This window comes from Bos javanicus, chromosome 19 (genome assembly GCF_032452875.1).
Source record: "Bos javanicus breed banteng chromosome 19, ARS-OSU_banteng_1.0, whole genome shotgun sequence".
Lineage (NCBI taxonomy): Eukaryota > Metazoa > Chordata > Mammalia > Artiodactyla > Bovidae > Bos > Bos javanicus.
This window is the reverse complement of record NC_083886.1, coordinates 52,666,571-52,795,529: the sequence shown is the minus strand read 5'-3', so window position 1 is coordinate 52,795,529 and position 128,959 is coordinate 52,666,571. Positions and strand designations below refer to the sequence as shown.

Genomic DNA, 128,959 nt, shown 5'->3' with positions numbered 1-128,959 from the left:
ATTCAGTCAGAGAGAGCAGACCCCTCCCTGGGGTGCAGAAGGCCCAAGGCCATGTGACCAGCCAGGTGTGACAGGTGAGGCCTGACAAGTTCTTTCCTTGGGCTGGCCCAAGTCCATAAAGGAAGGTGATGAGAACGGGGCTCCTGAGCATGAGGCCTGGGGCCGCAAGAAGTTGGGACAATCAGTCCGAGCTCCGGGTTCAGTCATGCCTGAAGGCAGACAACCTAGCCCTTAGATTCACCGAGTACATGAGTCAGCAGCCCCCACCCCGTGCAGGTCTCCAGCTGCTCAGGAGGGAAGCCCAATGCCAAGGGCTGCAGCAGGGAGAGGAGAGGGCAAGCCCAGAGGAGGCCTTGGGGACTAGGATGAGCGGCAGAAGGGGTCTGAGCAGGGGAGTGCTAGCTGACCATGGTTTCCGGCTCAGAGACCCTCCATAGTCTGGGGAAGGGGGGACTGGGCAGAGACCCCTGTGGGCCTGAAAGTGCCTTTGGTTATGTGCTGAGGCAGAGTCCAGGCAGGACCATGGCAGGGAACAGGGAGGTGAGGAACATGGCTGGCTGGTGGCCAGGAGGTACAGAGGGGCAGAAACAATAGCTGGACTGTGGCCAGGGCCGGAGCCCGAGTGCAGGACAGGTCTACACTGTCTGCTGGACGATGGAACACACAGAAGTCTCCAGGCGGAGTCCAGAATCAGATTGAGATCCCTCCCTCTGTGACCCCACAGTCAGACTCAACCAGCACCTCGGGGAGATACCGGCACCCAGAGAAAGAGTCTAAGGGACTGGGGTGGGGACAGGAGTTCGGGTTTGGGCTAGAAGTGAGGGGGTCCCTGAAAACCAGGAACCTGGGAGGCGTGCCAATGGGCACAGGAACGTTGGCAGGTGGGGTGAGCGGGAGGCAGGAGACCACAGCGACAGGTGAGGACCACAGCCGGACCAGGTAAGCCTCCGAGGCTCCGTCCCCAGCAGCCCTACTTTCTCCTCCCCTCTCCCAACCCCTCCCTCTTCCTGCCTTAACTCGGTGCGGCTCTTGCTTCTAGAACCTCCTGCCCTCCAGAACAGGGCCTGGCAAGGGACGGAGGCACATGAGAGGCCACAGAGCCCCAAGGGTTAAACGTGCGAGACTGCACTTGGATCAAGACAAACGAGCCATTATGTGAAATGCTGAAGCAAGATAAGTGATGGCATTGGGTGAGTGAGATCAATAAAAGTGATGTTTTATCAGGTAGAAATGACAACCCGGCTGATCGCAATTCGTTTTTAATACCACAAACCAATTGGGGACAGGGGCTTTAACTGTTCTTGCCCGGCTGGGGCGAGGTGGCTGGGGGCTGGGTGGGGAGCAGACCCAGGCCGGGGACAGGGGAGCTCGGCTCTGCAGCCTAGCCATTGAGGGGTCATCCAGGCACTCAGCCGGCCAAAGGCCAGTGGCCCGTTGGGCTCTTAGCAGCCTCCTGAGTCTGTGCAGCTTCGAGAGGCCCTGCCAGGCATGGAGAGACCCACCTCTGGGGCCCCTGGGTGAGGAAGTGGGCCAAGGCAACACCAAAAGGGTGACCCCTAAGGGCTCCCTTGCCTCCCAGAGAGAAGCTGGGGTCTCGACCTCCATCCATCCTGCCACCCACCCTCTGCTGCTACCCCCTCTCCTTCCCCAGCACTCCCCGTGACAAGCCAGCACCCCTCCCAAGCCATTTCTGCTCTGAAAGTCAGGCCACCTGCTGAGACCCAGGATGGTGACAGGAACAGGGGTGCTGGTGCACAAGCTCCAGGCAGACAGACAGGCTGGGGATCATCAAGGCGAGCCCCCCCAACAGCGTCCCCGGGGTCAGAGTGCCTCAGGCCTCCGGAGAGAAGGATGAGGTGGGCCAGGCAGGGTGGCCGGTGGGAGCACAGCCCTGGACCACAGAGTCATCGTCTGTGAAACGGGATCCCCGACTCTTGCCAACTGAGGAGATCGGGGGAGGTTGGTGGGAGGTAGCGAGGGATGTCTGGACCCACAGGTGGGCCAGGGTCTTTTCCATGGGCCACACGCCACTGCCCAGGTAGGAAGGGACTGACCGACAGAGCCCTGGGCTGAGCTCCTCACGCTGCCCAGCATGCCACTGCCTCTACACCCTCCCCACTGGAAGTGAAAGGGCTCCGAATGTGGGGACACGCGCAGGCCCGAGCTGGACACGGTGGAGCTGGATTCCACGCCCCTGTCTGCCTCAGGGGCCTGCCTCTCCCCTGCCTGGGGATGCCTCAGGACCTAGGAAGCCGCCCCAGCTTCTCCACTCAGGGGCCCCCAGCCTGCCCAGTGGCTCGGCTGGGAACTGATGAGGCTTCCCTCTGGGTACACTGGGGGTGCTACCTGCCCTTCCCCAACAAATATTCACGGGGCACCTAGGTGTCAAGTATGTATCCCCCTGCTGCCCCAGGCGGGTCCCCAAAGCCACACCTCCCTCCCTCCACACTAGCCTGGGCCCCTAAGGGCCCCACACAGCCCCTGGCCCAGCCCTGAGGATGGGAGGAGCGTGGAGCTGCTGGGGCCAGCGCTCTAGGACAAAGAGGACCCGAGGAAGAGAACCGGGGTGAGCAGAGGCGGGTGCTCTGAGCGGTGTCCTGGGGCGGGGGTGGCAATGTCCCTCCTTCCCTTCCACCCCTCTTCCCCCTATCGGCTGCCCCTTCCCCAAGCCCCAGCTCCCAGAACTCAGCCTGTCAGGAGTCAAGCTCTGTGTCCTCCGGAGGCCAGCCCAGGCCCCCGGAGAGTCTCCACCAGGCCTGCAGGGGTCCAGCCCATGGGAACTGGCTCTCCCCTGCCTGGCGATGGGATGCCGGATGGGGTGACTCGGGCCCTGACGGACAGTGCTGGAGCCCCTCCCTTCACCCTCCTTACCAGGAGCCCAAACCAGCTCCGGTGGGAACGGAAGTCAGTTACTTAAGCCACAGAAGAGTCGGCCACACCTAGCCAGCCTGGTCAGCATGGCGAGAGGCCACTGCAAAACACGGGGATCAAGGCCTTAGACCGAACCATCTGGGGTGGGCAGGCCGCGGCTCCGTGACTGCACATTCTGCTATCTCGACACCTCCTCCTCAGAGGCTCCCATCCCCACTTCACACCCTCAAGAGACCTGCTGCTGCCGCTAAGTCACTTCAGTCATGTCCGACTCTGTGTGACCCCATAGACAGCAGCCCACCAGGCTGCCCCGTCCCTGGGATTCTCGAGGCAAGAACACTGGAGTGGGTTGCCATTTCCTTCTCCAATGCATGAAAGGGAAAAGGGAAAGGGAAATCGCTCAGTCGTGTCCGACTCTTCACGACCCCATGGACTGCAGCCCACCAGGCTCCTCCGTCCATGGGATTTTCCAGGCAAGAGTACTGGAGTGTCAAGAGACCTGGGAGGGCCCAATTCGGGCCTAAAGAAGATAGGCTGGCCTCCAAACTGCCCTTCTGTGTGTCGCGCTACATTGAAGGGATGGAGCCTGGAGCCAGCACTCTCCGGGCATTTCCATCAATTCTGAAGTTCAGACACATTTCAACTTCTCTTCAGCCTACTCAAATCTCCAGGGCTGAGGACAAGGCCCTCCCCAGCATCTAGAAGCAGAAGGAGCATCCAAAGAACTGTTCTGTCACTTTGCTGATGGAGAGTGAGCCGCTCAGGGCCTAGAGAAGGGCTTAGAACAAGCTCACGACACAGCTGTGGGCACCTGACGCCATGCAGAGCTTGGAAAAGCTTTTATTTTCTTAGGTTCCAAGTTCCCCTGACAGTGTACTTTGCCCCCTTCCACTGCTTAGACTGAGCTTTCAGGCTCTCTCTATTTCAAGCCATCGCAACCTCAGGGTCAGTGGGGCCTACTCGAATGAGTGTTTCCAGCCTGACTTTGCGGGGCTCCCGAGGCAGACTGCATCCATCTTCAGAGAAAAAGCAAGACTGACCCAGCACCCCAGACTTGCCGGGCCAACGCCCGTTGTTCAGCGAAAACCTTCACCAGTCCTGTCTCCCTCAACGGAGAAGGACAGGAGCCCTGGTGACACCCAGGGCTGGCGGGGAAGGAGGCAATGCCTCCCACCCTTCGCAAACATCCTAGAATCCGCCATCCTGCCCATCAGAGAAGGACACGGCCTACATCTTTTCTCACCCCCTGCAGATGTGATCTGCTCCTGGCAGGAACACAACTTGTTTTCATCTGTCTGCTCACCCAAACATCCGCCTATTATTTCAGCAAGTATGTGCTGAAGACCTACTGTGTGCTGGGCCCTCTGCCAGGTACCACGATGCAGCATGGAGGGGGTGACACAAAGTGCCTGCCCTCTGAGAGCCTGAGCCCAGCCGGGAAGAAGGCTGGCCCAGAAACCACAGCATCCAGCAAACCCAGAAGCTGTGCACAGGGCGCCAGGCAGGGAGCACAAAGCAGCTGCAGGCTGAGAAATCCAGGTCAAGGACCCGGTGGGAGGGAGGGGAGCTCCTCTCCCAGGAAACCCAGCCCCTGGCAGAAGCACTTCTAGGGGCATCCACAGCTACTTCCTTTAACTGGTTTAATCTGAAGAAAAACGTTTCAGCTGAAGAAGCTTTCAGAAGAAGGCTGAACTAGGGCTTTGCTAGGTAGGAACCATCTTTCCCTGGCCTCACCTTGAAAAACAGCAATGCGGAAAACAACTCACGACCTGAGTTCTCAGCCCTGGGGCAGACTGGCCCTGAGGCCAGCAGGAACTCCGCTCTTTCTGAGCCTGGGAGTGGGGACTGGGGCTCCACTGAGGAAAACAGCTCCAGATGCCAGTGGGGTGAGCGAAATCCGAGGCCTCCCACAGCTCCTCTGCCCTAAGGTTCCCAGCAGTCAGGAGCCTCAGGCTCCCCAACCCTTCCCGCAGTGATGGAATGGTCCAAAGTCCTCCTCAAAGATTTGGTTTGCTGAGAGGGGAAAGTTAAAACCGCCCTTTTTATTTGGGAGATTTTGAACAAGTTTAAGACCTTGCCCCTTGTCAGGAAATCTGTTTTCACTTATAAGAAACAGACTCAGGGGCCGGCGGTGAGCAGGGGGAGTGTCAGGAGACTCCGCACTGACAGGGTAATTATATTTTTCTCTACCGGACCTCCAGCCGACCCCTCTGATCCTGGGCAAAACACCCCAGGCCTGGGGTTCCCCGAGGTCCCTGCAATGGCTCCCTTCTTGTTGTTCCGATGGACGCAGGCTAGAAGCGGGTGTGGAGGGACTCTGCCGGAAAGGGACACTAGCCCAAGGACAAGACAGCGCCGGGGCAGCCTCTGCTCAGGCCATCAAAATTTCCGTGGGATCAGCAGGGAAACCACAGCACCCCAGCCCTGCGGGACTCCCTCCTTTGGCCAAAGTGGAAATGCCAAAGCCCTTGAAGCCTGCCCAAGGCCAATGTCCCAGTGGTCCAGAAGCCCCTGACCCAGCAGAAAGAGCCTCCTCTATAGTCCATGACCAAGACGACAGCACCAGGGACAGCCACAGTGGGAAGACGCCATACTGGCAGCCAGGCCTTACTCTAGTCATATAACCTCAGCCTAGCCAATCAGAGTGCCTCTCCCACAGTGATTGGTTTTGGAGTGTGCATGTGACCCAAGCTGAGCCAATCAGAACCTGCTCCTGGGATTCTCAGGAGAGCTGGAGATAGGAGCATAGCCTTACTTTAAAAGTCAGGTGGGATGCATGAGCTGCAGGTACAGGTGAAGCCTGTATCTCCTGGCCTGGTACTAGACCTCAGCAGGTCCACCTCTGACTGGACCGGGTCACCAGATAACATACGGGATGCCCAGTTTAATTTGACTTTTGGATAAACAACAAATGACTTTTAGTATAAGTATGGTCCATGGTAATAGGGATATACTAAAAATTATTCAGTGTCTAAGATTTCAATTTAACCCAATATCCTGGGACTTCCCTGGCAGTCCAGTGGTTAAGACTCTATGCTTTCTCTGCAAGGGGGGAGAGTTCAATCTCTGGTTAGCAAACTAAGATCCACACGCCATGTGGGATATAATAAAATAAAATGATAAATTTAACCCAACATCCTATATTTATTTGCTACTGTGGGATGATGGGTTGAACTTGAAATCCAACTGGTGCTCCCAACACAAACTGGGTGCTCCCCAGCCCACCTGGCCATAAAAAGGTGTATCCAGCAGCTTTTTTCATGGGGCAGGAAGGGTACACAATGAAGAGGCCAAGCACACCCTGAAGGCACAGAAAGCCACTGGAGCCGGCTCCTACTGAAAACCCAGTTCTGGCTTGGGGCAGGGGGAGGGGCAGGAAACACTGCTCTCCAGCCCAGATGAGGGGCTGATGCCAGGGTTGGGGGAAGGAGGGGGTTGCTGGGACTAAGAGGGCCAGCTCTCAGGTCCTGTCCTCTCTGCCTGTGTTCCTGTCCAGCACCAAGGGTACACTGGTCACCCAGAGCTTGGCCACCTGCCTCCTGTCCTGCCTTGCCTCCTATTCCCTGAGAACTTGGGGTCTGGAGGGAGGGTGGTTATGGATGCTCCTGTGTCCTGCTTAACAAGTAGGGAGACAGCCTTGGGCACTTCAAGGAAGGGAGTGATGGGGGCTTCATGGTCTTGAGTCTCCTTCACCACGTGGTAGAAATCTGGAAAGTTCTTAACAGGGTCTGCTTCTCTTGGCCTATCTCCCAACTACAGGTCCTTGGATAAGCCACTTGCCTCCCTGAGACCTATGTTCCCTGTCTGTGAAAATAAGATGAAATGTGAGGACAGTTCATTGGTAGAGACTCCAGCATGTTCCGTGTACCCCATGGCCTCTGAGCTGCTGGGCCTAAGCAATGGCACTATCTGCAGAGAGGGACAGAGACAAAAGGTCATTTGTTGCCTTCAGCGTCATCTCTTCATTTCCAGTTACCAGCAGGAGCAGAGACTGTGCTGCCCCAATATGTCTTCCCCTTTTTCCTCAATAATAGAACCACAACTTATAACTGGGCACCTGTCTATCCAGAGTTAAGATCACATTTCCCAGCTTCCCTTGCAGCTATTCCAAATTCTGGCCAATGAGTGTGAATAGCAACATCATGTACAATCAGAAGTGTCTTTAACACAGGGTCTCTGCTCTTCTTTCTCCCTTCTCCTCTCCTGCTTGTTAGAATGTACGTGATGGCTGGTGCTTGAGCAGCCATCTCGGATCATGAGGAAGATTCCATATTTGAGAATAGTAGAGCAACAAGACAGAAGGAGAAGGAGCCTGGGTTCCTGATGACTGTGGAGTCTCTGGAGGCTTTTTGTGAAATGTTTCTCTTGTTTAAGTCACTGTTACTTTGGAGTTTCTGTGGACATTAATCCTCACTGAATGTTGTATCTTGCTCGGTCCACCCCCAGTCTCTCAGGCTTTCCTTTCCTTGCCGCTTGTCTGTTGGTGTTGAGGACTTCCACTTCCACCTCCTGCCATTCTGCTGGGACACCTCTTTTAAGAGTCCCTGGGGCAATGTGATCTCTAATGTGGTTCATTCTCAGTCCTGATGTCATTGCCAGGTCAGGCCCTCTCGCAACACAAAGCGCTCATCACAGTCTATAATTATGTATTTATTGTGGATTTCCTTGATTGCCTGCTTCCCAGGACTGTCATTAATGTGAGGGCAGGGTCCCTGCCTGTGTGGGTTTATCATTATGTCCCTGCACCAGCTCAGGGCCTGGGCTCAGGTGTGCACCAGTTGGGTGCTGGCCCTGCTGACACCACTGTGCTCCCCAATCCTCCTCCTCGGCTCCACAGCCCCTCCTGCTCCCCACCCTCCTCCAATGCTCAGAGTCCCTTCCATAGCTCTCCTTGCTCTGCACCGGTCTTGACCTCCAAAGCCCAGAGGCTTCCGGCTATCAACACCACCACATTTCAGTTTCTGAGTTCTGGGTTCAGACATGAGGAAAGAATTGACTCTAGAACTCCAGAAGCAGCTCCAGGGCTTGCTGGCCATTCGGCTTCACTTCTCAGACCCTCCCCCCACTCTTGTCCTATAAATGAGGATAACACCACCCCCACCCAGGTAAGCATCCTATTCACAGGGGCATTAAGAAGACTGGGAGATGGGATGAGTTCCTCCAACCCCCAATGGCTAACAGTAAAAGACAATCTCAAATGCTGACACAGGCCTGGGGCCACCAGAACTCACCCACACTGGCAATAAGAAAAGCAGTCCGGATTGCCACTTGGAGAACTAGTGGTATCTACTAAAGCTAACGCTGCCTCTTCAGCAACCCCACTGCCAGGCACAAACTCAGAAGACATGCACTAGAATTTAGTGACACTCTAAATTTTGGAGATAACTTGCACGTCCATTAACAGGACACTGGATGAATAAACTGGCATGCCCATACAACAGAATAAAACGGGTGATGCTAAAGATCACAGCTCAGCCATGTATAGCAAAGGAGGAATCACACAGCTTTTGTTAAGGAAAGAGGACAGCCTCAGGACAGGTGGTGTGACCCCATTAATAGGAATATAAAGATCAGGCAAAAGTAATCTCTAGGGAGGCGTTTCTGGGTCTGGGATGAGAGGTGGCACTGGGGAGACACTGAAGGGGCAGTCATCTGGGTGCGATGGTGGCTGCATGGTGAACACAAATGGAAACTCCATCCACCTTTAAAACTGAGATCGGTGCTCTGCCTCAGGATTTTTAGATGAATTTTTTTTTTTTTTTTTGGCTGCATCACTCAACGTGCACAACTTCCCCAACCAGAGATTAAATCTGTGCCACCTGCAGTGGAAGCATGGAGTCTTAACCATTGGCTCAATAGGGAAGTCCATAGATGAACTTTTAAAACAAGGAGGTGTGGTCCAGGAGCACAGAACATAGGTTCACAGGAAAGTCTTGTCACTGAAACCCCAGACCAGCTCTTATTGCTCCTCCTCTCTCCCCATTTCTGTTCAGGACTCACTGGCCTCCTGCCCTCTGGGCTCTGCCAATTCCCTGGCCAAACCCCACACTCCCTGCAGCCACGTGCTTCTGTGCTCTCACACTCCTTCTGATGCAGTCTCTCTCTTTGACCTTGACAGGCACCCCCACCCTGGCCTCCCTGACCTTGAGTCAGGACTGCTCTGACAGCACTAGGGGCACCTGCACAACCCAACCCTGCAGCCAGAGGTGCTCTTAAAGACACGCCCTCCCCACCCGAGTAGCATTCCATCCACCTGCCCCGCTTCCTTCCTTCCTCCCTCTCTGCAAGGAGGATCCAGGTCTGAAACTGGCACTCCTGATTTCAGGCCATCACATCCCAACTTCTGATCTCAGCCGAGTCAGGGATGGCAAATTGGTCATCTTATGTGCCAGCTGCAATTGATTAGAGGGTTGCCTGGAGAATGTGCTGAGAAGGATTCTGAGGCCACCTTGGGCTCCACAGGAAGGAGTGGTTGATGGATGAGTGACACCTGCCACCTGTGACGGAAGAACGCGAGGCCACCGTATGGCCCTGTGGGCCACCTTCACTCAACAACCCCCATGGCCCCCAGACAGGCTCCCCAAATCCCACCAAACCCAACGCCACCTCCTTGACTACAACGAATGCTTATAATGACAGCTCACGTGTATTTATTGAGCCCATAATTACCATGTGCAAGACTGTGCTAAGCACATCACATACAGTCTCTTTCAACCTGCCCGATAATCCTGTTATTACCACTATATGACAGGTAACTGAGGCGGGGTACTTGGCCCAGGCCCCCTGACTCCCATGTAGTGGGGTGCACACACAGCCAGATTTCCTAGAACCACCTCCTTGGATCTTGAGGTTTTACCTCTGTGCCCTTTGCCTTTCTTCACCTTCTCCAGTGCTCCAACGCCTACCTGTCCTTCCAAGCCACCTAAGGCACCACCTCCTTCCATCTCCCCTCCCCAAACTTTTCAGGGGTCCTTGGCTCAGGCTGCCTCATCCTGAACTTGTTGGACTACGAACTTCACACCTGGAACACATCCTTCCCTCCTTGGAGCCTCCTGGGACTGAGACCTGGCCAGGCAGAGAAAGGCCCCCTGAAAAGATGTGTTAAGTGAGTAAACACCCCTTGTCTCAGAGCAAAGCCTGTCAGACCATGCCAAGACAAAATGCAAAGGTCCGTCCACCCTCTAGTATGTGCTGAGCACCGTGGATGAGGCAGGCACGTGAAGAGACAACAGTGAGCAAGACCAGTCCCTGACCCTGGGACTTAGGGTCCCAGCGGTGCCCTTGACAGCCGCTTAATGAAAAGAGAGCATCAGGGAGGGCCTCCTGAAGGAGGCACTTGAACTGTGTGGCCCACGTGCACTGACAAGCACGCTCTGCACCCACTGCTCTGCCCTGTGTTCGACTCACTGCTTGCATGCTGTCTTCCCACTCCTAGAGCTTGGACTGGTTCTGCACCAGAGAGGAAGGCCGAACCCCGCCCCACTCATTTCTCAACAACCTCAGCATAAGAGTGCACAAGGGTTTCACTTACATCCTGTGTTACTGCCTACAAAACAAAACAGCAATGTTTCTGAGATGCTTTTATTCACACTTCCCAACAGGTGCTGGACACCTCCCCGTTTCCCTGCCCCAGCTGCCCTGCCTTGTGGCCTGAGGCTGACCTGTGGCTGCCGTGTTAATTGGAATTCAGCCAAAAAGGAGCCGGCAGATGAGAGGCGCAGGCAGGAGTAAAGTGAGGTCAGTATATATATCACCTGGCTCCTCCTGGCCAGTCGCTGTGTCCCTCCCTCCAAGGTCGGAGCTCCTACAGGATGGGCCTCTTCTGTGGCTACAGCTACCCTTCAGGTCAAAGTGGTAACAGCTCCCCTTTGTTGCTGGCCCTGGGCGGCACCATCTCTCCTTTAATTCATTCATTTTCCATTTATTCAACTCTCTTCAAATACTCTGTCTGAGGGTGCCATAAAAATGTAAGACCACGTCAATTGCCCATAAAGAACATTCTTGTATGTTCCACTTGGAGTAGCTTGGAAGGGAGACTAATGGAAACTAGGGGGAGGCTAACCTCCAAGCCTCCCCTGGGGCCACCGCTGTTCGTGTCCCCAGGATAATAGTAGAAGGTGTCGATAACTGACTCAATCGATATATGAACTGATCCCGCCTAGCCCCTCTACCACCCAAGAGCAGACTGCCTCTTCCTTCCTTCCACCCGATCCGCTTCAGCCTCCACGGCCAAGCCCAGATGGCATGCTCCTTCCTTCCTCGTCCCCTGAGATCAGGAGAGTACAGCGGTGAGTGAGTGGCTCAAGCCCCCAGGGAAGGTGAGGACCCGCGGCCGAGCAGCGGAGTCAGAAAACCGGGTCTCCAGGGGCTTCCGCCCTAACAGGCTAGGTGGATTTGAAGCTGTCACTTCACTCCACGTGTGCAACAGGAGCAACCACGACCCTAACCCTGCACAGCAGATGACCCAGAAGATGGTACAGCGCTTTGCGTGCAAAGGGCACTCAGGGACCCTCGAGGCGGTGGGGATCCTCAGGGTTGGGGGTCCTTGAGACGGCGCAAGTCGGTGTAAGGTGTCCCCTGCGCACCCAACTATCGGTACTCAGCCCGCCGCAGCCGGAGTACAGCGGCGCACGCCGCCCCACGTGGGGCCGCACGGGCTCGCGGCCCCGGCGCCCGATTGGTCTTCGTGCAGCCAATCAGAGGGCGTCGTTGACAGTGGCCTCGCCAATTGGCTGCGGGGAGCCGGCCAGAGAGGGGCGGGGCCTCCTTTTGTTCTTTCCTCCGCGGCACCGCGAGCCCCGCCTCTTGGGCCCCGCCTCGGGGGTACCCTACCGCCTGTGTTCCACCGTTGCGCGTACCCCAATCCCAGAGCTCAGGTTGGGGCCACTGGAGAGCTGCAGGCTGCGGCCGCGGACCCCACTAAGTGGCCGCTCCCGGGCCGGCCTCCCCTTCAGTCCCCTTTCCAACCACCCTCCCCGCAACGTGGTCACACACAGGAGAAAAAACCCGCAGCCTGAAACGCGGCCTGCGCTGGGGCTGACCTTGGACAAGCGCTTTCAGTTCTGTCCCTCAGTTCCCTTACCCTTGCTTTCTGTCTCCTAGGACTTGTGGACAAGAAGAACCCATAAAAAAAGAGCTCAGGCTCTTTCTAAAATGTACCCAGTGAATCACAGAAAGTCTCTTGATTTTTCCAGAGGGGAAGTTTGCCGAGGAGAGGAGACCAAGTGTCCGGATGTTGCTAGCCTGAGACCGTTTTCAGAGTGACAGTCTTCTCCTAATCAGAGGGGATGGTTGGGGGATGGGGCAAAAGCCCCTGCCTCATCCTGGCCAGCTGTGCAAACTCCCTAAATCATCTCCCTCTTCCATCACTTCACAGTGGCCTCCCTCTGGGGTGGAAAGTGGTGGCCTCAGGAGCCAGAGGCCCTTGCAAGGAGAGGGCTCTGGGCTGAGTTAGGGGGTCAGGGGTCTAGGTCTGGTCCCTTTCCTTCCCAGCCCACCACCTTCCCCCAGAAACTGCCTGGAGGCATTTCCCAGTGCGATGGTGGCTACATACAAATCTCAGGCCGCAGTCAGCCTGCGGTACTGGCCCGGCTATGGACACAGGGCTCCCAATCTCTAGCTCCCCTCCCACTCAGAGTTCCCCTGTGCCCCTTCTCCCCACCCACTGGGAACCCAGAGTCTCAGCTCCCTTCCTTCCATGAGGGGTCAACCAAGAGGACCACCAAGACAACAAGAGGTACAGGGCCCCTGCAAGGGAGGAAGTCAAGCCCCAGGGACTCCTCAGCACCCACTCCAACCCCCATTGACCTGGAAAAGCCCCCAGACCACTGCTGATGGAGTCCTAATGGTGGCTTAGGGACAGCAGCTTGAGAAACACAGGAGTCACCTCCAAAATCACCTGTCCAGACCTAGGAGTCTGTAAAAAATGTAATTCCCTGAGATAGACTGGAATCTGACCCGTGTTCAGAATGCCTCCACATGCCATCTGTGGAAGAGTCCCTCAGCCATCGTGTGTGACTCCTTGGTTCTGGTGTGTTGGGCCAACCACTCCAGCTCCCAGCAAGCATCATGGGGTTCAGAGGCCTCCCCTGCAGCCTGGCTGTAGTGGCCCTGGAAGGACTTCCAGTCTCAGGGCCTTGGCAGGTGTCTGCTGGTTCCCTGGGGGTGGGGTGCTGGGAGCCTGACATCTGCGGAGTGTTTTTACTGTTGGACAAATTGAATCAATTAAACAGGCCCCATCAGGGTGGCCGGGAGCCCAGTGAATGGGAAGGAGGAGGGGAGCAGAGCCAAGGGGGCAACACAGCCTGTCTGTGGGAGCATCTCACCAGCAAGGGTTCAGGGTGAAGAGGCAGGTGGAACATATCCCCTTCATGGCTGTTTGGGGGCAGGGACCCTCTATGCTGACCACAGAGAAGGAGGGTCTTGGGGCAAAAGCCAGCCAGGGGTGCTGGGGCAAGTTACAAGAGGTGACCCATTTCTCTGCCCAGAATGCAGACCTTCTGGGCTTCTCAGCCATCTGCCCTACAGATCCTTGGGGGCACCTCCTCAACACCTAGGCTCATTTCAGTGGCATTTTGTTGCACTCACATGGAGGCCTGCGGAAGCTGGAGGCTCCACTCAAGAAAGAGGAGGATGCCTAGGGAGGTTGGAGGAGCCAGCGGAGGGAAAAGGAAACAGACTTTGGAGGTGATAGCGAGGACCAGTCATCCACCTGGAGCGGAAGCCTCCCCTTGGGCAGGCCCAGGATGATTTAGGGGCCGGCTGCTTTGTGACCCAACTGACCCAGGGCTGGCCACTGCTTGGGAGGCCGAGCAGCTGCCGGAGCGTCCCACTAGCCCTGCATCCAGTTTCCCCAGTTCCCCGACTCTAGTGAGGGCAGCAGGGCCACCTTCTCTCTTTTTTTTTTTTTTTTTTTAGGGCCACCTTCTCAAATGCCCTTCCCCCGAGTCCTGAGTCCTGGGGCAGTGGTGTCTCCTGAGGCTGCAGCTGCAGGGTGGTGACAGAGTTTCTGTGAGTTGGGCCAAGATTCCCCTCCCCCACCAGCTGCCACCCTGGCACAGGCTCTCTCCAAAGTACCTTTGCTCTGCTCTTCAGATGCCATGGTGGTGATGATGTCACTGTCACCCTGGACAGCCAGACCACGTCTGTCCCTTGATGTCAAATGACTGTTACTGGGCCACCTGGGGCAGACGGTGTCTCAGCAGCAGCTTCCACGGAGGACAGAGCGGTCAGCAGGAGACCTCCATGGGGCAGAGGCTGAGAAAGGACACTGACCAGTGTCTGGGCCCGGGGACTGGCTGAGGGTCCTACTTCCAGAAGTTAGCTTGGGACCAGGGTCATTTCACTGGGAGATGAAGAGGAGACCCTTGCAGCTGCCACAGCCCTGTGATAATTTCACTGTGGATGCTGTCCTTTCCTGGTGAGGCCACTGGCACCCAGTCTGAATCCCCGGGGGTTGCTCTAACCAGAAGTCCTGCTAGGGGAGGAGACGCGGGGAGGGCCGGGAGAGGGCGGCCGTCCATGTCTTGGTTCTTGCTTGCATGTCACCTGCTGAGGACCCCCAAACTCAGACCCCTCACCTCCCTCATAGGTCAAGTTTTGAGGCATGGAGGTGTTGAATATGGGGCACAGGGACCCCAGAGGCATGCCAGGTCTTGGCCATCTAGTGCCTTGTCTTCAGGGAAGTGAGTGTTCAGATCACCTGGAAGGCACCCCCTCGGGAGGTGGGATTAGTACAGGTTTGCCTGCAGAGGAGCAGTTAACAGGCAGGCACGGGGTCCTGGGAGCAAGGAACTGCGTTTGCTTTCTCCACTGAGCCTTTGCTACATTTTCGCCCCCGACCTCACCAGCTGCAGTGCAGTCTCAGGGCCGGAAGTCGCCGCCCGCCCGCTCCCACACTTGGTTCTACCGCCCTGACGTGAACCAGGAGATCAACCTCCTTCGCCGCCGAGGGCTCAGTGGTGGAGGGCGGGGGAAAGCCAGCGGCCGGCAGGAGCGGTGTTGGGGCGCCCTCCAGCGGCTGCGGCAGGAACGACGGCAGACCTGTGGACCCGAAGAGCAGGCGGGGGTGGGTGGGGGTGGGGGTGGGGCGCACCGGTTGTAGGGGATCCAGCCTGGATCCAGCCTGGGGACCCTCTCGGCGCCCCGTATTCTTGATTGGATCTCAGATAACTTGGGAACCAAAAAGGGAGCTGCCCCGTGAGGCACTCTGCTCCTCACAGCTCACCAAGTGAGGTGAAGAGTAGCACACACACCAGGTAAAGCATCGAGGTATTAGCCACCCCCACCTCCCCAGGAGTAATCAATACCTCCAAACTCAAATCCTGCCACACCCAGGCCCAGAGCACTTTGAGAGCAGAGAAGGCAGATACTGTTTCGAATATAACTCGCATACTCCGTACAATTTGCCCCTTTAAAGTGTACAATTCCATAGTTTGGGGATGTTGCATCATTAATTTTTTAAATTGTGGTAAATATATATAACAAGATCTGTCATTTTAAAACCATTATCAAGTATACGGGTCAATGGCATTTAGTACATTCTCAGTGTTCAGTAACCACCACCACTATCCATTTCCTGAGCTTTTGCATTATCCCAGAGAGAAACTCTGTACCAACCAAGCAATAACTCTTCATTCTTCCCTATCTCATAACCTCTAATCTACTGTCTGTCTCCCTGAATTTGCCAAGGTTAGGTGTTTCATGTAAATGAAGTCATACAATACTTGTGCTTTTCCCTGATGGCTCAAATGGTAAAGACTCTGCCTGCAATGCAGGAGACCTAGGTTCGATCCCTGTTCTGGAAGATCCCCTGAAGAAAAGAATGACTGCCCACTCCAATATTCTTGCCTGGAGAATTTCCATGGACAGAGGAGCCTGGTGGGCTACAGTCCATGGGGTCGCAAGGAGTCAAACACAACTGAGCGACTTTCACTTCACTATTCATTCGGACACGACTGAGCGACTGATCTGATCTGATCTGATTCAGTATGTCACTTAGCATAGTGTCTTCAATGTCCATCCGTGTTCCAGTGTGTGTCAGAACTTCATTCCTTCTCATGGCTGAGTAGTATTCCTTTATATGGATAAACCATATTATATCCATTCATTTGTTGATGGATCTTTTCCCTACTGTGATAATGTTACAAGATACATTGACTTACAAGTATTTATTTGTTCGAGCCACTGCTCAAGAGGAGTGAGGATGGACTAATTGTTTTAGGTAAGGCTGCACCAGCACTTTATGAGGGCTCAAATTTCTCTACAATCTAACCAACACTTGTTACTTTCATCATCATTAAAAAATTTTTTAAGTAATATTTTCTTCTTTAAAATTATTTATCTTTGGTTGCACTTCATTGCTGCACTCCGGCTTTATCTAGTTCTGGAGAGTGGGGACTACTCTCTACTTGGGTGCATGGGCTTCTCATTGTGGTGACTTCCTCTTATTGCAGAGCATGAGTTCCAGCTAGGGGCATGGGCTTCAGTAGCTGCAGCACAGGGGCTCAATGGCTTATGGCTCTCAGGCCTAGAGTGTGCAGGCTCCAGTAGTTGTAGTATGCAGGCTCTGTAGTTGTGGTGCATGGGCTTAGTTGCTCCTCAGCATGTGGAATCTTCCCGGACCAGGGATCAAACCCATGTCCCCTGCATTGACAGGTAGATTCTTATCCACTGCTCCACCAGTAAGGTCCTAAAGTAATATTTTCAATACAAAACATATCTGTTTAAACTAATTTGTAAGCCAGCTTCCCAGGTGGCTCAGTGGTAAAGAATTCCCCTGCCGATGCCAGTTCAATCCCTGGGTCAAGAAGATTCCCCTGGAGAAGAAAATGTCAGTCCACTCTAATAGTCTTGCCTGGGAAATCTCATAGACAGAGGAGCCTGGCAGATTAAACAATTTATAAGCTACAGAGAAGAAAAAGTTTGTATTCATCTCCAACTCCACCACCTAGAAAAGACCACGGGTAATCTGTGGTGACACTGTTGGTTTTGGGAAATGTCTTGTCTACTAACTTTCTAAGGCCCAGGGCAACTCCCGGCCAGCACTGGGTGGGGCGGGGGCTTCACGTCAGGCCGACTTCGGTTCTGTGCACAGGCCCATTATTTGCGGGGGGCGGGGGTCGACAAGAATCGCGGGCTCACTTCCCTTACTGAAGGGCGGCAGAGGAAGGTTAAAGAGAGACCCCAGGAACCACAGAGCTGGCCCCAATCAGACCCGCCACCCGGGCCCTACTGCCATCGCCCCCGCGGCTGGGCGATCTGGGAGCCGCGCGCCCATTGGCCAAGAGCGCATTCGCTCGGACCAATCACAGAGGCGGTTTCCCGGCGACCAATGCTGGAGCGCTGCAGCGGGCGCACGCGCGCTGAACCATGCGCACGGCCCCGCCCCCGCCGCTCCGGGGTTCGCCGCGGTGAGCCCCTGGGTTCTGGTGGGGTTCTCGTGCCGCGTGCGAACCTGTTCTCCCTCCTGGCTTTAGTCCTGGGGAGCGCGAGCAGGGGGTCCTGCAGATGCGCCGTCCCTCCCTAGTCGTGCAGTCCCCTGCCCTGACCGATGGTCGGTGCTCGCCCGCCCTCTCCGAGGCCCCGCAACCCACGCATCCCCCGGTCCCTTTAACTAGGACCGGGAGGTGAAAGCCCCTATTACTGCACTACTGTCGTTATTGTAAGAGAATAAACGCTTCAATACAAAAGGGAGACTTAGAATTTATGAGATGGCCCCCTCAGAGCCCGTGGACGACATCTGGCTGCGAGAGGGGTCCCTTTTATCCATAGACAAAGGAGCCCCTGGGCCCGCGAGGCCGCAGTGGCGGAGGTCCCTGTCAGCCCTGCGTGCGGTCGTGGGGAGGCCGCACTTGGGAGCGGCGAGGGCTCTCGGTGGCCGATCGCGTCCCAGAACCCCCGTCCCAACTTCAGGCTGGCCTTCCCCCACCCCCGCGTCGGGTTTCCCCTACCTCCCCTCCCCTCCCCTCCCCTCCCCTCCCCTCCTCTCCCTCCCCTCCCGCCCTTTCTCCATTCTCCCCTCCTCCCTTTCCTCCCTTCTCTCCGCCCTTCTCCCTCCCCTCCCCCTACCCCGCAGCAGAGCGGCAAGGTTAAAAGAAAAGGCTTCAGGAGAATTTTCATTAAGTCATCTCTGCTTCGGGGAATAACTAATAGAATCAAGGGCGGCCGCGACCCCGCCCCTCTCCTAGGGAGATAACTTATCACGGGTTCTGAAGGGCCTTCGGGGGATCAGGGCTCTTCATGGACAGAATCTTGTCCCTTCCCTGGGGAGCCTGGTCCCTGGAAGACCCCCGCCCCCTCCCTACCCGTCCGGCTGGATCGCTCAGCGGGACCGACGGAGGGTGCTGCTGCTTCCGCCCCAGGCCAGCGCAGGTGGCCGAGGCGGAGCTCTGCACAAAGGCCGCGGGGATCGAAAGCCTCAGCCCCTCACATGTGACCGACCCCTAGATGACCGAGATTGAGGCCCCAGGGCAGCCCCCAAGAGGCAGGCCAGGCCCGCAGCACCTCCAGAAAGGAGAAGGGGCTGAGTGAGAGGGCTGGTGAGCAGGTGCTGTCCCCCACTCCCTCCTGGGAACAGGCAGGGCTAGCAGCACCTCGCCCCTGTGCACAGTGCCCCCCACCCCCCAGCTGCAGGGACATGTGACTGGGTAAAACCCATCACCGCCATCTCCCTACCCTTCCTGTCACCAGGCCTGGGCCTTTGCTCCCCAAGAGCTTCCTGGGTATGGATCAGAAACCCCAACTCCCAGAGAGTAGGGAGAACAGAGCAAACCAGGAGGTCCTCCCAAGGGCCTGTGGACCCAGCGCTGGGTGTGATCTGCCTCAATATCCTTAGAACCCTGTAAGTCACTGTTTCCAGCTGTCTACTCAGCCCTGAGCGAACCCGCTGCCCTGATCATCTTAACTCCCTGCTGAGTCCACCAGCATCTCATAATCCCAGATTCCAGATAGCTTCTCCTATAGTTCCTGGAATTCACCCAGACCTGCACTCACCCCCGGGGCCTTCGCATTATCCATCTCTCTTTACCCCTCCAACTATCTCCTCCTTTTAATCTTTGTTCAAATGTTCTCTTCTCAGAGGGCTCTCCTCTAACCCCCTTAAAATTTTCACCTCCGCCCCAGTCCCTGTGCCCTCCGTCCCAGTTCCAGCTTTGCTTCTCTATAGCTAGCGTCCGCCTCCAGTGCAAAGCAGTTTCCTTGTTTTAAGAGTCTGTTTCCCCCTACTAGGATGTGAGTTCTTTCTGCCATTGTGTTTCCGACTGTATCCTGCCTGGCCCCCAGGAGGCCTTCTCTAAGTATTTGTTGACAATAAAATAGTGAATATAAATCCAAAAAATCTGCAGACCACCTTTCAGATCAAGGCTGACCCTCCTCCCAGCTACACACCAGAGCTGTGGCAATAGGCCAGGCCACTGTGTATAACATACACGAAGAAACATTAGCGATAACATTCTCAACACAGCAGAGAGTCTTTATTAACCATAGAGGAGAAACAGCAGTACTTCAATAGAAAATAGGCAATAGTTATGATAAAGACATTCCACGAAGGCCCCAAACAAATGAAAAGACGCTTCAACCCTCCAAAAATTAGACATGCACATTCAAACAGCCAGGAGGTGTCATTTTTCACCTACCAGACTGGCAAACATTTCAGCATTTCAGGGTGGTCGTAGCTGGTGTTGGTAGGATGTGGGGGTAGGGGGAAGGATAGGGGGTGGGGGAAGCCCACAGTAGGAAGGAGGAGGAAGGAGCTGTGCTCAGGCCCCAAAGAGTAACCGCACAGGAGAGTCTGGCCTGGCCCCAGGGTAGCCAGTGAGACCTTCCCCAGGACGGAAGGGCGCCCACCCCTTACTCCTTCTCATCTCTTCCCTGGTGGCATTGTATTTGATGTTCCCAGACATGAGCTAGAAGGACACACGCCTCTTGGCCTGGCCAGTAGATGCCAAGACTGAGCGTTGGCTGTGTTCACAACCTCAGTGAAGGGGCCCCCGGGCACCCTGTGGTTGGTGCAAGGCTGCCAGAACAGCCCCAGAAATGCTTATTAAAGAGCCAATAAATCACACGGCTCCATCCACCTCCCCACCCTCTCCCTTCCATGTTGCTGCCTGACGTTTTTTTATATTGATGCATTTAATTTATCTTTAAAAATGAGCCAGACTGCTTGTTTGACTTCCACAGGGGCCTCGTGGGGCAGAGAACAGACAAATTATCTCCTGACCCCGCTGTCTGATGTCAGGGGTCCCCGGCACTGAAGGCCCGGTTCCCTTCTCCTTCATGCTCCTCGCTTGGGCTCTGGGCCACTCCCCCTGCTTTGACATCACAGCCAGTGCGGTCCTTGGCAGCTGGCTTGTTCCCCCATAGCTGTGGACACCTATAGAGTTCAGGAGACCCCTGCCAGGTGGCAGGCCTGGCCCAGGCCTCTCTGGTCCATGCCTCCCAGGGATATGGGAACTCCGGGCTGGGGAAGGGCTGGTGAGTGCTGACCCCTCCTTGGGCCTGACAAGGCTGCAGGGACACTTTGGATTATTCCTTTGCCTGAATCATCAAGACAGACTAGATCCATGAGCATCACAAAAAGGGATTAATTTTCAACCAATGAATATTTTCAGCAAAAAGAAATCTGGAGAAGGAATTCAAGGAAATTCTTTGTCAACGCTGGACAGGCTGAGGCCATCTGAGCCTGTAGAATGTCCCAAGAAAGGATTCCGGAAGAATGCCAGCAGAAAAGCCTCAACCTGTTTCAGGTGGACTTAAGGCATCTTAAGAATAAAGCTGGCTAGTTAGCTTTTTACATAAACACATAGGAATTCCCTGTGGTCCAGTGGTTAGGACTCCACACTTCCACCGGGGAACTAAGATCCCACAAGCTGCGTGGTGTGGCCAAAACAAAACAAAACAAAACTCACAGATGGGCAAACACACGACAGCAGCCGTGACTGCCTCCAAGGTGACCCCATGGCCCCACCTCCAGGTCCTCAAGCCCCCAGCCCCCCTCAGACTGAACCAGGGCAGGTCTGGCAGTCAGCAGAGGAGGACAGAGCAACAGCACTTCTGAGAGCAGGTTGTGAGACCACGGCTCTCTCCATCACCTCCTCCTCCCGGCAAGGAACACAGACTCCTGCCAACAGCCACGTGAGCTGTTGGCAGTCCCCGTTGAGTCTTCAGAAACCATGGTCCCAGACCACAGCTTGACCACAACCTTGTGGGAGACCCTGAGTTAGGACCACCCAAGAAGGCTGCTTCCTGACCTTCGGATATGGTTGTTTTAAGATGCCAAGTTTTGGGACAGTTGGTTACCCAAGAGAGAGGACGCACCTGCCTCCAAAAGCAGCAGACAGTACAGACAGCCTGGCATCCTTAATGAGTTGGTTATGAAAACAGAAAAGGCGGGAAGGGAAGGGATTCTGTAGCCACACAGTTTTCCTTTCCTAACAAAGCACAGAGGGTAGAGCCTGGATTTGGCATCAGAACCCTGACTGGAGCCCTGCAAGTCCCCATTCCCTGGGGGCTACTGGGCAGCTCTATGATCAGCTCTCCTTCCTGGCATTCTTGCACATGGAATTCCTTCCACCCAGAAAGTTCTCAGCCTTCCTGTGCCCTGCAAGGCCCTGCCCCTGTCCACCTTCTAGGGAGGTTATACCTGCACAGGCATTCCCTCCCCACCATGGAGTCAGGCAACCCCTGCAGCAGGCATTACCCAAGTTCAAGGATCTGCTTGAACCGCACTAGGCATCCAGTGGGTGCTTGATAAATGTTACTGACTCAGGTCAGGCAGCCTCAATTTTCAGTCTGTTCTACATCAGAAGGAGAGGGTGTTGACGGGGATAATAGCACCTAAACAAGTTAACACAACAGTCCCCACAGCACTGCAAGGTAGGTACTCCAATGTTACCACGGAGACTAAGGCTCAGAGACGCCTAGGAACTCACCTAAGATCACACAGCTGTGGCAGAGCTGGGATTCAGGTGCTCAGACTGGCACTGAAGCCATGCTCCTAACTTCCGTCTTCGCTGCTTCTTCGCTGTTGGGGTGGCCCCCACATCAGCCACCATGCATTAGGGTTCAGGTTTGGCCCAGTGATTTCACATTAGGTAATCTCTCTCTCCAGAATGGTAGTGATGGGGAAGCACTAACACACATGTCATCACGATGGGGCGGATTATAACCACAATCTGCGGCATCAACCACCTTTTCCAAAGAGGAGAATATGTGAATCCTGGCCCAGTCATCCTTACAAAGAATGTTTAATAATCTAGGGAGATGCTTGGGTTAAAATGGTAGATGAAAAGACCAGATAAGCCTGTGGTTGTCTTGGCAAAGTCTGCTAATGTATTATTTACTGACATCAAGAAACCAGCTACACAGGCCTGCCTGATTTGCCCCCACTTTTTTTTTTTTTTTGGCAACGAGGCATTTGAGATCTTAGTTCCTTGATCAGTGATAGAACCCAAGGCTGCTGCATTGGGAGCACGGAATCTTAACCACTGACCTGCCAGGGAAATCCTAAGACTTGCCTGATTGAACTTAGTTGGCGGAATGATTTGGAAATTTGGAACAGTCTCCACATTTTTTCTTTGTATTTATTCTTTTTTTTAAATCTGGGTGTAGTTGCTTTACAATATTGTGTTAGTACAATGAAGCGATTGGGAAAGACTGAAGACAGGAGGAGAAGGGGATGACAGAGGATGAGATAGTTGGATGGCATCACTGACTCAATGGACATGAGTTTGAAAAAATTCCAGGAGTTGGTGAAGGACAGTTGCAGTCCATAGGGCCGCAAAGAGTCGCACACCACTGAATGACTGAGCAACAATGAAGCGAATCAGCTGTATGGATACGTATACTCCCTCCCTCTTGGACCTCCCCTGCCAACTGAGTCTCCAGATTTAAACAGAAATTACCCCATGAAGATTAGGGAAAGTCTTAAAATGCAAATACCCTTGAAGAAAGCTTGAGGTTGGTTGGCTGAGAGCTTTGAGGAAATGAGCATTTCCAGACAAGTTCACAAAGATGCATAAATAAGAAAGCCCATCACTGTGTTATGTGAATTAGTAAGAATCTTAAAGCCACCTCAGTAGCCATTAGTAGAGAGGTAGTTCAGTTCAGTTAAGTCACGCAGTTGTGTCCAATTCTTTGCGACCCCAGGACTGCAGCACGCCAGGCTTCCCTGTCCATCACCAACTCCTAAAGCTTGCTCAGACTCATGTCCATCGAGTTGGTGATGCCATTTAACCATCTCATCCTCTGTCGTCCCCTTCTCCTCCCACCTTCAAAGTTTCCCAGCATCAGGGTCTTTTCCAATGAGTCAGTTCTTCACATCAGGTGGCCAAAGTATTGGAGTTTCAGCTCCAGCATCAGTCCTTCCAATGAATATTCAGGGCTGATTCCCTTTAGGATGGACTGGATGGATCTCCTTGCAGTCCAAGGGACTCTCAAGAGTCTTCTCCAACACCACAGTTCAAAAGAATCAATTCTTCAGCCAGCGCTCAGCTTTCTTTATAGTCCAATTCTCACATTCCTTACATGACTACTGGAAAAACCATAATCTTGACTAGACAGACCTTTGTTGGAAAGTAATGTTTCTACTTTTTAATATGTGCTCTAGGTTGGTCATAGTTTTTCTTCCAAAGAGCAAGCATCTTTTAATTTCATGGCTACAATCACAATCTGCAGTAATTTTGGAGCCCCCCAAAAATAAGGTCTCTCACTGTTTCCATTGTTCCCTTATCTATTTACCATGAAGTGATGGGACTGGACGCCATGATCTTTGTTTTTTGAATGTTGGGTTTGAAGTCAGCTTTTTCACTCTCCTCTTTCATTTTCATCAAGAGGCTCTTTAGTTCTTCTTCCCTTTCTGCCACAAGGGTGGTGTCATCTGCATGTCTGAGGTTATTGATATTTCTCCTGGCAATCTTGATTCCAGCTTGTGCTTCTTCCAGTCCAGCGTTTCTCATGATGTACTCTGCATATAATTTAAATAAGCAGGGTGACAATATACAGCCTTGATGTACTCCTTTTCCTATTTGGAACCAGTCTGTTGTTCCATGTCCAGTTCTAACTGTTGCTTCCTGACCTGCGTACAGATTTCTCAGGAGGCAGGTGAGGTGTTCTGGTATTCTCATCTCTTGAAGAATTTTCCACAGTTTGTTGTGATCCACACAGTCAAAATCTTTGGCATAGTCAATAAATGAGAAGTAGATGTTTTTCTGGAACTCTCTTGCTTTTTTGATGATCCAGCGGATGTTGGCAATTTGATCTCTGATTCCTCTGTCTTTTCTAAATCCAGCTTGAACATCTGGAAGTTCATGGTTCACATACAGTTGAAGCCTGGCTTGGAGAATTTTGAGCATTACTTTGCTAGCATTTGAGATGAGTGCAATTGTGCAGTAGTTTGAATATTCTGTGCCAAACAATGCCAAAGAGAGGTAGTTAGTTAATGATAAATTTCCACAGCAGAATACTACATAGCCATGAAGAAGGTACATTCAAACATATTGACATGGAAAGATGTCACTAGCATGTCAATAAAAGGAAAATCAGATCATGGAAGAATATAACCTTTATGCATAAAAATATGTCAATATATATATACTACAAAACATAGAACTTCTACTTTTGGCTATCATGGGATAATTGGTATGGGATTTGCTCTCCTGCCATAAATGACTAGAAAACTGGGAAGAAAAAACACGAGGCAACTATTTTTAGACATTGGACAGTAGGCATTCCAGGTCTGTGATCCCTAAGGGAAGAGAAACATCAAATGTGAGCCCTACAATTATTGGCTTTCTGTCTAGAGGTACTTTCTGGACTGAGGTGCAGAACACAGAGGTCATGTGAGTTGAGACACAGAGACTGGAGTTTGGAGCAGCTGAAATGTTTGGCATGTGCAAAGCAGAGTGTCTAAGGAGGTGACTGCGCAGAGAACAAGCTCTGGAAATCTGCATAGGGGTCCCCTAATTATGAATTTTTAACTGTGCATGTGGACCAGAAACCCCATGAGACTCAGCCAAGAACAATTCCCAGAAAGCTGTGAAGCTGAACCATTCCCAGAGCTTCAGACCAAGACACATGTGGGTTCCCAACAGACCTCATTAAGCATCCAAGGTGCTTCATGGAGATCCCGTAAGAGTCACACCAGGAGTAGCACTAAACCAGAATCAAAGGGTAATCTAGACTCAGCCTAACAAAGCTTTAAAATTGCCTCCAAAAGATCAAACTTCTCTGCAAGTAAGTTGACTTCCTGTGGGAATGAAATTCAATACTCTTAAAAAAAAGGACAATAAAATCCAGAGATTCAATAATGTAACACTTACGATGTCCAACTGGATGAAAAAGCACTAGACATGTAGAAGCAGGGAAATGTGACCCATACCAGAGAAAAATCAGTCAACAGAATCAGGCCCAGATATGAGATGGTGGAATTAGCAGACAAGGATTTTAAAAGAGATGTTACATATTCGTTCACAAATGTAAAATAAAACCTGAACATAATACAGAGAATGAGATGATCTAAAAGAAACCAAATGGAACTTCTAAGGCTGAAAAATACAATATTTAAAATTAAGAATGCATCCCATGGGGACTTCCCTGGGGGTCCAGTGGCTAAGACTCAGTGATCCCCATGCTGGGGGCCTAGATTCAATCCCTAATCAGGGAACTAGATCCAACGTGCCAGAACTAAGACCCAGGGCAGCCAAGTAAATAAAATGACATTTTAAAAAAGGAAGAAGAATGAATCACATGGACTTAACAGCAGAAGAACAAAACAAAATACCAAAGACCTGGAGGATACAATAGTAACTATCCAAACTAAATCACAGAGAGGAAAAACACAATGTATCAACATTTTGGGGACTCAGCCAAAACAGTGATTAGAGGATATAGTTTTAATGTTTATATTTTTAAAAGAAGTCCCCAAATCAATGATCTTTGCTGTTGTCTTAAGACGTAGAAAAGAGAAGATTAAATCCAAAATGGAAGGACAAAGAAAGTAGGAAAAATCAATGAAAATGACATAGAAAATGAATATGCAGGAGAGAAAAATCACTAGTAAAAACTAGTTATTTGGGGACTTCCCTGGTGGTCCAGTGGTTAAGAATCCTCCTGCCAGTACAGAGGACACAGGTTCAATTCCCAGTCTGGGAAGATCCCACAAACTGCAGGGAAACTAAGCCTGTGTGCCACGACTACTGCAGTCTGTGCACCCGAGAGGCCGCGCTCCACAAGGAGAAGCCATCGTGGTGAGAAGCCAGCCCAGCCCAGCCAGGAGGAGCCCCTGCTTACCGAAACTGAGAAAAGACCACAGATAGCAACAAAGACCCAGGGCAGCCAAAAATAAATAAATAAAATTTTAAAAACTTTTTAAAAAGCTAGTTCTTTGAGAACTTCAATAACTTTGATAAAACTTTAGCTATACTATTAAGGGCTGAATTGTGTGCCCCCTCTGATTCATCTATTGAAGTGCTAACCCCCAGGACCTCAGCATGTGATTGTATTTGGAAATGGGCGGCTTTAAAGAGCTCATTTAACTTATATGCAGAGTACCTCATAAGAAACGCTGGGCTGGATGAAGCACCAGCTGGAATCAAAATTGCTGGGAAAAATATCAATAACTTCAGATATGTAGATGACACCACCCTTATTGTAGAAAATGAAGAAGAACTAAAGAGCCTCTTGATGAAAGTGAAAGTGGAGAGTGAAAAAGTTGGCTTAAAGCCCAACATTCAGAAAACAAAGATCATGGCATCTGGTCCCATCACTTCATGGCAAATAGATGGAGAAACAGTGGAAACAGTGAGAGACTTTATTTTTTGGGCTCCAAAATCACTGCAGATGGTGACTGCAGCCATGAAATAAAAAGATGCTTACTCCTTGGAAGAAAAGTTATGACCAACCTAGGCAGCATATGAAAAAGCAGAAACATTACTTTGCCAGTGAAGGTCTGTCTAGTCAAGTTTATGGTTTTTCCAGTAGTCATGTATGGATGTGAGAGTTGGACTATAAAGAAAGCTGAGTGCAGAAGAATTGATGCTTTTGAACTGTGGTGTTGGAGAAGACTCTTGAGAATCCCTTGGACTGCAAGGAGATCCAACCAGTCCATCCTAAAGGAAATCAGTCCTGAATATTCATTGGAAGGACTGATGCTGAAGCTAACTAAAACTCCAATACTTTGGCCACCTGATGTGAAGAACTGACTCATTGGAAAAGACCCTGATGCTGGGAAACTTTGAAGGTGGGAGGAGAAGGGGACGACAGAGGATGAGATGGTTGGATGGCATCACCGTCTCAATGGACATGAGTTTGAGTAAACTCTGGGAGTTGGTGATAGACAGGGAGGCCTGGCATGCTGCAGTCCATGGGGTCGCAAAGAATTGGACACAACTGAGCAACTGAACTGAACTGAAAGAGTTAATTAAACTAAAATGAGGTCATGTGGATGGGCCCTAATCCAACGTGACTGGTGTCCTTATGAGAAGAGATAAAGACAGACACACCCACAAAGGACATATTCCAGTGAGGACACAGGGAGGGAAAGGACCATCTACTTGCCTAAGAGCGTGGCCTCAGGAGAAACAACCCTGCCAGCACCCTGATCTCATTCTTTTTTTTTTTTTTTTCTGATCTCATTCTGTTAGCCTCCAGAATTGTGAAAAAATAAATATTTGTTGGTTAAGCTCCCTGGTCTATGGTAATATGTTACTGCAGTCCTAACAAATTAATAAAAGTGATCAAGAAAAAAAAAAAAAGAGAAAAATCACAGACCCTGACACCAAAACTTGGCAAAGATACTACAAGAAAAGAATACTGCATACACACGAATATCACTTAAAATACAGATACAGAAACACTTAACATACTAGCAAACTAAATCAACGATATACAGAAGAGTCTGACAAAGTGGGGTTTACGCCCAGGAATACAAGATCGGTTTAACACTCAACAATCCGTCACTGTAATTCATCATGATAACAGAATAAAGGGGAAAAACTGATCTTCTCAATGAGGCAGAAACATCATTTGACAAAATTCAATACCCATTTCTGATTTAAAAAAAAAAAATCATGGGACTTCCATGGTAAGCCAGTGGTTAATATTTCCTACTCTCAATACAGGGGGCATGGTTTGATCCCTAGTTGGGGAACTAAGACTCTGCAAGCCACACAGTGCAGCATAAAAAAAACAAAAGAACAAAAAACAACAACAAAAAAAAACCAGCCTCATATCAAAATAAAAATAGAAGGGGAATTCCTGAACCTGATAAAAAGTATGAAACACCCACAGCTGACCACACTGAATGATTAAAGACTGAGAGCTTTCTCTCTAAGATAAGGAACTACTGTTATCACTCCTGTTCAGTCTGCTGAATTATCATACTGGAGATGCTAGCCAGTACAATCAGACAAAAATAATTATTAAAAGCAAACATATCTGAAAGAAAAGTAATAATAAATGACTCCTTATTCATGACCAGGATCTGGTCATGTGTGTAGAACACCTACTTCTGGAATTAACAAGTGAATTAGCAAGATCTCTAGATGCCAGACCAGATGCAAAAATCATTTGCCACTGTTTCTCTCACTAGCAGTGAGCAACTGGAAAGTGAAAAGAACCAGATCATTCACAAGTATAGCCCAGAACATCAAATACCTAAGAATAAATTAGGGCTACGTATGGATGTGAGAGTTGGACTGTGAAGAAAGCTGAGTGCCGAAGAATTGATGCTTTTGAACTGTGGTGTTGGAGAAGACTCTTGAGAGTCCCTTGGAATGCAAGGAGATCCAACCAGTTCATTCTGAAGGAGATCAGCCCTGGGTGTTCTTTGGAAGGAGTGATGCTAAAGCTGAAACTTCAGTACTTTGGCCACCTCATGCGAAGAGTTGACTCATTGGAAAAGACCCTGATGCTGGGAGGGATTGGGGGCAGGAGGAGAAGGGGATGACAGAGGATGAGATGGCTGGATGGCATCACTGACTTGATGGACATGAGTTTGAGTGAACTCCGGGAGTTGATGATGGACAGGGAGATCTGGTGTGCTGCGATTCATGGGGTCGCAAAGAGTCGAACATGATTGATCGACTGAACTGAACTGAACTGAACTGAACACCCGTCAACTGAAAACTATAAAATCTTACTGAGAGAAATGAAAGAAGACCTAAATAGATGGAGGGAAAGAAAACACATATTATTTGGAGGACTCAGTATTGTTGTCGATTCTTCTCAAACTGACTATAGATTTAATGCAGCCCTAATCAAAATCCCAAGAGGCTTTTGTTTATAGAAAATGACAACCTGATTCTAAAATGGGTATGGAATGCAAAGAACTTAGAGCAGCCAAAGCAATTTTAAGAAAAAAGAACGAGGTTGGAGGACATACACCACTTGATTTCAAGACAATGTAAAGCTGAAGTAATCAAGAGAGTTTGCTCCGAGGAGGATGTATATATAGGTCAATGGGACAAGGTAAAGAGGTCAGAAGTAGACCCACGCAGGCAGTTGATTTCTGACACATTTCAAGACAACTTAATAAAGAAAGGAAAATCCTTTCAACAAATGGTGCTAGAACAACTGGATATCTCTGAGGGAAAAAATGAACTCTTACCGTACGTCATTCACCAGTGATCAACTTTTTTTTTTTTTTTGCCCCGCACCATGGCTTGCAGGAGCTTAGTTCCCTGACCAGGGATGGAACCTCAGGCCATGGCAGTGAAAACACTGAGCCCCAACCAATGGACTGCCAGGAAATTCCCACACAATAATCAACTTTAAATGAATCATGGATCTCAATGTAAAAGTTCGAACCGTAGCACTTATGGGAGAAAAAAAAAGTAGGACAAAATCTTGATGGCCTTACAGTAGTACATAAAAAACCCTAATGATAAAAGGAAAATGGGTAGAGGCTCCCTGGTGGCCTGGTGGTTATGAGCCCGGGCTTTCAGTGCCGTGGCCCAAGTTCAATCCCTGGTTGGGAACTGAGATCCTGCAAGTCACACAGTGCAGCCAAAAAGAAAAAGGAAAAATGGAAAATAAGATGTCAACAACTCTTGAACGTTCTGTTCTTCAAAGTACACTGTTAAAAAATGAAACGGCAAGTTATAAAATGAGATAAAGTACAACATATGCATCTGATAAATTATTAGTGTCCAAATAGACAAAGAACCCTTACCACTCAATAATAATAAAAAGACCAACAACTCAATAAAAATGGGCAAAAGAATAGACTATATACTTCAGAAAAGAAGACATAGAATAGACCAATAAACACATAAAGAGATGCTCAATATTATTATTTATTAGGAAAATGCAAATTAAGACCACATTATGAGGCCACTAACATCTAACAAATGACTGAAATTTGAAAACATTGACAACACCAAATGCTGGCGAGCATGTGGAGCAACAGAAATTCTCCTTCATTGCCAGTGGAAAATTCAGAATGGTACAGCCACTTTGGAAAACAAGTTGGTCATTTCTTACAGGGACTTCCTGGATAGCTCAGTTGGTAAAGAATCCACCTGCAATTCAGGAGACCCTGGTTTGATTCCTGGATCAGGAAGATCCGCTAGAGAAGGGATAGGCTACCCACTCCAGTATTCTTGGGCTTCCCTTGTGGCTCAGCTGGTAAAGAATCTGCCTGCAATGCAGGAGACCAGGGATTGATCCCTGGGTTGGGAAGATCCCCTGGAGAAGGGAAAGGCTACCCACTCAGTATTGTGGCCTGGAGAATTCCATGGACTGTATAGCCCATGGGGTCACAAAGAGTTGGACATGACTGAGCAACTTTCACTTCACTTCACTTCGTTTCTTACAGAGATAAACACAATCTTACCATACAATCCAGCAGTTATACTCCTAGGATTTTTGCCTAATGGATCTGAAAACTTATGTCCACACAAAAATGTCCAAAAAAAAAAATGTTTATAGCAGCTTTATTCATAATTACCAAAATCTGGAAACAAGCAAGATGTCTTTCAATAGGGGAATGGAAGGCTTCCCTGGTGGCTCAGTGGTAAAGAATCTGCCTGCTAAGGCAGGAGACACAGGTTCAGTCCCTGATCCAGGAAGATCCCACATGCCTCGGAGCAACTAAGCCCCCGAGCCACAGCTGTTGAGCCTGTGCTCTAGAGTCTGGGAGCTGCAACTACTGAGCCCATGGGCCACAACTACTGAAGCCCTCAAGCCCGCAAGCCCGAGCTCTGCAACAAGAGAAGCCACCGAAATGAGAAGCCTGTTCTTGGCAACAGAGTGGCCCCACTGGCCACAATTAGAGAAAAGCTGGCACAGCAGTGAAGACCCAGCGCGGCCAAAAATAAATATATAAATAAGCAAATTAATTAAATTATTTTTAATAAGCATTTAGGAGATCAAGGGACCCCAGGAAGGAAGGCAGAATGTGGCAAAACAAGGTAACAATTACAAATGGATGAAACCACCTCACTAAAGTGGGTGGGGGAAAGGTACTGACCTGGGTAACTTTGGGAATGGGAGGATCCCTGAGACTAAAGGCAAAAGAACAGTACATAGCCCCATACTGCAGTTGGTAAAGTTGTTTTGTGCTGGTACTGGTTAATTCTGAAATGCTGTACAGTTCAGTTCAGTCGCTCAGATGTGTCCGACTCTTTGTGGCCCCATGAATCACAGCACGCCAGGCCTCCCTGTCCATCACCAACTCCCGGAGTTCACTCAGACTCACCTCCATTGAGTCAGTGATGCCATCCAGCCATCTCATCCTCTGTCGTCCCCTTTTCCTCCTGCCCCTAATCCCTCCCAGAATCAGGGTCTTTTCCAATGAGTCAACTCTTCACATGAGGTGGCCAGAGTATTGGAGTTTCAGCTTTAGCATCATTCCTTCCAAAGAACACCCAGGACTGATCTCCTTTAGGATGGACTGGTTGGATCTCCTTGCAGTCCAAAGGACTCTCAAGAGTCTTCTCCAACACCACAGTTCAAAAGAATCAATTCTTCGGCGCTCAGCTTTCTTCACAGTCCAACTCTCACATCCATACATGACTACTGGAAAATCCATAGCCTTGACTAGACAGATCTTTGTTGGAAAAGTAATGTCTCTGCTTTTGAATATGCTATCTAGGTTGGTCATAACTTTCCTTCCAAAGAGTAGGCGTCTTTTAATTTCATGGCTGCAGTCACCATCTGCAGTGATTTTGGAGCCCCCAAAATTAAGTCTGACACTATTTCCACTGTTTCCCCATCTATTTTCCATGAAGTGATGGGACCAGATGCCATGATCTTAGTTTTCTAAATGTTGAGCTTTAAGCCACTTTTTCACTCTCCTCTTTCACTTTCATCAAGAGGCTTGTTAGTTCCTCTTCACTTTCTGCCATAAGGGTGGTGTCATCTGCATATCTGAGGTTATTGATATTTCTCCCGGCAATCTTGATTCCAGCTTGTGCTTCTTCCAGCCCAGTGTTTCTCATGATGTACTCTGCATAGAAGTTAAATAAGCAGGGTGACAATATACAGCCTTGACGTACTCCTTTTCCTATTTGGAACCAGTTTGTTGTTCCATGTCCAGTTCTAACTGTTGCTTCCTGACCTGTACGCTGTACAGGAAGACCTATTTTTTTTTTGAGCTTCAGTTTATTGCACATTTTTTACAAATCAAAGGTTTGTGGCAATTCTACCTTGAGCAAGTCTGTCGGCCCCACTTTCCCAACAGCATTTGCTCCCTTCATGTCTCTGTGTCACATTTTGGTAATTCTCATATTTCAAACTTTTTCATTATTATCATATGTGTTACAGTGACCTGTGTTCTTTGATCATATGTGGTACATTTGTGTTACAGTGACCTGTGATCTTGTGATCTACTACAACTCACTAATGGCTCAGATGATAGTTAGCATCTTTTAGCAATAAAGTATTATTTTAATTAAGGTACATACATTTTTTTTTTTTAAGACAATGCTATTGCACACTTGAGGCTTCCCTGGTGGCTCAGACGGTAAAGAGTCTGCCTGCAGTGCAGGAGACCTGGGTTCAATCCTTGGGTCGGGAAGATCCCCTAGAGATGGGAATGACTACCCACTCCAGTATACTTGCATGGAGAATTCCATGGACAGAGGAGCCTGCCGGGCAGAGTCGGACAAGACTGGGTGACTAACGTATTTCACACTTAATAACTACAGTACAATGTAAACATGTTTTTAAAGATGTTTTTGTTGTGGACCGTTTTTAAAGTCTTTATTGAATTTGTTACAATATTGCTTCTGTTTTATGTTCTGTTTTTTTGACTATGAGGCATGTGGGATCTTAGCTCCCCGACCAGGGATTGAACATGTACCCCTGCAGTGGAAGGCAAAGTCTTAACCACTGGACTGCTAGGGAAGTCCTAAACACAACTGTTATATGCACCAGGCAAGAAAAAAATTCATGTGACGGACTTTATTGCAATATTTGCTTTATTTGGTGGCCTGGACCTGCAATATCTCCATTCTGCCTGTACATATACACTGGAATTGATGATTAAATGAATGTATGGTGGATGCTGGGGCTTCCCTGGTAGCTCAGCTGGTAAAGAATCTGCCTGCAATGCAGGAGACCCTGGTTTGATTTTTGGGTCAGGAAGATCCCCTGGAGAAGGGATAGACTACTCACTCTGGTATTCTTGGGCTTCCCTGGTGGCTCAGATGGTAAAGAATCCATCTGCAATGTGGGAGACCTGGATTTAATCCCTGGGTTGGGAAGATCCCTTGGAGGAGGGTGTGGCAACCCACTCCAGTATTCTTGCCTGGAGAAACCCCTGGACAGAGGAGCCTGATGGGCTACAGTCCATGGGATCACAAAGAGTTGGACACAACTGAGCGACTAAGCACAGCACAGCACAGCATGATGGATGCTGGAATCCAGGTTTCTCATTGTTAGAGTAAGAGTTTACAGAAAAATGAAGACAGAAGAGCAGACTGATCCAGTGGCAATGATTAGAGCTGGAGACATCAGTAGGAGCTCATGCTTAACTTAATATAGATACAGATGGTTTTATATATATTACGTGTGCACATCAAACCCAGTGTCATGAAGCTTTTGTCCTGTTCTCTTTTTTAAAAAAATTATTTTAATTGGAGGCTAATTACTTTACAATATTGTAGAGTGGCTTTTGCCATACATTGACATGAATCAGCCATGGGTGTACATGTGTTCCCCATCCTGAACCACCCTCCCATCTCGCTCCCCATCCCATCCCTCAGGGTCATCCCAGTGTACCAGCCCTGAGCACCCTGTCTCATGTATCGAACCTGGGCTGGCGATCTGTTTCACATATGTGTCCTGTTCTCTTCTAAGAGTTGTGTAGTTTTAGGTTTTACATGTAGGTCCTTAATCCATTTTGAGTTAATCTTTGTATATGGTGTGAGGTAAGGGTCCAGCTTCACTCTGTTGCATGTGAAGATCCTGTTTTCACAGCACCATTTGTTGAAAGGAATATACTTTCTCCATTGAATGGTCTTAGCAACCCTGTCGAAAATTATTTGGCCATATATGGGAGGGTATATTTCTGGGCTCTTCCCATTGTTTTATGTCTGTCTTTATGCCAGGACCAACCACACTGTTTTGATTACTTGTGCTTTGTAGTTAAGTTTTGAAACCAGAAAGTGCTCCATCCTCCAGCTCTGTGCTTTTTCAGGATTGTTTTGGCTATGCACGGCGCTTGAGATTCTATGTTAATTTTAGGATGGATTTTTCTGTTTCTGAAAAAAAAAAATGTCATTGGGATTTTGGTAACAATTGCACTGAATCTATAGATTGCTTTGGATAATATTGACATTTTAACAACATTGTCTTCCAATCCATGAACATGAGATATTTGTGCCTTCTTTCATTTCTTTAAGCAAGGTTTAGTAGCTTTAATTGGACACATCTTTCATCTCCTTGGGGAAATCAATTCCTAAGTATTTTATTCTTTTTAATGCTATTGTAAAAAGGATAAATTTTATATACTGTGTATATTTACCATCATTTAAAAACAAAAGCACCTCACAGACCCGTGAGGGAGACAGATAACACAGGCATTGAAGTGGTAGGATAGGTATACAAGGGGTGGGGCAGGGCTGTGCAGGGATATCATGGTACAGATGCACAGGTGGCGCACTGCACAACTCTAGGGGTAGCCACTCATATATACAGTGATGCTGTATCAGATCACACCGCTGAGGCTTCGTTATTCTGCATAACCAGTGATTCTGTAATTTCACCAACTTACAGCAATAAGGATTTGTTTCTTGCTCAAGCTCTATGTCCAAACATGTTAGCATTGATGATGTCTCTCAGGCCTCCAGGCTGATGCAGAAGCCCTTCTCTGGAACACTGTGGTCCCAGAGCAGAGGGAAAAGAGAGCAAGTCCACCCTACATAGGTTCCTCCAGCCTCTTCACTCCTATTTCATTGTCTAAAAATGTGTCCAGGGTCAAACTCACCATCGATGGGGTAGGAAATGGAACAGACCCCAAAAAGGGGCAGCCTCTGAACCCTGCACTGAGACAGGTCCCCCTGGAGGGCACCCCTTAGGGCCTCAGCAAGAAGCTGAAAGAGGAAAGGGAACTTCCATCAGGAAAACAAATCTGAATGGCCACTGGTCAATGAGGGTTGAATCTGCAGACCAGCACAGCTGTGAGAGGCTGCCCTCACAGAAGGCAGCTCTAGCTGGGGTGGCTCACGTGCCTCTCGGGAGGAACACCCCATGGAGAGCTCTCCAGGGCTGAAGTTTGGTGCCTCTAACCAGAAAAGGGTCCTGGGAAGCCACAATCTCCAAGTCATCAGAGGCTAGTCTTTCCAGTGTGAATCCTTGCAACTCCCTCCTTGAAACACTCTCTGTCCTCTACCCAAATACTGACCATTCCTGATAAAAGGGCCTCGAACTTGAAGTTGCATCCAACAAACACAACATCCACCTCTTGCCGGGGGATGCTAATTTTGAGTCGGCGTCATCACTGACCGCCCACCAGGCACGTGGACGGGCTCCTCACGCCGCAGGAAGGCTGGGCACCCATGAACCTCCTGCGTCACTCGCTGTCCTCCACCTGTCTCAGCATCAGGACACCAGGGGCCCTGGAGAAGAAGAGCCTCTCAAGGGTTCAGCTCACAGATTTCCTCAGGACATGTGTTTCTCTGAGGAGGCAGCCCTTCCAGAAGCTTCCATTCATTAAGCTAATTGGCATTAAGACATCAGTCTTTGAAGTTTTCTTGCCTTCCCTAAGTGGCCCATCTGAATGTTTTTCTCTCATCTGTGGTCCTTCCGTGGTCTGGAGATACATACATATATATATATATATATATATTTTTTTTTTTTTTAATTAGCCTTTATGTCTTTTTAAATATTTGGCTGCATCAGGTCTTAGCTGTGGCTTGCAGGTTCAGTAGCTTCGTGGCATGTGTGACCTTAGTTCCCAGACTGGGATCAAACCCACGTCCCCTGTATTGGCCTGCAGATCTGTGGTCTGCAGATTTATCCCATTTTCCACTTCAAAGATGCTGCATCCCAAGTGCCTGCTGGCTTTGTTAATGACGTTCTCCCTTGAAGAGCTCCTTCTTTCTGTAGAAGTGGGCAGAGCTGGGACTTGCCTGGCACTCCAGTGGTCAAGAATCTGCCTTCCAGTGGAGGGGATGCGGGTTCAATCCCTGGCCAGGGAACTAAGATCCCACATGCCAAGGGGTAGCTAAGACCATGCACCGCAACTAGAGAGAGATGCCCATGTGACACAACTAAATCCTGATGCAGCCCAAAAAAAGAGAGACAGAAGTGACCAGAGCTGTCCACCTCTTGCTTTGGTTTGAGCAAATTGTGTCCAAAGTCATAGTGGCTAGTCCATCTTTTCCTCCAGCTTCCTCTCCCGTGCATTTTGCTGTATTCTGTAGGCAGAGCTGACAAAGGTGAGATTTTCCACAGAGGCTGGAGGGGGGCCTCCCTCTGGTGTGAAGTCTCTTCACAGATGGCACCCTGCTGAGCTCTCCAACAGGTCCAGCCAACGGCACCAGAGGCCAGGCTTCCCCACATGCTCCTTCCTCCAGTGGGTACAGTGATTGGGTTTGACATCCATTAACTGTCCCCAGAATGCCACAAAGCAAGGCCAGTGTCTTCTGTGCTGCAGAAATCTTGCTATACCCAAGAGCAGAAGGGCAGGCTGCCATGTGCCCCTTCCATGCATGGGGATGGTGGCTGGCCTCCACGTGGAGCAGGCACTGTTCTCGTTTGCAGAGGGGACAGAGACCCGGAGTAGAGGGCCATGCTCACTGGACCCAATGCAAGGAAGGGTTTATGGAGCTGGGATTGTGGTCACCCAGGCAGCCACCTTTCTCCTCTCAGTTCCTAAAGGTGTTCTCTCCTCCCTGCTCACCTGAGTCCGGTCTATCCTGTTCCCTGAATCCAATCAGGCTTCAAATCAGATTTCCCTGTTCTGAAAGTGGAATGCTGCCCAAGGCAAAGTAGTCATTTCTGACCCATCACTCTGTGTTCCATGAGTGGTCACGGCGTGCTGTGAGCAAGCAGACAGGAGCAAAGCAGTTGGAGGTCTGGGCTTGGCAGGGTCCACATTTTGTTCCCAAGAGACTCCCCATCTCCTTCAGTTATTTGTTCTTAGGGCCCCTGGCTCCTGACCCAGTCTAACAAGGCCTCCCTCCCTGGGACCTGGAAGCCCCACCCCAACCACAAGGTTAAACCAGAAAGCACTACCAGCCCCCGCAGGTGAAACTTGCTTCCCAACAGCTGAGGAATGCAATCTCGATACCTAAACCGTGTTCTTCCATACCCTTAAAAGCTTTTTCAATCTAGTGAAGTTTAGGTCTGACCCAACCTGCCAAATTTGAAAACCTGAAATAGCTGTGGAAGACTCTGCCTGCCCTTAGGGAAAGCTTTGGGGCTGGAGCCTGAGTCAAGTTCCCCCTACCAGGTGACCCTTATCAGCAGACTGAAGGTTCCACAGCTCATCAATCCGGCTCTCATCAACCCTATGGTTGCTTCACTGACCAGAGTGCACCGCCACCCGCCCATTACCTGTGTGCTGAGAAAGCCACGCCCTTCGTGCTTCTATGGCAGCACATCTTTATGCCAAAGACACCAAGTGTAAGATGCCACCCTCCTCCCAGCCCCCTTGGGGGTTAGTCCCACTCAAGCTTTCCTTTTCCCTGGAAGCTCAACCTGACGCACTCTAGATGCTCACGGGACCTCTGTTCACCTCTGGTTTTGGAGAAATCAGTTTCTGTTGCCTAATTTGACACCCGCACACAGCCCACCGCTCCCCACTGATGAACACAGGCACCGATCGGTTTACTGCAGCACTTTTATTTCCTCACAATGACGCGTTGCTGGGGCCTAATGTTCTCACATGACAGTAGAAAATCAAAGTCTGTTGTCATCTCTTAAAAGAATTGAGAATTGCGTACAAAAACCTTACATAAATTAAAAGGATGAATAAATTTACAGGTGTGAATGCAAACTGTTTCCAACTCAAGGCAAGTAACCAGAACAGTGCTCTGGTGGGAAATCTTCAGTAAGAAAGGAAAGCAGGTCCTACGGCTTGGACCTTCCCAACCCCGTGTAAGACCGGCCAAGACAGAAATGACAACTGTTTCAGGACTCTTGCCAGCCTCTAGAGAAATCCTGGAATAGGCAGCTCTGACACATTAATACCCTGCACAGACTGAGAGACTCACAGTCTCCCAGATTCTTATCAAGCCATTGGATTTCTCTTCCATAAACATTCTCACCTCAGCTCGAGGTGAGAGAGCCGCATATAACTAGGGGTTTAAATCAAAGATATGCACAGGGTATTAAACATATACCAAGGTAAGAGTTAACTTGAATACAAGGTCAAAATCAGCAACAAGTTCTACAATCCAGTGCTGATATCAGATACAAGCTTCAAGGACAAATTTCTTTTCAAAGGCTTATTCCAGTTTCATGAGGCTAGCATGAGGTGTATACATTTGCCACGGCAAATTTATACTTCTGAATTAACTCATGCAGCAAATGCTACGCATCTGCTCGCAGTCCATTTAGAAGCATTTGCGGTGGACAATGGAGGGGCCAGACTCGTCATACTCCTGCTTGCTGATCCACATCTGCTGGAAGGTGGACAGGGAGGCCAGGATGGAGCCTCCGATCCACACCGAGTACTTGCGCTCGGGAGGAGCAATGATCTGAAACGACAAGAATGGGGCTTTAGCAGGTAGCACCATCTTAGCCGCAAGGCCCCTGGGCCCAAGGCCACAGCCGCCTCTGCCTCACCTTGATCTTCATCGTGCTTGGAGCCAGCGCGGTGATCTCCTTCTGCATCCTGTCAGCGATGCCAGGGTACATGGTGGTCCCACCAGACAGCACTGTGTTGGCATACAGGTCCTTTCGGATGTCCACGTCACACTTCATGATGGAGTTGAAGGTGGTCTCATGGATGCCACAGGACTCCATACCTAAGGGACAAAACTCACCCTCAGAAATCGCACGTTCAAGGTGAAAAGCACCTTGACCCTCGGCAGCCTCAGAGGGAGGTCACTCATGCTGCCCGCCAGACACCTACCCAGGAAGGACGGCTGGAAGAGCGCCTCGGGACACCGGAACCGCTCATTGCCAATGGTGATCACCTGACCATCGGGCAGCTCATAGCTCTTCTCCAAGGAGGAGGAGGATGCAGCAGTAGCCATCTCCTGCTCGAAGTCCAGGGCGACGTAGCAGAGCTTCTCCTTGATGTCACGCACAATTTCCCGCTCGGCTGTGGTGGTAAAGCTGTAACCACGTTCCGTGAGGATCTTCATGAGGTAGTCTGTCAGGTCCCGGCCAGCCAGGTCCAGACGCAGGATGGCGTGGGGGAGGGCGTACCCCTCGTAGATGGGCACCGTGTGGGTGACCCCGTCCCCAGAGTCCATGACAATGCCAGTGGTGCGGCCAGAGGCGTACAGAGACAGCACAGCCTGGATGGCCACATACATGGCAGGAGTGTTGAACGTCTCGAACATGATCTGCAGGAGACAAAAGGCTTCTTTACTCAAAGGAAGGGACTCAGGGCCACCCCATGCTCTCACACCATGCCAGCATGCCACAAATGTGATGTGTGGAGAAAAGAAAAGGAAGCAAGCAGAAACACAAATAAGAAACCTTGAGACTTCAGGAAGGAAATGCCAGGAGAAGAACAGAACCCTGGAAATATTGAAAGAAATACTTGAATTTCAGAAAACAAAACTGAACATGAAATGACTAGCGAAATAGGTGAAATGGCTCAACCCACCCGGCTGTGCTTACCTGGGTCATCTTCTCACGGTTGGCCTTGGGGTTCAGAGGGGCCTCCGTCAGCAGCACGGGGTGCTCCTCGGGGGCCACACGCAGCTCGTTGTAGAAGGTGTGGTGCCAGATCTTCTCCATGTCGTCCCAATTGGTGACGATACCGTGCTCGATGGGGTACTTAAGGGTCAGGATGCCACGCTTGCTCTGGGCCTCGTCGCCCACGTAGCTGTCCTTCTGCCCCATGCCCACCATGACGCCCTGGTGTCGGGGACGCCCAACGATGGACGGGAACACGGCCCGAGGGGCGTCATCCCCAGCAAAGCCAGCTTTGCACATGCCAGAACCATTGTCGATGACGAGGGCGGCAATTTCTTCTTCCATGGCGATCTATTCAAAGATGAGACCAACTCAGGCGCGCCCTGACGCTCAGAGAACGGCCCCGGCAATGGCCCTCCCCGCGAGGCGTTCCACCTCCCCCCGACCCGGCTGCAGAGTAACCGCCTGGAACCGGGGCCGGCTTTTATGTAACGCCCCCTCCCACGTCGTTCCGCGGAAAGGAGACTGGGGGCTCTCAATACTGCCGCCCGGACTCGCCCTGCCCTCTCCCCCAGCAGCACACCCGCTGCGCCCTCCGCGAACCAGGTGGGGCGCGTCCCAGCCCACTTACCCCACCCCGCCCCACACGACCACCCTTTGTTCCCGGGGTCGAGGTGGCCAGGCCTCTAGGGCCGGGAGTAGAAAGAGGAACTGCGAAGGGGTGCGAGGGCCCGGATACCCGGACAGGCCGCCTAGGCCTGGTCGCTTACCGATGGAGGAGACGGGCCGCGGGGTGCGGAAGAGCGAGCAAAGAAGCGCGGGAGGACAAGGAACACGAGCCGGCTGCGGCGAGTGAGACCGTCCGCGGCCTCCCCCGCCGGTATTTAAGCGAAGCGGGGCGCGCGCGCGGACCGGTGGCGCGCGCGGCCCCAGAACATGTCCATATATGGCGATCTTTCCGAACGCCGGGCGCCCATTGGCCCGCCCGAGAGGGGCACGTGGGGCCCCGCGCCCGGTCCCGCCCCCCGCCCGCACCGCCCCCAACCGCCCCGCCCGCTCTGCCCCCGGGCGCCCGAGACCCCCAGAATGGGACCCCGCGCTGACCGGCGCGCGGGTGGGATGGGTGGGCGCCCCCGGGGGGCTGCAGGGGTGGTCGCATAGGAGGCCGGGAGCTGACCTGGGGGCCCCGCCCCGGGACTGTCGCGCGCCGTGGGGGAGGGCCCGGCTGCACCCCGAAACTGCCTGGCCCGGGGCTGGGCGGCACCCGGAGCAGGGTGTGTACCCGCGGCCTGGCCGCGCCGGTGGGCTTTCCTCCCCGCGCCCCCTTTAATCTTCCCCTAGTCTCTGCAGGCCATCAAGGGGGGGGTTCCCGGCACCGGGCTGGGGGAGGGGAGGGTAGTGGTCCCGGGAGGGTGGTGGTCCCGGCCGGCCTCCCTTGCGGCACTGTGGGCCCGGTGTTCCAAGGCGGTCCTGGGGAGCCGTGACCTCGACCCTGTCTGGATGGGAAGGAGCCGCTTGTCCCCCACCGCAGCCAGGATCGCGTAGGCCTCAGCGTCGGAGTTGGGGCACCGTGGTCCCTGACTGTACAGAGACTGGCCCGATTCTACCACACCCAACGCATCCTGCCCCTCAAACCGCAGGCCCGATTGTCCCCAGGCGGGGGCTCCACTCTGGGTTTGGGGTCACCCCGTCCCCTCTGGGGAGGGGCTGGAGCTTTGTTTCATTTTAATGACCTTTGAGCGTTGTAGGGAAACTGAGGCAGGGAAGAAGTCTTGACTGCCTAAACGGTCAACTCCTCCTCTAAACTTGAAGGTGGCACCCTCTCTTCTGTTTAAGTTGTGTGTGTGTGTGTGTGTCTGTGCGTGCGTACAGTCGGTCACTTGTGTCCCACTGTTGGACCCTGCTGCCCTGGGGCTGTGGTTTTCCCGGGTCCAGGGCGCGCCCTTTCTCCCAGGAGCTGGCATTGAAGACTTGTCACCTCTGGCAGGGTCCTGATGACCCCCTCTGCCCGCCAGTATTTGGGTTATGTCCAGAGGGAACTAGGTATCATGGTTTCCTTGGACTTGTAAGCTTCAGGATTGCTCAGTAATGAATGAAAACATCACGGGAGACATGGGGAAGAGCAGTGGCCAAAGAGGGATGGCAATGGTGCCAGGCAGAGTGAGTCTGGGGACTCGTCCAATGTCCAGGTGCTCTGGCTGGCATCTGATGGGAGGCGGGGCCGAGCGCCCCAAAGAGCTGGGCAAGGTCTGGTGTCTAGCTGATGTCCATATCTACCTTTGCGCTAGGCAGGTAAAGCAGGTGCCCAGCTCACCTGCGGACTGCAGTCACCCAGATGCCAAAGCCATGCCTGTGGCCACCCTTGCTGCCAGGCCTAGCTGGGTTCCCGACTCCCAAGACTTTGCAAGGGCACAGGGCAAGGCTGCTGTCCATCAGGTGTGTGGTCCACCCAAGGGAGAACCTGGGGCTGTCTCCCTCCAGAAAAACCCACCCTTACAGGCGCCCCTGGGCACAACCACGGGGCCTTCAATCCCCAGGTGGGGGAGTGTGTGAAGATGACTGCAGTACTTGGCGGGAGGGGGGGGGGGTCCCAAGATGTCACACATGGCAAGTGGGAAGTTTCCAGTATCGTCCAAGGCGTCGCGCCCAGTGTCCGCCTACCCGCATTCCACTCAGGCTCTCTCGTCTGCGGGGGCCTCCCCTCCCCGGACTCCAGTTCCCTCCGGCACTCCTTTGTCTGGTGCGCCCGGGCTGCTTCGTAGGACAGATGGGGAGGGGGCGGAGGCCGTTGAAACTCTGTCCCCTTCCCCACCCCACCCCCCGCTGCCATCTTCCCCACTTTGCAAGGGCGCTGGATGCACAAGTCAAGGAGTCGTGGGGGGAAGTGGGACCCGGCCTGGGTTCCCGGGGGCTCCCACCCTAGGCAGCCAGACCCCCACCCGCAGGGCCGGCCAGCGGCGGAGGGGCAGGGGCACTCTCAGCCGGCCTGGCGCGGGGTGGGATGAGCTGGGGGAGCAGCTTCCACTTCCGCGGCTGTGTCACCCGGCGCGGGGCGGGGGGAGGGGGGTCAAGGTGCGGCCGCAGGTGCGCAGGTGGGGGGCGGCGGCGCGCAGTGCGGCCATATTTGGCCATTTCGGCGCCGCCGGAGCCCCGCCCGCCGCCCGGGAAGCCGCAGCCCGGGCAGCCCTGTCCCCGCCCGCCGCCGGCCCTGAGTCACCGGCCGGGCGGGGGGCGGAAGTAACGGACTAGGGGCTCTGGGCGCGCTCCTCGCCTTATTTAGTCAAGGAGGCCGCGGATTGGCCGGCGAGACAAAGGGGCGGTGGCGGGCGGCCGGGGCGGGGGCAAGGAGGCCCAGGCTGCCTTCGAGAGGACGGGGCGGGGAGGGGGGGGCACGCCGCCGCCGCTCCCACCCTGTCCGCGGGTCCGGGAGACCCCGCCGCCCCGCGTCACACCCGGCCGCGAGAGCGAAGGGTGGGGTGCGCGTGTCCCCAGAGGTCAGGTGGCGCGGGCGGGGATGGGGGGTGGGGAAGCGAAGCTGGAGGTTTGGCGAGGGTGTGGAGGGGGTGACCCCTCGCCTGGGAAGCACCCCCACCCGGAACCAGCAGTAAGTGGATGCTGCGGGTCCAGGGACCGAGCCCCACAAAGAGAGAGACCTCCAAACCCTGCGCAGGGGGCTTGGGGAACGCCGCATTCTGTGCTGTGATTTTTCTGTTTTGCAACTGGCAGTGTGAGGCCTCGCCCAAGGTCATCTCAGGGCTGTGCTAATGGAAGCACAAGGCCGCCCCCTCCTCCCTCAAGATGGAGAGGCCCAGGAATCCCTTGGGAGGGGACCACACGAATGTGGCAGCCCCTGGCTCGGGTGAGCAGGGAGGCCCTGGGAGGAGCGAGAGACGGCAGCTGCACTTCTGCCCAGAAGCGGGTGTGTCCTTCCATCGTGAGGATGGAGGGTGGTCAGAGAAATGATGTGATTTTTTTTTTTTTTTTTTTTAATTCGGTGCTGGGTTTGGTGGATTTATCGTGTGCTTGCTGCGTCTCGTTTCATCTTGCGGCCATATAACGGCAGAGAAGACACTGGTGCAGGGAGGTGGCATCACCTTGCAAGGAAGTGTGGCCTGACTGACTTAGCCCCAGGCCTCCCCAGCCCTGGGGCACTGCCAGGCAACCCCAGCTCAGGGTCTTTCTTTATTTTTCCCTCTGACAGCCACACCAGCCTGTCAGTCTCCCAGCTCCAGCCTCCAGGGATCCTTTGCAGGATCCAGGGTCATCTCTGCACCTGGTAGCCTGACCTGCAGCCCATCACCCCATCCCTGCCTCCCGCCTCTCATCATCTCCCACTAGCCAGTTACTTGCCAGGCAGCCTAGGGACTTGGTAATGAGTCCCCCTTTCTGCTTTTGCCTCTGCCACTCCACCTGCCAGGAATGCCTTTCTTTCCCCTCCCCCCAAACGCAACGTGGGATTCTGAGTTGGATCCTCGAACAGGAAGGAAAAAAAAAAGACAGTAGTGGAAGAACCGGTGAAATCTGAGCAAAGTCTGAAGTTTAATGAATTAAGTACCAGTCAATTTCAGTAGACAGTCGTACCATGACTTGTGTAAGATGTTAACATTAGGGGAAACCAGGTGGAAAGTCTGCAGAAATACTAATACTGACTTTGGGGCGTTTGTGTCAGTCTAAAATTATCTCATAAAAGGACTGAATTTTTAAAATGCCAAGGAGGATTTTCCTGGTGGTCCAGTGGTTAAGACTCTGTGCTTCCACTGAAGGGGGCACAAGTTCAATCCCTGGACAGGACATGTAGGGAAGTTCTGTGTGCCACAGTATGGCAAAAAAAAAAAAAAAAAAATCCAAGGAAAACCACCAAGTTTCCCTACCCTCAGCTCACTGTCGTATTCTCCTAGGCTTGTGGGTCAAACGCAAGATGACTGTTCTATCACATAAGGCCTTCTCCAGGGTGCTGGGCTGGCTCCCACGGCGGCAGGCACAGCCCCTGGAGTGGTTCTGTCTGTTTGGAACAAGGGTCCCCAAACTGCCCTGGTAAACAAAGTCAGGTTCTGCTGGCTTGGCCTGCCTACCTCTAAGTTTCAGATCAATAAACAGAGTCAGACCACATACTTCTGTCTCTGGTCTAGGTGTCTAGAGGGATTTGTTCTGCTGGCACTTTATAGACAGGCACACAAAGTCCAGCTGTCCCAAGGCACCCCAGGAGCCTGGGGCTGCAGCCCCAAGCCCTGTGGAGCCTCCATGGTGGCCAAATGCTTGGGTACTCAGGCGTTGGTGAATTTTCAGGTGCTGTATGCTCATCCCTGCCATTTGTCCTGTGCCAGGATGCACTGGGCTAGGCCTCTTCATGTGTCATCCAGTCATTGCTGCATGAGGCAGGTAAACAGGGTCACAGGGTGTACCCCCCCATGAAGTTAGGGGGTCAGGTACACAGAGATACCCAGGCCAGAGCTTCACTGCTCTGGCAGTGGAGAGCTCCAGGTATCTTTTAGACAGGCCCCACTGGAGTTTCTGGGAGCTTCCCATCTCACTATGATGCAATGGGAACCGAGGGGGCCCTTGGAAGAGTACTGGGCTGGGAGTCAGGACCTGAGTTCTGGGTCTCAATTTCTGTAAAGAAGATGGGCCAGTGATGTGAGTGATGTTTGACCCACCAGAGGCTCTGAGCCTGGTGGCCCTCCTGCACTGGACATAGGTGTGGGGACAGGATGCCCCTGGATGGCCCAGTGAACTTTCCCCAAGCCTCACTACTGAGGTTTTCCAGACCTGGCCTCGATGTCCCCAGGCATTCAGTTTTCTTTGATGAGTAAGAGGTACTCAGTCAGCACCTCCACGTGTCAGACCTGAGATTCTCTGGAGCAGCAGTCTCCGCACTCTGCTTCCAACGGCGCATCCCCAGGCCTCACTGCCCTGGGCCTCCGGGGCCAGTGACAGCGCTCTCTACACCACTGAGCAGCCTGCTGGCCTGGCACAGAGGCCCAGAAGTGGTCACAGTCTGCTTTTCACCTTTGCTTGCACACATGCCAAGAGCACACTTTGCCCACCCGTGTGGACCCTGCTCTCTTTGGTTAGGGCTTATCATGTGTGCACAGTTCTTACTCTTGGTGAGCTGTGTCCAGAGATTGCCAAAAGGAACCAAGGATTATACCCAGAATTCTGGGCTTCCAGCTGCTTCATGATAGCCCTACCTCAGCATGTGGCTAAAGACAGAAACCCGGGTGCCTGCCAGACCATAGCACTCTGCACATCCTGGTCCTGTGTCTGTCCAGTCCAGCTGCCAGCCTTCTGCTTCCCTCCAATTAATGCTACAAACCCATCACCCTGCCCCCCTTGCCACCCACTGCCTTGAGATAGAAATTCAGCCCCTTACCCTGTTGCTGGGGGCTCTCATGGCAAGCTCTGATTGACCCCTCCACCCCCTCACCTCACACACCTCCCACTCACAGCCCTCCAGCCCAGGACCAGCATCTGCCCAGAAAGATTTTCCCATTGGCTGCTGCCTCTGCAGGCCTCCAGGTCATCCCCGGGCGTTGGGACAAGTCCCCACCTCCCACCTGAATGCTTGTTATTCAGTTTGTCCCTGCCCTTGGCCCCAGAGTGTGGTTCTTCTGAGGCAAGGTGCAGCTGGTGTCCCCTTATACTTGGGAGGGAAGAAGGAATAGAGGTAGAGGGTTTCCAGACAGCCCTGCCAGAGGGAAGGGCCTTCCCTGAGAGTCAGAAGAGGGACAGGGGAGCGGCTGCTCAGAATATGACTCTAGAGCTGAGAGGGAAAGGAGACCCACCCAAGGCCTGACTATCCCCAGGAACCCTCATCCAGTAATGCAGCTGGTAGGCGCATGGGGCTGTCGGCAACAAGGGTGGGGCCCACCTCCTGCACCTCTCGTTCTGGCCCCAGGCTGCGGGGAGCTCGCCCAGCCAGCCGAATTCTCTTGAGTTGGACTAGGTCAGGACTGTCGCGACAGGTGTCCCCACCCCCGGGACACCTGGCGCCACACGTAAGACGGGGAGGCGGATCAGGGCAAAACACAGGGAGGAGGGCGCTGCTCTGATGCTGTCTGCTCCCCGCTACTACTCCAAAGGCTGCAGCTGGGGTGCGCAGAGTGGTGCGGGGCGAGGTCAGGGCCGAGGTCGAGTCGGTTCCGGACGGGTCACCCGGGCCTTCGCCGCACCCACATTCCCGGGCTCGGACTTCCCGGGGAAGCTGCGCTCCGGGGGCGGGGCCTATAGAGCCCGGCCCCGCCCACTCCGGACTCGCTGGCGGGGCCTAGGGTAGCTTTTCCTAATTTGGTCCCGGGGCGGGTCCCAGGCCTCGAGTCCTAGCGCGCCCCTCCCCATCCCCCGGCTCGCTTCCACCTCCGGGAGCCTGACCCCAGCCCCAGCACCGGCTTTCCCTGGGCCCTTTGGGGTCAGCGCCGGAGTCCCGGGAGAAGCTAGGTCCAGCGGGCGGCGGAGAGAGTGCGGAAGAGGCTGCCTCTGAAGCAGCGCCAACTGGGTCCGGAAGCCTGGGGCGCCCTGCCACCCACGGCCATTCTGCGCCCCCTCTGTTAGCGGGTTTCAGATCTGGGACCGCCCGTTCACCGCTCAACCCGCATCTCCGCAACGGGTTGCGGGCAGGGCACTGCACGCATGGCCCTGCAGACTGGGGAGGTGGGCGCCAGTGCCCGCAGGCAACACGCACCTCTCCAGATCAGGCACGGGCTGGGTGCGGATCATCCCCTGTAAGCAGCGAGTTTGGAGGCTTGGGCCAGGAGATGGCGCTCTGGCCGGTCGCGGCGGCCCGGAGCGTCCAGCTCTAAAACAGGCCACTGTCATGCCCAGGTGGGCCGCCAGGTGGATCCCGCTATCGCGGCAAAGTGCCCCGGGTCGGGCGAGGACTGGGCGAGTCGGGGCCGCACCTGTCAGCTCCACCCTAACCCTCCACCCGGCTGGCCCGGGGTTCCGCACAACACCGGCAGCCACTGACCCGGGCTGGGGAGGTCGCTGTCGGTGGCCGCTGAATCACTGCCGCCCAAGGGTGACAGGGAGTGGCTTGGGAGTGGCCGGTGACTTCAGTCCGTACTGACGCAGGGAGACAAGGTGGGATTGGGGTCAGCCTGTACCCAGGGCAACAGAAGAAGGGAGGGCCAGGGCCACCACTCAGGAGGCAGGGCCAGCCCACCCCTATGTCCCTGTACCTTCTGTTCAGGGAGCAGACAGCACCCACAGAGGGATCCCAAAGCTAGAGCAGACCCTGGGCCTGAGTGTGTCTGTTGGATACACAGCTGGTTTAGATGGCAGCTGCCATACCGTCTGCTCACCGGACACGCTGGGTTATTTCAGCAGCTAGACCACCTGGGCAGATGGCCATAGATAACCAGTTCAGAGAGGAGGAGGAGGCTCAGAGAGGCCGAGGTTGGTTTGAGGACGCACAGCATGATTTGAGGGGTGGGACTCTGAGCCCCTCCCCCAACTACACACATCCTGCTGGCATGGGCAGGCCTGGGTTGGGGGCCGAAGGGGTGTGTGTTCAAACCACTTCTCTAGAAGCTATGCAAGGGCTGTCAGCTGGGGGGCTAGGTCATTTGGGGTTGGGTTAGCCCCAGGAATGTGGGAGTGGGAGCTGGTGGAGGTGCAGCCTCTAGGGAACCTGGAGTGCCACGCCAGGGCAACAAGACCCAGAACACCCTGGGGTGGGTGGGTGGGTAGGGAGTTGAGGGCAGACTCATGAGGTCTCTCTGAAAGTTGATAGGCAGGGGGCAGAGAGAGCCAGATTGGGGTCAGGTCATTCCTGGGAAAGGACAGAGGATGCCCATGGGCAGGTGGCCAGAGCGGCACCTCTGCCTCCCTGGGTGACAGGTGAGTCACCCTACCTGTGTGTCCACCAGGGCCTGTGTGAGTGAATTGTCTCGGAGCCAGCCCCCAGGAGCAGCCCTGACCCACAGGAGTCAGCCAAGGTTAGCAGTACTGAGCAGGCTCACAGACCCACTCCTGCCCACAGCATTTTCTTCCCTACTTTGCCCAGACACAGACTGAGTGTGGGGCTGGGAAGGGGCAGGACTAGGGCCTGTAAGTAGGAGCAAGTTGGCATATCTGCAGGTGCCTGTGTCTTACCTACCTGGGAACAAGGGAGGGAGTTTCAAGATGAAAATGTTCCCTCGGATTTTTTGGATGAATGTTCAGCATGCAGGATCTTATTTCCCTGTTAGTTGCTCAGTCGTATCTGATTCTTTGTAACCCCATGGACTGTAGTCTGCCAGGCTCCTCTGTCCACGGAATTCTCCAGGCAAGAATAGTGGAGTGGGTTGCCATTCCCTTCTGCAAGGGATCTTCCCAATCCAGAGATCAAACCCAGGTCTCCCATATAGCAGGCAGATTCTTTACCACCTGAGCCACAAAGGAAGCCCTATAATACTAGAGTGGTTTGCCATGACCTCCTCCAGGGGATCTTCCCGAATCAGGGATCGAACCCGCATCTCTTATATCTCCTGTATTGGCAAGAGTGTTCTTTACCACCTGGGAAGCCCTAGTTCCCTGACTAGGGATCAAGCCCGCGCCCCCTGAGTGAAAGGATGGACTCTATTGAAGACTTGACTCCCTGGCTCTTCCTACTACTGCTCTTGGGATATGGTTGTCATTTGAGCCCCAACCCAGAGTCCATGGTTTTTTGTGTTTCTCCACAAGAGTTTGTTGGGCTTCCCAGGTGGCGCTAGTGGTAAAGAACCTCCCGCCAATGCAGGAGACTAAGAAACATGGGTTTGATTCCTGGATCAGGAAGATCCCCTGGAGGAGGGCATGGCAACCCACTCCAGTATTCTTGCTTGGAGAATCCCATGAACAGAGGAGCCTGGGAGGTAGGCTTCTGGTGGGTAGCAAAGAGTAGGACACGACTGAAGTAGCTTAGCATGCATGCACAAGAATTTAGGCTTTCCCCCTTTTTTTCCAGCTGATCTGAGATTTCTGGGGTACCAGTACTGAAGACTTCTCATTCTTGTCTTGACCATTACTAAGCCCTAGGCCCTCAATGTCCTTCAGTTCTTCGGAATTTTCTCATGTTATTTCTTTCATATTTTCCCTCTATCCTGTTTTATTTTTTCTGTTCTTTGGTTTGGGGTTTTCTATTAATAGGCTGGTCATACCTCCTGGTTGAATCTTTTAATCATCCTATTTTTCCTTCTATCTCTTTATATTTTTTTAACTTTTTAAGTTGTAATGATTTTCAACTTGTTCTGACCCTGCAGTGGAATTTAATTTTATTTATTTATTTTAGTTACACAGTGCAGCATGTGGATCTTAGTTCCCTGACCAGGGATTGAACCCATGCCCCCTGCAGTGGAAGCGTGAATTCTTAACCACTAGACCTCCAAGGAAGTCCTACAGTGGATTTAAAATTAGTTATTATGGTTTAAAAAAATTTTTTTGAGACACTTTAAGATGCACTAATTTTTTTTTACCATTTGTCACACTTGTCTTATTTTCTTTTTATTTTTCTCTTTTAATTTCTAAACCATTTGGGAGTTGGTCTCAGACATTCTGACCTTTACTCCTTAATATTTCAGTGTCTTTTCCTTAAGAACAGGGACATTGTCTTATATAACCACAGTACAGCAACCAAAATCAGGCAGTTTCACATCAATATGACACAGTTCATCTAATCTGCAGTCTGAATTTCAGTGATGACAGTTGTCCCAATAATGTCCTACACAGAATTTTTTCCTGACCTAATCCAAGATCTGCATTGCATTTAGTTATCCTAACTTATGACACACTTAATCCCCAGAGCCTCACTCCTGTTCTCTGTACCATTTATAGCATATCACCTATAGGTGAGAAGATTTTTATCAGAAGCAGACCAGCACTAATGCCTCAAGCTGAGTGGCTTGGCATGGTCCCCATGGGAACCATTTGATGAAGGTGCCCATGTGCAGAGCCTGTTTGACTGTAGGACCAGGCAATGAACCATTTCTGTTTTGGCCCAGAAGTCAGAGATGGAGCTTAGTCCATTTTGGATCCCCAGCAAGGTTTCTGGCACACAGTAGGTACTTAATAAGTGCCTGTGATTGTTGGACATGAAGTGTCTGATTCTTTCATGATGGCCTGAGCCTCTGCAGATAGATTTGGGCTTGGCATGGGTGTTTGGCTGAGAAAAGAAGAGAATGTAAAGGCAAAGGAGAAAAGGAAAGATACCCCCATCTGAATGCAGAGTTCCAAAGAATAGCGAGGAGAGATAAGAAAGCCTTCCTCAGTGATCAATGCAAAGAAATAGAGGGAAACAATAGATGAGAAAGTCTAGACATCTCTTCAAGAAGATTAGAGATACCAATGGAACATTTCATGCAAAGATGGGCACAATAAAGGACAGAAATGGTATGGACCTAAACAGAAGCAGAAGATATTACAAAGATGTGGCAAGAATTCACAGCAGAACTATACAAAAAACATCTTCATAACCCAGATAACCACGATGGTGTGATCAGTCACCTAGAGCTAGACATTCTGGAATGTGAAGTCAGGTGGGCCTTAGGAAGCATCACTATGAACAAAGGTAGTGGAGGTCATGGAATTCCAGTTGAGCTATTTCAAATCCTAAAAGATGATGCTGTGAAAGTGTTGCACTCAATATGCCAGCAAATTTGGGAAACTCAGCAGTGACCACAGGACTGGAAAAGGTCAGTTTTCATTCCAATCCCAAAGAAAAGCAATGCCAAAGAATGCTCAAACTACTGCACAATTGCACTCATCTCACACACTAGCGAAGTAATGCTTAAAATTCTCCAAGTCAGGCTTCAACAGTATGTGAACCGTGAACTTCCAGATGTTCAAGTTGGATTTAGAAAAGGCAGAGGAACCAGAGATCAAATTGCCAACATTTGTTGGATCATTGAAAAAGCAAAAGAGTTCCAGAAAAATGTCTACTTCTGCTTTGTTGACTCCAGCAAAGCCTTTGACTGTGTGGATCACAACAAACTGTGGAAAATTCTTCAAGAGATGGGAATACCAGACCACCTGACCTGCCTCCTGAGAAATCTGTATGCAGGTCAAGAAGCAACAGTTAGAACTGGACATGGAACAATAGACTGGTTCCAAATAGGAAAAGGAGTACGTCAAGGCTGTATATTTTCACCCTGCTTATTTAACTTATATGCAGAGTACATCATGTGAAATGCTGGGCTGGAAGAAGCACAAGCTGGAATCAAGACTGCCAGGAGAAAAAAAAAAAAAAAGATTGCCAGGAGAAATATCAATAACCTTAGATACGCAGATGATACCATCCTTATGGCAGAAAGTGAAGAACTAAAGAGCCTCTTGATGAAAGTGAAAGAGAAGAGTGAAAAAGCTGGCTTAAAACTCAACATTCAGAAAACCAAGATCATGGCATCTGGTCCATCATTTCATGTCAAATAGATGGGGAAACAATGGAAACAACGAGAGACTTTATTTTTGGGCTCCCAAATCACTGCAGATGGTGACTGCAGCCATGAAATTAAAAGATGCTTGCTCCTGGAAGAAAAGCTATGACCAACCTAGATAGCATATTAAAAAGCAGAGACATTACTTTGCCAACAAAGGTCTGTCTAGTCAAACCTATGGTTTTTCCAGTAGTCATGTATGGATGTGAGAGTTGAACTATAAAGAAAGCTGAGCACCAAAGAATTGATGCTTTTGAATTGTGGTGTTGGAGGATACTCTTGAGTTCCTTGGACTGCAGGGAGATCCAACCAGTCCATCCAAAGGAAATCAGTCCTGAATATTCATTGGAAGGACTGATGCTGAAGCTCAAACTCCAATACTTTGGCCACCTGACATGAAGAACTGACTCATTTGAAAAGCCCCTGATGCTGGGAAAGATTGAGGGCAGGAGGAGACGGGGACGACAGAGGATGAGATGGTTGGATGGCATCACCAACTTGATGGACATGAGTTTGAGCAAGCTCTGGGAGTTGGTGATGGACAGGGAGGCCTGGCGTGCTGCAGTCCATGGGGTCACAAAGAGTCAGACACAACTGATCGACTGAACTGAACTGAACTGAACTGAACTGGGTGTCTGTGTGTGTGTGTGTGTGTGTACAGGCATCTGTGTGTGTTTTTGTGTGAAGGTGCACCCAGGCAGAGTCTGGGCAGAGGCTTCTGTGGTCACCTGCAGAATTGTGAGCTCCTGACTGTCCATGCCAAGTATTGACACACCTTAGGCACTGGTGTGTCTGGAAACCCAGGTGGGCAGTAGGCAGTCATATTTTGATGAAGCTGACCTGGTCCTCACTCAGTCCCATACAGCCGGGACTCACTAGGATAATATGAGTGCTCCTCTTATCCCAAGAATGTGCAAAGGTCCTGAGGTGTGGGTGCTGGAAGATTGCCCAGTGGTCATTGCCCTCAATCTTGTCCTTGTGGTCCCTTTGGAAATTTTTGGCCTTGCTGGAGCCTGGAGGCCTCTGGTCTCTCCCTCCCCCTCCTGCCAGATATAGCCCTCATCTCCTACTCTCCCCAGCCCCTCACCTTATGGCTTTACAAGAGACAAAAACCAGGAGATTCACCAACTTCGTACCCTGACAGCCCCAAGTGGGGGTCTCCCCAGCCCAGCCAGTAGATCTCTGCTTAAAGTGGAACTGCCGAGATGGTGTGTGTGTGGGGGTGCATGTACATGTGTGTGTGTGCGCGCGCGCGCGCGTGTGTGTGTGTGTGTGTGTGTAGACGAGGGTCTTGGGAGGAGGGGTCGGTGGGGGAGGTGAGAGGTCTTGAGAGATGGTGGTGGGTGGAGCAGGCCGGGCACCCCCAGTGTTTGCCCAGACGGTGCAGTCTGAGATGTGGGCGCCCCCTCCTTCTGCCCTGCTGAGGGGAGCTGTCACCCTAAACCGCCAGCAGGCCTCCAGTAAACCAACCTAGGCCCCCGCCCGCCCGTGTAAGTGGAACTGCGGGGCAGCGGAGAGCTCCGCCATGAAAAAATCATGAGGACACCAAGCTGTGGGCCTGTTTCAGGAACAATGCAGGAGTCTAGGCCCTGGGCACCTGCCGAGCTGGACCCCAGAAGCAGATGATGAGCCCAGGAGTGAGGAAATCAGGGCTTCGGGCTGTGCCCAGCGGCACCTGGACCACCAGGACGGCCCTCACCTTGTGGGGCCGAGGAGTCTGGGGCAGAGGGTTAAGGAGAGATGGCAGAGGCCTGGCATGGGAGGGATGGTGTGCCCAGGGTGGGGTGGGAGAACACCATCTAGGGCAGCAGCTGGCCAAGGCCTGGGGCTGAGGCTCTGGGGTGAGGCGTCAGCGATTTGCTCTGTGAGGAGTAATTCCCAGACTCACTGCCCTGCGGGCCCTTCTGCCGTTGCTCAGCACCGGGAGTCCAGACCTGATTTGGGAAAGGTGTGACTGTGGAGGTTCCTTAGCCGGTGGGGCTGCCCTTGCCCCTATCCTGGGCCAGTTTCCAGGGCTCCAGGCCAGCTGAGGCAGGGAGGGCCCCCTCCCCCAGCCTGCACACACACAGCACCTGTGCCAGCTCACACCACCAGCATCAGCGTTGCCCGGGCACCGAGCCTGGCGCACGCTCTGGTTGCCATGGCAGCAGGCAGCGTGCTGGCAGGAACCCAGGCTGGGCTCTAGCATCAAGGGCTGGCTGTCTAGACGTGCAGAGGTGGGGGTGCTTTCCCTGGTAGCCCCGGAGGGGTATGGCTGGGGGGAGTGGGAGGGGGTCCCTCCAAATGGCTAGGACTGCCCAATCCCCAGCATTCCAGGAAAGGAACAGTTTCCTGAGAGCTACAGGGTGAATGTTAGAGGTCTGGGGGCCTTTAAGGCCCTCTCTGCTCCTGGTCCCACCTGGACACTAAGGGGGGCAGGAGGTCGAGGATCAGCCCCAGCCTTGTCTGCTGGGGGAGTCTGATAGCTGAGGCCACTCCCACCTTCCGGGGCCAGCTGTGGTCCGAAGGGCCCATCTGGCTGTGTCCATCCACAGATGGCGGGGCCAGAGGCATGGCTCGTTGCAGGAAATGGCGCCCTCCTCCAGTCAAACATATTAAAGTTGGTGTGTTAGACGGCCTGACATCTGTGCTCAGGCCTGGTCCCGGTTGCAGATGCCAGCTCAGGGTGGGTTCATGCCCCCACCCCTGGGAAGGGATGGGGTCAGGTTCAGAAGTGAGCAGGGCAAGTGAATGGGGCTCCCAGAGTGGCAAGGACCTTTTATGTTCCAGGGTGAAGGCTGGACAAGGCAGTGGTGGGCACATTTGTGTGCCCCAAGTGGGTGGCTGTGTGGACAAGTTCTGGCAGGGGGCATGGGGTTCTGTGGGAAGGGTGCTCCCCATTGCCTGCGGATGCTGCCCCAGTGTGAGAGGAGCCCCTGAAACAAACTCCCTTAGGCCACCCACAGCCTGGTCATCCTGCTGGGCAGCCCCGAGGGGGTTCTGAGGCTGGGATCCAGAGTAGCATCTCCAGGCTGGGGCTGACCCAGCAGATGACTGTGGCTCATTCTGCCCAATTCCTGCCTGTGTGTACTTACACACACACACACACACACACGCACACACACACACATGGCCAGACTTGCAGGCATCCTGCCCCACCTATCAGCAGATGCTGGGCCCATCACACAGGAACCCCCACATCAAACATTCACAGGCAGTTATTAAGTACCTACTGTGTGCCAGAGCCTTGCAGGGGATCCAGAAAGGAACCATGACCCTAGCAGGCAGCTGGGCGAGGCCCTGAGATCCCAATGGGGGGAGGGAGGAAGGGAGGGAGGAGGGACCATCTGTGCAATCCCCCTCCCTTCAAGGAAGCCTGTGCTGGAAGGGCCACCTCTCAGAGCCCACCCCCCAGCCCCCGGGGCCTGAAACGCCACCCGGCTCACGCCCCTGAATCAGTGCCGGGGAGCCCCACCCTACCCCCACTTGGGGCTGTGGGGCCTGAGAATTGAGAGGCCACGGCACTTCTGGCTCTGCTGCTGAGAGGCTGCCTGGAGCCAGGCCTGCTTAGCGCCTGGTGGCTGGGCTTCCTCCCGCGGGGCACGTGATGCCTGTGAGCGCCCTGCCAGCACCAGTCAGCGCTAATGAGGCCGTCGTGCTAATCGGCCCGGCTGGGCTCCTTCAGAAGGCTGGCTGGGAGTTGGGAGTGCAAGGAGAGAACAGTGCCCATGCCTGGGGTGGCCACGGCCACAGCTGCCCCTCGGGCTGCCCATACACACAGGAACTGAAGTGCGGACAGCATCACGGCTGGTACGCCCAAACCAGGACGTTTCCCTGGCATCAAGCGCTGGGCAATGCAGTCCCCTGGGAACGTGGGGGGATTTCATGTGGGCATCATCTCTGTGGAGGGGGTGCAACCCCAGATGGCATCTCCCTACCATGGGGTGCCTGGCACACAGCCTAGTCAGTCAGTGTCCCGTAAACACCTGTGGGCCACAGAGGTGGACGACACTAGCCAAGACCAGTTCCTCGCTCAGTATGCACCATGCTGTCATGGGGATTTGTGTGCAGACCTATCTCCCTGAACCCCAGTGTGAACCCCTCAAGCAAGGGGTCGGGTCTCCTGGTCTCCTGCTCAGTGTCTGCACATGCCTGGGGAGGTCACTGCCCGGGATTGGGAACATGGAGGAACGACTCCAGAGCCGTGTGCCCATCCGCCCCACCCACCTCCTGGGGCCTCCGCATGCCCAACCTGAGGCCCCTTCATTCTGTTGGACCCTCACATGGCCTTGAAAGGGATGGAGGGGTGATGCCTGGAGCATCAAGAGCAAGACTCAGGAGGCCAAGGCTGGAAGTGCCCTGTGGTTCCCACTCCGGGTCCCCAGGGAGGCCTGAGGGTCACATGCTGTGATGAGGAAGAAGACACCGAGGCTGGCCCGGGCCCAGGGCAGGTGGCTCTGGTTTCACTACTTGGCTCCTGGCCCCTGAGGCAGGTGCAAGAGACAGACAGGCAGGGCGAAGCTGAGCAGGCCCACCGCAGCCCCCTAAGACAGCATCCACAGGCTCAGGGTTTGGGGAGGTACAACAGGGTGGGACCCCAGAGACTGAGCTGGGAGGTACCAGGGTCAGAGGGAGTCAGCTGTGGCTTCTCCTAGCCTGCTACCCTTATCCTTCTGCTGGGAAGGCTTTGCTTCTGTGTGATAGTGGGACCCGGCCCATTAAGGACCCCATAAGGACCCACAGTCAGGCCAGTCGCTCTATGTAGTGTGAGTGGCAGTTCAGGGGTCCCCAGGGCCATTCATCAAGGCTGGCTTCACCAGAGCCCACCCATGGCAGACAGAGCAACCTCATAGGCCCTGAGAGTCGCTCAGGGTACAGGGGTCGGGTCCGAGCCTGGCCCTGTGACCCCAAGTCCCACGGCCTGCCACCTCCTCATGCTGCCCAGGATGACGCCTGCTCCACACGTGTGCTCCCAGGTCACCCTCTCGCTGTGCAGCCCGCGAGTTGGGCGTGACTGTCTCCATCACACAGCTGCCACCTCAGCCCAAACCGAGGGCCCTTCCCCCCAGGGCCCGGCAAAGCCAGGCTGCCTGGTCAGTGTGAATCTGGCTGAGCAGCTGCCTCTTCACACCTGGCATGGATCTGGGTGCCATGAGTACCAGGATGGGGGGGTTGCCTGGCCCGCTCACTGGCACTGACAGCCCTGCCTGCCACTTTCCCAGCTACAGGTCATCCTTGGGAAGCACCAGACTCGGGGCTGCAGGCTGTGACCCAGGGGCTGCTGAGGAGGACAGTGCAAGGCTCAGTCACAGCCGCCCAGGTAGCAGCAAGGAATCAGAGAAGCGGTAACTGGATCTGGCGGCCGAGGGTGGAGGGCTGCGATCGGGTTGCGGCCACACGCAAGTTTTCCACCAGGCAGCTTTCTCTACCCCGGGAAAGAGCTGGGCTGGGCTGGCGAGTCTGTGCAGTGGGTCTGGGGGCCCGGAGGTGGGCAAGGAGAGAGGCCAAGACTTGGGGGTGGGTATCCAGAGGGTGGGGCACAGTGCCGGAGCCAGGGCCGGGCAGCCGCCAGTGAGCACAAAGAGGTGGTCAGCCCTGCGGCGAGTGGCACTCTCCAGCCCCGCCGGCCCCGGGCTCTGGCCCCTGGGCAGTCCGGGAGTGGCTGAAATCCAAGCTGGGGTAACGAAAGGCTGTTCCTAAGCCGGCACACTTCTGATCCGCCCTCCCACCCTCCCTCTGCTGCCCGCTGGCCATGTAAGAGCTGCCTGGGCCCTCCACTGCTGGTCAGAGGCAGCATCTGAGAGGGCAGCGGGTCCATGACGCCAGCCGGGCCTGGGGGGCGTGGGCCAACCCAGACGAGCCGGGCCTCTAGGGGACCTCAGGGGCCGTGAGCACAGAGAGAGCTTCCTGGGCCCCCGTCGGGGACCTCAGCCAGGCCCGAAGATGCCTACCAATGGCCTGCACCAGGTGCTGAAAATCCAGTTTGGCCTCGTCAATGACACTGACCGCTACCTGACGGCCGAGAGCTTTGGCTTCAAGGTCAACGCCTCAGCACCCAGCCTCAAGCGGAAGCAGATGTGGGTGCTGGAGCCGGACCCAGGGGAGGGCACTGCTGTGCTGTTTCGCAGCAGCCACCTGGGCCGTTACCTGTCGGCCGAGGAGGACGGGCGTGTGGCCTGCGAGGCGGAGCGGCCGGGTCGTGACTGCCGCTTCCTGGTCCTGCCGCAGCCCGATGGGCGCTGGGTGCTGCAGTCGGAACCGCACGGCCGCTTCTTTGGTGGCACCGAGGACCAGCTGTCCTGCTTCGCCACGGCCATCACCCCAGCCGAGCTGTGGACAGTGCACCTGGCCATCCACCCGCAGGCCCACCTGCTGAGCGTGAGCCGGCGGCGCTACGCACACCTATGCCCGCAGGAAGATGAGATCGCAGCGGACAGCAATACGCCATGGGGTGTGGACGCGCTTGTCACGCTCATCTTCCAGAACCGGCAGTACTGCCTCAAGTCCTGTGACAGCCGCTACCTGCGCAGCGACGGCCGCCTCGTCTGGGAGCCCGAGGCTCGTGCCCGCTACACGCTTGAGTTCAAGGCGGGCAAGTTGGCCTTCAAGGACTGTGATGGCCACTACCTGGCACCCGTGGGCCCCGCGGGCACGCTCAGGGCGGGCCGCAACACACGGCCTGGCAAGGACGAGCTCTTCGACCTGGAGGAGAGTCACCCACAGGTGGTGCTGGTGGCCGCCAACCACCGCTACGTGTCCGTGCGGCAAGGTAACGGGGTGCGGGCCTGTGTGTGTGTGTGTGTGTGTGTAGGGTCCTGTAGTGAGTGGCTCTGGGTTGAGGGGTGAGAATACACTTGTAGAATACAGTGGGCCGTAGGCCAGGTATGGGGTCCCTGCTGAGCCTCAGGCCCGCCGGACAGCTGCTGAACACAGGATGGGCAGCGCCCAGGTGGAGGTGGTTGAGGCCCAGGCTTGCTGTGGTGAGGGGCAGGAGGGCAGGCCCCATCTGCACCAGGCTGCCCCCTGACCGCCCTTCCCCTTTTCTTCTATCACCCCACTTCTGAACTTTAAAGGAAATTGGGGCTATGGCCAAGGGCAGTGAGGGCAGGCAGCAGGAATGGAGTGGGGCGGGATCCTGGGGGCCTTCCAGTCCAGGGAGATGCAAGCGGCTCCTCCAGAGCCTGGACTCCTTGGTGGGAAGACACTCTCTGCTCAGCAGGTGTCGCGTGGCTCCCCCCAGGTCCCCGATCATTGGTCACCTGCTTCATGTGACCCGCGGGCCCTTCTACACATGATCACCTGCCTATGGGGTGAACATGGGCAGCTCCTACTTCCCCTCGAGGAAAGTGAGGTTCCAGAGTGGCTCCATGCCGCCTGGACTCCTGGCTCTGTGCACCCAGAAGGGGTGGGTGTACCCGGACCCGGCTCACTGCCACCACCTGGTCCCAGCCCTGAGCACATAGAGGGGTGGCCAGCTGTGGCTCTAGGGACTCCTACCTGTCGTTTGGATCTTCAAGGCCAGTGCTGAGTAGGGACCGGCATTCAGCAAACACCCCTGAATCCTTGTGGAGTGTGGTTGGGCCCTGAGGTGTAAGGGAGGACAGACAGCCCCAGTCTTTCCCGTCACAGGTCCTACTGTCTGGCCACACTGCTTTCTGGCCTTGACCAAGGCCCATAAGCTTGGTTTGCCAGTAAAAGGTGGGCAGTAGTGGGGAAAGCTTTCTCTGTGAGTCAAAGGAAATGCTGGCTACAAAGCATTTGTCCACGTTCAGCTTGTGAGCGAGACAAGTGGTAGTGTGGATGGTGGTGATGGTAAGGGTGCCATGGTGACAGAGCTGGTGCCGGTGGCCCTGCTGCTGATGGTGATGGTATTGGTGCTGATGGAGATGACGGTGGTGGTGGTGGTGAGGGGGGATGGTAGCCGTATAAACCATTTTTCATTCTTTGGATTACCCTGCATCTGACCCGATCCCTTTGATGGGGGAATTCCCGCACAAAGGAACAGATTCACCCCCCCACCAGCACCACTGTGAGGCCAGAGGTACCTACATTCACCTCCCTGCTTTCCTTGCATAAGCCTGGGGGCACCAGACCTGGCCCTGAGATGTTCCGATGTTGACTGCTAACCAGTGATTCAGGGAAGCAGAGTGTGGCATCTCAGGCTGAGGGAGCAGGGGATAGAGCTGCTAGGTTTTCAGGCAGCTGGGGTGGTGGCTTCTGCGGAGTGGGCTGCTGGTCCCTTGGTCCCTGTCATTTTGCTGGCCAGGTAGCCCCCAGACTTGTCTCCTTCCCCCAGGCCAGGGCGTTTGTGAGCAAATTGGCTTTTCCTGTTGATTTGTTTTTTCTTTCCCAACCTCCATCAGCCAGAGTCTGCTTGTTTCTGCTATGTCCACTGCCAGCCCTCACTGATGTGGCATTGCTGCCAGGCTGCCCAACAAGCAGTGTTTGCTGCTGCAAGTAACAATGGCTGCTTATTGGCTTAAGCCACGAGGACACTAATATCTCGCCTAAGTAGAGGTCTGCGGGCACAGGGGTGGTGGGGTCCCAAACAGGCACCACATCCAGCTCAGTGGCATCACCAAAGTCCTCTGCTCTTTCCTCTTTGAGGAACTGCTCTCCCAGGACAGCTCTGACCTCAGACTGGTGCCCCTGTGGTTACAAGACGGCTGCTGCTATTCCAGACCTCACGTCCAAACAGAACAAAGTCCAAAGGGAAGAGGGGCACTGGCTCTTCTTGTGGCTTTGCAGGAGTAAGAATAGGTCTCCTGTAAATGCTCTCAGACACCCCTTCTTGCTCACACATCCACCGCTTGATCAATCCCTCCTGGGACGGTAGGGTCCATACTCTTTGCTGGCACCAGCCAGGACTCCATGAGACCCTGATGCTGCAAGATCGGGGTCCCAGGAGCAGCCGACTGTGTGAGACCGAGCCCCTGGGCTGTATCCTATCTAGAGAGGGTGTGTGGAAGGTGATGCTGGGGACACCAAGAGGCTTGACCTCAGAGATGGGGATGAAAAACTTGAAGCCACAGCCTCAGACTCCTGGCTTCACGCCTCCCTTTAGTACCTGTCGGATGGCTCCCTCACCTTCTCAGGTCCTGCTTCAGGGAGGCCATCCCTGGCCAAAACCCCAGCAGTCGTGGGCACTGGACATACCATTTTTGTTGTCCACTGCTCCCCTGGGCCAGCATCTGGAGAACAAGGCCATTGTCTTGTTATTGCTGATCACAGGCTGGGGGCAGCAGGAGCTCACTTTGTGCAGCACTGCTGATGGGATGGTGGGGTTGGCAAGGAGAAGGGGTCACTTTCTTGGGATCTGATCAGTGATCTGTGTAAGAAGGGAGACAGACTCCAGTCTGGGGGACAAAGAGGACAAAGCCATGGCCCCCCCCTCTCCAGTCTGGGCCCTGTGTGCTGCCCCACTTCCTTCCCAGGGAGTGGGGCAGGACAGGATATGGCCCTGACCCTTCAGCCCTGGTGGGGGTATGCCCCACTCCCTTCTGCTCTGCTTGCTGGAACTGCTGGGGCTCTGCCTCAGTGGAACTCTGATCTGCCAGTTGCGATGAAACAAGGATGTGGTTTATGGGAAGATACCAGGGAAACCCCACTGCCTGACTGCTTTTCCCCACCCTGGTCATAGATGCCCCATTCATCATTCATCTCCCTCCCAAGCAGAGTCCCAAGTAGCTTTGCCCTCCCTCCGGGGTCCTGGGAGACCATACACATGTGCATGAGGGGCTGAGGAGATGACAGGGGGCCAGCCCCAGCTCAGTGCCCAGGAGCAGACCCCAGGCCCCCGCTGTGTCCTGAACCATGCTAGGGAAGGACAGGGACCCTGCTGTGTCCACCCGGCAGCTTAGAGAGGAGTTATAAATAGAGGCTGCTGTAAGTCCTGGGTCCAGAGAGCAGGAGCAAGTAGATTACCTGCTGATTAGCTGAGGCAGGGGATTTGGCGGCACGGAAGGGCCTGGCTCCTGGGGCTGTGTTGGGAACCTGGCCTCCAGGAAGCGGTGTGTGTGTGTCCACAATGTGCCTGCACGGCGCTGGGGCAGAACTCCAAATCTTCTCAAGTCCAAAGGGTTCTAGAAGAGACCCCCGCTGACTTCAGGGATGCCCCAAGAGCATGCCTTCCCATCCCTCTGCTCCCCACCCCACCCAGGGTGAGGCGTGAGGGGCTTCCCATCTCCTCCCTCCAGGGGTCAATGTCTCAGCCAACCAAGATGAAGAACTGGATCACGAGACCTTCTTGATGCAAATTGACCAAGAGACAAAGAAGTGCACCTTCTATTCCAGCACTGGGGGCTACTGGACCCTGGTCACCCACGGGGGCATCCAGGCCACAGCTACACAAGTGTGAGTGCACCATCCTCACCTCTGTGACCCCCTGCATCTCCACCATCGCCTCCTTTACACACACCACTTCCGTTGCCGTCACCACCACCTCCTCCACCATCACCACCACCATCATCATCTCCATTTCCACTACCATCTGCATCACCGCCTCCACCTCAACCATGGGGACCACGTAGCCGCCCAACCAGGGAAGAAGGCTGCTAGCGTGCAGGGCAGCTCTTCATGGTGGTGGGCGTAGCAGTGGAAGTCAAGTGCCTTGAGCGGGTGGTACTGGACTTGAAGGGGATGGGGGAGGTCTGACCCTGAGTCCCCATGTCCTGCTCCTCTGAGGGGACCTTGACCTGCTCCTTCCAGTTCTGAGAACACCATGTTTGAAATGGAGTGGCGGGGCCGACGGGTGGCCCTCAAGGCCAGTAACGGGCGCTATGTGTGCATGAAGAAGAATGGGCAGCTGGCGGCCATCAGCGATTTTGTGGGTGAGCACACCCCTCCTGCCCCGGGGAGCCTGGGGCTGGGCGCTCTGCCTGGGGGCAGTGCCAGCTCAGCCCCTGTCTCCACCCAGGGTTGGGCCCTCTCCCTCCCCATGGAGCTGCTGCTGTCTACGACAAGAGTCGTACTCCCTGGTCCAGCCCGTTGCTCTTGACGTGGGGGCTCAGATCCAGAGCACCCCGATCACTGCTGCACTTCTGGGGAACCAAGGGCTCACATAAGCGGTGGGCAGATCCAGGCGCACAAGCGGGGCCGGTCCTGGCCTGGCGATCTCGCGCGGCTGTGGGAAGGCCCCTCAAGCCCTTGTCTCGCCAGCAGGGGAGGACGAGGAGTTCACGCTCAAGCTTATCAACCGGCCCATCCTGGTCCTGCGCGGCCTGGACGGCTTCGTCTGCCACCGACGTGGCTCCAACCAGCTGGACACCAACCGCTCGGTTTACGACGTGTTCCACCTGAGCTTCAGCGACGGCGCCTACCAGATCCGAGGTGCGGGCAAGCGGGATGGGGCTGGGGAGCAGCGGGAGGTGGGGGCTGTACCCAGCCCAGATCAGGGAGCGAGCCGCCCGTCAAGCCCTCTCTGCCCCACCCCAGGCCGCGGCGGCGGGTTCTGGCACACCGGCAGCCACGGCAGCGTGTGCAGCGACGGCGAGCGCGCCGAGGACTTCCTGTTCGAGTTCCGGGAGCGCGGCCGCCTGGCCATCCGGGCCCGGAGCGGCAAGTACCTGCGTGGCGGCGCCTCGGGGCTGCTGCGCGCGGACGCGGACGCGCCGGCTGGGGTTGCGCTCTGGGAATACTGAGCGCCGCCCGTCTGTCCCCCATTAAACCGTGTCTGTGACCAGCGGCTCGCGGGTCAGTGGCGCCGCTCGGGGTGCGTGGGGAAGGGTTTGCACCGACCCGCCGCAGGCCCGCTGGGCCTTTCCTGCGATGGTCGCTCGACTGCTCGACACTCCGCCATCCCTCATGCCCAGAAAATCCAAGGTTAGCGCTTGTCCAGCCGATTGAACGTCCCGAGACCCCTTCCTGGACTGCCAGTCCCAGGCCTTCTTTTGTCTGCATCACTCCTTGGCACATAGCTCCTCCCCAAGCTCGTGGGGAGTGGAGAGGACCCCCATTCTACTCAGCAGGACAGGGATGGGAGTGGGACAGTTGGGAGGAGCCTCATCCCAGTCCCCACCCAGCAAGTCAGGTAGATTAGAGGGTCTTCAGGGTTTTCATAGCACACATCACTGCTCCCTTCCCCAGGGGCAGGGTCTTAGGGAATCCGGAAGCACCTGATGAAGTGATCTCCAGCCCTCCCAGACAGGGTTATGTGCAGCCAACCATGGGGGAGAGGGCTCTTCTCAGCCTGTGCACTGGCCTGCTGCCACCCAGTGTAGGAAGGGTGGACCACCAGAACAAGGCCCATGGTTCACCCACAGGTCTCCCCAAACCAGCTGGCACCCAAACACCCCAGTCGCCAAGGACCCCCACCCAGGCCAATACCTCCTGGAGGTGCTGGGTAACCTGGACCACAGGAGGTGGGAGTGGGTTGGGAGGTGTGCCCCCTGGGATTGGCCTAGGCCTTGAGGCCTGGGGTGATGGAGGGCTGGGGGGACAGCCTGAGCAAAAGTAGGGGGAGACCACCGGCCTCACCGACCGTTCCCCTCAGCCCACACCCTCTCCCACCCTGGGCAGCCCCCACTCTTGCCTGGGGCCTGAAGTGCCCCTTCCAGTGAGTCTGGCCAGTGTGAGGCGCTTTGGGAAAGGGGGGCAGCTGGGACTCCTCTCCAGGGCCCCCCCTTGGCTGGTTCCCTGCGTCACCGCTTCCCCACACCTTAGGGATGGCCCCACATGGGCCAACAGGTCAAGGTGGGCTCTAATGGACACTGGCCCGGAGGGGACGAGGGGACTGCCCTGCGTGCGGTCTGCACTGCCCCCTGGTGGCCTGAGGGACAGGAGGGTTGCCTGCCGGGCGCTCTTGGCACCCTTGTTCAAGTGCTCCAGTAGGCGCCAAGGAGGGTCTCCTGTTTGCTGACCTTGGCTGGACTTGGGTACTTGGCCTCAGACACGCTGAGCGGAGTCTGTGCAGCCCAGGGCAGTGGCTGGAGACGGGAGGCAGGGAAGAGGGCTTGGGGGTCCCTGTGGGCTGGCCTGCCCACTTCCTCCTCCCCCGGGAGGTGACAGGAAGATGACCCTCAGAAACAGCCACTAAGGGGGTGCAGGCCCTTCCCTGGTTGGGCCACAGCTCCCCTCCAGGCTGTGTAAGGACCACCCAAGCCAGCAGGGACCAGAGGCCAACTGCTTGCTCATCCTTGAAGGCAACTGTTACACTGCTTCCAGCACACACGGGGACAGGAGGCGCAGAACAGACTGGGTGGGCAGAAACCCCTCCCGGTCCTCCCTCCTGCTCAGAAGAACACTCCAGTGCTGGGTCTGTGTGATGACCCCAGACCCCAACTTGGAGCACACCACCGCCCTTCTCCCTCAATGGAGGATGACGAAGAGGTGCCCATGGTCCTCCTGCGGAGGGGCCCTCATGACCTGAATGGCCCTGCAGGGACCACTTCACCCCAGTGTGAGGGTTCCCACTGGCCTGAGGGCCCCACAGAGGCCAGTTCAAGGCTCCTCTGGGGAGTGCAGTGGCCACCAGCCTTGGCGGGGGCTTGGAGCTGCAGTGAGCCCAGGAATCCAGGTCAAAGCTGCCACCAGACCGCAGGGGGAGGCTTAAAAAAAAAGCCCAGGACAAGGCAGAGCAACAGAAAGGGTCATTTTTTGAGGCAGGATGCCTCGCAGGCCCTGCATGCACAGCAGGAGAGCACCGTGTGAAGTCCCGGGGGAGAGCCACCCTCCCCCAGAGCACCGGAGCCACCCCGGGGCTGCTGTCTGCCCTGAGGGACCCTTGGAAACAACGCACAGTGCTGGGCGCTGGGTGTGGCCCCGGCCAGAGGCACCTAGTTGTTGAGTGTTGTGGCCACAGGGCACCTGCAGGAAAAAACCCCCACCCCCCCACCCCCACCCCGAGTCTTTGTGCTTTGGTCACAGGGAGCACCCTCCCACCTGGTGACCCCAGTAACTGCAAAGAAGCAGAACCAAGGCACCAGAGCGGGCCAGCTGCGCAGGTGTGGACAGTACTGGACAAGAGGCCTATGGGAAGGTGAGTGCTGCTGCCCCAGGCTTTGGGCACCGTGGTGGGAACCAGACAACCGCTGAAACGCACCTGCCTGAGTCTCAACCCCGAAGCCCTGTCTCCAGGGCCCCTGCAGGCAGCGAGGGCAGCAGCAATCCTGCTCTGCAGTCTAGACCCCACGGCCAGGCCCGACTTCTGAGTGGAGCGACGTCGGTGATCCAGCCCCAACGTTCTGGGTGGGCGGCGGCCCAGCGGCGTGGAGGTTGAGTGCAGAGGCTGTGGCAGCTGCTGGAGGAAAGGAAGGAGTGATGTGGGAGGCCAACCGGGCCCCCGGCCCAGCGGGGTCATGGACTGCCTGGCTATCCTGACACAACAGCTACATGACCCGCCTCCTCTGAGCACACCCACCCCGGGGGGCACCGGGTGGCCATCTGGGGGTGCTGGCTGCATTCACCCCAGACCTTCCCCAGTTGTAACCAGGCCGAGTGCCTCCTGGGTCAGGAGCCAGGTTATCTCCATAAAACCATGGAGGTACTGTGAGCTGTCAAGGGTTCAGAGGCCGGGAAGGCCCTGGGCAGGGTGGGGTGGGGGTTTGGGGAGGGGGCTGCCAGTGTCCTGGGCGGGGCGGGGCCCACCTGGCGTCACAGCAGGAGGAGGCTGGGGCTGCGGAGGCGCCTGTACACCTGCAGCAGCCTCTGGGCGGTGGCACAGGAGCTGGCTTCGTCCTCTGTGCACAGCCGGTCCCGCAGCGTCTGCACCTCCCGCAGCAGCGTCTACAGGAAGGGAAGGGTGGCGACAAGCTAGGGGCCACCTTCCTACCGGGCACGTCGGCAGGCCCCTCCGAGGCGGGGGGACACCCACCACTCAGATCCCACCCAGGCTGTGGCAGGTGGCCCAGGAAACACACTCCTCTGTGGCCTTAACGTGATGACCCCTAGGCACAGGAGGTGTGGCTGGGCTCAGGGGAGACCCCGTCCCCAGGGGACGGGAATGTCCCGGCCAAGGTGGAGCAGCGTGACCATGCCCACTCTGCCCTCATCTCGCCCCTGCAACAGGAGCCCAGACCTGACTCTGGGCTGAGCGGACTAGGAGGCCCCGCCAAGCTGGGCGATACGCAGATGCTTGTGTATGTGACCCCAGTGGAGCCCCAGAGGGTGGAAGGTTCAGGGCACGGACCCCCGAAGGGCCTCACCTCGTGGTTGGCCTGCATCTGGTGGAGATACTGCAGGCGGAGATCAGGCGGGCTGGAGCCCCGGGTGGCCTGCTCCACCACCAGCCTCTGGAGGGTTACAAGGGGTAAGTGGCTGGAGAGGGCGCCCCTCCTGTGTGTCCCCAGACAGAGCCCAGGGCTCCTGGCACCAGCCCGCAGAGCCAGGCAGCCCTCCCCGCTAGCTGAGACATCCATCAGGCCTCCCTGCCTCGCCCCTAGTTAATCTCCGCTCCACACGAGCCCCAGCCTGACAGTCTTTTACTTGGAAGTAACCTTCCTGATTCCCAGGGAGGATGCTCCCAGATGGATCCAGGCAGCAAGGCCCCCACTGGTCTCTGGGGCAAAGAACTGAGAAGAGACCCCAACACCCCGAGAGGCAGCAGGAGGTGCCACCAGAAGCAGAAACTACACATCTGACAAGGTCCCCCCAAGTCTGAGCGGCCAAGTGAATGAACATCCTGTCATAGGTGTGCGATGTGGCAGACGGAGGGCAGAGGTCTGCAGCCCACGAGAAGATTCCCATCAGGGGAGTGCCCGCAGCACTCTATTAGGGGCTGACTCATGCCTCCCAGATTCACACGTGAAAGGTCCAGCCCCCAGCACCTCAGGTGATGGTGTTTGGAGAGAGAGGGTCTTCACAGATAATCAAATTAAAATGAGGTCAGGTGTGTGGGCCTTAATCCCACAGGACTGGTGTCCTTCTAAAAAGAGATTAGGACATGGACATGCCAAGGGAAGATCCTGTGAGGACCTGGGGAGGAGTTGGCAGTCCACATACCCAGGAGAAAGGCCTCGGAAGGAATCACCCTGCAGACACACGGATCCCGGCCTCCAAACTGAACCCACTGTGTCCCGTCTGTGGCACTTGGTCACTTGATCCTAGCAGCCCTGGGATGCTAACTCCCCTTCTTGTGCGAAGTCTGGTCAGCACGCTCCCCACCACCCCAGTTTCTCACAACTGTCCACCTATCAGCTGCTGCGCTCGGCAGGTCTGCAGACGGCCCTGCACGTTTCAGGCCCAGCAAGAGCAACCACGTGGCACCCTCTGGGGTGGAGGGAAACAAGGGTGGGAGCTCTGCTCTGGGGACAGGAGAACAGATTCCTGAGCCCGGGCATGAAGCCAAGGCTGTGCCATGGCAGGGCCGTCATAGCACGGCTGAGGGGGACCTCTGGTCAGGGACTGGCCCCCAGGCTTGCCTGGGCACATAGGTGGGTCTATTAATTGAACAGCAGCCTCTGATCCCTGCTGGAGCTCGGACTGCAACTCTCCGACTTGGGGTCTGGGGTGGGGTCTGGGCATGTGTACTGGTAAGTTCCCAGGTGAGGCTGACGCAGAGCCCACACGTAAGGAAAAGCATGGGAATCGGCTGATAGCTGCCAACCCAGACTGCTCTGTGCAGCCGAGGCCATGCACACAGAACAGGCAGGAGAGGGGCCACCCGGCCCTGGGCCCAGCCTGCCAAGGGCCCCAGCTCACAGATTTCCCTGGGGGACACAAAGACCTCCCCTCAGATCCTAGAGTCGTGGCCCCAGTAGCCCCACAAGGCACTGAAGTGGCAGTGAGCGGCCCCCAGGGCTTTGTGTGTGTGAGGGGCTGGCTGCCAACTCTCTCTTTCTTGGCAAAGACATGGAAGCCCCGACAAGCAGATACCTTATCCCAGGACCCGAGGCAGACCTCTCCACACTACTGTATGGAAATTTCATGCTGACAAGTCACAGGTGGGCTGTCTCCCTGTAACCACGTGTGCTCACGGGCCACTGGGGGCTACTGCCAGGAGGGTGAGAGACAAGTTCCCCCCACCTCCCAACTGGCCACAGCTCATCTGCAACCCCGGGCAGGAAGCCAAGCCACCAGGGTCCAGTGTCCCCACCACCCCAGAGAGACCTCCCAGGCAAGCCCACGAGGGCCAACAGACCTGCAAACGCCCAACGATGGCATGGTGTGCCCTGCACATGTTGGCTAGAGAGGAGCTTTCCACCTGGATCTCCATGGCCTGGATGGGGCCCGCTGGGCACAGGTCAGTGACGGTCGCCTACAACGCACGAGAAGCCTCGTTGGCTGTCCACAGCCTCGCCCGGCCCGAGGGCAGCGTGGCCTATGGGAGCGTCTGAGCTGGCTGAGGCACGTAAGGCCTGGGTGGCCCCTCCACATCCCACTGTGGGCAAAGCCTGGGGGGCCCTGGGCCTCGATCTCCACACCCAGCATGAGTTTCCACCTGCAGAACCAGCTAGTCAAGCAACAGCAAAGCTGCTCATCTGGAAACATCCGTCCAGGAAGAGCCCTGCTCCCTCTGAGTCCAGGTGTGTGGCACTTACGCCAGAGATGGTGATGGCTGTGGCTGCACCACCACGGAGAGCCCACGCCCCAACCCCTCCAGGGCCACCCTGTGCATTCCAAGTCACCCGATAGCAAGGTCAGGTTGTAAAAAACAGGGAGGGGTCTGGGCAACGGAGATCTCTGCCTAGTGCCCTCCAGCCAAAGATAAAACCTGGCAAAGATGGGTGATAGCCAGGACACAGGCAAGACCCTGGGGACCTCAGGAAGGATGTTGTCCCTGGAAGCTCTTCCTTCTGGGACTGTGGGATGGCTGGGCACCCCGCCCTCTCCACCACCAGGCCCCCGGGACACCCGACCTTGTTGCTGCCTAGTGTGGGTGGACCTGAAAGGGCCGCCAGTGGGCAGCCTCCACCCACCACCCTCAGAGGGGTGTGCCGGGTCGCACGGGATGCTCCGCCACAGGCACCAACGCTGCGGCATGAGGGTCAGCTGGATGTGACCCCGAGGCTGCCAGGAGGGTCTCCGGAAGGAAGGTGTGTGCAAGGACTGCACCCAGAGGACTAAGCCCCGCCTCAGTGTCTCAGCGGCCCCTGGGTGGGATGTCTGTGACAGGGCCCAGCACCCTGGGGCTCTGGGGGCTGCATGACTCAGGGGCTGGAGGGCTTGTGCTGCTGCTGGCGGCACAAGTGAGTGAGTTGCTCGGGCCACTATGAACTCCAGCTGGACGTAGGGCCAGGGCCATGCATGGGGAGCGCTGGACAGGGTGGCCCTCATGGAGACCCAGCTGGGAGGCTGATGCAGCTTCCAGCCCTACGAAGACCACCCCATCACAGCCTGCCTCTCGGACATGGGTGCATCGGACTCCTCCGGAAGGTGGGCCCCAGAATCTGATTCCTCTCGAGCAGCCTCGGGACCCTACTCAGAACTGCTGCTGTCGAGGCCAATGTCCCCCCAGGGCAGGAGAGCTGACCCCTGCTTGCCTCTCGGATGATGAGGTGGACATCTGTGCCATCGGGGGCCACTCCCTGGACAGAGGACAGCGCCTGGGCCTTTATGATGTCTGCGGCAGCGTTCTCGGCGAGGAGCCACTGCAGGGTGGCACAGCCCAGGGACACGCCTGGAGGAGAGAGGTGCACCAGTGAGGCTGGCCGGATTCCGGGGAGGGAGGAAGGGCCCCGAGGCTGCCTGAGGCCAGTCGATGTCACCAACCTGCATGACTGTCCCCCAAGGCGGCCCTGAGCAGCTCTGCCGACACCTTGATGGTGGCCACTGACGGGGGCAGGTACTTGGCCCGCAGGGACTCGGGTCCCGCTGGCTGGCTGCCCGGCACGCGGCAAGTTCCCAGGAAGGTGTGGATGGGGTCCCTGGCAGGGCCCAGGGCCTGCGTGTGGGGCACGCCCAGGCTGGGGAAGCGCAGGCCCTGCAGCATGTCCACTGTGTGCTCGCTCAGGGGCAGGCACACGCCATCCTGCTCGGGTAGGACGATGGGGGTGCACTCGGCCGAAGGGGGGTCCTTGAAAGGGTCCTGGGGGGTGAGGGCCCTGCCAACGACCTCCCGGAGGCTGTAGAAGAGTGCGCAGGACACGGTCACGGGCAGGTCGAGGGCACCGTCCTCGCCGGGGCCCAGGGGCAGCGTCACCTCGCGCCGACCGCCGGGGCCGAGCTGGTCCACAGGGATGGTGTAGGTAACGGCTGAGCCAGCCGAGTCCAGGTCTAAGGCCCGGGAGCTGCGGAGCACCTGGATGCACAGGGCCCAGCCCCGGTCCAGGCTGAAGCCGCTGCTGTTCTCCAGCAGGCAGGTGGCCACCAACACGTCCTGCAGCTGCAGGTGGCTCCAGGTAGTGCTGATGGTGCAGGAAATGGGCCGCGGACCCTCCCGGCTCGACAGCAGGGCGCAGCTCACGTTCATGACTTCGTTGAGGCAGGTCAGGGCCTTGTCCCGCTGGTCAACTGCCTTCTTCAGAGAAGACACTCTGGAAACAGACGTGGCTGCTGAGGGAAGACCCAGACCTCTCTCCTCCTTAGCATAGGGTGAGAAGCCTTCACCTCAGGAGCTCCCGTCCTTCTTACACGACTGTCTAACCTGATCTTCCTCTCAAGCAACAAGAGAAGAGAGGGTGGAGGATGGAGTTGGGGCAGCCTGGACTTGGTGGCCTGGCCTTGCCCCCTGGGCTCACAGAGCCTGTAGCCCAATCTGGGCCACTGGGCCAGGAAGTGCCCATGGTGGGGCTGGCCACCCCTGCTGTGCTCCCTGACATGTTCCAAGTTGGCCCAGGTGCTCCTCTGCAGAGCCACCGTTGACAGCCCAGAGGGTGGCATGCACCCTGGAAATGGTCCTAAGCCACAGGGGCCTGGCGTCCGCGCTGGCCTTTAGTATCACCTTTGGCCAGGCACCGCGACATCTGGGGCGATCTCGGGGGTCAAAGGCAAAGTCATAGGCCCTGTCGGGACCAGTGCCAGTGCCAATGTCTCAGACACCTCCTGGATGCTGTGCTGGCCTCTGCCTGGGCCGCAGCTCACTGCTCACCTCTCAGACACGGTGCCAATTCCAGACAACAGCTGCTTAATTTTCTTGCCAGCCTTTGCTGAGGTCACTCTGGAGGACTGAGGTGCCTCATTGTGTGGGTCCAGGTGGCAGATCATCAGCCGGCCTTTGGCAGACAGGGCCAGGAGCTCGGCACCCCCTGCAGAAGACACGCAGGGCTTGGGTGGCAGGCAGGGAGGGGCACACGCCTGGGAACATCCAGCAGTTTCTGGACTCAGATACATGTTGGCAGAACAGCAATGCCCCTGTGAGGAAAAGAGAGTCCTAGGGACATCCTTGAGGAGCCTGGAGTGCATCCTGGGCTGGGCACAGGCTGTGAGGGGCCTCCCTGGCAGGGGGTCAGCCAGCAGAGGCGTCACCTTGTACGTGGACTAAAAGGGAACAGATGAGGGCCGTCAAATTAGCAGGGTGCGTGCCCCTTTCAACACCTGAGTAGTAGAGCTGCTCTGAGATTTCCTAAGAGAAATGAGTGCTACGCAGGCCCAGGCCTCCTTCACTGACCAGTCTGCACTTGCTGGGGCCTTTCTGGAAGCCTGCCACCTCCCCAGCAGCGTTCTGCCTCTGTTCCCCATCCTGGGCACCAGGAGGTCCCTGGGAAACAGGTTCCATCTCCTGCGACCCACTGGTTCTGTAGGTCCAGTACGACTGAGGCCCTGAGCCCTGCCCAGAGGTATGGCTCCCCCATTGCCTGCTACAGGCAGCCCTTCTTTCCCTGTGGGAGACAGCAGTTTCTTCCCTTCGAAAGCATTTCTTTCCTGTCGAGTATGGTGCACGGCAGGTCTTAGAGTGCACTCATGGGCCATCTTAAGGGGAATATACAGTGGGGGGAGGACGGCTGTACCCCTCCCCCCAGCACTGGGCAGACACGGCTGAAACCCTCTCCGGCCCTGTCCGGAGAGAACACACAAATCAGAGCTCCGGGATGCCCCCTCCCTGCCCCCCGCCTTCAGGGCAGGATGGGCTCCTTGGAGGCCACTCGGTAAGTGGAACAAATGTTTTCCAGCTTTCAGGAGAAACGTAAAGGCTTGACCTGAACCAGTTTCAGTTTCCCTTGGATCACCTGCTACGTGAGACCTGTCACGGGAAAATGCTCTTACCAGGGGGTGTCCAAGTGCAGACCCTACCTAGGCAGAGGGGCACAAACCCCACCCTGAAACCCACACAGGACCCCAAGACCAGCACACCACGAGGCTGCGGCAGCGGAGGGTCGGGCTGCCCGGGGCAGTTTTAAGGAGAGCAGGAATGAGGCAGGGAGAGGAAAACGGCCAGTTCACAGGGAGGAGATGCCAGGGTGGGGGCTCCACCCCCCACCGCGGCTTTGGTTTTTAGCTTTCGGCCGTGGCTCCTACCTTCAGGCGCGCTCGATGACACACAGAGAGTGACAAGGCTGCCGACACCCAAGTTGTCTGGATACAGTAGAGGGGGCAGGCTTCCTGGGGCCCCGTCACGCTCCGTGGGGTCCAAGGGGGAACCCTCCTGAGCCAGGTCGACTACACGGAGGCCCGCAGAGGTGCTGTGGTACACGTGGCTGCTCCTGTCGCAGGCCGCACAGAGCACGGGCCCTGGGATGCTGTACTCCCGCAGCTCAGGCACCAGGTGCCCTGCCTCATCCCAGCTGGCCTTGATGGCCAGTGTCCGGCCGTGGTGACCGAGGGCCACTAGGCAGTCGCAGTGTACGTCTTCCATGTCCTCGGCCAGTGGCTCTGTCCTCAAGGCGCCAATGAAGACGACAGGCTCCTCCAGGTGATGGAGGATCTTGACAAGGGCCTTCGGATCACCCGGGGCTGACATGGAGGTGACCAGGGTCTTGATGATCACACAGCAGAGCTGGCCATCGGGGAGCCCACAGAGGACCACGGGTGACTCCAGGAGGGCGGCATCAGCTCCAAAGAGTAGCCCAAAGAGGGCCCCCTCCAGCATGACACCCTCAGAGCTCCATGAGTGGCCGAGTGGGGTCCTGGAGCCAGGTGGTGATGCACAGCACAGCACTGGGAGGAAGCGGGGGGCTGCGGACTCCCCCTGGCTCCCAGCTGGGGGGGTGCAGGTGGACAACTCCACCTCACCAATCTGGCCTCCGGGCCTGGGGTCCTCCCCTGGAGAGGGACGCTCAAACAGCTGCATCTTCCACTGGGTGGGGCCCAGTGCCAAGGTGACGAGCATGTCATCAAGGACAGTGAAGGCATGCAGCGAGGCGTCCAGGAGCACACAGGAGTCTGGGTCCACGGGGATCACAGGGACAGGGGGCTCACCGACCTGCCCATCCTCCCTGTCCTGGTCGTCCCCGCCATCCTCCTCGTCTCGGCTCACAGACCTTGGAGAACCCAGGGGACTGTCGGTTTCAGTGCTCACAGGCTTCCTTCGGGACAGCCTGCCACTGACATGACGGGTGTGGGGTCTGCACAGGGAGCGATCTCAGAGGCTGCCACCAGGGAGCAGCTGGCATGCCACAGTGCCTCCTACCTGCTCCAGGGAATGCTCTGCTTCCCCCACCCCGGTCACCCAGGGACACATGCATAACAGCATGTATCAAGGCTTGCAGAAATGGGGTTTGGATAGAAAATTCTCAACAATGCAGAACTGTCAGGACCCCGAGTCCTTGCCTGTGGTGAGTGCTCATTCTGAACCCCGTCCAGAGGTGACCAGCCCATATAGGTCACAGGGGCAGTGTTTGAGGACGACAGGGAAGTACTACCACTCAGAAACAGTGACAAGCCCATCTGAGGACATGTCAGCCTCAACCTGGTAGAGGCCAGTGTGGGCCCAACCCAAAGCAGTGCCCTCCAGCGACCAAGCCTCACCTGGTCGTCTGGTCCAAAGACAAGCAATAGATGCCGCTCCGGGCGCACAGGACATAGAGCACCTTGCGAAGGGCCAGGAGCTCCAGGTGCCACACCTGACCGGGAAACTTGTACACGGCCTGGACGACCGGGGAGAAGGGCAGTGTTGGGTCAGGGGCGTGGGGGTTCAGGTGAAGCAGAGGACAAACTCCTCAAACGCGCCGGCCGCTCCGAACATCCACGCCCGACCCCGCCCCCTCCAGGGCCCGGGATCCCTCCCGCCCCAGCCCCCCAGCCCCTAGGCCCCCAGTCCCGGCCCCTCCCCGGTGTGCCCGGTGCTCACGATCAGCAGCCGCCCCTCCCGGTCGTAGACATAGACCATCTCTCCCCCAGTGGACAGGAAGATCTCCGCCCCGTGGCACAGCACGCGAGGCTTGCCCGCCGCCACGCCCCCGAGCGGGCAGCAGAAGCCCGCCAGGTATTCGACCCGCGGCCTGGGGTCGGCCATCGTGGGATCGCCCTGGAGCCCGGCCAACGGCGGGGGCTCGGCCTCGCGGCGCGGGAGCCGGGGGGCGGGGCCCTACGCTTTACGGCCGCCCAGGTCGTAGCGCGGCCTCCGCCGTACGGCGGGGCCGGGGGGCGGGGCAGCTGCGCGCCGAGTCTCGGGGGCGTCTCAGCGGGAGCCGGGCCCTCGTGCCGCTGGGATAAAGCTAGCGCACACAGAGCTGTATGCCAAAGGGCCAACGTGTTTAAAGCCAAACGCGGGAGGCACGAGGGCCTGGCCTCTCCACTCCTCTCCACTCGGGGGCTCCACTGGACCCGCCCGAAGTCGAAGGGCCGGGCAGGCTCCCCCAGGGCGGCGACCCCTCAGAGCATGTCTCCTCCGAGCGGACAGTCCGCTCCTAAAGCGACTGTCTAGCGTTTTGGGGTTGGGCCTGTTAAGTCCAGGAGGGGGCGGGCAGCGCCAGGTCTTGACATTTTCGCAGCCGGGGTCTCTTCCCTCTGAGCTACTGAGCCACATCCACGCCTACCCCGTCCCCAGGACACTGCCGCCTCTGAACCTAATATGGACAGAAGGGTCTCTTCCTTTAATGCTTTAACTGCCTGTGGGTGTGTTGGTTTGACTGGACAGTGGGGAAAATGGGTAAGCCAGAGGAATTCTGGGTTGAGGGCAGAAGACCATAAAGAAAACCACTGGTTAGGCCTTGGTAAGGGGGTTGGGTACAGCTCACCAGTAGTCATCCTGGCAGTCAGGGTGAAGACAGGGCAAGACATCTCTTCTCCCTAACCCTATCCTCCACGGCTTTGGGGAAAGGTCTGATCAGATGGCCCAAGAGTTCTCTGAATAGAGACTGAGCTCAGAGTGACACTGAAAGATGCTTGCAGATAGGTCAGTTACACTCCTCTCAAGGCCAAACATCTAGGAATGAAAGAGGCATCTGCGGGGGTGTGGCCAGACAGGCCAAGTTGAAGGGGCCCAGCAGCCAAGTGTTTTCCCGGCTTGAGTTAAACTGACCTCACCAAGGCTGATCTACCTACCAAACAAGAAACCAGTGGCACAAGTTCTAACCCCCCTTGTTGAGGTTGGTGTTCAACCCCTAGGGCAGTGGACAGCCACTGTGCTTCTGGGTTGGACCCAGCATGAGTGCACCATCTGCAGTTTGTCCTTTGCCCTAAGACCAGCTCCTGCTTGGCTTTTGGAATTAGAAGTGAGGACTCCTCTCAAGACACACCACTCTGAATTCCTCCTCTACCCGCCCCCCCGCAACCCCCACCTCCGAGTGCAACGTGTTCTTGGCTTGTGTTATGACCACCAATCCTTGTGGGTGATGTGTCCATACCAATTTCTACTCTGATCCTCCCAGACTTCCAACTCCAAGGGAACTACACTGAGATTGTCCCAGAGAAAATGACCATATGGGCAAGTGGACTTCGAGGAGATGGGCTAAGCCAGTCAGGCCTCACCACTCTGCTTCAGCCCCGACTGGCAAGGCACTGTGAAGTTGATCACTGCTCTGCCCCACTCCCTTCGGCTCTGGAGGGCTAGCAGGCTCCTGGCCCCAAAGCCAGGCAAACCTGACACTCTACAAGGATTTATGACCATCAACAGTCTATCCTGAACAGCGAGGGGTCCCTGAATGCTGATCGCCCTGGAGAGTACAGACATGAGCAAGGGGCTTAGCCAGCTCAGGGGTGATGCAGAGGCCGAGCCCCTCATGTGGGTGTCCCCGGAAGGCCTGTGGCAGGAAGTGAGACAGTAGAGCGTGCTGTGGACAGTCAGTTGGTCTCTGTGCCACATGGAAGCTGTATCGTCTTCCAAGGACAAACTACTGACAGCACTGGGTGTGGTGGGGGGACAGGACACAGCATGCACAGGTAGTGCCAATCACTTCTCATAGCAACATGGAATGCCAACATGTTGAACGTGCCAGGAAAGGGGGTGGCAGGACCCTGAGCTCTACTTCCAAGCAGTACCTTCCATTTGCTTGATTTCGAGGGGAGGGGGGATATTCCAGAACCTCATTACTTCATAGAACCAACAAGGTCAGCAGCCTGAGCCATGCAGAGGGCAGAACACTGCTAGTAAAAGCACGCAAACTCAGGGACAGGACTGGAGCTGGGAGCTGAGGCCAGTCACCCCAGTCGAGAAGCTAAGCTGGGCCTGCCTCACCCTAGGGCCCCTTGGACATCAGTGGTGGCGTTTCTTATATATGTGTTCAAGGAGCAGTGGGTCAGTGGCCAAAGGACAGTCGGCTGTTAGGTATGTGTGAAGGCTGTCACTCGACAAGTAATTCAGGCCAGGCAGCATGTCCCCTCCAGGCCTTGCTCCCCTCGCACCTGTGTAAGTTCACGGGCTTCTGGGCTTTGTCCTTCACCTGCTGCCTGGCTGCCTGCACCTGACCCACCAAAGGCCAGGAGCAGCCACATGGCTGACGGTGGGAAGGGTACAGGAAAGGCACAGAGGCGGCCAGGCTCTGCTCCTCCCAGGGACATCATGCTGGGACCACAGGCCGACGAGCCTGGGCAGGAGGGGGTCTCTATCCTTCATACTCTAAACACATCAGCAGAGGACAGTGACATGTGGAGAGGAAGTCATCAAGTCACCCGACAAGGTAGGCAGGTCAAGGATCAGGGCAGGGAGAGGCCTCAGGGCCCAGGAAGGACAAACGGGGCGCTGACAGTCGCTTCAGGTGCTTTTATTGGTTCACTTGCAGGGCTGGAGTCCAGGCAACACTACTGCAAACCCAACCGACACACACCTGCAAGACCCAAGTGGGAGCACGGGGAGCAGACTGGTCAGTGGAGGCTGGGCACCTAGTCACCCTTCGCTGAGTTATGGTGCCTGGTGGCATGAGAGGGTGTGTCCACATGAGGGCAGGTAGGATGAAGGTGGGGCTGGGGGCCCCCTCCCTTGTGTAAAAGGAGATGGCTAAGCTGCCTGGGCCTGAGTCTGCTGGCAGGGTGCCCCCGCTCCTTATGCTGACCCCTGACTGTCTTTGGACAATAAAGTGCATTACTGAACAAAGAGTGACTCAAAACCAGAAGCAGAGAAATCACAACACTTTTTCTTTAGCTAAAAGACAGACGGAAATGAACTATGCAGATGCCAGAACTTCAGGGTGAGCAGGATATTGGTCGAAGAGAAGGTAAAGACCAGAACAAGAGGAGGAGGAACGGTGGGAGCCGTGAGGTCTGAGGTTAGCGCACTCCTGCTCCCCCTGCAGACTCACGTCTGATCAAAGGAGCAGGCGACCTGGGCCAGAACACACGCCCAGCTTTCTGGCAGGCAGCCACAGATGAGCTGGGGAAACGGGGCTCTGTGCCTCGTGCCCCTAGAACAGGCCCAACCCACTGGCCACTTGAGTGTCCTATGCCAGGTCAACCCGGAGGTGCCAGGCACACCCCTGCCACAAGTAAACACAACACCCAGGTGTGCTCTGTTCACAGGCCAAGGGCGAGGGAGGGTCACACAGATTTGCGTCCTGCCCTAGGACAGAGACACGAAGTCCTCAAGCAGCCTGTGTCTGGGTCCACCTCTCCCGGGGATGAGTGCAGTGCAGCTCAGAGATACAGGTTTTTTTTAAGGCAAAGAGGCATCAGGATGTCCACAGCTCCTGGGGAAGGGCCAGACTGGAACCCAGCTGTAGAAGAAATGCAGGACCCTAGAGCACGTGCAAGGTCTGACCACAACCTTTGTCCTGGGATGGTCTGGACCCACACCTCAGCACAGTACCCACTTTCTGACGACCCAGCAGCAGCTCCACAGCCCTCTACAACCAGGTTCCTACTCCCTGACCTGGCTTGTAACGTGGCCTTGTCAGAGGCCAGGGTCTAGGCAGGACAAGAAGAAGGAATGGTGGGGACAAAAGGGACCAGAGCTTCCAGCCCTGCCTGGGGCCACCCAGCTCACCCAATGCAGGCCTGGTCAAGTGTTGGCTGCCCGAGGGGCTGCCTGCTCAGTGGGGGACACTGCCATGCTCCTGCTTGGTCCTGGGTCTGCAGCTGTGCCAGCCATGTGGCCTGGCAGGAAAGTCTCAGGCACTGAGGTTCACTTGTGAGGAGACCTGACTGTGGGTCCCCCGTCCACTCACCCAGGCTGCACACACCTCCAGGGACTCATTAAAGGAGGGACGAAGGTGGAAACTAGTCTCTCTCACTCCCCTTTTATGCAGTTTTTATCTTAAAAAAAATAAATAAAAGTCTTCTGGGCAGGAATTACTGATTAACTGTTATTACAACCAAAGCAGACTTTAAAACCCCCCCATGGAAGCTGGGTGGGAGCAGGAAAGGGCGAGCAGCAGATTCACCTGCAGACCAGGCGGACAGGAGGCCATGAGCCTCTGGCCACACATTTCCACTGCATGATGGCTACCAGAAGGGGAAGAGGTGGCCCTCACAGGCAGGGTCTGCCCCAGAGCAACAGGGTACAGAGGTCACCAAGAGCTCCCAACCAAAAACAGGAACAGGAGCAGGAACAAAAAGCATCCAAGGAAGGAAAAAAGAAAGCTGGATGGTGGCAGCGAGCCCTCCCACCCCGATTCCAGGTGATGATTCAGAGGCACCTAGTCCTTCTACCACAGTGGGGGCTGCTGTGGGCGGCCAGTTGAGGCCACACCGTGCCTCCACCAGGATACTGGTTTTAGCCCGCAGAGCACCAGCCTGACTCCCTCTCTCCAGGGAAGCCTGGTGCTGAGAAGCTTCCTGGGTCAGGGACCCCAGGGCAGCCGCCCCCACCTTGCCTTCAGGGCTGCTGAGGTGGGGCACGGTCACAACAATCTCGGCTTCCGAGAGGGCTGGGATAGGCCCAGTCCCGCCAGCAGGGCCTGGGAGCCCTAGGTCCTGGGGAGGCTGCACATCTCGCAGTGGCCGGTGCCCGGCTGGTTCATGAAGGTGCAGTGCTGACAGGCCCACATGGCGGACGAGGCGGCATGTGTGGAGCCACCGACGGCTCCGTACTCTTGGAGGCCTGGAAGCTGCACACCAACTGTGCCTGTGGGGTAGGAAGAGAAGCAGTATTCATCCATTCTGCACAGGAAGCTGTCCCACCCCACTCTGAGAGTTGCTGCTTATCAGGACAGGAGGGGACTCGAAAAGCAACTGCCATGGGCGTGGACAAACGTGGCTTGAGAGCCCCACCTTGGGTCCTCTACTCTCTCTCACACACAAAGCCCTGCTAAGGAAAGCTGCTGTCTGCTGAGCAGAAGGCTGCCAGCTGTGGCCACTCATGCACCTGCCCACTGCCCCTGCCCAGCTGCTGTGTCAGTGGCTCCTTCCTTTTCACTGCTGAGCAGCAGTATGTGGTATGAAGAGCATCTCTGGTTATCTGTCTCCCTCCTGATGCACACTTGGGTCACTGCCAGTTTTAAGCTATTGTGAACAAAGCTGCCACGAATATTCTTAACACAAATCTTAGTGTGGATTTGTGTTTGCCTGTCTCTTGAGTAGCAGTGGGCTGGCTGGGTCATCCTTACCAGGGCGTGGGAGAGCTCCAGCTGCTCTGGGAGTGTGTGAGCACGCAATGCAGCCAGAGTCTGCATCTCATCTCACAGCATGTAATGGTAGCTTATTCAATTTCCACTTTTCTGATGACTGATGGTGACCTTACTGGAGCTTTTTGTGGGACATCTTCTATGGCGTATCTTCTCCTAGTCTGTGCCTTGCCTTTTCAAGTTTTAGACAACATTTCTTCATGAGCCCAAGTGTTTCATTCTGATAAAGTCCACCTGACCAATCTTTTAGTCAGTGTTTTTCTCTGTCCTACCTTCAAGGTCCTGAACATATTCAACTCTTTTTTTAACATATATCTTTACAGTTGTAGATCTTACCACTAGGTCTATCAGCCTGTGATAGACCTAATGTCCCAGCCTGTATTGATTTTTTGTTTCTTTGATTAAAAAAAAAAATCTTTTAGCTTCTCCTGTTGCAGCACACAGGCTCAGTAGCTGCAGCTCGCCGGATCTAGAGCTCATGGGCTTCAATATTTGTGGCACACAGGCTGTTGCTCCACAGCATGTAGAATCTTCCTGTGTCCCCTGCACTGGCAGGCAGATTCTTAGCCACTGTACCACCAGGGAAGTCCTGTGTTGATTTTTATATATGGGGTGTACTGCAGAAGTCCAAGTTCATTTTACCCACACAGATACCCATTTGCTTCAATGTGTTTTCCTAAAAAGGGTATATCTCAATCAGGTGCCTTGTTATCACCCAATTCTCAACTCTCCATCTGGCCCATCAGCCTATTTATTCTCATGCCAACAGCACCCCGTTTTAACCATGGCAGCCTTACTATTGAAAACAGACAGTTCACATCCTCCAGCTTCTTTTTTTTTTAATATTTTATTTCTTTGGCTGCACCAGGTCTTAGCTGTGGCACGCGGGACCTTCGATTTTCACTGCAGCATACAAGATCTTTAGTCGTGGCATGCTAACTCTTAGCTGCAGCGTGTGGGTTCTAGTTCTCTGACCAGGGATCGAACTTGGACCCTCTGCGCTGGGAATGCAGAGCCCAATGGCACCCCACTCCAGTGCTCTTGCCTGGAAATCCCATGGATGGAGGAGCCTGGTGGGCTGTAGACCATGGGGTCGCTAAGAGTTGGACATGACTGAGCAACTTCACTTTCACTTTTCTCTTTCATGTATTGGAGAAGGAAATGGCAACCCACTCCAGTGTTCTTGCCTGGAGCATCCAGGGACGGGGGAGCCTGGTGGGCTCCCATCCATGGGGTTGCACAGAGTCGGACACACTGAAGCGACTTAGCAGCAGCAGTAGCCACTGGACCACCTAGAAGTCTCCATTCTTCTTTTTTCATGATTGTTTTCTAGCCCCTCTACACCCCCAGATAAATTTGAAAACTTTTTCCCCTCCCTTCCCTTGCAAAATAAATATGTCTAAGGGGAATGATGATTGAGACTGTACCAATTAATTTTGGGAAAACTGACATCTTAGAAATATCTTGCCTTCCAGTCCAGAACAATGGTATTTCTTTACGATCTATTTAGCTCTTCTGGCAAAGTGTTAGCTTTCAGCAGAGAGCTCTTACATGGCATCAGTAGACTGTGTCACGAGATCACTCACGTTCTGTGACTCTGCATCTGCAAAAGGTACTCCATTGCTAATTTACGTTACCAACCCCTGTGTAGTGAGCAGAGTTCTGTGAGTAGTGTATCTGTTGAAAGCATTTGACAACCACACAGCATGTTTTAGCAAAGTGACAGGCGCTTTCCCAATAGAGGCTCCAGGCAGTGGGTCCAGACCATACCATCCTGCTGCTGTGAGACTGATGCTTGACATAGGTTTGGGTTTCTTCCCAACAGAAGTATGAGGCGTGGAGCCAATGGGACCCAGCTCCTATGGGGTCACTAGCTTTTCATTAGTTTCTAGTGAGGATGGCAAGGCATACCACATGCTCAGACGAAATCCTTTCCTGATCTGGTTTTCTTTTCTCCCAACTGGGCCAGTGCTTATCTAGGAAAACCTCTTGGTCAAGCCACCCTCCTTTCCCAGCTTCCCCATGTGCTCTTTCTGGAGCTCTCTTTTTAGAGAGAGGGCTCCAAACCACTAAAGCTGCTGCAGTCAATGTTTCTGTGTGAGGCATCTGAAGAATAACACCAGAAGCTGGGAGAGCCCAGTACGTGGGAGAGCTGGACCAGGAGCTGAGACCCTGGCCAGCACCTCACACTGTCCACCCAAGGACATGAGGCCATGGGCTTGGCTGTAGGAATTTGGTGACAACATTGGGTCCTCTGTTTCAGAACGTGAGGACAAGAAGTAGATGGCATGTCCAGCTCTTTTACCGTTTGGCTGTCAGAATCATATAAAAAGAAAATTTAAACAGAAGAGCAACACAATGAATACCAAGGCTCCTCAAGCCCTGAACTTCCAGGTACTCAGTGTACAGAAAGTAAGAACCCCACGGGGCTCCCTGTGGCCTGGGCTCCACTGAGGGTTTCCTGACTAACTCTGGCTCGAGTAGCTGCCCTCCAGACTGAGAAAATGTTTAAACACTTTTTCATATGTACTTTCAGGTGTGTTTTCAGGGGGCACTGCAGTTCTTCTCAAAGCCACAGGGCAAAGGGCCACCAGGGTCACCATCCTCTCGAGCTCTTGGCGAGGGCGCTGGGAGTATGGGGGCAGCTGGATGGAGGCTGATGGTTGGAGGCTCTCACTCTGAAGACACAAGATCCCCTAGTTCTATTCTCTTTTCCTCTTTTTCCACCAAGAATACTCTGATGATTGACGGGGAAAGGGGAAAACAAAAGCCTGAGGAGCCCAAAAGCTGTCTGCACTCAGCACTTAGGTGAGTGTGAAATTCCTGTTCACCTAAAACAATGACTTTCAAACTACTCCTAGAATCATGTACAAAAATCCATAGAACTGTGTATCCAAGATGTGTGGCCTTTACACATATGCTACAGTGATCAAAAACATCTGTGGGCCCCAGCAAAGGTCTGTCTGTGCTTGTTCCACTGCCCATGATGCCATCAGGATACATCTGGGCTCAGGTTTCCAGGGCCCAGGAAGAAGTACTGGGGCCTGAAGGGCAGGAGTCTGAGCCCTGGTCATGGGGGTTGCTGGAGGGGAGGACACTTACTGCAGAGCTGCTCGATGGTGGCCCATTGCTCAGACTTCTTCCAGGTCTGGGCAAGCTCCTCATTTCTGGTCCTCACGGCCTCCAGCAACAAGCTGATGCTGTCCTGCAAGAAACCAGAATGGAAGAGTCCAACTCGCTTCACTGACAGTAGACAGACTTGCTCACAAGTTTTTCTCCCCAATATCAAGACACACTTAAGGGAGAATTGCGAATATCTCCCAGGCCGTCACATGAAACGCAAAACAACACACACTTAGTCTATAAAGACAAATGCTAAATTGAGGTAAAATATAAATTCTTCCCAGAGAGCCCCAAGGTGACCACTGTGCTGCTCTCTCTCCTGGGCTGACTGCTCCACCCCTAGGTAGTCACAGCTCACAGGCCTTCTCCTGAGGGCCTGGGCAGACGGGCAGGAGCCCCATGGCCATGAGGCCCACCCTCGTCCCTCTCGCCTCCCTCAGTCCTCTGTCTTCATCACGTCTATATCTCAGTGCGCTTTGCAACCTAGAACCCCAGGGTTAAAGTGCAGGGAACTAAATAGCTTTTTTTTTTTTTTTTAAATAGCTTTTATAATTAGAAACTTACAAAGCCTTCCAGGGGCTCTCAGGCAGTACCTTCAGAAAATGTTTCCTAACAGATGACTACAACAACAGCACACAGTTTCCAGTGAGAAGGCCCTAAGCTTTCACCACCTTCCCAACCAGACAGGCAGCAGCTGAGCCTGGGACTGGAGCTGCAACTCTCTGGGCTAAGCAGGGAAGGCAAAGCTAGTGTGAAGCCCCAGGATGCCCAACGTCAAGTATCACAAGTGAGCAGTTTGGACAAAAACAAACACAAGATCAACCCAGCAGGACACAAGAACAGCTACAGAAAAGCAGTGGGAGGAAGGGGCCTCGCCCTTCTACTCTGTCTCCTTGTAGAAATGCGTTTCCTTGGGTCTCAGGCAGAAAAAGGGCCAAAGTAAAAGGACAGCCACAACACAACCCATGCAAGAGGCTTCCTGATTGGACCCGCTACTCCTGTGCTGCTCAGAAAGCAGCTGCCATCTGTAACACTTCACCATCATCTCCCCACAAAGCATGTCCTAAAAACGCCAACTGTGCAGCTGTGCGCCCAGGGCCTGGATGTTGGCCAACCTTCTGGGCCAAGGTGATAAACCAGAGCTGATTCGGGAGAAGGGGAGATCAGGAAGAAGCAGAGGCTGGGATTCTCAAACTGTTCCAACAGGAATTTTTTAATTGCTGATTTCTAATGCTTCCCTTAGAAGGACACAGCTAAGCGGCCTCTGTGTCCCGTATGATTTGTCCTCCGTCATGGAGGGCAGACACTTTTGAACAAGCTGTTCTAGTGCAAACTCTAAAACTGAGAAAGTCACCTGTCAAGGTCCTTGTGCAAAGCTGCTGCCCACAGGACAGGTTAAGGGGGCCTTAGCTGCTCCGGTGCTGCCCAGAGTGCTCCAGTCTGAGGACAGAAAGCCCACCTGGTTCGTACCTGCAGAGGCATGACGTCATTGGTGACCAGGAACAGCAGGAGGTGGAAATCCGAGATAGTGTCCAGGAACACAGATGAGGTGTTGTGGGACAGGTAGGTGGCCAGGCTGTGGAAATCCTAGAGGTCCAGGTAAGGGGGGGAGGAGGGGGAGACAGACACAAGCACCCGTTGGTCCCAGGTCAGAGTCAGAGGACAGCCACTGTCCTACAAAAACGAGACTGACCACATTTAGCGCTGAGGGATGGCCCACCCCCTCTCCTTCTAGAACCATTTACTGGGAGCCAGGGATTGAGAAACACAGCTGCAGAGGAAAACTTCCAGGAAAACACTCAGTACATCTGACTTACGGAAGAGTGTAAGCAACATGTCTGTGAAACTGACCCAGCTGTGAGACACATTCAAACTCACCTCTGGGGAAGAGTAGGAGTGGGAAGGCCACGTGGGGCTGCAGAAGCCCTGTCTGTCCAGGTGCACTGCTGACCACGGCAGCAGAGTAGTGAGGAACAGGAATTGCGGCAGAGGGACAGGGGGATTATATGACACTAACACTTTCAACAGGACTGAAGCAGGACATTCAAGGGTGCTACCCCAGTCAGTGGCTCTGCTCCTCCACCAGCACCTGGCCAGGTGGGCGGTGAGGAAACCAAAGTATCAGAGAGGCCCTGGACACGAGTCACTGCTTCAGAAGAAACTTTCAATGCAGACATTCTCTAACCAGGCCCATTTCTGCAGCACCTGTGATCAACTTGGAATGTGTGTTCACAGGCCACTGACGTGAGGACACGGCAGTCAGGGCAGTTCTGACTGGCCTAATGTGCAGGTGAGAGCCGAGGTGGCCAGGCCACATGAGGCCCCCTGGTTTGGATGGTGCCAGAGAAACGTGGCAAGGTGATGTGGTAGAGGGCAGAGCACACAGCAAAGCAAGACACCGCCACAAAAGACGGCGCTTACCAACAATCAATAACCTTGCTGGAAGAGGACCTGAAGTGACCAATAAAACAGGCCCCCTGAGAATGGTCCTTCCGGCAAATCCGCAGGCCTGAGGACTTAGAGGGATTTGCCTCTATGCTCATCCACTGCCGCTGCCCTGGAGAGGGCTCATGAGATCAGCAGTATCTTAGAAAAAAGCCTAACCAGGCTTTGTCACAAGAACGAACGAGGAGAGTCAGAAACCTTGATACTTTCTGGAAAAACAATAGTGACACTAGATAAACAAGCAGCGGCGACTTTAAATTATGTTTCTAAAGACAAAGAGCTTACCTGTGTCTCACCCAGTACATCCCGGTTTTCAATAGGAAATGGATTTTGTGAAATAGAAAAAGTATAAACTGGATCCTTGGGGAAAGTTGTTGTGATCTAATGAACAAAAACACAAACCCATGATAAATTAATTGTGTCGTAAACAGGGATGTGGGCCCTGAGGACACCAATCCTTGGAGCCCCGAGCTGCTCACAGGAGCAAAGTCCTAACTGTTCTACCCTGAATGGGATGCTTAGCTCTTAGGACAGCCCCTAAATGAAAATTCTGAAACTGTGACTCTCAGAGGCAAATAAAGACTCATTTTTCATATCTGGTAAGACTGTGGTACCCGTGGGCAGTTTCCTAACTCCATCTCCACTGGGACGGCCTCTCAGCTGCTCTCCCGCTGCCAAGGGGTAGCTAGAGGGTGGGCCACGGGAAAGAACAGAGGCACGAGCGCCATCTCAGGAGCCAACGCTGTTCCCACCACCATGTCTGGAGGGCAAGTGCAGAACCAGTTCCTGATGGTTTTGAAAGCCATGGTGCCCTCCAGCGAGCTGGCTGAGGCCCCTTCCAATTCCCAGGCACCACTCCATGGAGCCAGGGCATGACCAGGCAAGAGGAGAGGCCAGGCTGGGGAGATACAGGGCATGGCTCTCCCCTGAAGATGGCTGGAGCCAGGAGCTCGCGTCCAAAGCGGGGGCTGAAACCCTGCAGGGCCTCAGACGTGGTTCAGAAATGACAGAGGGCATTTAAAATTCAAAATCAATAGAAGCTACAGGGACAATGGCAAATGTGCAAAAATCAATACAAATACAGTTTCTCATTCCTCCTGGCAGGTGCCCCTCCCCCCAAACGCACCCAAGTGTGCACCACCATCAGCCATCTTTTGGTTGACGCAGCTCTTCCTCTGCAATATGACACTAGCAGCAGATTACACCTCGTCCAGATTTAGCACAGCTATTCTGGTTCCTTCGGGACTATTTCTAAAGAATGAAAATGTGGTTCTGGCCTGTTTTCTGCATCAGTGAAGGCAGCGAGCTGTGCCAGGCTGGCTGGCCCAGGACCCGCTGTGCCCATGCCAGCGCTGTGACAGTAAGCTGAGCCATCAGCAGCTCCTTCACTCGAGCCCTGCTGGCCTTTTATGGATGAGACCACGTGGCCTCGGGGCACAGGGTGTGAACTCAGCACAGCGCCAAGTCCTACTGTGAGGCCTCGCTTGGTTCATCTGAGAGATACAGAGATCGGACAGCCCATGCCTCCTAAGGCTCTGTGAGGATCAAGTGTGCCCAGTCATATGGAGCCCGCAAAATGGGCAGCATACGTGGGGCTCAGTCTCAGCTGCCATCATGATTCTAGAGATGGCAGAGGGGCCACCTCACTACAGAGACAAGGCCTGTGGTGGGCTCACACCCCTCCCTTTGGAAGGCAGATACAGGAGTGGACCGGCAACAACAGAAGACCCACTAGTAAGTAAATGTGGAATCAAGGGAACTATTTGTTAGACCTGTAACTGCCCCTTGGAGAACTTCAGAGCCAAGTTCACATGGCAGTCTGACTATCCCAGAAACCCAGGGGAGAGGATGCAGGGTGTCAAGCACTTTATTTTGTGCTCAAGCCCTGTCCCCACCCAGCCTGCCTGGCAGACAACCCCCTACATGCGAAGCACCTCCACAGAAGGCCTGAACGGCTGCCTGGCCACGAGGCTTATTTAAAGTCATTGAATGTGCTGATCAGGTGGGGGTCTGGGGCTGGGTGAGGAGTGAGCACGCCTGTCTGGGCACCTGCTCCAACCTCCTTCCACAGGAAGAGAGCACGTGAGTATCACAGGGTGGAATGCTTCCCCATCAACCAAATGGTACTGCAACAGCACTAAGGCAAGAGCTTAGCTCCTTCGTGAAAGGAAACGGGTGGGGAGGCCACTGGGAAAGAAGACCTCAGGAAGCTGGCTTTAAATCATGCAGACTCCCCCTAAGTGTATGCTCCATCAATCTGTTTTCATCTTAATTACACCCTAGGTAGTCTAAAAAGCAGATGCCTTTATGGCCTAGGTAATAAATATGTTCTCGGGAGCTGTCAGTGGGAATGGAGCGTTGGCGGGCTCAGCTCACAGGGACCCGCTGCTCCAAATGCAATGATACTTTACAGCCTGAATCACATGCCTGTCCTAGTCCAAATGCGGCCTGAATTCATTCTGGCAGGCAGCAGTTAGGAAACGAGCCACCTCCCGTACCCTGTACAGGACAGAGCACAGACTGCAGCAAATGCATCAGGCTCTGGTCCTGCAGCATGTGCTGCCCTCTGCCCACGACCACATCTCCGTGAGCGGAGCACACCTCCAGAAAGGAGCCAAGGCTTGGGGATGGTGTGCCAGTACCAGTTGCCTTCCTGGCTCCTACAGTGCCCTCCCAGAGACCATGCTGTCCCTTCACTCAAGGGCAGAGTCACGGCTGTGTTCCCTACGGATCGACTTGCAGCAGCCCATCATGGGCCTGGCTGTGGCGGCTGCTGTGGCCAGGGCAGAACCTGCGCACAGAGCCAGGGAGAGGCTCGCTGACCTCTGGGGCTGCTTGGCCTAGTCGGCGGTCCTCTGCTGCACTGTAGATTGGGAGAAGTTAACCCCTTAAGTTGTTTTTAAGGAAAAAAAAAACGAAAAGCCCTTAAGGTTTCTAGCTTTTCAGGGATGCCAGGAACTCAGTGACTCAAACATCTCTGGGTGGCTATTCTGCGCAGGCAGAGGGGCAGGTGTTCAAGCGGCGCCCTCTCAAGGCCTCCCCTAGCTGTCCTGACCTCCGCAGGGAGATGACACACACTTACGTCTATGATCAGATACTCCACAGGCAGGGGGCGGGCCAGCTGGGTGATCTCGTTGCCAAACTTGTCTATGTCCTGAAACAGGAGACAAAGGTCCAGGGTGTGAGTGCTGACCTGTGATGGGTTTTCTGTCCACAAGCTTGTCTCACTCCTTAAATTACTACAATTCCTGTTGAAGTGTATGAAAAGCAGAGAGGAAAATGTGCACATTTTTGCAATGACTCTACCTTCCACCATTTCTTGGAGGCCACGACTTAAGAAAGTAGACTTGCTTTTGGCCACAGGTGTCTCCGCCCCTCAGCCTGGTGCTGAAGCTGTGGGAGACAGACCCCAGCTCCCTTGAGGACAGGTTCCTGGAAACAATGCCCCTCAGGCTGCATCTGTGCACCCCGCCTTCTCTATAAGCTCTCCCAGTCTCTCACCTGAATCCTAACTCTTAACAACCTCCCTCACACCTTTGGAAAACCCAACTTCATGGAAACTTAATCCTTACACATTAATAAACACACACACACACACACACACACACACACGAGTACACATACTACTACGCAAACATGAAAACCCCACCACCAATCTGTCAAAGTCTAAACTTGTTTTGCTTTGTCAGATGCACGGAACATAAAGTTTAATTATGGGGAAAAATGGCCAGCATATGTTCATTAATCATAAAATGACAATTAGATCTGATTTATGTCAAACATGCTGAGTTCAAACAGAGCTCTCGAAATAAATTCATAAGAACCAACGCTTTTCATTAAAGATTCTGCAAGAGAGGGTCATATTTTCTATCTAACTCATCACTTAACATTATATAAATCATTCATTGAGTCATATATAAATTAGACATCCATAATTTCCAATTATGGGACCTTACATAAAAGTTTATGTTTATTAAAGCTCTCAGACCCTAATGGATGCCAAGCAGATCTCCCTGGGGCATGCAGGTGACGCAGTGCCACCCCAGCACATCACACCTTTTGGGGAAGTCAGAGGCCCATGCCGTCTTTTGAGACAACATTCACAGGCTGTCCTACGTTAAACTGAGTCTGTTATCCTAACCAGAAGTCGAGAGGCTCCATGCAGCCCTGCTCCTTTTTTTTTCTTCCAGATATTAAACTCTTTGGTCCATAGCACATTTCAGATTACCCACCTTTTCTCGGTTCACAACCCAGAGAGCTGCTGGCAAGCATGTGCCCCTCTGCCCTTCCAGAAACTGGTTCAAATACATCTAAGCAAACACATCTAACCAGCCACACAGGGAATAAGAGCACCAGCAAAGGACAGGTTCCTGGAAACAATGCCCGTTCTGTCTGTCCGCCCTCCTTGGAAGCTGGAATCCTGTCCCCTCCACCTGGGCAAGAATCTTTGGTCTTTCTGCATGCTCACTGCTACAGCATATGGAGTAGGCTTGGCTTTCTGTGGCTCTACCAGCTTTGACACTGGCAGCCCAAGACATGAGGCTTGCTGAATGGGTCCTGGGCCCCAAAAGTGGTAGCTTTTCAATGGAGGAAACATGGTAGGAGGCGGGAATCAAACCCAATCAAACTACATCACCATTTCCAAAAATACATGCTTGCCCCTACAAGAAACAACCTGCAACAACTCACACATAATTAGCCCGTCTGGAATTCATCTTCAAATCTAATTAAGCTCTAATATGCAGAGACATTTTCACAGCACCTGTTCGCTTTAATCTTCCCCTCTAGGGATGTTTCTTGCTAAATGCCCCCCTCTCTTTTTTTTGTGTCATGTGATTCTCTTTCAAATTTAACTACCCCACTGTACCCTTCTGCTCCCCAAGAAAATAAAGGTGCTGCATCCCCCTCTCTTCCCTGGAGGAAAAGCAGGTACCTTCTATCTCTCCCCCATGCTTTCACGCAAATGTTTTTGCCAGCCAAGCCCTAGCCCCACACACCATTTTAAAAGGCAATTACTTTTTATGGGCGTTAGCAAATGTCAGGCAGAATACACTAGGAGGAAGACATCTTAATTCTAAGTTTGGCAGCCACCAAAGTGTCAGCAGTTTTATCTCCACCTGGAGCAAGACACTGGGAGAGTCAGCAATCGAGGTCCCTGATGCCTCGCTACCTCCCATCGGTCACGTCTACGAAACGTCAATGAGAAATCCAGGGATCTCTGTCTGTGTTAGGGATCTCTGTCTGTGTTAGCTCAGAGGCAAGCAGGCTTTGTGCCAGGACAACAGCAAAGTCCACTGACTGGGTGGCACCAGCTTGCTTTGGAAAAGGTGAATGAAATCCTTAATGTATTGCTTTTCTCCTTAAAGAACTGGCAAGAAGACAGTAAGTGAAACTAGCACCTTGATCTGAGACTTCACAGGATAAAGCAAGAAAAAACAACATTCTCAGGACAAAGTCTCTTAAAGAATTACCATTAGGAAGCAGTCCAGTTGATAAGCACCTAAAGAGCGCTTGTTAGCAACAAAAGACCAGCAGAGCCTGGTCCAGGCTTGACAGTGTGTGGATGCACCCAGCGGGCCCCAGAGCACACGGAGGGCACAAAGGGGTATGAGGACAAGCTGCTCTGCCCGAGATCTAACAGCCAGGAGGGGCAGAGGGCAGGTGGCACAGCAGCTGTGTCCACTTCAGACTCCAGATCTCAGTACCAGGACTCGGGCTCTGCTCCTCCGCAGCCCTGCCACCAAGGGTGTGCATGTCCAGCCTACTTCCACCCTCGTGGGGATCTGACGACAGACTTGTCATCTCCAGCTCAATGGAAAGAATGAAAGCCAAGCTCACAGGTCTCAGAGGCCACAGAATCCCTCTCCCTAGACTGGGATGTTGCTCAGTTTCTTCTCTTGCTGGCAATTTCTTGGTTCCTTGATACATTTTCCTGAATAATGCTGGAGGCAAACACAATCTCCTGTGATGAAAACACTCGTCTAGAATTCCCTGGTAGTCCAGTTGTTAGCACTTGGTGCTTTCACTGCCAGGACTCAGGTTCAATCCCTAGTTGGGGAACTAAGATCCTGCAAGCCAAGTGGCACAGCCAAAAATAAAAGAAAGTTTTAAAAATAAATAGGCAAAAAATAAAACATTTGCTTAAAAAAGTTGAATAGTGCAGAGTCTTGCCCTAACAAATATAAAACTGTATTATGAAACTAGATAAATGGATAAACATTATAAATCTCAATACAAAATTAAATCAAAAAGCACTAAAAGAAAATATAAGTAAATAGATAGCTTTAAATAAAGTAAAGAATTACTTTCTAAGTATGATGACCAAAGCAGGAATTACAATTTAAAAAGATTAAGGTATCTCTGAATCAGAAAATGTTAAAACTTCCTTTGTATATAAAGTTAAAGAAATGATATATATGACAAAGGGTTTACGTATAAAGACCCCTCATAAATGAACACAAAAATGATGAATCGCCTTACAAATACCTCAGGGAACAGAGAGGCAATTCACAGAGAAAACAGCAATGCACACAAGAGACTTGGGACAGAGTGAGTGCAGAGCACGGGGTCCCGAGGTCAGAGCATGGGGTGTTGAGGGCAGGGCCCAGGTGGGTGAGCGGACGAGCACAGGGCTGGTCTGCAGCACAGTCTCCTGTAGCCTTCTCGGGGAAACTTTGGGAGGCCACGTGAAACCCCTGAAATATAGGTTAACTTCTGACAAAACAATGCTGTTGGTTTGCTCAGAATGTCCCAGGTAACTCAGAACACACACGGAGTGAGCTCCGGATGAGTCACAAAGCACAGCTAGTCAGTGCCAGATGCTAGGACAAACCCATGTTGGGCTGAAGACAGGTGGGTAAATGATGGGTGGGACAGAGAGGACTCCACAGGCCTCCAGAGAGTGCTGGTCCCCTCCACAGCCACGACACCCCAGCTGCCTGTGTGCTCTCTCCTCCCCACCACAGCCACCTGTCAGCTCTTCCAGATCCTCATCACTGAGGCCACAAGCCCCTCATGCCGGGAGAATCCACCTTGCCACCCCCCTGCCTGGGCAGCCACCTCAGAGCAGCATTCCCTGGGGTCTCTAAGACCCTCCTCGTCCACTGAACAGTCCACCTTCTCTCCTCTACTTCCTGGGCTTTAACCTGAGGTGTCCTGGCAGATAACCCCGAAGAGGCACTCCTGGTTGGCACCTCTTGCCTTCCTTCCTGTCCCACCGCATCCAACTTCAAAACACGGGGACCTCTTCCCACCTTGACAGAAGGTGCTCCCCTGCCATTCTTTCACTGGCTCCACAGAGCTTCCCAGGACAAACAGATCAGAGCTGCAGACAAAGGTGGACCCTCAAGCTTTCCAGCCCTGTCCTCTGTGTGAACCCACACACAAATGTGTGTACATACATGCACCAACATCTACAGGAATTGGGATTTTTACTATACATACAGACACATTTTATTTTTAAAATATATTTATTTACTGAGCTGCGCCAGGTCTTAGTTGTGGCTTGTGGGATCTAGTTCCCTGACCAGGGACCGAACCCAGGCCCCCTGCATTGAGAGCAGAGTCTTAGCTGCTGGACCACCAGAGAAGTCCCATACAGATACGTTTTAAATCTTACTTCACGAGTTTTATCGCATATCTTCACATAATTTTCAAACACACATTTTTAGTGATCACAGAATATCCCACCATATAGATGTATTATAATTTAATGTTCCCGTTACTAGACTTTTAGATTGCTTTAAGTTTTTGTTACCACAGATAACACCATGATGAACAGCCTTAGACAAACACGAGTATGTGTCCTGTTTACAAGGTATATTTTAAATCAACCCCAAAGCCCACAGGAGGACTAAAAGGATTACTTAAATGTTTGCTTTCATAGGTCTCTTTGCTCAAACTGATATTTTCCTGAAATGTATGAGAAATGAGTGTGTCAACTCCTACAGGGCTATAAACAATTCTGAGAAGCCCTTCTAGCCTGCTCTCACTAACGGGCACATAAGCAATCTAAGAAAACAGCAGCATGATTAAGGAAATAATATGTTCCGGGACAAAAGGGAGCTCTCTTCTTAAGGGGAGGAAACTTACAAGACATGGAAATAAACAGCAAATTTCCAACATGATAAAGGGTACAAAGAAACAACACACAAAAAAGCCCCACAGCAAACACACAGTTAATGATGAAATCCTGAAAACACATCTTTTACAATTAAAAACCAGACAAAAGCACTGGTTATTCAACTCTTCCAAAAGCCCTAGCCAGCACAAGGAGCCAAAACGAAGGGAACAATCATCACTCCTGCATAATGCAGAGAATCCAGAACACATGTACAAATTAGAGGAACAAGTAACAGAGAGCTGAACTGCCCAGCGGTGCTCACTGCAGTATGCAGAAACCACAAAGTGCCCGGGAACAATCCAACAGGCAACGGACAAAACCTTCAGTGGAAAAATCCTGGCTTTCTGAGGGACGTCAAGGGTATCGCTCGTGTCTGTGTGTGTGTCTCTGTGTGCGTGAGAGAAAGAGGGAGAGAGAGAGAGGGAGAATCACATCTGGGTGAAACCTGCAGGCTGGTCCTGAAGTCTACAAGAGGCAGGGGAGGGTCAGGAACAGTCCGGGCTTGGGGAGATAAGCAGGGCAGGGCTGCAACAGATCGGAGAAGAGTGAAGTTACAGTGACTTGAACAGCGAGGTACCGGTGCTGAGCAACACCAGCCAGGGGACAGAAGAGAGGACAGAGGTGAGGCCACGATCACAGAGACGACTGCTAATGGAGAAGCACCACAGATCAACAGAGAAAGACAGTTTTCCCAATAAATGGTGTTCAGACAGAATATGGCTACAATAAATTGAGAGGAAAACTGGGCCCCTACCTTGGAACACACATTTGAAGCAATCCTGCTGCTGCTGCTGCTAGGTCACTTCAGTCGTGTCCGACTCTGTGTGACCCCATAGACGGCAGCCACCAGGCTCCCCCGTCCCTGGGATTCTCCAGGCAAGAACATTGGAGTGGGTTGCCATTTCCTTCTCCAATGCAGGAAAGTGAAAAGTGAAAGTGAAGTCGCTCAGTCGTGTCCGACTCTTAGCAACCCCACGGACTGCAGCCTACCAGGCTCCTCCGTCCATGGGATTTTCCAGGCAAGAGTACTGGAGTGGGGTGCCATTGCCTTCTCCGTGAAGCAATCCTATGTGGACTTAAAACCACCAACCTTAGAGAAGACAAGATAACAGATTTTCTTTATGATTCAAAATGCCAAACCGTAGAAAGCTGACCACATGGAAATGTAAGCTTTCTGCTTCAATGACACCACGGGAGAGAAGAGGCAGAGGTGTCACCCTCCTGACACAGTCAGAGGCAGGGAGAAGACTGAACCACCCAGGGAGGAACAGGAAACAGATACAACCAGCACATCAGAGGAGACAGGACGGAGCAAACAAATGAAGAAAAAGGAGCCTGGCCTCACTTATGATCAGGATGGCACAATGACAGCTCAAGAAAACGCCCCATGGATGTCGGAATGGTGAGCAGGACTCGGGCCCGAGGCTGTGGAGCACGGTGCCTCACATGGCGTTCTGCTCACAGTAGACTCGTGCCAAGGCAACACAATGGCCACACACAGGTAGGTCTCAGGCTGCTCCAGGGTCAGGGAACGTGGCCTAGCTTGGAGGACACAAGAGCACAGTTTTGGGTCTACTGTGTGCAGCAACATGTAAAACTCACAGTACCTGGTTTAGGAAAACATACATAGGAGGTAAAACTAGAAGAAAAGCAAGGAAGTCATACTGCACTCCTTCTGGAAGCAGACAGGAAGACCCAGCAACTTCAGAGGCCACAGGAACGTTCTGGTTCTTAATTCTGGGAATTAGTATTTCTGCTTTTTTAAATTTCTTAAACATGTTTTATAAATAATCTTTTATATCTACTCAGTATTTAATTTTTAAAATTCTGGGGAAAGAAAAGAGATGGCAGCCTGATGCCTTGGAGCGATGTGTGCACATGCACTGGGCACGCCGGGCTTCACAGGCCTTTGCGGCTAACAGGGAGCAGCTGTCCATGAAGACACCAGACTTGCAGCTAACAGGGAGCAGCTGTCCATGAAGACACCAGACTTGCAGCTAACAGGGAGCAGCTCTCCATGAAGGCACCAGACTTGCAGCTAACAGGGAGCAGCTCTCCATGAAGGCACCAGACTTGCAGCTAACAGGGAGCAGCTCTCCATGAAGACACCAGACTTGCAGCTAACAGGGAGCAGCTCTCCATGAAGGCATCAGACTTGCAGCTAACGGGGAGCAGCTCTCCATGAAGGCACCAGACTTGCGGCTAACGGGGAGCAGCTCTCCATGAAGACGCCAGACTTGCGGCTAACGGGGAGCAGCTCTCCATGAAGACGCCAGACTTGCGGCTAACGGGGAGCAGCTCTCCATGAAGACGCCAGACTTGCGGCTAACGGGGAGCAGCTCTCCATGAAGACACCAGGCCCCACCACTGCCCCCAGGCCGGCAAGCTGTCCCCAGAAGGCTCAGGACCACAACTAGCAGGACCGCCAGGTCTTAGGGTCTGTAAGTGAGCCATTCTGCATTCCGAAACATGCCGTACAGACATATCTTGTAAGACAGGAACTTTTGGGGAGAAGATCAAACTTTCACAGTGGTTCCCAGCATGGTGTGATTTTGACGTGTGAATGTTTAATAATGGTTTAAGAGTATTTATTCAGAGTACCTGATGCACACAGAATTTGTGTAAGGGCAAAATCTGTGTTATCAAGCCAGAAATTGTTACTGAACACCACAGGAGAGAAAAGACAACAGAATTCTTAATCAAGACTCTTTGGAAGTGTTTCCTTTCAAGAATGATATGGAGAACCCTTTCCCAGAGCTCCTTACTGTCCCACAAATCTGAGGGGACGCCTGAGCGAGCTATCACAGGCCAGCCTCACTGTGTCTCTTCACTGCCACCAGCCGAAAGGAGCAGATACAGCATCGAGGCCTGCCTGCTCAGCGAGCATTTCCTGACAGGCTGCTACAGAGCAAAGACAGGTTGCTTGCTACCATAGTGACCCGGCCTTCCTGGCACAATGACAGTCCCTGCCCCCACTACCCTCAGACCATGCAGAAGCTCAGATTCAAAAGTAGAAGGCAGACCTTCATTCCAAAGAGCTGAGGGGGAGACCAGGGGCAGGGACAAGACCCTCAGGCTCTCGTATTTTTCCTTTGCACATTACCCACTGCCACAGACACCCACAGCAAGAAAGATACAGCTTCAGACAGTCTCAGCCCCACTTGTAATCCCTGAGGAGGTGAAGTCTTTGTCACAATCATGTAGTGTCTAGCCTTCAAGTCACCACCAGGATGAGGCCCTGGAGCCCCTCAGCTCTGGGCGCTCTCCTGGGTGTCTGACATGTCCCATAGGTAGTAGGGTGTGTCCTTGGCACCGAATGCTATTCAGCAATGAAAAGAATGAAGCACTGCAGACTGCAGGCATGGATGAACCATGAGACACTATAAGTGGTGAAAAGTCAAGTCACAAAAGACCACACACTGTAGGATTCCATCAAGGAAACCAGAGAAAGCAAATCAGTGGTTGTCAGGAGTTGGGAGGACTGGGGTATAATTGCTAAACGATGCAGGGCTTCTTTTTGGGGGACAAAACTGTTCTAAAATTAGATGGTGGTGATGGCTACGCAACCCTGCAAATATCCTAAGAGCCCCTGAGCTGGGCACTTCAAATCAGTGAACTGTGTGATGTGCAAACTGCATCTCAATAAAGTTATTTAAAAATACAGCCTTGTTGGAACAATAAAAACAAACAGAAAAATGACTAGACACTGTTTAGTGTCTAGTCATTGCACACACTGATACAAAAAGAATGCTAGAAGAATCAAATCATTTTAAAGAAGCTGGCTCGTCACTCTTACGGGCTTTCACTGCTTGCCTATTTTTGGTTCCAGGCCCCTTCTGCCAGCAAGTCTTTGTGGCCTAAGTGCAGTGAGACCACAAGCAGAACTGTGAGCCTACAACTGGTTACGTGGTGAAAACATCCTTCAGCAATGGAGACGAGGTACTTCTCAGACACGAAAGCAGCCCTGCACCACAGGAAATAAAGGCTCCTCCAGGAAGAGCAGTGCCGGAGGGAAACTGGAGTCTGCCCAGGACGGGGAGCAGGCACAGAGCCCGACTGTGACCCCGAACAACTCCCACGAGCAGGACGGGAACCAGGTCACGAGCCTCCAGGAAAGCACCCAACGCGGACTGTCCAAACCAGATCACAGCTTTCTTTATTGGGAGGGGGCAGGGGTGTGGCACGCCATACAGCATGCAGGACCTCAGCTCCCGGACCAGGGATGGAACCTGTGTTCCCTGTAATGGAAGCCCAGAGTCTTAACCACTAGACCACCAGGGAAGTCCCTACAGTTTTCAAAAAAAGTCATTTTTATAGCTTTCACAGGAAACAGATTTAGAAATGGATGACTGGATCTCCTCAGGAGGGCCCCACTTCTGTCAGGCAGCTCCAACCTTCACTCCTGCTGAGGCCCACAGGCGCCAATTCTCCTTTTCAGAAACTGAGAGAGTCTGTGCTGCAATGGTCTCACTTGTTATGCACCCCAACCTCAGTGTGCAGCATCCCCACTTCTGCTTATAAGCCCTGACACCACACAATCCTGCATAGTCAACAAAAGCCCTGGAAAAGGTACAGATTCCTTATCCACAAGCTGGCCTCTAGACGACCATGGTGGACCCATGGCCAGAATGCACCAAAATTAGTAACGTCCAGGACAGGTCAGCGTCCACACTGCTCTCCATCCACTTCTCTCTTCTCTCTTCGCACTTTTACCTTATAAAACACATCAGGCACGTACTGCTCGCTGCTGGACTCCTTGGCATAGCCGAGCTCAGGGGCATCCTTGCAGGGCAGCAGGCATTCATCTCGGACCAGGGCCATGCACTGATTGGACACCTGGTACCCTTCAAAGTGGACCTGGTTGTCGGGGCCACCTGCAAGAGAAAGACCTTCAATGAGAATCCACTGGAGGATGTTCAAAGCAGTGTTATTCCTCATCTCGGATTTGCAGAACCAACTCCCGTGTATGTGTCTTGGGTAGAATCAAAAAAGTTCGACTGCAGCTTCATGAGAGCTGTGGGCACAAAGCCGTGAACACAGGCTGTGGAAATGCCACTGCAGCTTCTCAAACAGGCCCACCAGCAACATGCTCTCTCAGAACTGGAGGTATGACTGTTAAACCTTCTCTAACACCCATCCAAAAGCACACTTGGGCTCCTGGATTTTAGTAACACAGGGATGTGAACAACAGAGCCCCATGTTCCAGCAAATTTCATTCTTGAGTGAATGCAGGAAGACGGATGGGAGTGAATGGGAGAAGACTAGTTATGCTAGTTATCTGCACACTGCAGAGGGCAGTCCTGACCTCAGACACCTGGACAGCCGGCATATCTGCGAGGCAGACGTGGACCCTGCTGCAGCACTTAGGCGGCCACTCTCCCTGCGCCGAGCCCTGCCCTCCATGCTAACCTTTCTCAGGTCCTACTCCATAGAAACCTGCCTCAGGGTTACAGTTCAAGATGAGGGTAAAACCCATGGAGGTGGTCAGGCAGGACCAATCATTCAGCCATCTTCCTCCCCTCCAGAATCAGGGTCACACCCTGACAACTGCGATAGCTTTGGAGAATTAAAAAAAACAAAAAGCTCTCAACATCTCTAACTTAGCTTCTTTATAAAAGGAGGATAAAGTACCGATCAAGGAACACCATCCATCTCCACCCCCAAGGAAAGGGAGAGAAATTACGCATCTGAGCATCTCACAGCACTACCAAGGACAGCTCAGCCCAGATCTGAAAGGACTCTAACTGCAGATCTTATTATAAGTGATTTACTACCTTACAGTTTTAAAACCTGTCAGTAAAGTGCCAATTTCAGAAGCAAAAATTCCACGGACAATCTGTAATTTCCAAATTCCCAACAACAGGTATGACTCAATAACTGAGAGTACAGGCAGCTCCTGACTTGGAGACTATTTATAATTCTAAACATGTACCAGTTCTTTGGGCTCATCAAATAATTCCCCATAGAAACAGTAATTAAAGGGGTTAGGTTACCATGGGAGCCCATGGAAGCCTAAAACAACAGTGCTCACGAGAAGCAGTTCTGAAAATCTGTGGAGGTGACTTTTGTTTTTCTTAATGAAGTTGGGCAGGGTGGGGCAGGAGCTGCCAGTTTTAGCAGGCTAGAGTCAAGGTGCCGGACGCCCTGCTATGTTCAAGTAAGTCCCTCACGACTAACAACCGCTCCACATCACACCTGGCCTTGAAATGTCCTGTGCACACTCCTATAGGCAAAACCCGTATTTGTGGAGACCTGGGATTAGAATCGACTGCATTTTATACACAACCACAGAAATATACTCATAGCTTTAACAGCGTATCATCTATGAACAGGATACCGTATAAGCTGAGGAAGGGCCCTGCCTGGCTCAGAGTTCTATGGAGGGCTGCTGGCTGAATGTCTAGGAATCATGTCACTGATGCCTACAAAGGGCCCGCCCACAAGACTGGCAGCCCTCCACAGTGCTGTCCTCAGCAAGCATCAGTCCCCAAGCACTTGCTGGCTCATGGAGTGTACTGTCTTATTACACGTTCCTTCACTATTATTTTTCCTTAATGTTACAGTCATCCTACAACTCTGCTTTCTTTTTAGAATCAGGTGTGTAGGCTGGTATATTATCTATGAATTTTACTTTCTGGATAGTAAAGACGTGTCATAAATGTACTGAAGAGCAGGTATCAGGTCTGATAGGTTTGAGAACCACCAGCCTAAATGCCTAGACCCAGAATCTCAGCCTAAATGAAGCGAGTGGGGGTTATGTGATGTAGGAAGTTGAAAGAGAATACTTTCCTCCCCTGTGTCAAACAGAAAGCTGGCTTGGCAAAATTCTGATAATGTACAACCTGTCTCTTCTCTGTTTTCCCCCTTGGCTCCTGCTGCCCTGAGCGTTCTCATCACAATAGGTTCCCTGCCCCATAAGGCCCTGGTAGAAGGACTCTATGCTACAGAATTAGTGCTTTCACTAATCCCTGTCCAAACTCCCATCCACTGCCTTAAGCACCTGACCCCGTTAATTCACGTTAACATGTGAACGATGCTGCCATAGCCTCTTGTGCCCCAAAGTACATTCATTTCAAAGAGAAGGTGCCTGTCACTCTAAATGGATCGCAAATCAAATGGATCTTAAAAATTCAGACAGCATGAAAGATGTTTTCCTTCATGGTTCCCATGGCAGTGGTAACAGGCTCAGCTGGGATTAATAGGGGATATAGTTACTTATGGAAAAGGAAATGGCAACCCACTCAAGGATTCTTGCCTGGAAAATTCCATGGCTAGAGGAGCCTGGCGGGCTAGTCGATGGGGTCATAAAGAGTTGGACACGACTGAGCACATATTTTTTAATATGCTTTAGGATGTTTGTAAACTGGGTTTTTAAACTAGAAGAAGTGTGGTAACCATGAATGAACTGGATTATCACCTCTGTGATGGAAGAACTCAAGGCTTCACAGGATCAAGGTTAGTGTTTAATAAACTGACCAAAGAGACTGTTTTTATGAGTTGGTTTTCCAAGTTTCAAATTCCTACTCCTTTTGAACCATATGGTCTTATACTTGGCTTTTTTCTAGGACAGCATCTCAAGTGTATTATAGAAGATTTGGTGGCACTTTTTTACAGGCCATAATCTTTTATTACTATGTATTCATGACGTATGGGCTTCCCTTGTGGTTCAGCTGGTAAAGATTCCGCCTGCAATGTGGGAGACCTGGATTCAATCCCAGGGTTGGGAAGATCCCCTGGAGAAGGAAAGGCTACCCACTCCAGTATTCTGGCCTAGAGGATTCCATGGACTGTATAGCCCATGGGGTCACAAAGAGCTGCACACGACTTAGCAACTTTCATGACATATATGTAACATGTAATACAATAGACACAATATCACAAACACACTCATCACTCCCAATAAAAGCTTTATGGAAAAGATTTCTTAAAATGACACTTCCACTCATAAATAAACAAGTAACAGGAACAGTAAATTCCTTTTCTCTTACTTAACCAGAGCCATCCTTGGTTACTGGAAAGGGGCAAAGGCAGCCTAGAATTCAGATCCAGAACCAAGTGAACCTGGAGTAAGGCTAAGAGAGTGGACCAGAGGAGGGCTACACCGAGGCCACGATTCTAGCATTAACAGTTTGGGGCGACGCTGAGTTCAGGATTTCTGCCACAAACCAGAAAGAAGAATTTTATGTCTCACAGGCCCATTCAGAAAATCTATTGTAACTACGTTAACAATGCAAGGCTTTTCTGGTTGCTCACTAGTAAAGAATCCACCTTTCAACGCAGGAGACCCAAGTTTGACCCCTGGGTTGGGAAGATCCCCTGGAGAAGGAAATGGCAACCCACTCCAGTACTCTTGCCTGAGAAAACCCCATGGCAGAGGAGCCTGGTGGGGTCACAGGCCACAGGGTTGCAGAGAGTTAGACATGACTTGGTGACTAAACCAACAACTGGGCAGCAGAGCAGGCTAAACACAGACTTGACATGATTTAATCCTTTCTTTCCTACATCCATTCAGGCCTGGTACCACGGTGAGGCAAAAACAAAAAGTGCCTAAAAAAGAATGCAAAGAGGAACAAAACCTATCGACAGGGTAGTAATGGTTATAACACAACTCTGCCTCCATTTATACCTGTAGCCACTGCAGTAACAAACTTGGATCCAAAATGTCCATCTGGAGATAGTCGGCATATGTTGGGGTGCTTATTTTGGAAGTCTCCTGCAGTGATACATTCTTCTGAACTCAGGAAATAGGTGTCCTAAGAAAAGAGAACCAGCGTATCAAGTTCTACAGCATCTTGTCAAAATATGCTTCTATTTCTTCTTTAGAAAATAGTAAGAACTAAACTATGGCACGTCACAAACTACAGTGAAACGAGCACCTACACTTACTGTTACCAACCCCTCACAGAAAACCACTTGCAACCAGTAAGGCCAGAAGCACGTGGCAATTCACCTCACGGGCTGACCTCTGAAAGGCAGGGCTTTATAAAGGTAAGGAGGATTTTGATTTCCAACACAGAATGAACAGACTCAGCCTTAATTTACCAACAACAATGTGTTGAAAATAATGTGGTCTAAAAACAAGAAGCTGTGCTGAGATGCCCACGAGTGCAGCCCAGAGCTGGTCTGTAACAAGGTCCTGTCAAGCAAACATGCCCGCCCCACCTCACCTTATTTCGACTGTATCGAACTGTACCCTTCCGAGTATCTTCTGAGACAAGGTCTGTAAATATCCAGCCAACCTGCATAAGAGAGAAAAATACCTTCTGAGTCTCTCCCTGAAACAGATGATGAATGCCTTCTAGCTTCTGCCCAGAGAGGAGACTCCTGGGAGTCAGTCCTTTCTTTCTAGGTGAGTCAGCTCCTCAGCTAAGCCATTGTCCAAACCAGGGCTCTCAAACAGTACTCAGCTGACACTGGTTGTCCTCCCCCTGATGTTGCCAGGTGGAGATGAGGGCAAAGAGCAAAGCTCATTTATGTGTTAGAAACTAAGACTCAGCACCATCTCTGGGCCCAGCACTGTGCTAGGTGCAGGGGACTCTGGGGTGGTCAAAACTAACAGAATATCAGTGAAAAGGGAATTGGCACTCTGGAGAGAAGGAGAAACAACGAGCAAGCAAATAAAGACAGTGATACTTCAGATGCTACGGCTTTCTCCATAAGACAGGAGAACATACTCCCTAGAGAATGCATTTAGAATAAAAGTAAAAACACAACAGAGACTTCACCCAGCTACTCCTCTGAGCTCCAGTGCAGGGCTGAAGGAAGCATCTGAGGGTACAGGGATCTGAAACGCCAATCCCAGACCTCAGCACAGTCAGCCTTCCTGGCACATCCTGCTACAGCAACAGTGCCTGTCCATGTGCTCGGTGAACCCTGGCCCTCCTGTGCCCATGAATCTCACAGCTGGTTACCCTTCCTGAACCAGAACCTGGCTGGGAAGTTAAAGAGCGATGATGGAATCCAGACACACACCCATTTCAGTCCTTCAAAGAAGTGACCTGGTGCCTGTGACCCTTTCCAGTACAACCCTGACATGAAACTCTTCAACTCCATCTCCTGCAGACATGACCAGCCAAATCAAGAGACTTTCGTTTTCTTTAAAAATGCCCAAATGAACAAAACCCCCAAGGAGGATGGCAATGGAGAAAATGAGACTTAAGGGATAAATGTAATTTAACCATTAAACAAAACAGAATCAAAATCAAGCTGAGATAAGGGCTAAGGAATTAGTGTTTGGAGAAAGGCATTTAAGTAATTTCAAGATCTTCTACTCTAACATGAACCAAACATTTACAACAAAAATGGGTTTAAAATAAAAACACTGATTTCTCTTTTCAACACGAGAAACTTTCAGAATTTAAACCAAAATATGCCCCTAAATCATGATACTGACTCCTTTTTAGAAACAACAGGAGTCTTTTTCTTAAAATGAAGTAGTAACTTTGCTCCATAGCATTCCTGGGTTATAAGGCTCATTTCCAGTCTTCCCCCATTTATCTGTACAGAGTCTATTTCTCCCTGTCTAAACTGATTAGGAAACAAACGATAAAACTTACATAGTGAATTTTTAAAATGTGTTCAAATTCACATTTCAACATTGTCTATAAAAAGTCGTCTTTACAGTTCCTAGGAACTCTACCAAAGATGTGAGATAAACTAGACAAACAGATTCAAAAAGAAAACCCTCTGTCTTCTAACTGCCCAGAAAACTAGCAAGGCTTATATGCTCAGATGCCTCAATTACAAACAGGAGGTTCAATGAGGACTAAAGAGGAACCACCAGAATCTCCAAGTACAGGGGAGAGAAAATGATCCGTGCAGACAGACACGTGAAGGGAGAGCACACACCCAGAAGGATGTGCCTTAGCAGGCAGGTGGGACAGAGCCTGGTGTCAGGTCCCTTGCAGCAGAAGTAGGGGTCCTGCTCCTGCGGCTTCTTTCCTGGCTCACTTTGAGGCAATCCGCAAGAAGTATGTCTGGTGGATTTACATGTAACAGTCCCTACACTGGCATCCTTTTTTAGGCACCCAATAAATACATGTGAGGCTTCAAAACGTGCAGGGTCTGCATCTGACCTTGAGCAGCTGGGAGTTCAGTCCCGGATCAGGCCTGGCCATGCGACACACCTAGATGTCCCCAACACAGAGCCCAGGTCCTCCCTCAAGGACAAAAATAGTCTCAGTACCTTCCTCAGGCCAAGTTTGGCAGCAATTTCATCAACCACCTCGGCCTTTGGGTCTTCAAGAAGCTCCAAGCTATTCTGTGTACCAATCTGTGAGGGTATTAAAGAGAAGGTGGATTTAGAGGGGTTCAGGAAAGCAGCAAGCAGCTCTGCTCCATTTCTGGTCGGTTGTCACAAAGGAGCACCAATCTCCCTTGCCAAACAGGAGATTTTCAGCAGCAAAAAAGCTCAACCAGATCCATAAGCCAAGCCCTCCAGGCTCTTTCCTTCCAGGGCTCGGCTTTGCTTTTAATCAAGATTCAGAGAACATGAAGAGCCGATATTCAGGCTGGTTCACATTAGCAGCTCCACATGAAATGTGTGGTTGTTCAGGACTAGAGAAGGCTCTCTATACCTTAAGGTTCCTTTGTTTGGGATAGAAGTTAGGTTCAAAACTCCCTTGGATAAATAGTTTAACTCCAGGTAAGCTTGGCTAGATTAAGCAAGGTTAGAGTTACAAAGTAACATTCATTCCCAGAAAAAACAGCCTTGGAAAACCTGTACACAACTTCTACAGGGACAGTGCTTAGTTTCACCGGCAAGGCAGAGTAAGAGAGCACAGAAGATAAGCACACTCTAAGCCAACAAAAGGGCACCTGAAATGGGTATCCTGTTGACTGGTGAGGAGAGCGCTCAGCTCGGGGCAGTGGGGGGGCCTGGGCTGGCTCACATGCAACCTACACTGGCCACAGGACTCCACTTCTTGCAGTAGACAAAGCATGCTGACATCTTTAATCTGCACCAAAATGCAGCTCATAGGTTAAGCATCATACTGAGCAGAAGACACGGCTATGAACAGGAAAGTGAAAGTAACTCCAAATTGAGTTATGCTAATTGGGTATATCCTTGTAAATTAGTCAAATCCTGGCAAAATAACAAAAGAACTTTATGTTGCTGGGTATGACCCATATGGAGATGATTAATACATACAGGGCACAGGTCAAAGCACAAACTCAGAACAAACCTAAGGATTTTTGTTTCATGACATGTGGCATCATGAGCTTCAACTTCTAATGAGCTGGAGGTTATTAGAGCTCAAATGTTTCAACCTCCAGGATCCCCAGTTTGGGAGCTCTGATGATGCTGTGAGTAGTTTCGACGCCAAAGGCTTCTGATTCCATTTTTTGTTCAATCGTACTCTTAACAGAACTGTTAAAATACTTCATGAAAGGACCCTCCTCAAAACTGAACTGGAACATCATGAAGGGCCCTCCTCAAAGCTGAACTGGAACCTCATGTGCTTCCAAAAGCAGATCCCGCTTACAGAGCACATTCAGCAGCTGAAGGGTCGGACAAGCAGGGTCTCTGGGTGAGCACCTACTGCCATCTTCCATCTCCTTACAAGTGAACCATCACAGAAGGCCTGGTCCAACATTTCCTCTGTGGCTCTCAATAGATAACAAGAATGTCAAGCGGGTAGACGACACACAATCTGTATAAATACACCCAGGGAAGAACTGGTATCTCTCCAGGAGCCACACACCTGCACCGGCCACAAGCCCTGCAGTTCCAGACCCTGGTTTATTTTAAAAAAAAAAAAAAGGGAACCAGCCATGGCAAGATCTCCAGAGCACAGCACAAGGTGACACACGTGTATGGCATGGTGCCCACCAGAGAAAAAGGAGAAGACAGCAGTATCTATGTACCCACTTATACTAAAAAAAAAACCAAACTTTACAGATCTAAGCCAAAAATTGTTTAAAGTGAGGGATACCTGTAGGGGAGGGAGGAAATCAGATGAAGGGGAAGACGCTGTTTGTAGCTCTCACTTTGCAAACATGCAAATTTCTTTTCCACCATTTTTTAAAATAAAAAATTTCAGGCATACAACAAAGTTTAAAGAATCAGTAGTGAACACCTATACACCCACCACCTAATTCAGTCCAACATTTACTATGTTCCATTTGTTCCTGTTCATGCCTCAACGCATTGCATTTTTGTGTTTTTGCCTCACAGTAACCTGTAGGAACAAGACCCTCTCCTAACTATCTCAACACATCATAAACCAGGATGCAACACAGTTCCAGTCTTCACTTTTGTAGTGAACTTACTATATATAATAAAACATTATATTACACATATATATATTATACAACCATATAAAAGTTTTATGTAATTGTACAACAAATTTAAATACACATATATAAAACCAATCCTTAAATACTGAAAATCAAATGAACGTAAATGTTGGTTATAACCTGTTGGTGACATAATCATACAAAGAAGATCTTCCAGGCAACTTTAAACACAGAAACCAACTGCTGGTCCCTAGTGGGATATACCCTAGGGACTCTACCCTTCCACCTAAACGATTCTAAACTGTTTTCAGTCCTACACTGGTGGTAATCTTGATACTGTTATTAAGTTATATGTGTGGCATAAGATAAAGAACTAGAGTAATTTTGTGACTCTAATTTCATAATTCCTAGGATAGGTGATAGTAGGCATGAGCAGAGGAGATAGGGAATCAGAAGACAGCAACTTTATGACACTTTGGGGGAACTGACAAAAGTGGAATAAGATGGCAGATTAGATCTATATCAAAGTTCAACTTACTTAAATTGCTCAATGCACTTGTTATATAAGAACGCGTCCTTATTCTTTGGAAACATACACTGAAATATTTTGGGGCTATGTTCTTAGTCTCCAAATGTTCTTTTTGAGTGTGTCTACAGACTGTGGCAAATGATGCAATAAGAAAAGAAACAAGCAATCTGAAAAAGGCATCCCATAGAGCCGTCAAAATAAAGCAACAGAGACCCACAGACTGTAAATCCTGTTCACGTCTACCTGAGGAGGCTCATAAATTGCAGCTACTTCAGCCCTGATACCAAGAGGAATGTCTTTGTGCTCCGTGTACCGTCCATACAAGTACCCGAAGTGCTGGTTCCCCGTCTTCCTCCAGAAGTCAAGGAAGCGGTCAGCAACTGTATGATTCTCAAACATGATGTTGTCCACATGTCTGTATTTCTGTAGAGTTAACAATAGGTTAAATTCAAGCACTCAATAAAAAATAATTCTTTTAGCACAAACCGTTCACAAGTATCTTTTACCTAGCTTTTTAAACACACAGACTTTAAAAATGTGCTCTGCCCTTCAGACTACTTCAGATTTTAGCAGGTAGAAGGGGTAACGGTGGGATTCCTCAATAAATTAATTCAAATTTATCTCGCTGGGGGACATCCCTAGCAGTCCAGTGGTTAAGACTCTGCACTTCCACTGCAGGGGGGAGTATTCGATCCCACATGGGATTTCACCTAAAATAAAGGTTTTCACATTTTCTAAGTCAAAAAAAGTTTTCAAAAAGAAATTAAGACAGAAAGAAAGAAAAAAGAGAACTAGAGTGATGGATAGAAGGAAGGAAAGAAAGAAAAGGAGAAACGTTCTCAGTCAAGGAGGTCATGGGATTCTAAGCAGTTAAACACGGGCTGGCAGCGGCAAGGCAAAGACAAGGCGAGTTATTCTTGGAGGGCTGGACGATAAGAGTGGAAAAGGCCAGAATAACTACACAAAATTTTCCCTGAGCTCCTTCTTGAGCCAAGGCTCCTTCCTGAGCCCAGTTCCCTTCTTAACCTGGCTTGGAAAGATGTCCTGAGCTGGTCCCAGGACAGTTCTGTTTATAGTTGAGCCATAGCCAACTTCCAGAGCCACAGTTTCTTAAAAGGCAAAGTCACAACCACTAAGCATTTTAAACAGTCACCAAGAAAATTTTGCCTCCATATAAGCCAACAAGACAGAAAACTGAAGGCTCTCCTCTATGCTTGAAGGAGTTAGAGATCTTTCCTTAGCCATGAACATAAATATACTGCTTTCTGCATCTAGATGGACAGACAACATCTCACCTGTCTGTTCAGCGTGATGGCACTTGGCTGGCACTTAGTACAGATGCCGTTAGGCCATGGAAGGTGTCCCTCACACCCTGATTTAATCTTGCAACTGATGTTCTCCAGGGCAACAAATTTCCCCCTGAACAAGAAAATGCAACTTAATTGAACATTACAATGGTGAAAAGTTTAGCAGGAGGCTGGAAATAAAATGTAAGATACCTTACACTTCCTGAATAGAGTTCTCAGGAGCTAAACACGTGGTAGCAACAGCAAGGAAAATGTGCTAAAATTTATTCTAATGGAGTTCTAGCTTTTGTCCCGTACACTTAACACTGTACAGGATTCAGAACTATTTCTGACAAAAACAGTTCGTTTTCATTATCACTAACATCTATGAAGATTTTCAAGAGTACTGCTGAATATCTAGATTTAACCTATGCCTCTGAGAGAAAATGAAACTCTTTTTAAATTTCATCAGCTTAACAGAAATATTTACATAATGAGTCTAGTACTTAAGATTTCTGTACAGAATTCTTATCCATAGAAAAAATGTGATTAGGATACATAACAAAGATATCACCACTCTGTTTTTGGTCAGTGAGGATGTCCTGGGCCCCACTGGACTTGGCGGTGAGCCTGCACAAGCGTCTGCAACCTCCGTCGCTTTCCTGTTCACAAACAGCCCAGTGAGCAGCACTGTCCCCACAAGCCAGCGGCATCATGAAAATGACAGCACTTGGGAAGCAAGGGTTACCACCAAGGCTACGTGTTGACGACAGCGACAAGCGAGCCCTTGACCTAGACTGACAAAAGGCCAGCAGACCTCAGCTCACTTGTGCTCTGGTCCAGACAGCTTCAGAGCTTACCCCACGGACAAAGCAAGAATAGGCTGCTGGTAGATTTTTTTCTTTCCTGATCTAAGTTTTTTTTTTAAGTCATTTCAGGATGTCAGCAGGCTGTCAGAGAAAAACTACAAGCGGGCGAACATGACATTCTTCAAGAAATGTTGCTGAGTTGGGTTCAACCACCATCTCCTCTCGCTGCACAGACAGGAATCATAAAATCCCAATAAGAAGTCCGTTCCTTTTTGGTGAGGTGAACACATCAGCAGGATGGGGCTGCATGGCAAGGACTTGATGTAATTCAGAAGAAATCAAAGTGCTCTCAGCTTGCCACTGTCAGAGCTGCTCTGTAAGAGCCAGCCGTCCCCGCTGCCCACCTGCACCCACCCTGCCCGCCTGGCTGAGCCTGCAGATGGCAATGCCGAGGCACCAGAGGCCAAGCCAGGGGTAACACCCTACCTCGGCCTTACTATGGCTGTGAAGTTGAGATGCTAACGAGGCAGGCTCCAGGGCAAAGGGCTGACGGGGGCTGTGAAACAGGAGAGCCAAGAGGACTGGGGGGAGGTGGTCAGGTTTTCCAAAAAGCAGAGGGAAGGTGTGCTCAGACTCCACAGACACAGGACTGGCCACTGTCATACCTCATCTCATCCATCTTCGCAAACAACTAGCTGCCAGGACACCACATACCCGAGAGAAGGTTGCCAAGGTACCCCTGGGCCTTCACAGTGGCCACCGCCAGCCTGGCCTCTGCCCTGCACTGGGCACTGCGGACTACAGCAGGTACCAGAGTCTCCACCCACCTGTTTCCTCTTCTAGAATCAGAATAAGATTCACAAATTCAAACAACGCATGCCCAGACTCTTAACTTTACTTTTCTCACTCATATGCCAAGGGGCTTTAAGCAACGTGTGCAAGTGACGAAAAATGAACTTCTGTGCCCCAAAGCCACACGGGTGCCACCCCCACATTCAAGCTGCTTACTTGTCAGCCCCTCCAGTCAGCTTCCGGATGTACGCGTGGAAGGACATGTGCTTCACGGGAGGCTCCAGGTGGTTTAGGTAGTCCTCATCAAACGGCTGCCAAAACACACAATCAACAGAGTCACGCACCTGCGCCTGGGGTCGCGGCCACAGCCTCCACCTGCCCAGCCCTGAGGCAGGTGGGCAGTAGGAGAACTGGTGCTGGGTCCTCACTATTGTTCTAGGTCAGAACCCAGTTTTCTGTGTACCAGTTATCTTTAAAAGATTAAAATGAATCTCTATTAAATATAAAATGATGTAAGTCAAGTAAGGATCAAGTAAATTTTGGAAAAAAAAAAAAAAAAAGCCACAAGATGAAGCAAGAGGAGCCTCATGAAGAAAATCAGGTTGGCCTTCCTGCCATAAATTCAGTGTTAACCAGTCACAAGTCAGCATTATTATGGTAACTCTCAATCTCACCAGGACAAATCAGTAGAGACGTGAGATTCAGGGCAAAGTAAATCAAAACAATGATGAACACGAAAACCGCCAGGCCCAGCTTTGTGTCAGGTTGTAAAAGGATTGTCCAGGGAACCCAGTGTAAATGCTGCCCCTTTATCACAGCAATACCCTGTCCCAGCTGTTCATAATCCACCCAGAAGGTCACTCCCATAAATAAAGGCTCAGCCTCTCAGTGCAGCCTGTACTAGGGGGAATACGAGGCCCAGGGCAATAAATAGGTAAGTTCTTTGAACCACTCCAACCCAGCCCAGGACTTAGAGGTGTGGAGACAGCTCTGGGAACTCACTCTGCATGGACTCTCACCTCGAGAGGAACGCAGTGCACGCACTTCCCCAGAGGCCCGTGCCGGCACCTAGAGCATAAGAAAGGGAAACGCACAGTGTCAGCACGTGCTCTTCTGCCTCCTTGCATGCTGATACTCACAATGCACGTCATACCTAATGAAATGCTGCCCCACCCACGTGAAATTATCTGAAATGGTACATGGTGAAGACAGCTTCTAACAGCTTAATATTTTGGTGTGTATTAAAACTATTGACCTGTGCATCAAACCTGTTATTCCATGGATATTAACTGCTTAAAATGACACAAACCAAAAGCAAAAGTGAATGAATTTAAAGTCAATTTAAATAAAAATGTTAGGTGAAGACTAAGAAAGTTGGTATGTGGATGTGGCAAAAACCCTGAAAATGGTACATAAATAGCTCAAGTGTGGAAAACACCCACTCTGCGTACGTATTTTGAAAAAAGGATGAAAGGATCACTTGGCTCTGTGGGTTTCAGTCTGCACAGGACAGTGGGGATGTGGAGCTGGCGAGGGTGCTGACAGGTGCAGCCACAGCACTGTCCACACGGGGTGAGAGCACTCAGGTGCACCTCGTTCTGTATTTCAGAGCAAAACCCGCCTGGATCCCCCAACAGGCAGGCTCTTCCAGGTAATGCACACAGAGGCACATGAACTCTGAAAAAGATTTCTAATGAGCCTCACAAACACTGATCAGAGTGGGAGCCACCCGGGTCCCTGGGAGGAATGCAAATGGGGTGGAGAGCTGACTGATGGCCACAGCCACAGAGTGGTTCCACGCCAACTGCATCTCAGCACTGTCTGGGGCCCTCTGATTGGAGACATACAAGTTCCTAATGCAGCATGCTGAATTCCAATATCTCAATGTCATGCCTGCAGAGTGATGCAGTTACACACTCCACTGCAGAGACAACTTTCACTCAGTTTTACATCAGAGTGTGAACTCAGATGTTTCTAACTAGTCTCCTTAAAAAGGACAGCCAAATATCTGAAATAAACAATTGTACACAAGCATAAGCATTTTACACACTCCTCGGTGAAAAGTGAACATTCCTAAGGGAGCGGCACCTTTAGCAAATGAAACATTTCCCAGAAGAACGGAAAGAGCGCACTAAGTATGGGAGGCTGAGCATCGTCCACGAGAATTAAACCAGACAATGTGAATGAGGACCTGTGCCGGCGGGTGCTGGGGTCCCCCCCCCTCTACCCCGCCACACTTGCTAAAGCCCTCTCTGCACGTGCATCCAGGTATTTCAGGGGCACACCACAGAGAGGACTTGGTTTAAGGCTCCTCCCTTCTTTCAAATCTCTTAGTTCTCACCAATTTAAAACTTTTAAAATACAAATGGAGCACAGTTAGAGATTCAAACAATGAGAAAAAGCTCACAGTTATAACTTAAGTGAGATCTAAGTTGAAAATAGATGGTCAAACTCGAAACTTACATTTCTTCATCAGGACACATTACAGACATTTCACTTGACTGACCCCGTGGCCCCGAGGGCACTTACAGCTGTGGGTCGCGGCTCCTGTAGATCTTCCCATCCTGCCTGCTGAGGTACTGGTCAATCTCATCTTCCACCACGTTGGGAGCACCACAGGCCTTCAACCCCTGAGGGGCTGATGTCTCCATCTCAGACGACGGTCCCGCAAGGTTCGAGGGAAACAGGAACAACAGATCTCCATGCCTGTTCAAACAACAAATGTTAAGTTGAGGCTGTCTTTCTTTCTCCACAACCTGAGCTGCACAGAAGATCAACTCACGCGAAAACCTCTGACGCCTACAAACAGCCAACACCAACCACCCCAACGGACTAGACAGTAAAACTTCCAATTGTAAAGAGAGTCGAATGCTCCTTTCCTGTCTCCCCTGTGCCTGTCCACCTTATCAAGATCAGCAGCAGGCTCTCTGGACTGAAACATAACTTCCTTACCATCAGACTGCAGGATCTACGCTGCACAGGCACAGACACACCTAGTCCCACACAGAAGACGCACAAGCTCAGCAGACGCTGGGGCAGCACAGCCTCTACCCTCCTCCTCCTCCTCTGCTTGGCACCCACTTCCCCTCATTCCTTCCTTGGCCCTCTCTTTAGCTCCCTCATTTACCTCCCTGGGGCATCTTCCTTCCACTTCTTTACATTCACACACATGTCCATAACATGCATGTCACTAATATACAACCCTGAGATGATTAGACACACACTTTCTATATTTGCTGTTCCCACACAATCCCTCCAAAGATGGTCTGCCTCTAGTCAAGGCTCCACGGTGAAGCCACCCTACAGTACGCTTTGCTGCTCCCGCATGACAGGCAAGGCTCTTGAGAGACCTGCCACTACCGTGCCACCAAGAGATGGCACAGTCTCCTGGCCGCAGGGCAGATTTCCCAGAGAGAGTACATTAGACTTCAGGAGTTTTATTTGTTCTTAAAGCTGCTGACGTACTGCTTTCTACAAAGGCTGCCATGATTCACACTGCAAAGGGCAACATTTGATTTTCGATCATTTTCGATATGAACAGCGTCCTTTCCCCATTAGACCCACTGCAGACTTCAGCAGAGCCTGACTGCCCACCTACCACCATGCCTGAGGCCAGTGAACAGTCCCACCTGGGAGCACTGCGGGTCCTGAGACAATCAGTCAGCCAGTCTGGGAGGAAAAGCTGTAGCACCACCACTGGGTAAGTATTTCCTTGCTCTCAAGAGGCACGTGCAGAAAGCAAGACTGGAAGCATAGCCTGGAGCCTCCAACCAACAGAGAGAACAGGTGCCTCAGCCAGGACGGGGAGGCTGGGCTGCAACTCTTCAACGGGTCTGCTCGGCCCTCTTTTTCCTCTCACAATTTAGGGTGATAAGACAGCCAACTTGTAATCAAAGATGTCTATGTCTAACAGCAAATGAGATATTCCTAAACATCCTCCAGGTTCAGGATACTTGGCTCAACTATCCATCAGTTTTAACAAACACACTCTAAAAGGCATTGTGGAGCTCTAAAGAAGGGAACTCCCAAGGGTCCAAAAACCCAGGGCAGCTCAAACAAGACTAGTGAGGGAACTTATGGCCAGCTCACGAGGGGAACCTTGAAGTTGGCTTGTAATCATTCTCTGGGTGACAGAGATGAGGCCTCAAGCCTGCCTGCCCAAAGCGAGTTGCTGAGCCCAAAATGCCACACAGAGCCAGATGTCTGAAGATATCTCAACAGCTGGGAAAAAACCTACCAGTTGACAAAACAGACCAAGGAGAAATCCTATCTGCCTCCATCCACTACGCTGTAGGCAAAACTGTCCGAGAGTCTGAAACCAAAGGCTTGCTCTTGCAAGCATCCAGGGTACACTTAGGGATGCTATTTGGTTCAGGAAACCAAAGACAGAAATTAACTTGAGTGCGGAGCCCACAACGCCCCCTTGTGCTTACAGAAACAAATGCTTCTCAGTAAGTAAGTCAGTCGCTCAGTTGTGCCCAACTCTTTGCGACCCCATGGACTGCAGCCCACCAGGCTCCTCTGTCCATGAGATTTTCCAGGCAAGGATACTGGAGTAGGTTGCCATTTCCTTCAGTAGGAAAGCCAATAACTCCAGATCCTTCAGGGCTCCCTAAGACCAAGTTTGGGCAAATATAAGCTCTCAAGAAAAGGTCACCAAATGTACAAGATAAACGAACCATCAGGACCAAGAGAGGGTGGGAAACAATCAACAGATTTAGATAGCCAAAGACTTCAGGTGTGGAATTCAAAACAAAGGATATATACTTATGAGTGAAATGTCAGCTGGAAATGGAATGAAGAATTGTGAGCAACAAGAGGCTATCTGCAATGACCAGGGGCTCCAAGAGTGGGCAGAGGGGCCACAGACTTAGTAGCTCTTCCCAAATCCCCTGCATAGAACAGGCTAGACAACACCAGCAATAGTGCAACAGGATCCTCACAAACCCTAAATACACTCAGGAGAGGCAGACTCCAGACACCTCAGGACCTGAGAGGGAAGCACCAGGTGTGTGACAGGCCAAGGCAGAACCCCAAGGAACCCAGCAGTCTTCACTGGCAGCCTGGGGGCCAGCGTGAGAGTAGAGCAGGAGTCGGAAAGAAGCCCCTGTGAGCATATGAGCTAACAGCCAGGGCTGAAAGAAATCAAATAGAAAAAAGTAAAAAATGTAATCACTGAAATAATACAGAGACTGAAGGAGAGGTATTATTTAAAGAGATAAAGGGGAAGAATTCTCTACACCTCACCTGCAGATACAGAAAATACATTTTACATCAGGTAGAATTACACACAGCAACTAACAAACCATCAAGTCCACACCTGGACAGATCAAACAGAAACCACAGGACCCCAAGACCAACAGAAGATCTTTAAAGCAGCCAGAGGAGGAAAAAAAGAACCTACAAATGAGTTAGAGAATTAGAACAGCCAGTTGAACTGTGAAAATGGCAACAAAGGCAGTGGAGTGAGCCCCGCACGGAGCTCTGGGTGACCGACTCTTACAGACGTGGTCGGGTAACTCTCGAGCAGGGACAGGACGTGCTTCTCATGCTGCTCAGCAAGCATCACAACTATCACTGAAAAGACGCGCTCTAGGATCACCCAGAAAGACACGCCCTCCAAGTGTGACCGCATGGCAGGTGGACAGCCTTGCCTAAAGGGTACTTCATCCTGCAGCCCCCCTTTCCTGGCATCCAGCCGTCAGAATAGTTCTGAGACACACAGCTGCCACATTCACAGTGCTCGTCCTGTGTAGGGACCAGACAACCATGTGGAGGAGGCGCAAGCCCCCACCCCCAACAGACAAGGGTGGAGGGGCCCAGTGACACTGGGTGACTATTCAGGCACACAGCCGGGGTAGTGGGTGTGAGTCCAAACCTGAGCAACACCCACGAGAAGTGATTCTCAAGATGCGGAAACCCTTTGCGAGCTGGGAGGAAAGTTTGCGAGCTGGGAGGAAAGTCGGCCCTCATCCACTGGCAACGAATATACATAAGACAAGGCTTTACATCATCACAGCAGCAGGCAATGAGCAGGTGCCAAACAGGTATCCGTTGAAGAACAAATAAATTCATGTTAAAATTGCATTTTTTCCCCCTAAGATATACTAATTGTGAGTCTAAAATGGACCACACAGATTGCCAAGACAGCCTATTATTCTGACTGGTAAAAGTCACACAGCCAAGTACCAACAAAGCCCAGCCCAACCCTCACTAGTGGCCACAGCAGCCAGGCTACCTGTAGCCCAAATAGGAGAATTCCCTGCCCGCTACCTAAGGACAGCGAAAGACCTGAAGGGTTCTACTCAATAACCCGTGAGCAGGTGTGCCCACACAGCTCAGACAGGGGTGAGCAAACCTTTTCTTTAAAGGGCCAGACAGTAAAATATTTTTGGCTTTGCAGACCAGACAGCCTCTGTCACAATCACTCAGCCCTGCCCTTGCAGCATGAAGACATATAAACGAATGGACGGACGTGGCTGTGCTCCCATAAAACTAAAAAAACAGAAGAGGTCTCTGCACCCAAGAAATCCTTCTGACATTACCCATCAATTCTAAGGCATTCCAGGGGTCGTGCCAGCAAGAAATACAACACAGACCTACCAAGCAGGTCTCAAGGCAGAACTACACACAGAGTTACATTCAAGGTCCTTCTCTGCATGAAGCAGCTGAGTGTGCAGTTGCACACACACTATAACTCCTCCTCTGTGACGCATATCCCTGAATTCTGCAAGTCAAACAGATCGGCTCGACAGTAACTGTAGATTCGGCATGGCTGCCAAACACCTGGCAAGCAGCATGGTCACCCGCACTCTGGTCCACGTCCAAGACCGTAATCACAGTAGCAGAAGGAAACGGGGGAGAACTTAGTGACTTCAGGCGGGTAACTAGTGCCAGCATGCCCTCCCCACTCCCCACCTTCTCCCCTCGGGCACTCACTTGATCTTCAGCAGGTTGAGGGATTTGTTAGATGATGCTGTTATTTCTCCAGTCTTGTTTCTATTGATGTAAACTGAGAAGCCATTATTTTGGAAGCCAAACTCCTTTGCGACCTAAAACAAGCCCCAAACAACAGAGATTTAATAAAATATTTAAGGGAATTCCCTGATGGTCCAGTGGTTAGGACTCTGAACTTTCAGGGTTAAGGACCTGGGTCCAATACCTGGCTGGGGAACTAAAGCCTCACAAGTCACACAGCACAGCAAATAACATACCAAAATATTTAAGTCTCACTACTCTGACCACATATACACATCAGACATTCCTAGTGAGTTTAGAAACTGCTCCTCCTTAAACAAATACCTCTTGTTATTTTGCTTTCTTACGAGGAAACTCGAGTCTGGGGCCAAGACATGCAGCTCAACTCTTAGGGTCATCTGAGACAGGGAATTTTGGCACAGAAACAGAAATTATAAAATATAATCCAATGGAAATTCTACAACTGAAATAGAAAATTCACTGGATAGGCTTATCATCAGAAAGGAAATGACAAAAACAAAATTAAAAAAAAAGTCAATTAAAGATGGGTTAATAGAGATTACAATCTACAGATAGAGATTTGAAAGAATGAACAGAGCCTTAGGGAACCTCCGGAGCCATAGCAAATGATCCTCCGGAGAAGAGAATAAGGCTAGGACTGAAAAATATTTGAAGAAAGAATGGCCAAAACCCTCAAATTTGATGAAAAACATACGAGTTAACAAATCCAGGAAGTTCAGCAAAACCAAAATAGGATAAATAAAGAGAAAACTATGTCTGGGCACACTGTCATCACACCGCTAAAAACCAAAGATCAATGGAGAACAGAAGACAATGGAACAACATCTTTAAAGTGCTGAGGCAGGAATAAAAATCTGTCAACTCAGAATTCTCCATCTGGAGACAATACCCTTCAAATACAAGGGCAAAATGAAAACATTCTCAAGTTGACAAGATCCAAGGGCACCTGTTGCTGACAGCCTCCACCACAATAAATGCCAGAGGATGTTCTTCAGGCTGAACACCAGACAGAAACTCAGAAGCAGGGGACACACAAAGGTAAGGACTCCAAATCAAACAACAGGAAATCATCACAGAATCGCCATGAGAATCCTGAGAGAGCAACAGTGCTGGTCAGGAACAGGAGCAGGTATTTTCTTGGCAGTCCAGGGGTTAAGATTCCATGCTCTCAACGCAGAGGGCATGGGTTCAATTCCTGGTCAGGGCCTAAGATCCTGCATGCTGCGCAGTGTGGCCAAAGACAAAGAAACAGACAAGACTAAAGACTTTGACCTTTTTCTGAAACAGCGATAAACTGAAATTAACAAATTGTGGCACTTTATCTGTTCTGCAAAACCATACTGTTTTTCTATAGGCAGAGCACTGCAAGCTATTGCCAAGAATAAGAAAGAAGTCTTGCACCAGGAACATCGTTCTTGTGTGAGTTAGGATAGCACCCCTGGGATGTAAGGCAATCTCTGAAGTGGTGCAGGGTATCGTGTGGGCAGCCCTGTGGGCAGAGGGAAATCCCTATGACCACATGACTGAGATCTGTGCTTTCTATCAGGACAGAGAGCAGCAGTATTTTCAAATACAACAGCCAGCAACATTACTTCACACATGCTGAATCCCACTGTTGGGAGATGCAGAAATATATATACTAGGTTCTATACGGTGCTCCTGTGAAAATAACTCCTTCTGTGAACTCTGAATTCTTTATCTAAAGATACAGAAATCGAACACAAGGCATCAAGCATTAAAAAAAAAAAAAAAAAAACTTAGCAGAGTCTTACAAGAGCACAGTTAAAATCTTAAAAACTGGGACTCTGCTGTCAGTCCAGTGGTTAAGACTCTGCCTTCCAAAGCAGAGGGCACAAGTCCCCAGTAGAAGAACTAAGATCCCACATGCCATACAGCGCAGCCAAGAAAAAAAGCTTAAAAACTTCATTTCACACCTGAGATAATCTTGATGTGTGACTACTGTAATAAAACCAGAAACATGGTACTATGTAAGATGAATACAAATGTTTATAATGGAAAGTAACAAAAAAGAATACATGGCATGATTTCATTTAAGTTGAAAAACAGCCAAAACTAAAATTTAGGGTTTAGGAAGGCATAGAGGTGGTAAAACACAGAAAAGTGGGGAAGCAGCTCCCATCAGGTCAGGAGAGGAGTGACAGGGTGAGGAGGTGGGAAGGCTGACCGACAGTTCCTGGAGGCTGGCACCGCCCCAACCCAGACCTGGGTATTTTCTTCATCATCAGTCTTTTTGACTGTTCACATTTTTCAAGCATCTCTTAGCAGGTACTTTAATTCACAGGTAAAAAAACATGTATAATATTATAAAGAGAAAGGACAGAGTCACTTGCTGCTAAGAGGTCGGTTAAGAAAGGACTGAGGGAAATTTCCTGACAACCCAGCAGTTAGGATTCTGCGTTTTCATGGCTGAGGGTGCACATTTGATCCCTCGTTGGGGAACTAAGATCCCAGAAGCCACAAGGTGCAGCCAAAAAACAAGGACAGAGGTAGGATCTGGGGTGACTCAGTAAGGGCCCTTTCAGGGAAGTGACAGCAGCAGAAGCAAACCCTTGGATCCTGGAGATGAGGAAAGACGATGCCAAGCAAGACAGCCAGAAGAACCTGTCCTGGAGGGGTTTATGGTCTAATGATTCACAGAGAAGGAAAGGATCCAGTAACTCAAGATTCTATGAGAGATTTTCATTGCAAGATGTCTCATTACACTTACAAAACCAATTTCCTTAGAGAGCATAATGCCACATATTAAACCAGGATCAAGGATGTCAAGTGTGGGGATGGGAAGTTGGAGCCAACAAAGTTCAGTGGTTAACATACTTTTCAGGCCAAGTCTGTGAGGCGAAAGGAAGGCCATTTCAAAGCCCACTTACAGGGCACAAATGCACAACCAAATTATTATCAAAAATCAGTACGAGTCCACTTATATGACAAACCTGGAGAGACAGAATGTAGGGTGGTTACCAGAGCTGAAGGGGAGGAGGGGAGAGGAAGTTTGTGTTTAATGGGAACAGAGTTTCAGTGTGGGAAGATGAGGAAATTCTGGAGATGGGTGGTGGTGATGTACAACACTATGAATGTACTTAACGCTACTAAACTATACACTTAAATGTGGTTTGCATGGCAGATTTTATGTTATTCTTATCACAGTTAAAAAAACAAGATACAAATCTACATTTGTTGACATAGAGTCATGTCCATAACCTATTGTAAAGTGAAAAAAGCAGGTTACAAATGATCACAAGGTGAGATGTGAATTTCTCTAGAATGGGTGCATCTTCTGCCTGCAGGGCAGGAGGACTGACATATGGGTCACTGCCTGGACTCATGTAACTTGTCACCCAGATAGCTAAACAACCATGAGCCCTCAACACCGCCATCAAACAATCCATTCAATGATCAATCAAGGACGAAAGAGGGATCTTGGTTGTTGAGCCTTGTCGGTAAGGTGGAGAGCGTCCTAGCACCAGCGCCTGAAACACAGGTGTTGGTGGCTGGCTCACTGGTCTTCCTGACAGGGCAGACAGTGACCCCTTCAGTGAGACATAACATGGTCACGTGAATCAAAAAATGGTTCAGGAAGGTTGGACTCTGAATGTGAGGTCACAGGGAGAGCCTATTATCCAATTAATTTCAGTTGGATTTTCCTCTTTACCAATGCATAATACATGATTAAAATACATTATTTCCAAATCAGTCTTAAAAAAGCACTTTACATATAAATTAAAATGCAGGCATGCCAGTTTTTGTTTCGTGTTTTGTACTAAATTGCTTCAGTCATATCCAACTCTTCGCAACCCTACACACTACAGACCACCAGGCTCCTCATGAGATTCTCCAGGCAAGAGTACCAGAGTAGGTTTGCCAATTCCTTCTCCATTTTTTTCTTTGGTGATCCATAAATGTTTCTCCTTAACCTCAGATATGAAATACAGCAGTAGTAGAGTATGCTCCTATTTTGGTGAAAGTACATTACATGCATACACAGGGATGTATGTGCACATATGCCTGCACATGTGTACACATAAAGACATGCTACACGGCTAGTAAAATTTTGAGTTATTATTATTGCTTCTTTATACTTCCTGTATTGTTCAAGGCTTTTATAATTAATCCATATTATTTGCATAATCAGAGGAAAGGATTTTCACTTGAGGGGAAACATCTCAGCGTAATAAATGTTTGTTTTTGAGTATTCCCAAACAAATTTCTCCTAAGCAATGACTGCTGCGGTGATAATGGCTTCAGAAATTAGGTCAACACTAAACTGTACCTCCCTGACTCCACCCACATCCAGTGACAGCTATTGTGTCCATATTCCCTATGCAAGGCAACAAGTAAATACCCAGAGGGAGCACTAGGATTTCAGGATACTTCTGAGGCAAATAAAAGTCAGAATAATCCCGTATTTTTAGGCTTCTTTTAAATCATTTGAATTTAACCCGTCCAACAACTCTATATTTGATGCCAAGCACGAAAACCTCAAGTTAAAAACAAAACCATATCTCTACATGGTTACTACAGACATAAGAAATTTTCATATAACAAAGACTCAGAAAAGTAAAGAACAACTGTAGGCAGTATTTTTAATCTCACGTTTATCCCCACAACTGTCCAAGCAATAGCCACTTAATGCTTCATCTTTGCTCAGACGATCTCTCAAGAACTCAAGCTTTTAGGGTATCCTAGCACCATCACCAGGAGTGAGCTGACAATGGTCAGCTACTACTAAAAAAGCAAAGAGTAAAATATTAAAATGGAGTAGGAAAAGGCAACCCACTCCATTATTCTTGCCTGGAAAATTCCATGGCAGGCTCTAGTTCATGGGGTCACAAAGAGGTGGACGTGACTGAGCAAGTAAGCACACATGCAGGATATTAAAAAGTCCTTGAAGACACAGAGATTCTCTTTTCTGCTGTCTACTGCACCTGGGTTTTTTTCTTTTATTCTTGTAAATACGGTCACTTAAGCAGCACTGTTGGAACCAGAATAGAAACTACTTTTCAGAAACCAAACTTCTCAGGTAAGTGCTATGACTTCCTTAACAGATCACAGTGTAATCCTCAGCAAATCTCCTTATTCCCTGGACTTCAATTTCCATCTTTGTGAAAACAAAAAGATCAGACTACCTGACACTGAAAATTCCCTCTGGCTTTAACAGTCTGTGACCTTTTTTTTATTTTGCTTATGAAAAGTGACTTTTTAAATCATTATAAAAGTTAATACCTATCTACAACAAATTCAAATAATAAAGAATGTATAAAATAGAGGTTGGCAAATTTTCTCTGTAAAGAGCCAGGCAGTAAATATTTTCAGCTTTCAGGCCATACAATCTGTCACAACTACTCAGCTCTGCCCCTGGAGCTCAAAAGCAGCCAGACAGTACATAAGCCAAAGAGTACGGCTGAGTTCCAATGAAAATAGGCGGCCAGCCATGAACCATGCTTTGTCGACCTCTAGAATGAAGCATCAAGCAAAAGCCACTCTCCTTCCTTTGGCCTCCTCTTCCAGAGCTACCCCTTTTAGGTCTGGCTTATGCTCTTTAAACCACATTCTCACATCACAGATTTGTAAATGGAGCTTAATTTAATTTTTTAAGAAGAAAGTGGGATCATTCTATACATGTTAATAATTCCCCTTTGCTGAAAAACGATTCAAGTTCTTCACTCTCTGATTTTTCACTCACAAATGCTCCTCCTATGAAATCCTTTTACACTGACCTTTGGGCCCTTGGTCCTGCAATGGTAAGCAGTGGTCAGCTGTGACACATCTGATCCTGTATCAGTCCCACCAATCATGACAGAGAAAACCAATGCAAGAGACTAAACTTGGGAGTGGGGAGGAATCAAGAAAATGAGGGAAAGAGAAAAGGTACAGACTAGGAAGGGAACAACAGTGGAGGATGAAGAAAGGTCAATACCCAGCCATAGGTACCTTTTTCAAAAATGTTGCAGCCGTTTCTCTCTTTGTTGCCGTGATCCGCTTCACCCCATCTGGGGACTGGACACGTATTATCTATGGTAAATGAAACAAGGTGGTTACTGTGCAGACTTGGAAGGTCCTGACCTATTACTGAAACTAACATCTGCAGTCTCTTGGCATATGAGTCACTGGAACTTAAAGAGTCAAACTTCACCTTTCCCCCTGCGTATTGTAACCCAATGTTTCTAGAAGATGAAGCAGAGGTCTGAGAGTCATCAGCACAGGGGAGGACATCCTAAGAGGGCTGCCCTAATAGTCAACTCGTGTCATTTCACTCAGAAAAATACAGCTTCAATTTTTTTTTAATTTATTTGGCCATGCCACATGGCTTGTGGAATTTTAGTTCCCCAACCAGGGCTTGAACCCACACCCTAAGCAGTGAAAGTGCAAAGTCCCAACCTCTGGACCACCAGGGAATTCCTACAACCTCAACTTTTAACCATTATTTATAAAGAATATATCTGAAAGATCAACATTTTTCTCTTCAGGTTTATACAAATATATTTTTTTTTATCAGCAGGAAAAAAAACAAGAATCATGAACAACTGAGTTGTTTAAAAAAACATTTTTGTTCCCAGATCCATACAGATTACTTTTAAAACATCACAGAATTCCACGTGGAACTCCCTAGCAGACTATCAAGGGTTAGGACCCGCAGTGAAAGCCAAGGGCACAGGTTCGATCCTTGGTTAGAAACCAAGATCCCCCCAAGCCATGAGGCCAAAATAGAAAAAAAACTAAAAATATTAAAGGATTGCAGGAAATCTAATTTGTTATTTACTTTCAATAAAAAGAATAAAAGAAAAGAAATAAGATGTTTAATACCAGGTAAAATTTGTCAGAGTTTTAAATATATGTATTTCATGGCTAGCCATGAAATGGTCGTCAGGTCTGGAAGACAGCTGGACAGAGCAGCACTTTCTAGACTTGATTTTCACCCTGACAGAAGCCCAGTGAAGGTGAGCTGCTATGTCCAGGCCAACCATCTGAGGTCTTGCCTCAATGGGGAGCATGAAAAGGCATGCCCTGCCACCAGCAAGACAGAGGATGTTCCAACCACCTGAGGGATGGGAGGAGCCACGAACAGAACGTGCCAGAAAGTACTCACGTTCTTCCTCTCAGCAACACTGCACTGTATATTGTATTCAAAACAACACTATACAGATGAGAAATGTCATAAGCAACTGTTTTTGAAAGGCTTTCATTGATACAGGACAAAATGCCACAACGGCTTTCGATCTGGTCTATTTTATCAAACAAATTAAGAATAATGTAGGGATTTCCCTGGTGGTTCAGTGGCTAAGACTCTGGGTCCCAATGTAGGGTGCTGGCGTTCGATCCCTGGTCAGGGGACTAGATCCCACATGCCACAACTAAGATTCTGTGCAGCCAAATAAACAAATATTCTTTAAATAATAATTTAGATTTTCCTAAAATTATTCCTACATTTCCTAAAAAATAGCTTGCCTCTGTCTTTCTGTTTTGGTTTTTTCGGTCATACCTCTCAGCATGCAGAACTTTCCCAACCAGGCATCAAACCCCTAACCCCTGCAGGGGAAGCAAGGAGTCCTGTCTCAACTACTGGACTACCAGTGAAGTCCTTTCTCATTTTCTAGTAACGCGCGTGTGTGTGTGTGTGTGTGTGTGTGTATTCAGTTGTGTTGGACTCTGCAACCCCATGAACTGTAACCCACCAGGCTCCTCTGTTTACGGAATTTTTCAGGCAAGAATACCAGAGCGGGTTGCCATTTCCTACTCCAAGGGATCTTCCTGACCCAGAGATCGAATAACTTTTGCTTAACTGAAAAGGTTTCCCCCCCATGTTGTATTCAATTTTAAGATTTTGTTTTGAATAGTCCTTATGAAATCCCAATTGTTAAGAATGTATTTTCTTTATTTTTGCTTCTCAATAACATCTGTTTAACTTTCTCATTCATCTGTGTGTACCACAAACAAAAAGTCTTTTGACTTTTGATTTCTAGTATACTCTAGATTCAAGATCTAGAAAAATGTTTTAATACACAGCCTGAACATGAGGTAACCTCCCACTTATTTGTTTCTGCAACCTGTCTCCAATACTGAGGCAGGTTAAGCAGTAAAGAGCCCTGCTTCTCTTTGAGGGATGTAGTGACTGTGGCTTTGAATGTTCACTTAGGACCAAGAGCATGACACTCTACTCCTTGAGGAGTTAAAGGTCAGGATTACACGTTTCTGGAGAGTTTCAAAGCTTAAGAAGTTATTCTACTTGTTCGTTTACAACAAGACATAGAAGTCAAGATTTCCAAGCTAAGCTCAGTATTTAACTCCGAAAGACAAACATAACTTATACTGAGGGAAGTTATGGCCTGGCCTTTGACACAGGCTATAAAATACACAAGAAAACACAAACCAGGCAACAGAGACACATTAACTTCTTGGTAACCTAGGTCTCCCTATTTATGAGAAAAGTGAGCCCAGAATACTTCTTGGGGGAGTCAAAGAATTAGATAAAAATCAAGTTTTTACACAAAAAATTTTAGAAGACTTCTTCTAAATAAGTAAATAAACTTTTGAAATAAATTTCAGAAGAATGATCTGTTTCAATTCCTCACAATGTGAGAAATTCAGCAAGAGATCCATGCTATCCACTAGAGCTTTGCCTTATACACAGACACAAAAGTGGCTTTCTCTGAAACAACTCACTTATCCACAGGTATTTCAATTCAGTTAAAAATACTACAGTAAAGAGAAAGTTTGGAAGCATATTTGAGTGCTCTTAACCTATTTCTAGGATGAGTTACCAACAATTGGTGGTAAGTCTTATTTTAAAACGAGTTAGTTGCTCATTTCTTTTGGGCCATTTATTCCCTCTGCTCATCTCTAGGCTGGGAAACAGGGAGAAGGAGCCAGGGCCCCTGAATAGAGAGCAGAGCTAGGACTCACTAGAGGAAAAGTCTCAAAGTCCCAGAGCTGGAGGTTCCTGCAGACCTGACCATCCAGAGAGAATGCGTGCTATTTCCAACACCTGGCAAAACTGTTCGAGGCCCTCCCAAGGCCAAGTTCTGAACATGACTTGCCACCCCACACTGCTTTTGCTTCCCCCAGGAAATTCCAAGTGGTCCTTAAAGTTAACCAAAAAATTCTTCTGTTCAGCTGGTCTGTTGGGTTTTTTCCGGCTACACTGACTTCTGAGAGGAACTTTTCTCAAGTTAAGAGACGGCCAGTTTTTTTCTGATTTTCACTTAAAGAAAACAAAAAAAAACAAAAAAAAAAAAACCACAAAAACTTTAAGGGGACGTGTGTTAATCTCTAACTTCGGGTACAAAATGAGATCTAACATCCCTTTACAGACAGGTAGCTGTCAAGGTCTCCTTGCCATCCGCCAGTCCACCGTCTCCCTTCTTCGCAGCTTCCTCTAGCGGAGAGGGGGGTCCCCATTTGTAGAAAACGCTTTTAGTGACCTGTGACAAGGCACTCACTGGGGCAACGGCAGGAGGCAGGAAAGACGGACAGGAGGCAAGGAGGGGTCTTAGCCCCCGGCAACCCGGAGCCCCTCTTCTAGGCGCGCCTGGCGAGACCCCGCGACCAGGAATAGACCGCCCGGCCTCCTACTCCAGTCGGGGACGGGAGGAGCTGAGAGGAGGTCGGGAGCCCAGCCGGCTGGCCGGCCCAGGAGGAGGAGGGCGGGCCGCTGCGCCTCTCCGCAGGCCGCGCCGGCAAATATGCTGCCTCATCCCGGCGCCCTCCCGCCCGGCCGCCCCACTCACGATGCTCTCGGCCATGGTGGCCGCTCCCGTGTCCGGGCTCGGGCCCCGGGCTGCCGCCGCCTGCCGCCCCACGGGCCTCGCAGCCCCGACCCCGGCCTCAGCCCCGGCCCCAGCCTCCCGCCGCCGCCGCCACCGCCGCTCCAGCTTCGCCGCCCGGCCGCCACCGCCGCGACGTCCTGTGCCTCACCCGACGCGCTCCCCCGGCCGCGCGGCCGCGCAACCAGGTTCCGGCCCCGCAATCAGGTTCCGGCCCCACCAACGGCCCGCGCCTGCGCAGGGCGGCCCCGCGCTGGGCTCTGCGTGGAGGGGCGCCCCCTGCTGACCACGCGGTGGAGAGAGGCTGCGCTGCAGTCCAGATGGAAACATCGGAGCGCATCTCATCCACCGACAGAGATCGGTGGGCTCGAACTGGGCGCCTTGCTGGTCACACGGAAATTCTATTCTAAGTGTGTTCGGGAGGTCTTTGGGGAGGTGAGAGTGGAGGAAGCATGCGCTGTGTAACATTGTAGGATTCTTCTAGAAACTGAATGGAGAATAGTGCAGGAGGAGAATCAGAGAGACCCTTGGGGAGACTGAGGCTTTATTTAGTTCAGAGGGCAGAACACAGTGGCCATGAGGGGGCTAGACGCGG

At 52.0% G+C, this 128,959-nt stretch overlaps 4 protein-coding genes across 6 annotated transcripts; 1 reads left to right on the top strand and 3 right to left on the bottom strand.

Annotated features, from left to right (window-relative positions):
• Positions 1-38,137: 38,137 nt before the first annotated feature.
• Positions 38,138-41,008, bottom strand: ACTG1 (actin gamma 1). Its single transcript, XM_061392588.1, has 5 exons — positions 40,899-41,008; positions 40,111-40,479; positions 39,392-39,830; positions 39,103-39,284; positions 38,138-39,014 (listed from the first exon to the last, which is right to left on the bottom strand). Exons 2-5 carry the CDS (start codon positions 40,471-40,473, stop codon positions 38,871-38,873), a joined length of 1,128 nt encoding a protein of 375 aa, XP_061248572.1. The 5' UTR covers positions 40,474-40,479; positions 40,899-41,008; the 3' UTR covers positions 38,138-38,870.
• Positions 41,009-49,691: 8,683 nt separating this feature from the next.
• Positions 49,692-64,349, top strand: FSCN2 (fascin actin-bundling protein 2, retinal). Of its 2 annotated transcripts, none has more exons than XM_061392587.1 (5): positions 49,692-59,262; positions 62,690-62,846; positions 63,201-63,381; positions 63,626-63,821; positions 63,927-64,349. In XM_061392587.1, the coding sequence occupies exons 1-5, from the start codon at positions 58,437-58,439 to the stop codon at positions 64,130-64,132; spliced, it is 1,566 nt and encodes a 521-aa protein (XP_061248571.1). In that variant the 5' UTR covers positions 49,692-58,436; the 3' UTR covers positions 64,133-64,349. The 2 variants fall into 2 exon arrangements, with proteins under 2 accessions (XP_061248571.1, XP_061248570.1); XM_061392586.1 differs by having other exon boundaries at positions 63,201-63,322; positions 63,654-63,821; positions 63,927-64,332.
• A 1,715-nt stretch (positions 64,350-66,064) lies between these two features.
• Positions 66,065-78,340, bottom strand: FAAP100 (FA core complex associated protein 100). 2 transcript variants are annotated; one of them, XM_061392584.1, is made up of 10 exons: positions 75,595-78,340; positions 75,273-75,391; positions 73,824-74,785; positions 72,457-72,613; positions 71,139-71,902; positions 70,910-71,046; positions 69,568-69,684; positions 67,634-67,720; positions 67,077-67,214; positions 66,065-66,729 (listed from the first exon to the last, which is right to left on the bottom strand). In XM_061392584.1, exons 1-9 carry the CDS (start codon positions 75,757-75,759, stop codon positions 67,083-67,085), a joined length of 2,640 nt encoding a protein of 879 aa, XP_061248568.1. In that variant the 5' UTR covers positions 75,760-78,340; the 3' UTR covers positions 66,065-66,729; positions 67,077-67,082. The 2 variants fall into 2 exon arrangements, with proteins under 2 accessions (XP_061248568.1, XP_061248567.1); XM_061392583.1 differs by having other exon boundaries at positions 66,065-66,726.
• A 92-nt stretch (positions 78,341-78,432) lies between these two features.
• On the bottom strand, positions 78,433-128,471 carry NPLOC4 (NPL4 homolog, ubiquitin recognition factor). Its single transcript, XM_061392585.1, has 17 exons — positions 128,329-128,471; positions 124,535-124,615; positions 118,526-118,638; positions 114,116-114,292; positions 112,606-112,654; positions 111,803-111,897; positions 109,995-110,118; positions 108,943-109,122; positions 106,117-106,203; positions 104,099-104,170; positions 103,558-103,684; positions 99,645-99,805; positions 89,892-89,963; positions 87,095-87,190; positions 85,835-85,951; positions 84,344-84,446; positions 78,433-80,742 (listed from the first exon to the last, which is right to left on the bottom strand). The coding sequence occupies exons 1-17, from the start codon at positions 128,341-128,343 to the stop codon at positions 80,585-80,587; spliced, it is 1,827 nt and encodes a 608-aa protein (XP_061248569.1). The 5' UTR covers positions 128,344-128,471; the 3' UTR covers positions 78,433-80,584.
• Between the last annotated feature and the right edge of the window lie 488 nt (positions 128,472-128,959).

Bases quoted from the DNA above. Each gene is read 5' to 3' on its own strand.
- ACTG1 (XM_061392588.1), bottom strand. From the start codon at position 40,473: ATGGAAGAAGAAATTGCCGCCCTCGTCATCGACAATGGTTCTGGCATG. The intron at 39,831-40,110 runs GTAAGCACAGCC...TGTCTCCTGCAG, and splicing joins ACCGTGAGAAGATGACCCAG to ATCATGTTCGAGACGTTCAA. The intron at 39,015-39,102 runs GTGAGGCAGAGG...TTGTCGTTTCAG, and splicing joins CAAGCACGATGAAGATCAAG to ATCATTGCTCCTCCCGAGCG.
- FSCN2 (XM_061392587.1), top strand. From the start codon at position 58,437: ATGCCTACCAATGGCCTGCACCAGGTGCTGAAAATCCAGTTTGGCCTC. The intron at 63,382-63,625 runs GCCAGCTCAGCC...GGCTGTGGGAAG, and splicing joins GCGCTCTGCCTGGGGGCAGT to GCCCCTCAAGCCCTTGTCTC. The intron at 63,822-63,926 runs GTGCGGGCAAGC...GCCCCACCCCAG, and splicing joins CGGCGCCTACCAGATCCGAG to GCCGCGGCGGCGGGTTCTGG.
- FAAP100 (XM_061392584.1), bottom strand. From the start codon at position 75,759: ATGGCCGACCCCAGGCCGCGGGTCGAATACCTGGCGGGCTTCTGCTGC. The intron at 72,614-73,823 runs GTAGGAGCCACG...TGTCTTCTGCAG, and splicing joins GTCATCGAGCGCGCCTGAAG to GGGGTGCCGAGCTCCTGGCC. The intron at 71,903-72,456 runs GTGAGCAGTGAG...GTCTGTTTCCAG, and splicing joins ATTGGCACCGTGTCTGAGAG to AGTGTCTTCTCTGAAGAAGG.
- NPLOC4 (XM_061392585.1), bottom strand. The intron at 114,293-118,525 runs GTGAGTGCCCGA...TTGTTTGAACAG, and splicing joins CTCAACCTGCTGAAGATCAA to GCATGGAGATCTGTTGTTCC. The intron at 89,964-99,644 runs GTAAAAGTGCGA...CTCCTGTTTCAG, and splicing joins TGCCTGATGTGTTTTATAAG to GACATAGACAAGTTTGGCAA.